The sequence below is a fragment of the Bufo gargarizans genome, chromosome 9, assembly GCF_014858855.1.
Source record: "Bufo gargarizans isolate SCDJY-AF-19 chromosome 9, ASM1485885v1, whole genome shotgun sequence".
NCBI lineage: Eukaryota > Metazoa > Chordata > Amphibia > Anura > Bufonidae > Bufo > Bufo gargarizans.
The window spans coordinates 13,737,869-13,843,113 of record NC_058088.1 but is presented as its reverse complement, the minus strand read 5'-3'; the positions used below and the strand labels follow the sequence as shown (position 1 = coordinate 13,843,113).

Here is a 105,245-nt window from a genome sequence, read left to right as displayed (position 1 = left end):
GAACAGCCCGATAAGGGCCCCCGGTGGCTGTTCTTGGAACTGCCTGCTCCCGCTGACCGCACTTGTTTTCAGACCGGCTCGCGCACAGGCACAGGTAAGGGCTTACCTGTGCCTCGCCGGACTTGTGAAAAAAGATAGCAGCCCGCATATATTCGCGGGCAAACAATGCGAACTGGCCATCACTGCCTGTGACCTCCACAAGATCAGCACACGACTTCTGAATATCTCTGTGCTGCTGGGGACCCTGCTCCTCCACTATTTAACTTTCATCCTCTGACCTTAGCAAGATCAGCACACTCCTCTCCTGAAATCCTCTGTGCTGCTGGGAGGACCCTGGTCCTTCCACTATGTAACTCGCATCCTATGACCTCCACAAGATCAGCACACTCCTTCTTCTGAAATTCTCTGTGCTGCTTGGACCCTGCTCCTTCCACTTTGTAACAGGATTAGATGCAGCAGCTCAGCAAACATTATCACACATGGCAGAATTAGATACACATCTCAGCATACAGTATCACACATGGCAGAATTAGATACACATCTCATCATACAGTATCACACATGGTAGAATAAGATACATAGCTCAGAGGACAGTATGACACTTAATAGGACTAGATACCTAGCTCACAGGGCAGTATCACAAATGATAGGATTAGATACACAGCTCAGCAGACAGTACTGCACATGGTAGGATTAGATACACAGAGGACAGTATCACACATAATAGAATTGGATACATTGGCTCAGCAGACAGTATCACATATGATTAGATTAGATACATAGCGCAGCAGACAATCAATAATCAATAAGTATTTTAAATGTCATGCAAAAATTGCGGTATATACTGACACCCAATGTGTCTGAATTGTATTATGTACATTTACAACAGAGAGTGTGGTGGCTCACCTGTTTATCAATATGTGCTAGGTGCTCCGCGCCTAATCTGACTCACCCAGTCAGTAAGGTACAATTAAGAAATAGTGATACAGACAGGCATTCTATATCTAGATTCATGCAGAAATATTTGGATATAATTATCTATTTATTTTAAAATATATATATAAATAGCAAAGAAATGAGGCAGCACTCCAAACGTCAGGTGAAAGAAATAGTGGATCCTTTATTCCCCTCTGCAACGTTTCAACCGCTCAATGCGGTCTTTATCAAGCATAGTTACACGTGTCATCCAGGGGTATATATACCCAGAGTGCATTGTGACAATACAAGTGAAAATTATTCAATTACATCAGTATAGACATGAAAAACAACTTAAAATAGCGAAAATTATCACCGAAATAAAAACGGCATCACAGTAATAACATACAGTTTGTGCATATAGTGTGGAGCATTGTTATACATAATCATATTAATGCTGTAGCATAAATACTCTAAATAGGGCTCATTCTGCCAGTGATTCACCACATGTGTCGGCGTGTTAATCATAATCATGATAAAAAGCATAGATATTTCTAAGGGGCTAAGCTCTGTTCACTTGAATGGAGCTTAGCCGCTCCCACACAAGTTGATACTAGTCGTGACGTCAGTGGGCGGGCGGCCCGGCGGTAAACGTTAAGAAGGCCGCGGCGCTGCTGGAGCGCCGCTGCCTTCTCAAACAGCTGATCGGCGGGGGTCCCGGGTGTCGGACCCCCGTCGATCAGAAGCTTATGATCTATCCAAAGGATGGATTATCAGTTAAATGAAAGTGCAGAACCCCTTTAATATCTGAGGCAGGATGAGTGAAGGAGAGGTGGTCTATGCTGGCTGAGAAATCCCCTCCAGTAGTGGCGTCGCTAGAGGGGGGCGAGGGGGGGCAATTGCCCCCCCTATGTTGTCCCTTGCCCCCCCGGGTGCCCCCCCGCTGATTCCCCAGAGTGAATACTAATGAGCGCTTCCATTATGGAAGCGCTCATTAGTACCGAAGGACCAGGAAGTGGTGAACGCTCTGTACTCACCACTTCCTGGTCCTCGGCTGTCGGCTGTGCAGGGCTGCGCACAGCGTAAGGTCGCTCTGTGACCTCACGCTGTGCGCGCCAGTTTAGAGCACAGTCGACTGAGGAGAAAATGGCAGGCGGCGTCCGTCCAGGAGCAGGAGAGGTAAGTGTTTTTATTTTTTATTTTATAGAAAATGTGGCTGCTGGGGGCATTATGGGGGTTAATTGGAGGCATATGGGGCATTTGGAGGCATATGGGGGCTAATTGGAGGCATATTTGGGGGCTAATTGGAGGCATATTTGGGGCTAATTGGAGGCATATTTGGGGCTAATAGGAGGCATATGGGGCTAATAGGAGGCATATGGGGCTAATAGGAGGCATATGGGGCTAATATGAGGCATATGGGGGCTAATATGAGGCATAATGGGGCTAATAGGAGGCATATGGGGGCTAATAGGAGGCATATGGGGGCTAATAGGAGGCATATGGGGGCTAATAGGAGGCATATGGGGGCTAATTGGAGGCATATGGGGGCTAATTGGAGGCATATGGGGCTAATTGGAGGCATATGGGGGCTAATAGGAGGCATATGGGGCTAATAGGAGGCATATGGGGCTAATAGGAGGCATATGGGGCTAATATGAGGCATATGGGGGCTAATATGAGGCATATGGGGGCTAATAGGAGGCATATGGGGCTAATAGGAGGCATATGGGGCTAATAGGAGGTATATGGGGCTAATAGGAGGCATATGGGGGCTAATAGGAGGCATATGGGGGCTAATTGGAGGCATATGGGGGCTAATTGGAGGCATATGGGGTCTAATTGGAGGCATATGGGGCTAATAGGAGGCATATGGGGCTAATAGGAGGCATATGGGGCTAATTGGAGGCATATGGGGCTAATTGGAGGCATATGGGGGCTAATTGGAGGCATATGGGGGCTAATTGGAGGCATATGGGGGCTAATAGGAGGCATATGGGGCTAATAGGAGGCATATGGGGCTAATAGGAGGTATATGGGGCTAATAGGAGGCATATGGGGGCTAATAGGAGGCATATGGGGCTAATAGGAGGCATATGGGGGCTAATTGGAGGCATATGGGGGCTAATTGGAGGCATATGGGGTCTAATTGGAGGCATATGGGGCTAATAGGAGGCATATGGGGCTAATAGGAGGCATATGGGGCTAATTGGAGGCATATGGGGGCTAATTGGAGGCATATGGGGGCTAATTGGAGGCATATGGGGGCTAATAGGAGGCATATGGGGCTAATAGGAGGCATATGGGGCTAATTGGAGGCATATGGGGCTAATTGGAGGCATATGGGGCTAATTGGAGGCATATGGGGGCTAATTGGAGGCATATGGGGGCTAATAGGAGGCATATGGGGCTAATAGGAGGCATATGGGGCTAATAGGAGGTATATGGGGCTAATAGGAGGCATATGGGGGCTAATAGGAGGCATATGGGGCTAATAGGAGGCATATGGGGGCTAATAGGAGGCATATGGGGGCTAATTGGAGGCATATGGGGTCTAATTGGAGGCATATGGGGCTAATAGGAGGCATATGGGGCTAATAGGAGGCATATGGGGCTAATTGGAGGCATATGGGGGCTAATTGGAGGCATATGGGGGCTAATTGGAGGCATATGGGGGCTAATTGGAGGCATATGGGGGCTAATAGGAGGCATATGGGGCTAATAGGAGGTATATGGGGCTAATAGGAGGCATATGGGGGCTAATTGGAGGCATATGGGGGCTAATTGGAGGCATATGGGGGCTAATTGGAGGCATATGGGGGCTAATTGGAGGCATATGGGGGCTAATTGGAGGCATATGGGGCTAATAGGAGGCATATGGGGGCTAATAGGAGGCATATGGGGCTAATAAGAGGCATAATGGGGCTAATAAGAGGCATAATGGGGGCTAATGAGGCATAAGGGCTGATATGGGGGCTAATGAGGCATAAGGGCTGATATGGGGGCTAATGAGGCATAAGGGCTGATATGGGGGCTAATGAGGCATAAGGGCTGATATGGGGGCTGATATGAGAGGCATAATGAGGGCTAATGAGAGGCATAATGTGTCATCCACAGATGCCCCCATAACAGTGTGTCTTCCACAGATCCACCATAACAGTGCGCCTGTGCACTGACGAGAGACAGAAAGAAGGGGAAAGAATCCGTGGAAGCAAGCAGAGGACGGCACTGCAGACGACTGAATAGCTTCTTTTGTAAGTAAATTGCTTTATTATAACTGTATCCCTGCATATCGCAATTCTCTCGTATTTTGTAATCTTATTGATATATACTTATTTTGTTTGTGCCCCCCCATTTTTGACTGTGGTATCTTTGTGCCCCCCCTATATATTGTTCCTAGAGTCGCCACTGCCCTCCAGAGAAAAAGTTGAGAAGATATGTGAGTAACAGCCCTGATTGCAGGATGCCTGGTGCTGAGTAGAGTGCATTATCGTTGTAAAAAGGAGGGGGTGGGGGTGATATTATTTGCATTGTGTCTGGCAGGAGTGGGGGGGGGGGATACAGTTAGGAGATCGCTTTGCACCTGTCACAGGTGCTTGCCTAGTAAACACAAGGCCGTCCATCACTTATTAACCCCTCCCTTGCCAGCCCACCCAGCCCCATTGCTGTGTGTTATTCTTTGAATTTTTTTAGTCCATGAAGAAGTTAATTAAGTGTTGGAGGGTGGGGGTTATTGTGCATAATGTGTTTGGGAGACATTTAACAAGTTTGACCAGTTGGGTTTGAGTGTGGTTGTGGTTGAGGGTCATCCACAGATCCCCCTATAACAGTGTCATTCACAGATCCCCCATAACAGTGTCATCCACAGATTCCCCTATAACAGTGTCATTCACAGATCCCTCATAACAGTGTCATCCACAGTTCCTCCATAACAGTGTGTCATCCACAGTTCCTCCATAACAGTGTGTCATCCACAGATCCTCCATAACAGTGTGTCATCCACAGATCCTCCATAACAGTGTGTCATCCACAGATCCTCCATAACAGTGTCATCCACAGTTCCTCCATAACAGTGTGTCATCCACAGATCCTCCATAACAGTGTGTCATCCACAGATCCTCCATAACAGTGTGTCATCCACAGATCCTCCATAACAGTGTCATCCACAGATCCTCCATAACAGTGTGTCACCCACAGATCCCCTATTACAGTGTCATCCACAGATCCCCCATAACAGTGTCATCCACAGATGCCCCCATAACAGTGTGTCATCCACAGATCCCCCATAACAGTATGTCATCCCCAGATCTCCCATAACAGTGTCATCCACAGATCCCCATAACAGTGTCATCCACAGATCCCCCATAACAGTGTCATCCACAGATCCCCCATAACAGTGTGTCATCCACAGATCCTCCATAACAGTGTCATGCACAGATCCTCCATAACAGTGTCATCCACAGATCCCCATAACAGTGTCATCCACAGATCCCCAAAACAGTGTCATCCACAGATCCTCCATAACAGTGTATCATCCACAGATCCTCCATAACAGCGTCATCCACAGATCCTCCATAACAGCGTCATCCACAGATCCTCCATAACAGTGTCTTCCACAGATTCCCCATAACAGTGTGTCATCAACAGATGCCCCCATAACAGTGTCATCCACAGATTCCCCATAACAATATTTCATCCACAGATCCCCATGAGTAGAGACAGAAAGGAGATGAAAGAATCTGCAGAAGCAAGCAGAGGACAGTAAAACATGTTTATTTTAGTTATGTATGATGCTTTTTGATAATAAATAAATGTAAATGTAGTGGTGCTATAATGTGGACCTCAGGCCTCTCTTATGTCCTGCAGTCCTGATGTCACCTTTTTGGAATAGATTGTTTCTGAATGCTCAAGCATACCGAGGAAGAAAGGAAAACTCTTGAAAGCTTGTCTTTTAAGTATAAGATTAGTACAATAAAAAGGTATCCCTGCATACCGCAATACTCTCGTATTTCATAATCTTATTTATATATGCTTATTTTGTTTTTTTCAGTAGTATGATTAAGTGGCGAAAATAATTAGTGCCCCCCCCCCCCATTTTTGACTGTGGTATCTTATGTGCACCCCCCTATATATTGTTCCTAGAGTCGCCACTGCTCTCAAGTTCCCCGTAACTGAACCCATTTAAGAAACATTATGTATTGGTGCATCTGATGCCACCAATGAGTGCCACAGATTATCCAGGAGCTCACTGATGCTCTGATCCAGGTGTGGGATGAGATCGCCCAGGACACCATCTGCCATCTCACCAGGCTCATGCCCAGATGTTGCCAGGAGTACATAGAGGCTTGTGGAGCCGTACACACTACAGAGTCACGTTATGATTTTTTGGATCTGACTGTGGTTTAATTTTTTACTGTGATTTTTAGGTGTTTTAGAATCTAATCCATAATTGGTTGTTGATTTTGGTTTCCATTAACCTAGTCACAGTCCTGAGTATATAATTCGCCGGATAGTAATTATTATGTAGATAATTACTGTAAATAAATGTTAACAACGTAATCCTAACATTAATCATTTTCATTTGTCCTGCAATCCATCTGTTCCCCCAGTTACTTTGGTTACACTGTTCTGTAGTCACTTAAATCCAAAAATGTGCAAGATATCTAATGTATAATGAAGCAGATTTACTAAACTCTTCTAAGGTGTAGACAGTGTAAACTTAGACTAGACAGTCTTAACATGTGCCAAATGTATCACAGGGGCTCTCACTGGATGATGAATTTGGTACTTGGCTAAACAATTCTAATTTAACACCAATTATTAGTTGTCTTACTCTGCACCAGAATTTGGGAAAATTTTGTGGCATTTTGTAGCATCTTATCCCACTTTCCAGTAGGCTAAGATATCTCCCCTTATCGGGTAAGGAGCAGTGGATTATTTTTTTTAAGCCCATTTGATGCAATGGGTGTAAAACTTGCAACATCAAGTTTTACATGTCAAAATCTAAAAGCAATCACAGTAGTCACTGTTGGCAAATATACCGTATTTTTCGCCGTATAAGACGCACTTTTTCCCCCCCCAAAAGTGGGGGGGAAATAGCAGTGCGTCTTATACGGCGAATGTAGCCGATTTTGCTTAGTTTTCAATGATACACCCGCCGCGATGCCGTGCGGCGGGTATATCAGCTGTGAGGGAGGAGGGGCTGGGGGCGGCATCTGCATTTATAATGACAGCAGGGCCCGTGCAGTGACTGTATTCTACTACACGGGCCCCGCTCACTGTATAATCATATCCCTAATACCGTAGTTAATTGTTGTGTGCACTGCATGTAAAAGCATACTGAGCGATGATGAGCGCTGTGTATTACTTACAATTAGAAGCGCTCGCCGTTCGGAGCAGAGAGGAGGGAGGAGGCAGGAGGCAGGCTGGGAGGACGGGTGCTGGCAGTGTGAGTCATCCGTCATGCGCCCACGCCGCAGGCGGCGCAGGCGCGTGACGTATGACTCACACTGCCAGCGCCCGTCCTCCCGGCCTGCCTCCTGCCTCCTCCCTCCTCTCTGCTCCGAACGGCGAGCGCTTCTAATTGTAAGTAATACACAGCGCTCATCATTATCGCTCATTATGCTTTTACATGCAGTGCACACAACAATTAACTACGGTATTAGGGATATGATTATACAGTGAGCGGGGCCCGTGTAGTAGAATACAGTCACTGCACGGGCCCCGCTGTCATTATAAATGCAGATGCGACCCCCACCCCCATTATAAAAGCAAATGCGACCCCCACACTTATGGAGGGGATCTGTGGATGACACATAGCATAAGATGCTATATATGTGTCATCCACAGATCCCCCCCATAACTGTCATACACAGATCCTCATAACAGCGCCATCCAGAGAGGATCCCCTATAAGTGTCACCCACAGATCCCCCATAACAGTGCGTCATCCACAGATCCCCATAACAGTGCATCACCCACAGACCACAATTAGTTCAAAATATTTTTTTTCTTATTTTCCTCCCCAAAAACCTAGGTGCGTCTTATACCGCGAAAAATACGGTAAGTAGTGATTTAACTTATGGATAAAGCTATCTTTTTGTCATGATTCCTTTTAAAACCCCATAAAAAAAAAACATTTTCAAATCAGCATCTGTATCTGAATACTTTGGTAACTGCAGGTACCGTAACTAAAAGTTTTGCACAGCCACCGAGCTATTCAATAAAATCTATTTGTATGGCGCCATCTGCCAGTATGTTCTTAATTCTCTGTCCACCTCAGTAAAATTGCTGAGTTGGTCACACATGATCAGTTTTATCCTTCAACTGCCACCAGCTATATCTCCTGTTAGAAGCTGTGACAGATACAGAGAGAGGAGGAGCTGCAGCTGAAAGGACATACACCCTGAACTGTGATATGGAGAGGGATGCAGCAGAAAGAATGTGCCCCTGAGATTGAAATAAATCTAGCAGAGCAATTGGAGCAATGAATGGGGAGATCTCTGGACCCATGTGAGGTATAGAGCTGTATCTAACTTGGTTTATGGTCAGGGCTAGGACAACGTCGGCGCACGCAGAGACACCTGCCCTGAACATAGTGGCTGAATTGTGCCGGGAGCCACGGCGCGGGTACACCAGTGAAAAAAGGGGGCATACCTGAAGGGAGTTTAGAGAAAAAGGGCGGGAGGGAGGGGCGTGAGGCTCGGGCGCCTGGCTGAGCGGCAGGTAGGGGGATAAATAGCCAGACGCCCCTCCCACAAATGCAGGCTGTTAACAGCCTTATTATTTATGGTCAGGGCTAGGACAACGTCGGCGCACGCAGAGACACCTGCCCTGAACATAGTGGCTGAATTGTGCCGGGAGCCACGGCGCGGGTACACCAGTGAAAAAAGGGGGCATACCTGAAGGGAGTTTAGAGAAAAAGGGCGGGAGGGAGGGGCGTGAGGCTCGGGCGCCTGGCTGAGCGGCAGGTAGGGGGATAAATAGCCAGACGCCCCTCCCACAAATGCAGGCTGTTAACAGCCTTATTATTTATGGTCAGGGCTAGGACAACGTCGGCGCACGCAGAGACACCTGCCCTGAACATAGTGGCTGAATTGTGCCGGGAGCCACGGCGCGGGTACACCAGTGAAAAAAGGGGGCAAAAACATCAGTTAGGTACAACACAACACTTTTTGCAAACTACAAAGCCAGTGAACGAAAGGCGCGAGATATTTCTACTCGAGGATTGGGTATATACCTAGTGAAGCAGGAGGGCCGCCACCGCCCCATGGACCGGATGACATGAGCTGGCACCTGATGCCGAGAAGCAGCGGAGTCTGCCCCTAGCGACATGAGTGGCCCGAATTTACCCTGGGGTCATAGCCTAGACCCTGGGCGAGGGCACGGATGAAAGATATAAACTGAGGGTGCTGAGAAGCTTGCCTGCGTGTGGCAGGAGCGGGCTATCTGGTGATGAACCTTGGATGAGGCCTAGCAGTTGATGCAGCACCTGAACTGGGCACCAGTCGTTCAGCATTGGATAGAATTTACCTCAGAAGGGGGTCCCGTCTGAATGATTTTGGTGGAAGGTAGCAGGGGAGTGTAATGGCCCTGACCCCATAACTGATGCTGCTTCAGAGGATGGTTATGGCGATTTGAACCCGCCAGAACCTCACCGGGCCGGAGGAATCCATAAAAGGTGAGATACATGGCCGCTTTCAAAATCAGGTTAGTGAAGGGCCCAAAAAGGATTACCATCCAATGACGAAAAAGATCCCTGAACAATTTACCGGACACAGGTTGCCTATGGCTCACGGACCCCTTCCCCTCCCTTTGAATACCCCGAAGGGTGGCTTTACAAAACGAAGACAGAACCTGGGCGATCCAGGAACGCTGACCACCTGGGCGATCCAGGAACGCTGACAACCTGAGCGATCCGGGAACGCTGACAACCTGAGCAATCCGGGAACGCTGACCACCTGGGCGATCCAGGGACGCTGACCACCTGGGCGATCCAGTGACGCTGACCACCTGGGTGATCCAGGGACGCTGACCACCTGGGCGATCCAGTGACGCTGACAACCTGGGCGATCCAGGGACACTGACAACCTGGGCGATCCAGGGACACTGACAACCTGGGCGATCCAGGGACACTGACAACCTGGGCGATCCAGGGACACTGACAACCTGGGCGATCCAGGGACACTGACAACCTGGGGGATCCAGGGACACTGACAACCTGGGCGATCCAGGGACACTGACAACCTGGGCGATCCAGGGACATTGACAACCTGGGCGATCCAGGGACACTGACAACCTGGGCGATCCAGGGACACTGACAACCTGGGCGATCCAGGGACACTGACAACCTGGAAGATCCAGGGACACTGATAACCTGGGCAAACCAGGGACATTGACAACCTGGGCGATCCAGGGACACTGACAACCTGGGCGATCCAGGGACGTTGACAACCTGGGCGATCCAGGAACACTGGCAACCTGGGCGATCCAGAGGCACTGACATTTAAACGAAGACAGAACCTGGGCGATCCAGGGACGCTGACCACCTGGGCGATCCAGGGACGCTGACCACCTGGGCGATCCAGGGACGCTGACCACCTGGGCGATCCAGGGACGCTGACCACCTGGGCGATCCAGGGACGCTGACCACCTGGGCGATCCAGGGACGCTGACAACCTGGGCGATCCAGGGACACTGACAACCTGGGCGATCCAGGGACACTGACAACCTGGGCGATCCAGGGACACTGACATTTAAACGAAGACAGAACCTGGGTGATCCAGGGACGCCGACCACCCGGGCGATCCAGGGACCCTGACAACCCAGGCGATCCAGGGACCCTGACAACCCGGGCAATCCAGGGACACTGACAACCCGGGCGATCCAGGGACACTGACAACCTGGGCGATCCAGGGACACTGACAACCCGGGCGATCCAGAGACACTGACAACCTGGGCGATCCAGAGACACTGACAACCTGGGCGATCCAGGGACACTGACAACCTGGGCGATCCAGGGACACTGACAACCTGGGCGATCCAGGGACACTGACAACCTGGGCGATCCAGGGACACTGACAACCTGGGCGATCCAGGGACACTGACAACCTGGGCGATCCAGGGACACTGACAACCTGGGCGATCCAGGGACACTGACAACCCGGGCGATCCAGGGACACTGACAACCCGGGCGATCCAGGGACACTGACAACCTGGGCGATCCAGGGACACTGACAACCTGGGCGATCCAGGGACCCTGACAACCCGGGCGATCCAGGGACACTGACAACCCGGGCGATCCAGGGACACTGACAACCCGGGCGATCCAGGGACACTGACAACCCGGGCGAACCAGGGACACTGACAACCTGGGCGAACCAGGGACACTGACAACCTGGGCGATCCAGGGACACTGACAACCTGGGCGATCCAGGGACACTGACAACCTGGGCGATCCAGGGACACTGACAACCTGGGCGATCCAGGGACACTGACAACCTGGGCGATCCAGGGACACTGACAACCTGGGCGATCCAGGGACACTGACAACCTGGGCGATCCAGGGACACTGACAACCTGGGCGATCCAGGGACACTGACAACCTGGGCGAACCAGGGACACTGACAACCTGGGCGATCCAGGGACACTGACAACCTGGGCGATCCAGGGACACTGACAACCTGGGCGATCCAGGGACACTGACAACCTGGGCGATCCAGGGACACTGACAACCTGGGCGATCCAGGGACACTGACAACCTGGGCGATCCAGGGACACTGACAACCTGGGCGATCCAGGGACACTGACAACCTGGGCGATCCAGGGACACTGACAACCTGGGCGATCCAGGGACACTGACAACCTGGGCGATCCAGGGACACTGACAACCCGGGCGAACCAGAGACAAGTGATGGAGACGGAAGCAACGTGAAATAAAATTACTAAATTGAACAGTAAAGTAACACCAACTTCACGGCGCCAACTCTGGCAATGTGATGCTGATGCAGAGATGAAGGCGGAGTGTTGTTTTTTTTTTTTTTTTCTTCGGAAAAACATAGCTCATTTCTTTCCCAGGAACATTACAACTTGGCCGATCCAGGAGGCACGGGACCCCGGATGATCCGACAGAACACAGAAACCGCTGGTGAAGCCATAAAGTGAAATCTCCAACTACACATAAACCGCACATTCTGGTATTGTGATGCAAATGGCAGGGCTAGGCAGGCTTTCATCCTCTTTTTTTTTTTTTTTTTTGACCGGTGTCTTAACGCAAGGAACAGCGCCCCCCTAAAAACAGGAGCACTACCTGCATCACAGGACCAGAACTTGCCAATACCCCCTGTGCAGCAAAACCTTGGAGTGAATAATGAGATAACCGGTAAGTTCCTGAATGGTGCAAGTGAAGCGCGACTGCCAACCTAAATAAGACTCAATTATGATTCCCCAATCGTGTCGGCGTGTGACCGGCAGAACAGTTCAAACCAGATGCCGCTTCCCCTGACATGCGTGCAGATCATGCTGGGGAAGAGCAGCCCCTAACTCGAACCACCAGGGGCCAGAGGCCAGGCGTGAGGCACAGCTAGAGCGGAGCCAGCTGTGCCCCTGATACCTGATAGCCTGGCGAGCGGCAGTCCGGACGTCGGCGGTGCGTGCGCACGGGATAGTGCGTGCGCACGGGATACCGGAAGCAAGGACTCGGGTCGGAAGTAGAAGTATACTGCAGGTATGCGTGAGGCTCGGGCGCCTGGCTGAGCGGCAGGTAGGGGGATAAATAGCCAGACGCCCCTCCCACAAATGCAGGCTGTTAACAGCCTTATTATTAAGAAGAGATTGTCATGTACTATATGATGTCTGATTTTCACATGTTCCATTAATCATGGAATAACCCCTTTAACAGCAGCTGCCTGACACTGATTGATAATGTTAGGTTTATTTTACTCCATTGTCCTCAAGTATTTTTCAATGTAAGTTGACATTCTGCTTATACTACACTGGCACCCAACTGTGTGCTGTACACACTTACTGTCTATATCCTCTTACACGAGATATGGTAGTTGTTCACTAATATAGGCATTTATTAGAGATACTTTTTCCATTCTCAACTTTGATAACAGATAATAAAAAATAAATAATAAACTATAAAAGGCCAGCTTTATTTTTATTCATTTAAATAGTCTATAACACAGAAAAGTTAATAAATAGAACTTTTTAGCAACTTTATAAATATGCAAGTGATGCTCAGCATTTTAAATATAAAATAAGTAATATTTATGTTGATATAAAAATAAATATATAAAAGCATATAAAGCTATAAAACAGTATAACATTGTATAACCTAATAAAACAATATGCTCTGTATACTGATTAATTACAGAGGTGGAGGTAGATATGGAGAAATCTGAAGAGTATCCTCCCATTTGTAAACTTTTAACATCTGGTAGGGTAGCTAGGGTATGAGAAAAGGTCCATCCTACATTTATCATTCCAGCTTCTCGAAATTGGTTAACACCATATACCTAATTTTTAAAGGGTTGTCTTCTCTAAACAAGCCCTTTTTGTGGTAGAAGGTCCTTTTGATGAGGGAAGCCCCACAATTACCTGGAATTTGTGGGGGAGTCTAAAGGCAACTGTTCACTTCTCTGCAGCTCCACCACAAGTTAGGTATTACATAGTGCCTACAGAAATACTTTGTCTAATACATTGGGATGCTGGGTTCCTCAGAGAGAGTGGCATTATTTGGAGCTGCTCTGAGGGTTATGCAAAGGCGACTTAATTTACTAAAAATGTGTTTCTAATCATAATGACTTTTCCTCTCCTAAAAAATCATTGCTGTACAGATAGATGACGTTGCATCATGTTCGCAATTGTTATCTAAAGGTCGAAAAGACCTGCAAAGTATAGACATCTTGTATGAGCCAGATCAACTGTCCCATAGAGTTCTCTAAACGCAACTTTGTAAGATCAATTCTCGATCACTTAAAACTCTGCAATTTTCTGTTGAGATACAGTTTCCCAAATGTTTCATTAATTGAGAGGATTGGCATGTTTTAAGTGTTTTTTTTCGTTGTCTTCACATAGTAGGTGCATATTATCTGTGGTGATATCACACAGACTTTACACTATCGTCTACTCATAAACATCTGGAACAAGTCGTTCTGTATCTCTAATTGTGACGCTGCCCTCTTTCGGATTCTCTGAATTGTTAGTAACGTTCTCCTCTTGAGGCTGGTGGTCTACGATGTTCCGTCAATTCTATTCCTCTTTCAAGGTCTGTTGCTAGCGTCGGTCTTCCAGTATTGCGCCAACCGTAATGTGTGAAGTAACTTGGATAACTGCTTACAGCATATGTGGAAGCAGAGCGAAAACAAGCCAGTATCTGCAAAAATAAGGACAATAAAACCATCAGTATTTTAGGTATAAACTAAGGCTCTCAGGATCAGACACAGTGAGGGTCTCTATTGGTAATACATTTCTGAGTCTCTGCTCCAAAAGCCAGGTGACGAGGATAGGCTGGAGAGGGTGCAGCATTGCAAGTTCACATGTTCAGGAGCAGAGAAGCAGAACGGGGTTTGGATTGAGAACCAATTAGTAAGCTGTATGCGCTACATAAATATTCTTATGGGACTGTTCTATTCCAGTTATTGAAGCTTTAACTTGGTTCTTGTGTGTGCTAGATTACTTCGTGCATTTTATGAGTATTCTTGTTGGCTACTGAGCTTAAACTTCTGCTGTTAAATGAACTTTCTTCTGCATTTCTATCTCTGTCTCTCTTAGTTCTTATTCAGGTTGTTTCTACTGGTGGCTTAGGCATAGACATTGACTCTATTTTGGCCCCAGCTAACACAACTACTCAACCCATCCTCTCCTTTTAGCAGCTACTAGGTGATTATAGGATAGGACACCACCGGCAGGCATCACTCAGGGTTAAGTGTTTAGTTTCCTGAATAGAGTCACCCTTATGAAGGCAACTATTTCACTGTAGGCAGGGATCCTGTAGATATAGGATTCTTGCAGGACTGATTCTCCATCTGAACCAAGAAGCTAGTGCCAAGTCTGGCAGTTGATGTGCAGTTTGAAGGACAGGTTACCTGTATCCCAATTCTGTCACCGAAAGTAACATCTACTTAGATAAATTACATCAGTGCCCACAAGGCTTTAATCATACACTGTGCTGCCTATTAAAAAGCTATGCATACACAAAGCACAACATGGTGTCCATGTGCCAAAGGCTGAGAACCTATATGATCTACATTACACGTATTGATCACATGTAATAGGCTTTATCTCAAACTTACTAATGTTCAGTATTTACACAACGGTGATGTCTATTCTAAAAAAAACATAACATGACAATGAGTGGCTAGCACTCTAATTGGATGCTGAAAAATACTATTCATGTGAAGGTTTTTATCCAAAAAATCGGAAATAGACCCTAAAAGGAGAGAAAGTATTCAGGACTGATAATACTTTTGCACTTTTTTTAATCTGTTTAATTGGTTTCAGGTTAAAAACTGCTTTAAACCTGAAGCTATACTCATCTTGCCCATACTGTTTTGTCCACCTCTAGAAGATTTACATACGTAGAATTCAGTCTTTTTAAATTTATTTTGTCAAAATAAATTGTATTCTGTTTACTTAGATTATAATTATTAATTGGTTTCTGCCACTTGTACTGTAGACAATCCACTCCGTGGAATAAGGAAATACTATAGAGGGACTTACCCCAAATAATAATCCGGCAAGTAACACCACACCCAAGACAGCGACCAGAGAAAACAGAATGATTTGCCAGTATGTAACTGCAAAGAAATAAAAGGAAATTAGATGTAACACAAATATGGACAACTTTCCACCCACATATGAAACATCCATCGATTTGTTTTCACCTGAGACTTATCATACAGGGATCACATGATTACTCATTCTGGCAGGCTGTAAAAAATACTATTGTATTTAACTAAAAGATATTAAAAGACTATTTGGCTGTAACGGTGTATCCAAGTAACTTTGGCTAGCGTTTTGGGGGAAAGTCGTTTAATAGGTCCACTTGCCCACATCAACACCAGACCAATTTATCCCCTTCCCTGCCACGCCATGCCCACAATTTTAGACCTGGCGTGAGCAGGGCTAAGTCACAGATAGCAGCTCAACTAACCGCTGCACCACTATCTGCTCCTGAAATACGCAGAATTTAGGCGTATTTCAGCATAGTTAATGATCCCCTTGGTTGTTAAATGCTTAACTTTTCAGCAATTAAGACTTAGTCTCCCTTTAGTAAATGCCAATGTCAGTGAATTGAATTTACGTATCCAAAAAATGCCACCCCATCAGAAACAGCGGTCTCTCAAAAAAAGGTAAATTCTTCCTCTATAAAAAATCAAACCACAGACTCCCAAAACTAATAAATGCTTCCCCCCCATGAGGCCAGGGTTTGGTCTCTCATAAAAAGTCTCATGCTTTGATATTAGTGAAATGAACCCATTGGCTTGATTCACTGATAGGAAATAATTCAACATCTTGTTTTGCTATAAAACTTTACTTATTATTTATTATCTACCTGCAGATTGGACTGAGGTTGTTTGGGTGGAGTTGACAGAACTAAGGGTGGAAGTTCCTCCGTTTTGGGCTGGAAAAATAAAAGAAATACAATATTTTTAGAATGCAATAAGACTGAATACAAAATGGCACACAATGTCTTTAGTATGGACAATGTATTAGTACTCACTAAAGGCAGCGGCAGAAGAACTTGTACTTGATGTAGCAGTGTTGGGTGCAGAATTAGAATTTGTGGCTGCAGAATTGCCACCAGCTGTGCTAGATCCAGAACTCGCAGTGGTGTTATTATTGCTTGCATTTGTAGTAAATTTTATGGTAGCAGTCGATTCAGTAAAGGTTATTACTGTAGAACTAGGGGTTCCAGTAGTTACAGATGCAGTGGTTCCAGATGTGGCAATATTATTTATTGTGGCAGCGGTTAAATCAGGTGAAGTAGCAGAGCTTAAAGTACTCACGATCATAGTGTTAGTGGTACTGCTGACAATACTTGAAACAGTTGATCCACTAGTAGCCATAATATCGGCATTAATGGTACCAGGAGCTGTTGTGGATGGGTTAACTGTATTTCCACTCACAGTAGAACCTGTGGTGGGAGAAACAAAACTCCCACTGGTGACAGATGTAGTTGCTATTGATGTTGCTGACGTGCTTGATTCTGTACTTGGTATCACTGTAGTAGTTGGAGTGTCAGTTGAAGATTGAGTTGTTGCAGTTGTTGGTGTTGTCTCACTGGTGGATAGCGTACTCGAAGATTCACTGGTGACAGATGTAGTTGCTATCGATGTTGCTGATGTGCTTGATTCTGTAATTGGTATCACTGTAGTGGTTGGAGTGTCAGTTGAAGATTGGGGTGTTGCAGTTGTTGTAGTCTCACTGGTGGATAAAGTAGTCGAAGAGTCAGTGGTGACAGATGTAGTTGCAATCAATGTTGCTGACATGCTTGATTCAGTACTTGGTATCACTGTAGAAGTCAGAGTGTCAGTTGAAGATTGGGTTGTTGCAGTTGTTGGTGTCTCACTGGTGGATAGTGTAGTCAAAGATTCACTGGTGACCGATGTAGTTGCAAATGATGTTGTTAACGTGCTTGATTCTGTACTTGGTATTACTGTAGTAGTTGAAGTGTCAGTTGAAGATTGGGTTGTTGAAGTTGTTGGTGTTGTCTCACTGGTGGATAGACTAGTCGAAGAATCACTGGTGACAGATGTAGTTGATGTAGCTAACGTGCTTGATTCTATACTTGGTATTACTGTAGTAGTTGTAATGTCAGTTAAAAATTGGGTTGTTGCAGTTGTTGGTGTTGTCTCACTGGTGGATAGAGTAGTTGAAGATTCACTGGTGACAGATGTAGTTGCAATCGATGTTGCTAACGTGATTGATTTTGTAATTGGTATTAATGTAGTAGTTGGAGTGTCAGTTGAAGATTGGGTTGTTACAGGTGTTGGTGTTGTCTCACTGGTGGATAGAGTAGTCGAAGATTCACTGGTGACAGATGTAGTTGCAATCGATGTTGCTGACAAGCTTGATTCTGTACTTGGTATAAATGTAGTAGTTGGAGTGTCATTTGAAGATTGGGTTGTTGCAGTTGTTGGTGTTGTCTCATTGGTGGATAGCGTAGTCAAAGATTCACTAGTGACAGATGTAGTTGCAATCGATGTTGCTGAAGTGCTGGATTCTGTACTTTGTATTGCTGTAGTAGTTGGAGTGTCAGTTGAAGATTGGGTTGTTGCAGTTGTTGGTGTTGTCTCACTGGTGGATAGAGTAGTCAAAGATTCACTGTTGACAGATGTAGTTGCATCCAATGTTGCTGACGTGCTTGATTCTGTATTTGTTATCAGAGTAGTAGTTAGAGTTTCAGTTGAAGATTGGGTTATTGCAATTGTTGGTGTAGTCTCACTGGTGGATAGAGTAGTCAAAGATTCACTGGTGACAGATGTAGTTGCATCCAATGTTGCTGACGTGCTTGATTCTGTACTTGGTATCACTGTAGTAGTCAGAGTGTCAGTTGAAGATGGGGTAGTGACAGTTGTTGGTGTCTCACTGCTGATTAGAGTAGTCGATGATTCACTGGTGACAGATGTAGTTGCAAAAGATGTTGCTGACGTGCTTGATTCTGTACTTGGTTTTACTGTAGTAGTTGGAGTGTCAGTTGAAGATTGGGTTGGTGCAGTTGGTGTTGTCTCACTGGTGGATAGAGTAGTCGAAGATTCACTGGTGACAAATGTAGTTGCAATTGATGTTTCTGACCTGCTTGACTCTGTACTTGGTATCACTGTAGTAGATGGAGTGTCAGTTGTAGATTGGGTTGTTGCAGTTGTTGGTGATGTCTCACTGGTGGAAAGAGTTGTTGAAGATTCACTGGTGACAGATGTAGTTGCAATTGATGTTGCTGACAAGCTTGATTCTGTATTTGGTATCACTGTAGTAGTTGGAGTGTCAGTTAAAAATTGGGTTGTTGCATTTGTTTGTGTTGTCTCACTGGTGGGTTGAGTAGTCGAAGATTCAATGATGACAGATGTAGTTTTAATCGATGTTGCTGACGTGCTTGATTCTGTACTTGGTATCACTGTAATAGTTGGAGTTTCAGTTGAAGATTGGGTTGTTGCAGTTTGTGTTGTCTCACTGGTGAATAGAGTTGTTGAAGATTCACTGGTGACAAATGTAGTTGCAATCAATGTTGCTGACGTGCTTGATTTTGTACTTGGTATCACTGTAGTAGTCAGAGAGTCAAATGAAGATTGGGTTGTAGCAGTTGTTGGTGTCTCACTTGTGGATAGAGTAGTCAGAGAATCAATGGTGACAGATGTAGTTGCAATCGATGTAGCTGACGTGCTTGATTCTGTACTTGGTATTGCTGCAGTAGTTGGCGTGTCAGTTGAAGATTGGGTTGTTGCATTTAGTGTTGTCTCACTGGTGAATAGAGTTGTCGAAGATTCACTGGTGATAGATGTAGTTGCAATCGATGTTGCTGACATACTTGATTGTGTACTTGGTATAACTGTAGTAGTTGGAGTGTCAGTTGAAGATTGGGTTGTAGCAGTTGGTGTTGTCTCACTGGTGAATAGAGTTGTCGAAGATTCACTGGTGACAGATGTAGTTGCAATCGATGTTGCTGCCATGCTTGATTCTGTCCTTGGTATCATTGTAGTAGTTGGAGTGTCAGTTGAAGATTGTGTTGTTGCAGTTGTAGGTGTTTTCCCACTGGTGGACAGAGTAGTCGAAAAATCACTGGTGACAAATGTAGTTGCAATTGATGTTTCTAGCGTGCTTGATTCTGTACTTGATATCACTGTAGTAGTTGGAGTGTCAGTTGAAGATTGGGTTGTTACAGTTGTTGGTGTTGTCTCACTGGTGGATAGGGTAGTCGGAGATTCACTGGTGACAGATGTAGTTGCAATTGATGTTTCTGACGTGCTTGATTCTGTACTTGGTATCACTGTAGTAGTTGGAGTGTCACTTAAAGATTGGGCTGTTGCAGTTTTTGGTGTTGTCTCACTGGTGGATAGAGTAGTCGAAGATTCACTGGTGACAGATGTATATGCAGTCAATGTTGCTGACAAGCTTGATTCTGAACTTGGTATTACTGTAGTAGTTGGAAGGTCAGTTGAAGATTGGGTTGTTGCAGTTGTTGGTGTCTCACTGATGGATACTGTTGTCGAAGATTCACTGGTGACAGTTCTAGTTGCAATTGATGTTTCTGACGTGCTTAATTCTGTACTTGGTATCACTGTAGTAGTTGGAGTGTCACTTGAAGATTGGGTATTTGCATTTGTTGGTGTTGTCTCGCTGGTGGATAGAGTAGTCGAAGATTCACTGGTGACAGATGTAGTTGCAATTGATGTTGCTGACGTGCTTGATTCTGTACTTGGTATTACTGTAGAAGTTGGAGTGTCAGTTGAAGATTGGGTTGTTGCAGTTGTTGGTATTGTCTCGCTGGTGTATAAAGTAGTTGAAGATTCACTGGTGACAGATGTAGTTGCAATTGATGTTTCTGACGTGCTTGATTCTGTACTTGGTATCACTGTAGTAGTTGGAGTGTCAGTTGAAGATTGGGTTGTTGCAGTTGTTGGTGTTGTCTCACTGGTTGATAGAGTAGTCGAAGATTCACTGGTGACAGATGTATATGCAGTCAATGTTGCTGACAAGCTTGATTCTATAGTTGGTATGACTGTAGTAGTTGGAGTGTCAGTTGAAGATTGGGTTGTTTCAGTTGTTAGTGTTTCACTGGTGGATGGAGTAGTCGTAGATTCACTGGTGACAGATGTAGTTGCAATCAATGTTGCTGACGTGCTTGATTCTGTACTTGGTATCACTGTAGTAGTTGGAGAGTCAGTTGAAGATTGGGTTGTTGCAGTTGTTGGTGTCTCACTAATGGATACTGTAGTCAAAGATTCACTGTTGACAGATGTAGTTGCAATCAATGTTTCTGACGTGCTTGATTCTGTACTTGGTATCAATGTAGTAGTTGGAGTGTCAGTTGAAGATTCACTGGTCACAGATGTAGTTGCAATTGATGTTTCTGACGTGCTTGATTCTGTACTTGGTATCACTGTAGTAGTTGGAGTGTCAGTTGAAGAATGGGTTGTTACAGTTGTTGGTGTTGTCTCACTGGTGGATGGAGTAGTCAGAGAATCACTGGTGACAGATGTACTTGCAATTGATGTTGCTGACATGCTTGATTCTGTACTTGGTATAACTGTAGTAGTTGGAGTGTCAGTTGAAGAATGGGTTGTTACAGTTGTTGGTGTTGTCTCACTGGTGGATGGAGTAGTCAGAGAATCACTGGTGACAGATGTAGTTGCAATCAATGTTTCTGACGTGCTTGATTCTGTACTTAGTATCACTGTAGCAGTTGGAGTGTCAGTTGAAGATTCACTGGTCACAGATGTAGTTGAAATTGATGTTTCTGACGTGCTTGATTCTGTACTTGGTATCACTGTACTAGTTGTAGTGTCAGTTGAAGATTGGGTTGTTGCAGTTGTTGGTGTTGTCTCACTGGTGGATAGAGTTGTCGAAGATTCACTGTTGACAGATGTAGTTGCAATCAATGTTTCTGACGTGCTTGATTCTGAACTTGGTATCACTGTAGTAGTTGGAGTGTCAGTTGAAAATTGGGATGTTGCAGTTGTTGGTGTTGTCTCACTGGTGGATAGGGTAGTCGGAGATTCACTGGTGACAGATGTAGTTGCAATCGACGTTGATGACCAGCTTGTTTCTGTACTTGGTATAACTGTAGTAGTTGGAGTGTCAGTTGAAGATTGGATTGTTTCAGTTGTTGGTGTCTCACTGGTGAATAGAGTAGTCATAGATTCACTTGTGACAGATGTAGTTGCAATCGATGTTGCAGTCGTGCTCGATTCTAGACTTGGTATTACTGTAGTAGTTGGAGTGTCAGTTGAAGATTGGGTTGTTGCAGTTGGTGTTCTCTCACTGGTATATAGAGTTGTCGAAGATTCACTGGTGACAGATGTAGTTGCAATTGATGTTTCTGACGTGCTTGATTCTGTACTTGGTATCACTGTAGTAGTTGGAGTGTCACTTGAAGATTGGGTATTTGCATTTGTTGGTGTTGTCTCGCTGGTGGATAGAGTAGTCGAAGATTCACTGGTGACAGATGTAGTTGCAATTGATGTTGCTGACGTGCTTGATTCTGTACTTGGTATAACTGTAGTAGTTGGAGTGTCAGTTGAAGATTGGGTTGTTGCAGTTGTTGGTATTGTCTCGCTGGTGTATAAAGTAGTTGAAGATTCACTGGTGACAGATGTAGTTGCAATTGATGTTTCTGACGTGCTTGATTCTGTACTTGGTATTACTGTAGTAGTTGGAGTGTCACTTGAAGATTGGGTTGTTGCAGTTGTTGGTGTTGTCTCACTGGTGGATAGATTAGTCGAAGATTCACTGGTGACAGATGTATATGCAGTCAATGTTGCTGACAAGCTTGATTCTATAGTTGGTATGACTGTAGTAGTTGGAGTGTCAGTTGAAGATTGGGTTGTTTCAGTTGTTAGTGTCTCACTGGTGGATGGAGTAGTCGTAGATTCACTGGTGACAGATGTAGTTGCAATCAATGTTGCTGACGTGCTTGATTCTGTACTTGGTATCACTGTAGTAGTTGGAGAGTCAGTTGAAGATTGGGTTGTTGCAGTTGTTGGTGTCTCACTGATGGATACTGTAGTCAAAGATTCACTGTTGACAGATGTAGTTGCAATCAATGTTTCTGACGTTCTTGATTCTGTACTTGGTATCACTGTAGTAGTTGGAGTATCACTTGAAGATTGGGTATTTGCATTTGTTGGTGTTGTCTCGCTGGTGGATAGAGTAGTCGAAGATTCACTGGTGACAGATGTAGTTGCAATTGATGTTGCTGACATGCTTGATTCTGTACTTGGTATAACTGTAGTAGTTGTAGTGTCCGTTGAAGATTGGGTTGTTGCAGTTGTTGGTGTTGTTTCGCTGGTGGATAGAGTATTCGAAGATTCACTGGTAAGAGATGTAGTTGCAATTGATGTTGCTGACACGCTTGATTCTGTACTTGGTATCACTGTAGTAGTTGGAGTGTCAGTTGAAGATTGGGTTGTTGCAGTTGTTGGTGTCGTCTCACTGGTGGATAGAGTAGTCGAAGATTCACTGGTAAGAGATGTAGTTGCAATCGATGTTGCTGACGTGCTTGATTCTGTACTTGGTATAACTGTAGTAGTTAAAATGTCAGTTGAAGATTGGGTTGTTGCAGTTGTTGGTATTGTCTCGCTGGTGGATAGAGTAGTCGAAGATTCACTGGTGACAGATGTAGTTGCAATTGATGTTTCTGACATGCTTGATTCTGTACTTGGTATCACTGTAGTAGTTGGAGTGTCACTTGAAGATTGGGTATTTGCATTTGTTGGTGTTGTCTCACTGGTGGATAGAGTAGTCGAAGATTCACTGGTGACAGATGTAGTTGCAATTGATGTTTCTGACGTGCTTGATTCTGTACTTGGTATCACTGTAGTAGTTGGAGTGTCACTTGAAGATTGGGTATTTGCATTTGTTGGTGTTGTCTCGCTGGTGGATAGAGTAGTCGAAGATTCACTGGTGACAGATGTAGCTGCAATTGATGTTGCTGACGTGCTTGATTCTGTACTTGGTATAACTGTAGTAGTTGGGTTTTCAGGTGAAGTCTGTATTGTTACATCGCTGGTGGATAGAGTAGTTGTAGAATCACTAGTGATAGATTGGGTTGTAGTCAATGTTACTGAAGTACTTGCTTCTGTACTTGTTAGCAATGTTTTGCTAGTTGTATCTTCTGATGTGATAGGTTGAGTAGTAGTCAAAGTTTCTGAAGATGTTATGGTTTCACTTGTGGTTGCAGGTGTAGCACTTGTAGACTCAGTGGAGCTTGGCGTTGTTGTAACAATGGATAATGCAGTGGATTCACCTGTAATAATGGTATTTGGAATTATTTCCAGGCCAAATGCAAATAAATTATTAAAGAAAAGTCATCATATGTTGAATTGATTGAATGTTTACATCATTTGCATGGGGCGCCGTTTGTTGACATTGTATTCTTGACACCAAATGTATTATGCATAAACAAAATTAATTTTGTAGAATTATAAGTCAAAAATCGATATTCTGTGTGACAAAATGGCATTCAGTGTCACAAAATGACATTTTGTCCGACATAATAAAATTCTGTGTGACAATAAGACATTTTGTACCTGCAAATGAAATTCTGTAATTTTGTCACACATAATTTTATTTTGTTTCACAGAATGTCATTTGGTGACACAGAGAATTTATTTTGCCACACAGAATTTCAATTTGTCTACACAAAATGCTTTTGGTGTCGTCACAAAATATCCTGTGAACAAATAGCTCCCCATACATTTGCTACTCTTTGTCATATTATTCTGATGTTTGACTCGTTTGATATTTTTCTTTCTTTCTGTTTCTTCCGTCCTTCTTTTCCCTGTGCACTTGTACACTGCCGACATTTCAGCCGTGTAACAGGTGTCTATTTTGTACAGAAAATAAAGTCTGTTCTGAAAATTCATTACATTCAATTTGGAATAGATTTCAATAAAATGTTTAAATGTTTATGAACACTTTATAAATTATAATTTCAATTATATTCACTAATATAAAAAAAAAAAGGTAAAGAACATGACCACCAATCTAGACAAAAGGCTGAGTTGCATTGTAAATTTATTGCACTATTTATGTTGTGCTGTTCCTCTGCTACAGCCTTTAAGGTCAGCCCTCAAGTCTCTTTTATTAAAGAGGTTTTTGTGGTCTCTTTATATCGATGGTCTATCCTTCAGCCGCTTACTGCAGTGCTGCCCCTATTGACTTCAATGAGTGTCAGCCATTGCCAATCTGGCAGAGCTGATCTTGCTTGTTCAGTGGCTGCACACAGTTTGCTCTGTAATCCTGTAATCTTCCCCCAAGGTAATCTACTGTAATATGATGAAGTTACAGTACATTAACTATCCTTTGCATTATTGGAGTTTAGATAATCTGTTATATGTGTGCAAGACACCAAACTTGTTGACTGTTTCCATTATTAATCAGCAGGACAGTTTATGCAAAACTGGTGTAAAATACACTGTAGCAGTATATTGTAAGCAATGTAATATATTTATAAAATTAATTCAATTTTTACATAAACTATATCCAGATATGAAATAAAAGAAAAAATACCCATAGAGAATGATTTTGTACATTATTAGATTTTTTATCCTAAAGCATATACATTTTTGTGGATAAGAACTACTAATTCTGATATATAATTAGTGATGAGCGAAGTTTTGAAAAATTTGGTTCGGCAGCTTCGCTGAACTTCGATAAGAAATTGAATTTTTTACGAATTACTTCATGATGGATCAATTTCCATTGTATGGAGCAGGCGCAATGATGGGGAACGGCGATCACATTGCTCCCTCGTCAATTAACCCCTCAGATGTCACGTTCAACACTGATCCTGGCATCTCTGACTCACATTCAGCATTTCAGGGGTTAAGCAGGGGTATAATATTTTTTTTTATACTTACCGCATCCTCTTGCTTGCAGAGAGGCAGTCCGCTCCTGTCTTGATTGAAGAAAACCCGCCAAAAGACCTGCAGGGAGCTTGCGCCCAGCATGATCATGTAGAGGTCCTTCGGCAGGCTTTCTTCAATCAAGACGGGAGAGGATGGCCTCTACGCAGGCAAGTGGATGAGGTGAAAAAAATAATAATTCTGCCACCATTTTAAGAAAAATTTATTCGTTACGATAAAGCACCAGGAAATTCGACTTTGTGAAAAAATCTAATTTTTCCTGAAGTTCTAATTGAAGTCCACTTCGGATACTTTGATTCGCCCAACACAATCTATGATATTAAAAAAAATCACCTAGAAAGAATGATTTTGCACATTATCATATTCCGTATTTTACAGCGTATACGTTTTTGTGGATCACATTAACGACTCATTCTGGTTGGATTGTCAGAGACAAAGGAATGTTTTTGTGAAGACTACGGCTCAGGAGCAGAAGAGCCAGGAGTGACGGGGACAGTGATGTGCGGCTGGAACAGAAGGTGAGGCTTTGATTTCTGTCGAAACCTAACAGAGAACGGTTTCATTCTGTGCAAAAACGGAACGAGACCGAAAAAGTAAAGAAAGGAGAAACATATAAGAGGAAGAGAATGAGGTGAGTAATAATAAGATAATCTACGTTACCTGGAGTAGAGCTCTGTGCACCTACAAGACAAGCAGAAGATCAAAAGTCATACAATGTGCCTAGTCATCAACAGATTACAAAACCTTCTGCTTCCCTCACACATATAGGGCGCGGTCGTTTTTTAGTAAAACATGTTATTCTGTTATTTTATACATCACTTTGTGACAAAAGACCATTCTTTAATACAGAATACCATGGTGTAGTACAAACCGCATTGCAAATTTGTAGCGTTTATTTTTTTACATAGGGCATAGATTTGGCTCTATCACTGCAAACGTTTACAAGGGGTTTTCAGAATTTTTTATGTTGATGACCTATCCTGATAGGATAGGTAATCAGTATCTGGTATTTAATGGTCCGATATCAGGGACTCCCATCGATCAGCTTTTTGAGAAGGCAGCGGCACTAGAAGTAGCGCTGCGGCCTTCTCACAGCTTTTCCTATGGCAGTGACGGCACAGATCTTCGGTCACGTGGCCTAGGAGCAGCTCAGCCTCATAGAAGTGAATCGAGCTGAGCGCGATACCAAGCACAGCCGCTATACAATGTACGACGCTGTGCTTGGTGAGCTGTGAGAAGGACTTAGTGCTCTAAAAAAAGGGGGAGGGGGGGTGGAAATAGCAAGAGGCATCAGATAAGACACCGCCACTGCCGCCCCCTCTCCACTATGATTGACAGGGCCAGGCAGTGAAAGCATCATCCCTATAACCTGGCCCTGCCAGTGACACTATGTGGGAGACCCCTCATTTAGTTTTTTCTCTCATTATTATTATTAAAAAGAGGAGCGGTCACCTCTCTTGTTATGTCCGTTTTAGAAAGCACTTGCATCCCCCAGAAATTCTAAATTCTGGTGCATCTTTTTTTTTAGCTCTTTGGGTTGTGCGTTTCCTCTGTTATTCCTCCTGTGATGAAATTGACAACTAACAGTTCTCAGTCCCCTTGTCAAATGGGGTGTGCCCCACCACGGTCAGTCACTGGCAGCTCTGATTGCACAATGTCAATAAGTATAGTCGCACGCCTCCAACTGGTAACACTCAGTTGTCAATGTATTCAAACATTTCTAGATGGAGTAACAGAGGAATATAGAGTTTCTATAAAAGATCCTCCAGAATGGTTATTTCGTGGGAAATGCAATTCCATAGAGGTGATTTAAGTTGACAAGTGCCCTTTATGATCCTGGGCCATGCTCCGTTTCCTCATACCCTAGGCATAAGGATTCTGGTGCCTTGTGGATCATAGTAGGTTGACAGGATAATGATTTTACTCATCTATCTATTGAGTTCAAATTGTAAAATACAAACAAATGACTTTTTTTATGACTGACTATGCTATTATTATTGATTTATTAATTATTTATGGAATTATTTATATTGATTATTGCTTCTGGAATTTTATATTGTAGTATTTTTGATATTATTATGGTAGTATCGGTATTATCTATTGGTTATTTATGGTATTATTTTTTATGTTACTGTTAGTACTAATTATGGTATAATTTTTTGATCACCTATAGTAGTATTTATTGCATTCTTTAATGATTACTTATATCATTTGATGTTTTACTAGTTGATTATTTTCAGGGTTTTTTTATTGTGTTTTTGATTATTTGTGATATTTTTATTGTAATTTTTTTATTTATGGTATTATTTATTGTTCATAGTCTTGGTTATTGTGCTTTTTAGTTATCATTAAAAATTTATGATATTATTAATATTACTCATTGTACTGGTTTCTTTTATTATTATTTATGGCATTATTTATTGATTATCTATAGTATTATTTATTTTATTTATTATCTATGCATTATTTATCATATTATTTTTTGTATTCTTATGTTATTATTTATTGATTATTTATGTTACTATTTATTGTATTATTTACTGAGTAATTATGACAATATTAATTGATTATTTATAGCATTATTTATTGATTGTTTGTGGTATTATTTATTTTATTTATTTATTATTTAACCAGTTCCAGACCAGTACATTTAACCCCCTTCCTGAACAGGTGCATTTTCCTCTTTTTTTTTCAGTCTATCTTAGAAGGTCATAACTTCTTTTTATGTTTTACTATGTAAATAATTTGTGCACCTTTTTCAGTGATCCAAGGGGCTTTATTTTTATGTCATTTTAATTTTTTCTAACCAGGAAAATGTAGAAAAAAAGGGGGGAATTAGTATTTTTCACATTTTATTTTATTTTGTTAAAGTGTAACTGCCGTTCTGACCTATAAAGTGGCCCATTTTGAGCCTCAGTAACGCTACTCTGTCTTCTGTTTACATAACACAGTCGGTGTGGAACGCGTCCCCACAGTTATGTAAATAGAAGTCAGAGGAGCGTTACTGAGGCTCAGAGTAGGCCACTTTGGAGCTATTTTTCTAATAGAAATGTATTGTTTCAGTAATTAATGTATATTACAAAAATGGTTACTATCACTGCCCCTATACATTTAAAAAATCTAAATAGAATGGCAGTTACACTTTAATAGCACGCAGGGTTGTCAACCAGAATGTTTCTTTTTTTCCAGACAACTTATCCCAAAATCACGGAAAGCCAATAGTTTTAATGGACAGTTTGTAAAACCATAACTAATGATACAGATAAGTAACCATGTCTACAGCCCAATATACTGATAAGAACTTATTACCAACATTTACTGTTGACTATATAATTATGATAATTACCACCAAAATAACCGAGTTAAGTACCACCAGCCTCAAAAAAATCACAGATATATCTATTTTTTACCTATTTTTACAGACTGTCCAGAAAATTCTGGACAGTTGGCAAACCTGATAGCTTGTAAAAGCAATAATATGGAACTAAAATTTACTGGTATTAATATTATGATTAGTAGTCGTAGTCATACTATTATTAGTAGTGGTACTATTACAATCGGTGTTGGTAGTCATAGTAGTATTAATATTACAATTAGTAGCAGTAGTATTAGTAAAAGTAGTAGTTGTAATAGTAGTTATAGTTTAATTATTTTCATTATTATTATTAGATGTAGTAGTATTACTATTGTAACAAATAGTATTAGTAGCAGTACTATTATTTGTATTAGTAGTAGTAGTAGTAGTAGTAATAATAGTAGTATCACCATTATAAAAGTAGGAGTAGTATTTGTAGTAGTTGTAACAGTAGTAGTAGTAGTGCTATAATTATTAATACTGTTATTATTATTAATTATAATCACTATTATACAAGTAGAAGTAGTAGATTGAAATAGGCGTAGCAGTATAAAAGTACTATTATTATTATCATCATCATATTCTGCTCACTAATGATATAGAATTCATATATAAAAAACAAATCAATTATCTAATAAAATATCTAGAATCTAGATGCTATATAAACTTAGCAGAGTATTTGCCCAACATATTTTATTATTCTCATCCTAATTAGGCCCATATTATGACTGATTCCTTATAATGTAACGGGTCTGTTATCTTTTTATAATGTTTTTCCATAGTCCATCAGTGGCTCCTGGTCTAATGAGACAATAGAAGGGTTTCATGAACCAGACATCCCTCTAAATGCAATGCCCAATGACTGACCTGTGCTGCCGGCAAATGCCACAAGGAACAGAAGCGTGGCTGCAAGATGGAGTAGCGAAGTCTTCATAATGTCTCCTCGTCCTTGAGTGAAAGTACCCGTATTCTGAAGCAATAGCCACATATCTGATGTAGAGATCTTCTGAAGCTTGTGGTTTTTATCCTGAGTTATGTTGGACTGGTGACAACCCATGTGTGTCATTGCTCAGAGTTGCCACCCCACTTACATATGTAGATACTTCAATTGTTTCCGCCAAATGTTTAGATAATTACTTATGAGAGAGTAGACTTTTGTCGGGTCCTGTGACACATCACGTCAATGTGAACGTTCAGCCAGGAGTAATGTGTACATTTAGCTGAAATACTACGTGTTACTGTGAGGAACATGTGTCAGGTATGCCTGCAGCAAACGAATGGGAGACAGGGTGTGTCCATGTCACTAAAATAAGAAAACTCTGAGGAACAAGAATGACTTATTTTACGTCATGCAGCGGTCTTACGTTGTAAGTAAAAAACAAATACAACATTGGTATTTCCTCCTTTTAGTGGGGTTTTTCACATCTATGACATCAATTGAATCTTTTAAATATCTTCCCAGTGCCTAGAATGAGAGAACCATGGTAGAGATGAGCGAATCGATCTTAAACAAATCGAATTTGTCCAAAAAATTCGCAAAAATTCTTCTGCCAAACGAATCGAAAGCTTTGGCGATATACTTCAGACAAATCGTTCAAAACAGCCTCAGCCATTTTACTTTAAAGCTTGAGTAGCCTACCAAGGGAAACAGGGCAGGCAGGATGAAGATGGCGAATCACGTGACCCCGGGCATGGCAGGCAGCCTGACAACCAATGAGGAGGCAGCATATTGGCTGGTCTATCAGGCTCTGTGCCAGCTCTTAAGCACAGACGCCATTGTGAGTTCAGCTACTGATGTAACAGGAGGTCTCTGCCTTATCGCTGACATACAAAAATTACAGACACAAGCCAGCCATCTTTTTTTTTTATATTTAAAGTTTTTATTAGTTTTTCAACAAGAAAACAAGGGGTAACACAGTATCAAGGCAAGGGCGCGCAGGCCTAAGTATTACAGTTAGCACAGAGAGATAATGAAAAATAGTGAACAATGAGTTACTTAGTGCTTGAGAGGATGGTATGGGTAAAATCCAAGTAGTACATTCTAGACATTTGAAACTTTACTTAGACATCACATATGCTTCGTATACATAAGCAAGACAATGCTATATAAGCGTCAAAGGCACACAAGTGGAATAAGAATCTTCATAGAAGGAGATCCGGGGGTTGATGGTCAAAGGACAAAAATCGGAGCTTCACCTCTCTAGTGTGAGTTTCTGAAGTCCGACCAGGGGGACCACATTTTGAGGAATGTGTTATGGGATCGCATTTCCCAAGAAGAGAGTTCTTCAAACCTATGGATTTGGTCCATTTTTTGGAACCAATCATCCATGGTTGGAACCTGGGGATGAAGCCAATGTTTGGGAAGCAACAGGCGGGCAGCCATTGTCATTTGCATAAATAAGTATGACGGTTTCACACTCTGATCCTCAGGGGAGAAGGACAAGAGAGCTAGTTGCGGAGAGGGTGAAATAGAGGTCCCGCAGATCTTACTTGATGTAGCAAAAATCTCCACCCACCATCTGTGTAAGTTGGGACACGTCCACCAGATGTGAAAGAAAGTTCCTTTTTCCCCACAGTGCCTCCAACAAGCATCCGAAGCAGATTCTGAGTATAGTGATGTTTTATCAGGTGTATTGTACCACCTAGTGAGGATCTTGTAACTATTTTCCTGGATCCGAACACAGCGAGAGGCACTATGGGGATAGCTAAGGAGACTGGGTAGGCTGTTAAATGGGAAAACTATATTAAGATCCCTTTCCCAGCTACTCACAAATGGCGGTTTGGCAAGCATGGGCGGAAAACGTAATTTACTGTAAATCAGCGAAATTAATTTCCTAGGCATAGTTTGGAGTGAAATAACTGATTCGAGCCAGACTATAGGTCGTGATAATTCTCCTAAAGTGATATGTTGTTTCAAATAAGCTCTTAGATAAGCCATGGTAAAGATATCGCAAGGGTGCGGGTTTAAAATAGTGTTAAGTGCTGGTAGGTCTAGCCATTCACCCGAAGGCTGTGCCAGGGAGTTAATGCGTATAGAGGAAGACTTAAGTGTTTGGGAAGTCGCGGATTTTATTGCCCCGGGGGCTGTGCCAATTATGTCCTTCACCGTCAGAAGGGGGGAAGGATATGGTATAGAGCAGTGTGAGTTAGAAACCCATTTCCAGGCCTCTAGAGTAGCTTTAATTATCGGGTACTGGGAGAATTGTCCTGGGATGACCGTTTGGGAGCCTAGTAGAAGTGCTCTAGGGGATTTTTGTAGTATATCTAATTCCAGTTCCACCAAGAGGGAAGGCGGGGAGGAGTGCAACCAAGCTACCACTCGGGTTAGAAGAATAGCTTTACTGTAGATTTCAGGACTAGGCAGCCCGATCCCTCCCGCATGTTTAGGTTTGGTGAGCAATGAGGATGATAGTCTCGCTCTTTTACCATGCCAAATAAATGTCCTGAATTTTTTAAAAATTTGGTCATAATATTGCTTGGGGACTGAGATTGGCAATACCTGTTGTAGGTAGGTGAGGCGAGGAAGGATTAAAGAGGCTAGGAGATTCTTGCGGCCAAACCAAGATAGGGTTGGGTTGGACTTTGCCAAATTGTCAATGGCCTCAAAAATGGACTTTCTAAGAGGGATATAGTTAAGAGCAAAGAGTAGGGATGAGCGAACTCGAACTGTATAGTTCGGGTTCGTACCGAATTTTGGGGTGTCCGTGACACGGACCCGAACCCGGACATTTTCGTAAAAGTCCGGGTTCGGGTTCGGTGTTCGTCGCTTTCTTCGCGCTTTTGTGACGCTTTCTTGGCGCTTTTTGAAAGGCTGCAAAGCAGCCAATCAACAAGCGTCATACTACTTGCCCCAAGAGGCCATCACAGCCATGCCTACTATTGGCATGGCTGTGATTGGCCAGAGCACCATGTGACCCAGCCTCTATTTAAGCTGGAGTCACATAGCGCCGCCCGTCACTCTGCTCTGATTAGCGTAGGGAGAGGTTGCGGCTGCGACAGTAGGGCGAGATTAGGCAGATTAACTCCTCCAAAGGACTTGATTAACTGATCGATCTGCAGCTGTGGATCATTGAGCTGCTGATCCTCAATTGCTCACTGTTTTTAGGCTGCCCAGACCGTTTGTCAGTCACATTTTTCTGGGGTGATCGGCGGCCATTTTGTGTCTTGTGGTGCGCCAGCACAAGCTGCGACCAAGTGCATTTAACCCTCAATGGTGTGGTTGTTTTTTGGCTAAAGCCTACATCAGGGTGAAGCTGTCACACCAAGTGCATTTAACCAGCAATAGTCTGTTCATTTTTTGGCCATATACAAAATCAGGGGCAAGCTGCGCCTGTCACCAAGTGCATTTAACCCTCAATGGTGTGGTTGTTTTTTGGCTAAAGCCTACATCAGGGTGAAGCTGTCACACCAAGTGCATTTAACCAGCAATAGTCTGTTCATTTTTTGGCCATATACTAAATCAGGGGCAAGCTGCGCCTGTCACCAAGTGCATTTAACCCTCAATGGTGTGGTTGTTTTTTGGCTAAAGCCTACATCAGGGTGAAGCTGTCACACCAAGTGCATTTAACCAGCAATAGTCTGTTTATTTTTTGGCCATATCCCAGTCTAATTCTGTCACTAAATCCATACCGGTCACCCAGCGCCTAAATACTAGGCCTCAAATTTATATCCCGCTAAATCTGTCCTTAGTGCTGTAGCTGGGCGAGTTATTTAGTGTCCGTTCAAGCACATTTCTTGTTCTGGGTTGAAATACAATTCCCAATTTAGCAATTTCATAATTTAGTGGTTTCTGCTATATCAGAGCTATTTGAAATCTATCCCTAAAAGGGTATATAATATTCAAGGTGCACATTGGGTCATTCAGAATAACTTCACACACACCCGCTACTGTGTATTTCCAAGTCTAATTCTGGCACTAAACCCATACCTGTCACCCAGCGCCTAAATACTAGGCCTCAAATTTATATCCCGCTAAATCTGTCCTTAGTGCTGTAGCTGGGCGAGTTATTTAGTGTCCGTTCAAGCACATTTCTTGTTCTGGGTTGAAATACAATTCCCAATTTAGCAATTTCATAATTTAGTGGTTTCTGCTATATCAGAGCTATTTGAAATCTATCCCTAAAAGGGTATATAATATTCAAGGTGCACATTGGGTCATTCAGAATAACTTCACACACACCCGCTACTGTGTATTTCCAAGTCTAATTCTGGCACTAAACCCATACCTGTCACCCAGCGCCTAAATACTAGGCCTCAAATTTATATCCCGCTAAATCTGTCCTTAGTGCTGTAGCTGGGCGAGTTATTTAGTGTCCGTTCAAGCACATTTCTTGTTCTGGGTTGAAATACAATTCCCAATTTAGCAATTTCATAATTTAGTGGTTTCTGCTATATCAGAGCTATTTGAAATCTATCCCTAAAAGGGTATATAATATTCAAGGTGCACATTGGGTCATTCAGAATAACTTCACACACACCCGCTACTGTGTATTTCCAAGTCTAATTCTGTCACTAAACCCATACCTGTCACCCAGCGCCTAAATACTAGGCCTCAAATTTATATCCCGCTAAATCTGTCCCTAGTGCTGTAGCTGGGCGAGTTATTTAGTGTCCGTTCAAGCACATTTCTTGTTCTGGGTTGAAATACAATTCCCAATTTAGCAATTTCATAATTTAGTGGTTTCTGCTATATCAGAGCTATTTGAAATCTATCCCTAAAAGGGTATATAATATTCAAGGTGCACATTGGGTCATTCAGAATAACTTCACACACACCCGCTACTGTGTATTTCCAAGTCTAATTCTGTCACTAAACCCATACCTGTCACCCAGCGCCTAAATACTAGGCCTCAAATTTATATCCCGCTAAATCTGTCCCTAGTGCTGTAGCTGGGCGAGTTATTTAGTGTCCGTTCAAGCACATTTCTTGTTCTGGGTTGAAATACAATTCCCAATTTAGCAATTTCATAATTTAGTGGTTTCTGCTATATCAGAGCTATTTGAAATCTATCCCTAAAAGGGTATATAATATTCAAGGTGCACATTGGGTCATTCAGAATAACTTCACACACACCCGCTACTGTGTATTTCCAAGTCTAATTCTGTCACTAAACCCATACCTGTCACCCAGCGCCTAAATACTAGGCCTCAAATTTATATCCCGCTAAATCTGTCCCTAGTGCTGTAGCTGGGCGAGTTATTTAGTGTCCGTTCAAGCACATTTCTTGTTCTGGGTTGAAATACAATTCCCAATTTAGCAATTTCATAATTTAGTGGTTTCTGCTATATCAGAGCTATTTGAAATCTATCCCTAAAAGGGTATATAATATTCAAGGTGCACATTGGGTCATTCAGAATAACTTCACACACACCCGCTACTGTGTATTTCCAAGTCTAATTCTGGCACTAAACCCATACCTGTCACCCAGCGCCTAAATACTAGGCCTCAAATTTATATCCCGCTAAATCTGTCCTTAGTGCTGTAGCTGGGCGAGTTATTTAGTGTCCGTTCAAGCACATTTCTTGTTCTGGGTTGAAATACAATTCCCAATTTAGCAATTTCATAATTTAGTGGTTTCTGCTATATCAGAGCTATTTGAAATCTATCCCTAAAAGGGTATATAATATTCAAGGTGCACATTGGGTCATTCAGAATAACTTCACACACACCCGCTACTGTGTATTTCCAAGTCTAATTCTGGCACTAAACCCATACCTGTCACCCAGCGCCTAAATACTAGGCCTCAAATTTATATCCCGCTAAATCTGTCCTTAGTGCTGTAGCTGGGCGAGTTATTTAGTGTCCGTTCAAGCACATTTCTTGTTCTGGGTTGAAATACAATTCCCAATTTAGCAATTTCATAATTTAGTGGTTTCTGCTATATCAGAGCTATTTGAAATCTATCCCTAAAAGGGTATATAATATTCAAGGTGCACATTGGGTCATTCAGAATAACTTCACACACACCCGCTACTGTGTATTTCCAAGTCTAATTCTGGCACTAAACCCATACCTGTCACCCAGCGCCTAAATACTAGGCCTCAAATTTATATCCCGCTAAATCTGTCCTTAGTGCTGTAGCTGGGCGAGTTATTTAGTGTCCGTTCAAGCACATTTCTTGTTCTGGGTTGAAATACAATTCCCAATTTAGCAATTTCATAATTTAGTGGTTTCTGCTATATCAGAGCTATTTGAAATCTATCCCTAAAAGGGTATATAATATTCAAGGTGCACATTGGGTCATTCAGAATAACTTCACACACACCCGCTACTGTGTATTTCCAAGTCTAATTCTGGCACTAAACCCATACCTGTCACCCAGCGCCTAAATACTAGGCCTCAAATTTATATCCCGCTAAATCTGTCCTTAGTGCTGTAGCTGGGCGAGTTATTTAGTGTCCGTTCAAGCACATTTCTTGTTCTGGGTTGAAATACAATTCCCAATTTAGCAATTTCATAATTTAGTGGTTTCTCCTATATCAGAGCTATTTGAAATCTATCCCTAAAAGGGTATATAATATTCAAGGTGCACATTGGGTCATTCAGAATAACTTCACACACACCCGCTACTGTGTATTTCCAAGTCTAATTCTGGCACTAAACCCATACCTGTCACCCAGCGCCTAAATACTAGGCCTCAAATTTATATCCAGCTAAATCTGTCCCTAGTGCTGTAGCTGGGCGAGTTATTTAGTGTCCGTTCAAGCACATTTCTTGTTCTGGGTTGAAATACAATTCCCAATTTAGCAATTTCATAATTTAGTGGTTTCTGCTATATCAGAGCTATTTGAAATCTATCCCTAAAAGGGTATATAATATTCAAGGTGCACATAGGGTCATTCAGAATAACTTCACACACCCGCTACTGTGCATTTCCAAATCTAATTCTGTCACTAAACCCATACCTGTCACCCAGCGCCTAAATACTAGGCCTCAAATTTATATCCCGCTAAATCTCTCGTTACCGCTGTCCTGTTGTGGCTGGGAAAGTTTTTTAGTGTCCGTCAAAGCACATTTTTTGTTCTGGGTTGAAATACAATTCCCAATTTAGCAATTTCATAATTTAGTCGTTTCTGCTATATCAGAGCTATTTGAAATCTATCCCTAAAAGGGTATATAATATTCAAGGTGCACATAGGGTCATTCAGAATAACTTCACACACACCCGCTACTGTGTATTTCCAAGTCTAATTCTGTCACTAAACCCATACCTGTCACCCAGCGCCTAAATACTAGGCCTCAAATTTATATCCTGCTAAATCTCTCGTTAACGCTGTCCTGTTGTGGCTGGGAAAGTTATTTAGTGTCCGTCAAAGCACATTTTTTGTTCTGGGTTTAAATACAATTCCCAATTTAACAATTTCATAATTTAGTGGTTTCTGCTATATCAGAGCTATTTGAAATCTATCCCTAAAAGGGTATATAATATTCAAGGTGCACATTGGGTCATTCAGAATAACTTCACACACACCCGCTACTGTGTATTTCCAAGTCTAATTCTGTCACTAAACCCATACCTGTCACCCAGCGCCTAAATACTAGGCCTCAAATTTATATCCTGCTAAATCTCTCGTTACCGCTGTCCTGTTGTGGCTGGGAAAGTTATTTAGTGTCCGTCAAAGCACATTTTTTGTTCTGGGTTGAAGTACAATTCCCAATTTAGCAATTTCATAATTTAGTGGTTCCTGCTATATCAGAGCTATTTGAAATCTATCCCAAAAAGGGTATATAATATTCAAGGTGCACATAGGGTCATTCAGAATAACTTCACACACACGCTTCTGTGCATTTCCAAGTCTAATTCTGTCACTAAATCCATACCGGTCACCCAGCGCCTAAATACTAGGCCTCAAATTTATATCCCGCTGAATTTGAATACAATACATTGGGCCAAATAATATATTTGTTGTTGTGGTGAACCATAACAATGAGAAAAACATCTAGTAAGGGACGCGGACGTGGACATGGTCGTGGTGGTGTTAGTGGACCCTCTGGTGCTGGGAGAGGACGTGGCCGTTCTGCCACATCCACACGTCCTAGTGTACCAACTACCTCAGGTCCCAGTAGCCGCCAGAATTTACAGCGATATATGGTGGGGCCCAATGCCGTTCTAAGGATGGTAAGACCTGAGCAGGTACAGGCATTAGTCAATTGGGTGGCCGACAGTGGATCCAGCACGTTCACATTATCTCCCACCCAGTCTTCTGCAGAAAGCGCACAGATGGCGCCTGAAAACCAACCCCATCAGTCTGTCACATCACCCCCATGCATACCAGGGAAACTGTCTCAGCCTCAAGTTATGCAGCAGTCTCTTATGCTGTTTGAAGACTCCGCTGGCAGGGTTTCCCAAGGGCATCCACCTAGCCCTTCCCCAGCGGTGAAAGACATAGAATGCACTGACGCACAACCACTTATGTTTCCTGATGATGAGGACATGGGAATACCACCTCAGCATGTCTCTGATGATGACGAAACACAGGTGCCAACTGCTGCGTCTTTCTGCAGTGTGCAGACTGAACAGGAGGTCAGGGATCAAGACTGGGTGGAAGACGATGCAGGGGACGATGAGGTCCTAGACCCCACATGGAATGAAGGTCGTGCCACTGACTTTCACAGTTCGGAGGAAGAGGCAGTGGTGAGACCGAGCCAACAGCGTAGCAAAAGAGGGAGCAGTGGGCAAAAGCAGAACACCCGCCGCCAAGAGACTCCGCCTGCTACTGACCGCCGCCATCTGGGACCGAGCACCCCAAAGGCAGCTTCAAGGAGTTCCCTGGCATGGCACTTCTTCAAACAATGTGCTGACGACAAGACCCGAGTGGTTTGCACGCTGTGCCATCAGAGCCTGAAGCGAGGCATTAACGTTCTGAACCTGAGCACAACCTGCATGACCAGGCACCTGCATGCAAAGCATGAACTGCAGTGGAGTAAACACCTTAAAACCAAGGAAGTCACTCAGGCTCCCCCTGCTACCTCTTCTGCTGCTGCCGCCTCGGCCTATTCTGCTGCTGCCGCCTCGGCCTCTTCCTCCGCCTCTGGAGGAACGTTGGCACCTGCCGCCCAGCAAACAGGGGATGTACCACCAACACCACCACCACCACCTCCGTCACCAAGCGTCTCAACCATGTCACACGCCAGCGTTCAGCTCTCCATCTCACAAACATTTGATAGAAAGCGTAAATTCCCACCTAGCCACCCTCGATCCCTGGCCCTGAATGCCAGCATTTCTAAACTACTGGCCTATGAAATGCTGTCATTTAGGCTGGTGGACACAGACAGCTTCAAACAGCTCATGTCGCTTGCTGTCCCACAGTATGTTGTTCCCAGCCGGCACTACTTCTCCAAGAGAGCCGTGCCTTCCCTGCACAACCAAGTATCCGATAAAATCAAGTGTGCACTGCGCAACGCCATCTGTAGCAAGGTCCACCTAACCACAGATACGTGGACCAGTAAGCACGGCCAGGGACGCTATATCTCCCTAACTGCACACTGGGTAAATGTAGTGGCAGCTGGGCCCCAGGCGGAGAGCTGTTTGGCGCACGTCCTTCCGCCGCCAAGGATCGCAGGGCAACATTCTTTGCCTCCTGTTGCCACCTCCTCCTTCTCGGCTTCCTCCTCCTCTTCTTCCACCTGCTCATCCAGTCAGCCACACACCTTCACCACCAACTTCAGCACAGCCCGGGGTAAACGTCAGCAGGCCATTCTGAAACTCATATGTTTGGGGGACAGGCCCCACACCGCACAGGAGTTGTGGCGGGGTATAGAACAACAGACCGACGAGTGGTTGCTGCCGGTGAGCCTCAAGCCCGGCCTGGTGGTGTGTGATAATGGGCGAAATCTCGTTGCAGCTCTGGGACTAGCCAATTTGACGCACATCCCTTGCTTGGCGCATGTGCTGAATTTGGTGGTGCAGAAGTTCATTCACAACTACCCCGACATGTCAGAGCTGCTGCATAAAGTGCGGGCCGTCTGTTCGCGCTTCCGGCGTTCACATCCTGCTGCTGCTCGCCTGTCTGCGCTACAGCGTAACTTCGGCCTTCCCGCTCACCGCCTCATATGCGACGTGCCCACCAGGTGGAACTCCACCTTGCACATGCTGGACAGACTGTGCGAGCAGCAGCAGGCCATAGTGGAGTTTCAGCTGCAGCACGCACGGGTCAGTCGCACTACAGAACAGCACCACTTCACCACCAATGACTGGGCCTCCATGCGAGACCTGTGTGCCCTGTTGCGCTGTTTCGAGTACTCCACCAACATGGCCAGTGGCGATGACACCGTTATCAGCGTTACAATACCACTTCTATGTCTCCTTGAGAAAACACTTAGGGCGATGATGGAAGAGGAGGTGGCCCAGGAGGAGGAGGAGGAGGAGGAGGAAGAGGGGTCATTTTTAGCACTTTCAGGCCAGTCTCTTCGAAGTGACTCAGAGGGAGGTTTTTGGCAACAGCAGAGGCCAGGTACAAATGTGGCCAGCCAGGGCCCACTACTGGAGGACGAGGAGGACGAGGATGAGGAGGAGGTGGATGAAGCATGGTCACAGCGGGGTGGCACCCAACGCAGCTCGGGTCCATCACTGGTGCGTGGCTGGGGGGAAAGGCAGGACGATGACGATACGCCTCCCACAGAGGACAGCTTGTCCTTATCCCTGGGCAGCCTGGCACACATGAGCGACTACATGCTGCAGTGCCTGCGCAACGACAGCAGAGTTGCCCACATTTTAACCTGTGCGGACTACTGGGTTGCCACCCTGCTGGATCCACGCTACAAAGACAATGTGCCCACCTTACTTCCTGCACTGGAGCGTGATAGGAAGATGCGCGAGTACAAGCGCACGTTGGTAGACGCGCTACTGAGAGCATTCCCAAATGTCACAGGGGAACAAGTGGAAGCCCAAGGCCAAGGCAGAGGAGGAGCAAGAGGTCGCCAAGGCAGCTGTGTCACGGCCAGCTCCTCTGAGGGCAGGGTTAGCATGGCAGAGATGTGGAAAACTTTTGTCAACACGCCACAGCTAACTGCACCACCACCTGATACGCAACGTGTTAGCAGGAGGCAACATTTCACTAACATGGTGGAACAGTACGTGTGCACACCCCTCCACGTACTGACTGATGGTTCGGCCCCATTCAACTTCTGGGTCTCTAAATTGTCCACGTGGCCAGAGCTAGCCTTTTATGCCTTGGAGGTGCTGGCCTGCCCGGCAGCCAGCGTTTTGTCTGAACGTGTATTCAGCACGGCAGGGGGCGTCATTACAGACAAACGCAGCCGCCTGTCTACAGCCAATGTGGACAAGCTGACGTTCATAAAAATGAACCAGGCATGGATCCCACAGGACCTGTCCGTCCCTTGTCCAGATTAGACATTAACTACCTCCCCATAACCATATATTATTGGACTCCAGGGCACTTCCTCATTCAATCCTATTTTTATTTTCATTTTACCATTATATTGCGATGCTACCCAAAGTTGAATGAACCTCTCCTCTGCCTGTGTGCTAGGCCTAAATATATGCCAATGGACTGTTGCAGTGGTGGCTGACGTGAAGCCTCATTCTCTGCTATGACATGCAGACTAATTCTCTGCTGACATGAAGACAGATTCTCTGTTACGGGACCTCCCTCCTCTGCCTGGGTGCTGGGCCTAAATATATGCCAATGGACTGTTGCAGTGGTGGGTGACGTGAAGCCTCATTCTCTGCTATGACATGCAGACTAATTCTCTGCTGACATGAAGACAGATTCTCTGTTACGGGACCTCTCTCCTCTGCCTGTGTGTGTGCTGGGCCTAAATATATGCCAATGGACTGTTGCAGTGGTGGCTGACGTGAAGCCTCATTCTCTGCTATGACATGCAGACTAATTCTCTGCTGACATGAAGACAGATTCTCTGTTACGGGACCTCTCTCCTCTGCCTGTGTGTGTGCTGGGCCTAAATATATGCCAATGGACTGTTGCAGTGGTGGCTGACGTGAAGCCTCATTCTCTGCTATGACATGCAGACTAATTCTCTGCTGACATGAAGACAGATTCTCTGTTACGGGACCTCCCTCCTCTGCCTGGGTGCTGGGCCTAAATATATGCCAATGGACTGTTGCAGTGGTGGCTGACGTGAAGCCTCATTCTCTGCTATGACATGCAGACTAATTCTCTGCTGACATGAAGACAGATTCTCTGTTACGGGACCTCTCTCCTCTGCCTGGGTGCCGGGGCCTAAATATCTGAGAATGGACTGTTCCAGTGGTGGGTGACGGGAAGCCAGATTCTCTGCTATGGAACCTCTCTCCAATTGATTTTGGTTAATTTTTATTTATTTAATTTTTATTTTAATTCATTTCCCTATCCACATTTGTTTGCAGGGGATTTACCTACATGTTGCTGCCTTTTGCAGCCCTCTAGCTCTTTCCTGGGCTGTTTTACAGCCTTTTTAGTGCCGAAAAGTTCGGGTCCCCATTGACTTCAATGGGGTTCGGGTTCGGGACGAAGTTCGGATCGGGTTCGGATCCCGAACCCGAACATTTCCGGGATGTTCGGCCGAACTTCTCGAACCCGAACATCCAGGTGTTCGCTCAACTCTAGCAAAGAGGTCATGTATGTTAGAACTCAGTTTGACTCCCAAGTAAGTGATTGTTCCTGAGGACCAGTTAAATGGGGAATCGGCCTTCAGCTGGGTTTTTGTGGAATTGGAGATTCCCGTACAAAGCACCAAGGACTTGCTAGCATTTATTTTGAAGTCTGAGGTTTGACTAAAGCAATTTAAATGGCTTTGAATCCGAGGGAGGGAGACTTTGGGGTTAGTCGTCATTATCAGAACGTCGTCTGCGAATGCTGCAACTTTCTGTTCCCTGCCTCCCAAACATAGACCTGAAATCTCCCCGTCAAGTCTTAAGTTAGCAAGAAGGGGTTCTAGCGCTAAAATGAAAAGGAGGGATGAGAGAGGGCAACCCTGTCTAGTTCCGTTACTTATTGTAAATGGAACAGATAGGTTTCCATTGACTTGTACTCTTGCCGACGCATATTCGTACATGGCGAAGGTAGCTAGTATAAAGGGACCAGGGAGGCCAAACCTCACCAGAGTATGTTTTAGATATTGCCAGTTTACCCTGTCGAATGCTTTCTCCGCATCCGTACTAAGGAGAAGCAAAGGGGAAGAAAGTCTTTTGGCGTGGCAGAGGGTATTAATCACCCTGGCCGTGTTGTCTTTACCCTCTCTGGTGCGAATAAAGCCAACCTGGTCTCCGTGTATGAGGGAGGGAAGAAAAATAGCCAATCTATTAGCTAACATTTTGGCCAGGAGCTTGAGGTCTATGTTTAGGAGGGATATAGGTCTATAGTTAGAGCATTGTTTGGGATCTTTCCCTTCTTTTGGTATAAGGGAGATATGTGCCATGGTCATGTCTCTGGAAAGAGGGCGGCCCAATAATGTTTGATTACAGACTTCTAGGAGGTAGGGAAGGAGTATTCCCTGAAAGGTTTTATAGTATGACAAGGGAAACCCATCCGGGCCAGGGCTCTTACCCGACGGCATTTGTGAGATGGCGTTCTTAAGTTCCGTAATAGTGAAAGGAGCTTCCAGTTTTAGTTTTTGGTCTGGGGAGAGAGATGGTATCTTAGAAGAGTTCAGGAAATTTTCTATAGCAGAAAATCTCTTCTCGGGCGTCTCAGTGGGGGGGAGATTATAGAGGTCATTATAATAAGTCCGAAATTGTGCAGTGATCTGGGAGAGGGAGAAAATCGGTTTGTCGTCAGATGAAGAGAGTTGATGAACATAGTTAGAGGACCTTCTCCCCTTAATCCTACTCATCAGAAATGTAGTTGCCTTATCCCCATGAGCAAAGAACTTATGTTTAATGCTCATGTAGTACTTGGCTGCTTTGGAAGATAAAAGAGATTTCAGTTTAGCTCTATTATCTGACAGTTCTTTTAAGTGGGGGGCAGATGCGGAAGATTTATGACAGGATTCCAGTCTCTGAATTTCTCTGAGGATATCATCTATAGCTTTTTCTTGGAGTTTCTTTTTGTGGGACCCTAAACTTATAAAGTGGCCTCTGATGACCGGTTTGTGGGCCTCCCAAAGAGTGTTGATAGAAATGTCTGGGCTTTTATTTAGGGAAAAGTAGTCTGATAGGTGCTTTGAAATCCGGTCTATTGAGTCTTGGGAACCCAGGAGGGTTTCATTCAAACGCCAATTAAAACAAGGGTTTTTTTTTTGAGGGAGCTAGTATCTGGATGAAAATAGGGGAATGATCTGACAGATGTATAGAGCCTATCAAGGCTGAGCTACACAGATGGAGGTGCTCTTTTGATATGAAGAGGTAGTCTAGCCTGTGGTAGGTGGCATGGGGAGCAGAATAGAAGGTGTAATCTAAGTCATTAGGATGATGAGAGCGCCAGGAGTCAATCAGGTGAAGACTCCAGAGGTTCTTCCTGATGGACTTAAGGGATTTACCAGGCAGAGATGATCTGTGGGATGAAACATCTAGTTGCGGGAATAGAGCAACATTCAGATCCCCTCCCAATATCACAATACCCTCTTTAAAGGGGTTAAAGATTGAGACTATGTTAGATATCCATTGGGATTGGTTGGAGTTAGGAACATACACATTTGCAAAGGTATATATTTGTTGTCCGATAGAGCCTTTAATCAGGATATACCGTCCGTCTGGGTCAAGTATTTGATCTATGATTTTAAATGGGACCTTTCTATGAAATCCTATACTGACCCCGCATGATGCGGATGAGTTGCCCCCACAATGAAACCAGTCCGAGTAATAAGAGAACTGCATATTGGGGTAATGATTGAAACGGTAGTGTGTCTCTTGGAGGAACACCACTTCCACTTTGGCTTTTCTTAGAATGGTAAAGACTTGGCTCCTTTTGGAGGGGGAGTGAAAGCCCTTAACATTGTAAGAAGCAATGTGTAGGTCAGCCATTTGGTGAGGTGTAGGTGAGAGTACCTCTGAGCCAAGAGTGTCTCCTCCAAGAGAGGGAATGGATAGTATGTGGTCTTGTCTCCACGCGAGTGTACTGGGTCAGGATACTGCAAATATCGTGCGTAGTCAGTTTGCGCGTCGCATACCTTGAAGAGAGAACAGGGTAAAAACAAAGAACAGAACATAGGGGAACAAACAAGGAATAAATCAGCATATTTGAATATACTGCATACATATGGGGGAAGTTTGGTCTAGTGACCGTGGAGGAGGGCGAACAACACCTCTGATGAGGCCTATGAATTATCAGGGAGAATGGTTCCATCTGGGCGATGCAACCAGTATGATAATACAGATATTATCAAACATTAAGCAGATTAATAACATGGCATCAATGAACCTGCTCAGGAAAAATGGTTAAGTATTTGCGCTAGCATAAGTACAGGAATTCTTGTGGTTTTACTCAATGTTCCTGAGAGAGGCTTCTAGGAGTGAGCTGTAAGCTCCTTTTCTTAGATCTGGAGGACTTCGGGGTACGTAGGACTTCGAATGGAACTATTTTAGGCAGATCAGGAAGGTCCTGTAAGTCCTGAAAAAGTTCCCAATTCTCAATCGGCAAAGGATCCACCTTCAAAAGATCATATGTGGCTTGCAGATCCGTGAAGGACGAGATGAGGACTTTTTTCCCTGCAAAGAAGAAAGAAAGTCCGAAAGGGAAGGACCATCGGTAAGGTATTTTGTTGGACCGGAGCCAATCGGTCAAGGGTTTGAGCGCCCTGCGCTTTTTCAGCGTAGAGGGTGCCAGATCTTGATAAATCTCCAGCTTGGAATCCTCGTACGTCAGTCCAGCATTATTGCGGGCAGCTTCCAAGATGGCGGATTTTACAGAGAAGTTTCAGGAACTTGCAGATGACGTCCCTAGGCGGTTCGGAGGGCTTGGGTTTCGGACGAAGGGCCCTGTGAGCCCGTTCTATGACCACATCTTGCGGGAAATTAGGCCCTAGTAGTGAACTGCAAATAGCTAGGACAGCCGCAGGAATATCTCCAGGTAGGACCGCTTCTGAAATCCCACGGAACCTTAAATTGTTCCAGCGCCCTCTGTTTTCTTGGTCTTCAATAGAGTTGTGCATCACATTCAAGTAGTTAGAACAGCGGCGCAATGCATCGGACACTGCTGTATGGTGATTCAGAGAGGCCGTTTGATGTAACTCCAGGGTTTCTACCCTGTCCCCTATGTGCCGTACCTCCTGTCTAAAGGCTGATATTTCAGTGAGAATGGGTTCCATTACCCTACTCAGGGCACGATCTAGATATTTTCTAGTAAGTGGTAGGTCTGAACTGACCTGATTGTCCTCAGTATCACTCTCATCTTCCGAGAGGGTAGGAGCCCGCTTTGGCGCTTTGTGCTGCGATGACGGCGCCATTTTGGTTTCTCTAGTCGCGACCGTTGCGGCCGCTTTCTTGAGGAATTTATCCATCTCTCCAGGCGGGATCTGTCCCTTGATGTTGGTGGGGTGATCACCTTGCTTCTGGTTGCCGATTTTAACCATGCTCGCCCGATTATGCTACTGTAAGCTGGTGTTGTAAGTAAACCTCCTGGGAGCGCAGGGAACTATGCGGCCATCTCCGTCCGGCGCTAGCTCTGCCCCCACAAGCCAGCCATCTTAAAGGGGTTGTCTCACTTCAGCAAATGGCATTTATCATGTAGACAGAGTTAATATTAGGCACTTACTAATGTAGAGAGGCCACAGCTATTTCCTATAGTATGGAAGCACGTCCACCACTGCTGGATTGCAGAGTGGTCATAACTAGGGATGAGCGAACTCGAACTGTATAGTTCGGGTTCGTACCGAATTTTGGGGTGTCCGTGACACGGACCCGAACCCGGACATTTTCGTAAAAGTCCGGGTTCGGGTTCGGTGTTCGTCGCTTTCTTCGCGCTTTTGTGACGCTTTCTTGGCGCTTTTTGAAAGGCTGCAAAGCAGCCAATCAACAAGCGTCATACTACTTGCCCCAAGAGGCCATCACAGCCATGCCTACTATTGGCATGGCTGTGATTGGCCAGAGCACCATGTGACCCAGCCTCTATTTAAGCTGGAGTCACATAGCGCCGCCCGTCACTCTGCTCTGATTAGCGTAGGGAGAGGTTGCGGCTGCGACAGTAGGGCGAGATTAGGCAGATTAACTCCTCCAAAGGAATTGATTAACTGATCGATCTGCAGCTGTGGATCATTGAGCTGCTGATCCTCAATTGCTCACTGTTTTTAGGCTGCACAGACCGTTTGTCAGTCTCATTTTTCTGGGGTGATCGGCGGCCATTTTGTGTCTTGTGGTGCGCCAGCACAAGCTGCGACCAAGTGCATTTAACCCTCAATGGTGTGGTTGTTTTTTGGCTAAAGCCTACATCAGGGTGAAGCTGTCACACCAAGTGCATTTAACCAGCAATAGTCTGTTCATTTTTTGGCCATATACAAAATCAGGGGCAAGCTGCGCCTGTCACCAAGTGCATTTAACCCTCAATGGTGTGGTTGTTTTTTGGCTAAAGCCTACATCAGGGTGAAGCTGTCACACCAAGTGCATTTAACCAGCAATAGTCTGTTCATTTTTTGGCCATATCCCAGTCTAATTCTGTCACTAAATCCATACCGGTCACCCAGCGCCTAAATACTAGGCCTCAAATTTATATCCAGCTAAATCTGTCCCTAGTGCTGTAGCTGGGCGAGTTATTTAGTGTCCGTTCAAGCACATTTCTTGTTCTGGGTTGAAATACAATTCCCAATTTAGCAATTTCATAATTTAGTGGTTCCTGCTATATCAGAGCTCTTTGAAATCTATCCCAAAAAGGGTATATAATATTGAAGGTGCACATAGGGTCATTCAGAGTAACTTCACACACACCCGCTACTGTGTATTTCCAAGTCTAATTCTGTCACTAAATCCATACCGGTGACCCAGCGCCTAAATACTAGGCCTCAAATTTAATTCCCTCTAAATCTCTCGTTACCCACCGCTGTACTGTTGTTGCTGGGCAAGATATTTAGTGTCCGTCAAAGCACATTTTTTGTTCTGGGTTGAAGTACAATTCCCAATTTAGCAATTTCATAATTTAGTGGTTTCTGCTATATCAGAGCTATTTGAAATCTATCCCAAAAAGGGTATATAATATTGAAGGTGCACATAGGGTCATTCAGAATAACTTCACACACACCCGCTACTGTGTATTTCCAAGTCTAATTCTGTCACTAAACCCATACCTGTCACCCAGCGCCTAAATACTAGGCCTCAAATTTAAATCCCTCTAAATCTCTCGTTACCGTTGTCCTGTTGTAGCTGGGAAAGTTATTTAGTGCCCGTCAAAGCACATTTTTTGTTCTGGGTTGAAGTACAATTCCCAATTTAGCAATTTCATAATTTAGTGGTTCCTGCTATATCAGAGCTATTTGAAATCTATCCCAAAAAGGGTATATAATATTGAAGGTGCACATAGGGTCATTCAGAATAACTTCACACACACGCTTCTGTGCATTTCCAAGTCTAATTCTGTCACTAAATCCATACCGGTGACCCAGCGCCTAAATACTAGGCCTCAAATTTAATTCCCTCTAAATCTCTCGTTACCCACCGCTGTACTGTTGTTGCTGGGCAAGATATTTAGTGTCCGTCAAAGCACATTTTTTGTTCTGGGTTGAAGTACAATTCCCAATTTAGCAATTTCATAATTTAGTGGTTTCTGCTATATCAGAGCTATTTGAAATCTATCCCTAAAAGGGTATATAATATTGAAGGTGCACATAGGGTCATTCAGAATAACTTCACACACACCCGCTACTGTGTATTTCCAAGTCTAATTCTGTCACTAAATCCATACCGGTGACCCAGCGCCTAAATACTAGGCCTCAAATTTAATTCCCTCTAAATCTCTCGTTACCCACCGGTGTACTGTTGTTGCTGGGCAAGATATTTAGTGTCCGTCAAAGCACATTTTTTGTTCTGGGTTGAAGTACAATTCCCAATTTAGCAATTTCATAATTTAGTGGTTTCTGCTATATCAGAGCTATTTGAAATCTATCCCTAAAAGGGTATATAATATTGAAGGTGCACATAGGGTCATTCAGAATAACTTCACACACACCCGCTACTGTGTATTTCCAAGTCTAATTCTGTCACTAAACCCATACCTGTCACCCAGCGCCTAAATACTAGGCCTCAAATTTAAATCCCTCTAAATCTCTCGTTACCGTTGTCCTGTTGTAGCTGGGAAAGTTATTTAGTGCCCGTCAAAGCACATTTTTTGTTCTGGGTTGAAGTACAATTCCCAATTTAGCAATTTCATAATTTAGTGGTTCCTGCTATATCAGAGCTATTTGAAATCTATCCCAAAAAGGGTATATAATATTGAAGGTGCACATTGGGTCATTCAGAATAACTTCACACACACGCTTCTGTGCATTTCCAAGTCTAATTCTGTCACTAAATCCATACCGGTGACCCAGCGCCTAAATACTAGGCCTCAAATTTAATTCCCTCTAAATCTCTCGTTACCCACCGCTGTACTGTTGTTGCTGGGCAAGATATTTAGTGTCCGTCAAAGCACATTTTTTGTTCTGGGTTGAAGTACAATTCCCAATTTAGCAATTTCATAATTTAGTGGTTTCTGCTATATCAGAGCTATTTGAAATCTATCCCTAAAAGGGTATATAATATTGAAGGTGCACATAGGGTCATTCAGAATAACTTCACACACACCCGCTACTGTGTATTTCCAAGTCTAATTCTGTCACTAAATCCATACCGGTGACCCAGCGCCTAAATACTAGGCCTCAAATTTAATTCCCTCTAAATCTCTCGTTACCCACCGCTGTACTGTTGTTGCTGGGCAAGATATTTAGTGTCCGTCAAAGCACATTTTTTGTTCTGGGTTGAAGTACAATTCCCAATTTAGCAATTTCATAATTTAGTGGTTTCTGCTATATCAGAGCTATTTGAAATCTATCCCTAAAAGGGTATATAATATTCAAGGTGCACATTGGGTCATTCAGAATAACTTCACACACACACGCTTCTGTGCATTTCCAAGTCTAATTCTGTCACTAAATCCATACCGGTCACCCAGCGCCTAAATACTAGGCCTCAAACGCAGCCGCCTGTCTACAGCCAATGTGGACAAGCTGACGTTCATAAAAATGAACCAGGCATGGATCCCACAGGATCTGTCCGTCCCTTGTCCAGATTAGACATTAACTACCTCCCCTTAACCATATATTATTGGACTCCAGGGCACTTCCTCATTCAATCCTATTTTTATTTTCATTTTACCATTATATTGCGAGGCTACCCAAAGTTGAATGAACCTCTCCTCTGTCTGGGTGCCGGGGCCTAAATATATGCCAATGGACTGTTCCAATGTTGGGTGATGTGAAGCCTGATTCTCTGCTATGACATGCAGACTGATTCTCTGCTGACATGAAGCCAGATCCTCTGTTACGGGACCTCTCTCCTCTGCCTGTGTGCTGGGCCTAAATTTATGAAAATGGACTCTTACAGTGGTGGGTGACGTGAAGCCTGATTCTCTGCTATGATATGAAGACTGATTCTCTGCTGACATGAAGCCAGATTGTCTGTTACGGGACCTCTCTCCTCTGCCTGGGTGCTGGGCCTAAATATATGCCAATGGACTGTTGCAGTGGTGGCTGACGTGAAGCCTCATTCTCTGCTATGACATGCAGACTGATTCTCTGCTGACATGAAGCCAGATTGTCTGTTACGGGACCTCTCTCCTCTGCCTGGGTGCTGGGTAGTGTTGAGCGCGAATATTCGAAAAGCAAATTTTTTTCGCGAATATCGCAACTTCGCGATTTCGCGAATATTTCGAATATAGTGCTATATATTCGTAAAAACGAATATTCGTTTTTTGTTTTTTCCCCCCCCCACAAAATTACAGTACACATATAATTGATTGTTTCCCAAAGGTCCAACAGCTCAGATCTTACTCACATTGCCTAGAAAGTGATTGAGGCGCGAATCTTCGTAAGGCGATTTTATTAGCGCACATGCGAATATCGGCACGTCCCAGAACAGAGGCAAAGGGCTTTGCATTCATACATTAGTGAATTGAGTTGCGAATCTTCGTAAGGCGATTTTATTAGCGCACATGCGAATATCTACACTTGTCCCAGAACAGAGGCAAAGGGCTTTGCATTCATACATTAGTGATTGAATTGAGCTGCGAATCTTCGTAAGGCGATTTTATTAACGCAAATGCAAATATCTACACTTGTCCCCAGAACAGAGAGGCAAAGGCCTGTGCATTCATATAGTATAGCACCATATTCGCGAATACGTAGAACTTCGTAAAATTCGATTTACGAATATTCGTATTTTTTATTTTACTTTCCACCTTACAGATTACATTGATCTGTACTCTGTCAACTACTGTCATCACCCCCCACTGTATCTCGATTGATTCCCAAAAGTCTCACATTCCCTAGAAAGTGATTGAGTTGCGAATCTTCGTAAGGCGATTTTATTAGCGCACATGCGAATATCTACACTTGTCCCAGAACAGAGGCAAAGGGCTTTGCATTCATACATTAGTGATTGAATTGAGCTGCGAATCTTCGTAAGGCGATTTTATTAACGCAAATGCAAATATCTACACTTGTCCCCAGAACAGAGAGGCAAAGGCCTGTGCATTCATATAGTATAGCACCATATTCGCGAATACGTAGAACTTCGTAAAATTTGATTAACGAAAATTCGTATTTTTTATTTTACTTTCCACCTTACAGATTACATTGATCTGTACTCTGTCAACTACTGTCATCACCCCCCACTGTATCTCGATTGATTCCCAAAAGTCTCACATTCCCTAGAAAGTGATTGAGGTGCGAATCTTCGTAAGGCGATTTTATTAGCGCACATGCGAATATCTACACTTGTCCCAGAACAGAGGCAAAGGGCATTGCATTCATACATTAGTGATTGAATTGAGTTGCGAATCTTCGTAAGGCGATTTCATTAGCGCACATGTGAATTTTGCATAGCATATGTATTATGCGATGCGAAAATTCGAATTATCGCATATGCGAAATAATAACGAATTTGAATAATCGCGAATATTTTACGAATATTCTTTCGAATATTCACAAAATTTCGCGAATTCGAATATGGGACATGCCGCTCAACACTAGTGCTGGGCCTAAATTTATGACAATGGACTGTTGCAGTGGTGGGTGACGTGAAGCCTGATTCTCTGCTATGACATGCAGACTGATTCTCTGCTGACATGAAGCCAGATTGTCTGTTACGGGACCTCTCTCCTCTGCCTGGGTGCTGGGCCTAAATATATGCCAATGGACTGTTGCAGTGGTGGCTGACGTGAAGCCTCATTCTCTGCTATGACATGCAGACTAATTCTCTGCTGACATGAAGACAGATTCTCTGTTACGGGACCTCTCTCCTCTGCCTGGGTGCCGGGGCCTAAATATCTGAGAATGGACTGTTCCAGTGGTGGGTGACGGGAAGCCAGATTCTCTGCTATGGAACCTCTCTCCAATTGATTTTGGTTAATTTTTATTTATTTAATTTTTATTTTTATTCATTTCCCTATCCACATTTGTTTGCAGGGGATTTACCTACATGTTGCTGCCTTTTGCAGCCCTCTAGCTCTTTCCTGGGCTGTTTTACAGCCTTTTTAGTGCCGAAAAGTTCGGGTCCCCATTGACTTCAATGGGGTTCGGGTTCGGGACGAAGTTCGGATCGGGTTCGGATCCCGAACCCGAACATTTCCGGGATGTTCGGCCGAACTTCTCGAACCCGAACATCCAGGTGTTCGCTCAACTCTAGTCATAACCCCTGGAATGGAGCAGTGTATAATATGATGGAAAAATAAAGCCAGCAAAAGGGGCAATATGGTCAATCCCAATACATTAGTAAGTACCTTCTATTAACTTTATAGACATGATAAATGCCATTCACTGAAGTGAGACAACCCTTTTAAAATCTGTTAGGGATTGTGAAGAGTAAATATTTAGTTAAGTAGATTGAACTACTAGGTAGAAAGTCAGGTTTTATAATTAGGGTCAGGATAGAGGCAGTTAATTTACTGTGTGTCTTACAGTCAATACTGATGATGCTGGTCATAATTTCATGTTACACTGCATAAGGATTATTTAAAGAGTCCCTTTCACCGCTCCTGACTAGAGATGTCCCGAACAGTTCCCTGCGAACATAGCTTGTTCGCGTTCGCCGCGGCGAGTGAACAGATGCGATGTTCGGTCCGCCCCCTATTTGTCATCATTGAGAAAACTTTGACCCTGTACCTCACAGTCAGCAGACACATTCCAGCCAATCAGCAGCAGACCCTCCCTCCCAGACCCTCCCACCTCCTGGACAGCATCCATTTTAGATTCATTCGGAAGCTGCATTCTTAGTGACAGGAGGGACAGTGCAGCTGCTGCTGATTTAATAGGGAAATCGATAGCTAGGCCAGTGTTCTGTGTCCACTACAGTCCTGAAAGACTCATCTGTTCTCTGCTGTAAGGACAGCACCCCAAAAAGCCCTTTTTAGTGCTAGTACATCAGTCTGCTTTTTTTTTTTCCCTCTGTAATCTAAGTGCAGTTGCCTGCCAGCGTGTGTGTCAGGCTCACAGCGTATACTGTGCCCACTTGCCCAGTGCCACCAATCATATCTGGTGTCACACACAGTAGCTTGCATTAACAAAAACAACAACATTTTTGACTGTAATATAATAGCAGTTAGTTTTCTGCAAGCGTGTGTGTTAGGCCTACAGCGTCTGCTCTGCCAACTTCTGCCAGTGCCACTCATATATGGTGTCACACACAGTAGCTTGCATTTAAAAACAACTAAAACAATTTTGACTGTAATATAATAGCATTTAGCTTTAGCAGTTTTAGTTTGTGTGTCAGGCCTACAGCGTCTACTCTGCCAACTACAGCCAGTGCACAGTGCCACTGATATCTGGTGTCACAGTAGCTTGCACGCATAGTACAACTAAACTAATCTAAAAAAAAATGTCAGGCAGAGACAGGCCACCCCACAGGGGTCTTGTGGTCATGGTGCTGTGATTTCCTTTGGCCCTAGAATAATGCCCAGTGTTCAGAGGCCACGTACCCTGATCTCGAAAAGTTCTGAGGAGATAGTTGACTGGCTAACACAGGACACCCAATCTTGACGCACCATCCTCCTCCAGCTCAGCTTTGGGCACCTCTCAAGTTACCACTCGCCCGCCCGCCGCCACCACCAACACTAGCACCTCAGCTGCTACACTTGATCTGTCAGAGGAGTTATTTACACATCAGTTGGAAGAAATGAGTGATGCGCAACCATTATTGCCAGAGGATGTAGATAACAGGGATATGTCTCAGTCAGGCAGCATTACACACATGGATGTACGGTGTGATGATGATGATGTTGTACCCGCTGCTGCTTCCTTTGCTGAGTTTTCAGATACAAGTGAAGCGGTTGATGATGACGATGTGTCTGTGGATGTCACGTGGGTGCCCGCTTGAAGAGAAGAAGAACAGGGGGAAAGTTGAGATGGGGAGACAGAGAGGATGAGGAGGAGACGAGTTGGAAGCAGGGAGAGGTCGTCGCAAGGAGGTAGTGGCACAGTCAGACAGCATGTATCGGCACCCGGGGTCAGTCAGATAGCACGCCAATCAAAGCATGCTGTTGCCACCACCAGAATGCCATCATTGCAAAGCTCAGCAGTGTGGCATTTTTTTTGTGTGTCTGTCTCTGATAACAGCGATGCCATTTGCAACCTGTGCCAAAAGAAACTGAGTTGTGGGAAGTCCAACACCCACCTAGGTACAACTGCTTTGCAAAGGCACATGATCTCACTTTACAAATGCCTATGGGATCAACACATGAGTACAAGCAGCACACAAACTCAAAGCCACCATCCTCCTCCTGGTCCAGCATCTTCAGCCACGTCAACCACTGCTGTCCTCCTTGCCCCCTCTCAACCACCCACCACTCCGCCTCTCGCCTTGAGCAGTTCCTGCTCATCTGCACACAGTCAGCTGTCTGTCAAGGACATGTTTGAGCGTAAGAAGCCAATGTCACAGAGTCACCCCCTTGCCCGGCGTCTGACAGATGGCTTGTTGGAACTCTTAGCCCGCCAGCTTTTACCATACAAGCTGGTGGAGTCTGAGGCCTTCAAAAAATTTGTAGCTATTGGGACACCGCAGTGGAAGGTACCCAGACGAAATTTCTTTTCACAAAAGGCAATCCCCAACCTGTACTCTATTGTGGAAAAGGAAGTCATGGCATGTCTGGCACACAGTTTTGGGGCAAGGGTCCATATGACCACTGATACCTGGTCTGCAAAGCACGGTCAGGGCAGGTATATCACCTAAACTGCGCATTGGGTAATCCTGCTGACGGCTGCCAAGCATGGAATGCGTGGCTCTGCAGAGGATTTGGTGACACCGCCACGACTTGCAGGCAGGCCTGCTGCCACATCCTCTACTCCTCCTACTCCATCCTCTTCACTAACCTCCTCGGCTGTGTCCTCTTCTGCTGCTGTATCTTGCTCCACATCAACTGCACACCCCCAGCTCCCCAGGGGCTATTCCACATCCCGGATACAACAGTGTCATGCCGTCTTGGGGTTGACTTGCCTGAAAGCAGAGAGTCACACCGGACCAGCACTCCTTTCCGCCCTGAACGCACAGGTGGATAAGTGGCTGACTCCGCACCAACTTGAGATCGGCAAAGTGGTGTGTGACACGGAAGCAATTTGTTGGCGGCATTGAATTTGGGCAAGTTGACACATGTGCCGTGCATGGCACATGTGTGTAATCTGAACGTACAACGCTTTGTGCATAAGTACCCAGGCTTACAGGATGTCCTTAAGCAGGCCAGGAAGGTGTGTGGCCATTTCAGGCATTCCTACACGGCCATGGCGCACTTTTCAGATATTCAGCATCGAAACAACATGCCAGTGAGGCGCTTGATTTGCGACAGCCCGACACGTTGGAATTCAACACCCCTAATGTTCGACCGCCTGCTCCAACAAGAAAAAGCTGTCAATGAGTATTTGTATGACCGGGGTGCTAGGACAGCCTCTGTGGCGCTGGGACTTTTTTTGCCACGTTACTGGACGCTCATGAGCAATGCCTTTAGGCTCATGCGTCCTTTTGAGGAGGTGAAAAACCTAGTCAGTTGCACTGAAGGCAACCTCAGCGACATCATCCCATTTGTTTTCTTCCTGGAGCGTGCCCTGCGAAGAGTGCTGGATCAGGCCGTAGATGAGCATGAAGAGGAAGAGTTGTGGTCACCATTACCACCAGAAACAGCCTTATCAGCATCGCTTGCTGGACCTGCAGCAACGCTGGAAGAGGAGTCTGAGGAAAAGGAGTCAGAGGAGGAATGTGGCTTTGAGGAGGAGGAAGACCAACCACAGCAGGCATCCCAGGGTGCTCGTTGTCACCTATCTGGTACCCGTGGTGTTGTACGTGGCTGGGCGGAAAAACAGACCTTCAGTGAGATCAGTGAGGACGAGGAACGGGACATGAGTAGCTCGGCATCCAACCTTGTGCAAATGGGGTCTTTCATGCTGTCGTGCCTGTTGAGGGACCATCGTATAAAAAGGCTGAAGGAGGTCAATCTGTACTGGGTGGTCTTGCTACTAGACCCCCGATATAAGCAGAAAGTGCCTGAAATGTTACCAAATTACTGGAAGTCAGAAAGGATGTAGCAGTTCCAAAATAAATTAAAAAGTATGCTTTACACAGCGTGATGTCATATATACAAGGGTGATGTCACAGAACAACGGGAATCTAACAGGGGAAGAGGTGAAAGTAATCCTCCTCCTACCACGACCACACCGGCAAGGACAGGACGCTTTACAGACGTGTAGTTGATGGAGGACATGCAGAGCTTTTTAAGTCCTACGCATCGCCACAGCCCTTCGGGGTCCACCCGCAGAGAACCACTCGACCGACAGGTAGCAGACTACCTCGCCTTAACTGCAGATATCGACAGTCTGAGGAGCGATGAACCCCTTGACTACTGGGTGTGCAGGCTTGACCTGTCGCCTGAGCTGTCCCAATTTGCGATAGAACTTCTGGCCTGCCCCGCTTCAAGTGTCCTGTCAGAAAGGTCATGAGGTATTGTCACTGAGAAGAGAAGTCGCCTAGGTCAAAAAAGTCTAGATTACCTCACCTTTATTAAGATGAATGAGGCATTGATCCCGAAGGAACTGACAGTAGGGGATATACATTCGACTAAAAAAGGCCTGATGACTAAGATGAGCTGCCTAGGGCTAAAAATGGTCCACACGCTGCTGTATTTTACCTCTGCATGCCGGATGACTTGCGTGACTTATCTGCCACCAACTAGGGTTCAAGCCGCAATGTTTTAGGGCACTTTCTGCCTGGAAAACATTAATTTTTCTGGCCGCTGCTACAGCGGCTGCAGCAATATCTAGTTTTTCAGGCATGTGTACATGCCTAATTTTTCTGGCATCTGGTGCTGCACTGTGGCTGCAAAAACAAAACAAAAAAAAGGCACATACATGTGTCAATTCCCCTTCGTGATCGACCACCTCTATGAGTGTGTTGGCAATGGAAATGTTGGCACACCCCAGATGATAAGGTTGCTTCATTGTGAACAGACCAAAAGCGATCGACTGGATAATTTTGCATAGAAAAAACATTAATTTTCTTTGTGATCATCTAAGGTGATTATTAAAGCCTACTAGGCCAACAATGGGCCCACAATGCAGAATCATTGTTTTCTGGGTCACTTAACTTTGAAAAAAAACCATCGCCTGCAATACCCCAAACGTGCGCACGAGCACAGTCATCACTACACCAAGATTGACGCATAGAGGAATAAAATTTATGTCATGAGTGTGTCAACTATTGACAACTCTTTGCGGTTGTCTAAAATCTATTCCATACACGTCCCCTGAAAGGGGACGTAACAGGGATTAAACTGATAGGAATAGTGCAACTTAACACACCACTCATATCTGGTGGCACAGTACATTGCATGCGCAGTGCCCCAAATTGGAAGTAGGAGGACCAACCAAGCATCTTTTTCCATCTCCCGGTTCCTAAAATCTATTCCATAGACCGGCCCCTGATAGGGGATGTAACAGGGATTATGCTGATAGGAATAGTACTACTTAACATACCACTCATATTGGGATTGCATAGTATATTGCACAGCACAAGCACAGTGGCCCAAATTGGAAGAGGACCGACCAAGCATCTTTTTCCATCTCCCGGTTCCTAAAATCTATTCCATACACGTCCCCTGATAGGGGACATAACAGGGATTAAACTGATCGGAATAGTACTACTTAACGCACCACTCATATCTGGTGGCACAGTACATTGCACACGCAGTGCCCCAAATTGGAAGTAGGAGGACCAACCAAGCATCTTTTTCCATCTCCTGGTTCCTAAAATCTATTCCAAAGACCGGCCCCTGATAGGTGACGTAACAGGGATTAAACTGATAGGAATAGTACTACTTAACACACCACTCATATCTGGTGGCACAGTACATTGCATGCTCAGTGCCCCAAATTGAAAGTAGGAGGACCATCCAAGCATCTTTTTCCATCTCCCAGTTCCTAAAATCTATTCCATGACCGGCCCCTGATAGGGGACGTAACAGGGATTAAACTGATAGGAATAGTACTACTTAACATACCACTCATATTGGGATTGCATAGTACGTTGCAAGGTGTACGCGCAGTGCCCCAAATTGGAAGTAAGAGGACCGACCAAGCATCTTTTTCTATCTCCCGGTTCCTAAAATCTTATCCATACACGTCCCCTGATAGGGGACGTAACAGGGATTAATGTGATAGGAATAGTACTACTTAAACACACCACTCATATCTGGTGGCACAGTACATTGCAAGCTGTACGTGCAGTGCCCCAAATTGGAAGTAAGAGGACCGACCAAGCATCTTTTTCCATCTCCCGGTTCCTAAAATCTATTGATAGGGAACAAAACAGAGATTAAACTGTTAAGAACATATTTTTTTTTATTTAAAAAAAGAGGATAGCCTCTGCGGAGCTGGGTATTTTTTGGGCACGTTACTGAACGCTCATGCACAATGGCTGTAGACTCATGCGTCCTTTTGCGGAGGTGACAAACCTGGTCAGTCAAACCCAAGGCAACATCATCGACCTCACCCCATATGCGTTTTTTCTGGAGCGTGCCTTGCGAAGAGTGCTGGATCAGGTCATAGATGAGCAGGAAGAGGAAGAGTTGTGGTCACTATCACCACCTGAAGCAGCCTTGTCGTCGTTGATTGCTGGACCTGCGGCAACGCAGAGAGAGGAGTCTGAAGAAGAGGAGTCAAAGGAGGAAGGTGGCTTTGAGGAGGTGGAAGACCAACCACAGCAGGCGTCCCAGGGGGTTTGTTGTCACCTCTCGAGGACCCTTGGTGTTGTACGTGGCTGGGTAGAGAAAGAGACCTTCAAAGACGTCAATGAGGACAAGGAACGGGACATGGCTAGCTTGGTATCCAACCTTGTGCAAATGGGGAGTTTGCGGTTGTGCAAATGGACTGTTTGCGGTTGTTTGCGGTGCATTCAACAGGGAGTTTGGTCTGTCACAGTTTGGTCTGTCACTGTGAAGCGGGCGTAACCCTTACACTACCTGATTGAAACAACATCATACCTGATGTTTTAAAGCACGTTATTCCAAACAATTTAGGAATGTTAGGTGATTTATGACCTTAGTGGATTAAAACCTGACTCTGCGTCAACTACGTAATTTTCCATTGGATTTTTGCCATGGATCCCCCTCTGGCATACCACAGTCCAGGTGTTAGTCCCCTTGAAACAACTTTTCCATTACTATTGTGGACAGAAAGAGTCCCTGTGGGTTTTAAAATTCGCCTGCCTATTGAAGTCAATGGCGGTTCGCCCGTTTGCAAACATTTGCGAAAATTCGCATTCGCCGTTTGCGAACGGAAAATGTTATGTTTGTGACATCTCTACTCCTGACATGCCTGTTTTAATAGCTTCATGCTTCCCCCATGTAATTAGAATTCTGGAACATCTAGTCTTATGGCTCTATGTTGTACCATTCTTTTATTATTTCTACTAGAGGTTTTGAATGAATTGCTAGCAGACTGCAGTAAGGGTACAGAGGAGTGTAACCAGTTGGAGGGGTGTCCCTGCACAGTCTCACTCTATCCAATCAGTGCTGCCAATGTCAGGCTATGCAAGTACACCCCCCCCCCCCAAACTGGTTACCACCCCTCTGTACCCTTACTGCAGACTGCTAGTGATTTATTCACTCAACTTCTAGTTGAAATAATAAAGGAATGGTACAACATAGAGCCATAAGAATACATGTTCCAGAAATGTTATTACACGAGGAATGTAGCTATTAAAACAGAAATGTCAGGAGAGATGACAGGTCCTCTTTAAATATACAATAATTGCTTTTTCTGTGCATGTGCCAGCCTCTTTTGTCCAAAAACCTGATGCAAGGCTTTTTCATTTTGTAAGTATTTATAAGTATATTCCCTGCATCACCAGCAGTGTACATCTTGCTGCATAAACTGCATAATTGTGCCTCTTTCTTTCTAAAAACCTGCTGTATTTTTTTTCTATGATTGTGCAAATAATATTATTTTAGTGTGTCAATACCAGTTTTTAGTGTGTTTTCAGCAAGAGGATGTGTAGATGCACCTGTAATTCTTACCCCAAAAAACAGATGTAATTCTGCTACAGTTTATGTGTGCATATTTTAGCACATTTTAGTGCATTAATACCAGTGTGCTCTCATTCAGATGATGTGTACTTGAACCTGTATTTGCTACCAAACACTCATTTGTAGACCATGGTCTTTCCGTTCTGTATGAGGTGACCTGGTTCTAGGTAACATAGTTTGAGGCTAGTGGTAGATTGGGTGAAGTTTATATTTCATTGATATGGTTGAGGAGGTTGAAATAAAATACTTTTTTTAGATTTAACCCTATATGGTGAATCTTTCTGAAATAAAACCGGGGGGCATATTTATCAAGCAGGTGTAAAGTAGAACTGGCTTAGGCTACTTTCACACTGGCGTTTCTGGGTCCGCCTGTGAGATCCGTTTCAGGGCTCTCACAAGCGGCCCAGAAAAAGGATCAGCGGCCCCAATGCATTCTGAATGTATAAGGATCCATTCAGAATGCATCAGTTTGCCTTCGTTCAGCCTCCATTCTGCTCTGGAGGCGGACACCAAAACGCTGCTTGCAGCGTTTTGATGTCCATCTGACGAAACTGAGCCAAATGGATCCGTCCTGACTTACAATGTAAGTCAATGGGGACGGATCAGTTTTTACTGACACAATATGGTGCAATTGAAATGTAAGTCAAAACAGATCCGTTTGCATTATCATGAACAAAAAAAAACATTTTTTTTGTTTCTTTTTGTTCATGGTAATGCAAGCGGATCCGTTCTGAATGGATACAAGCGTTTGCATTATAGGTGCGGATCCGTCTGTGCAGATACCAGACTGATCCGCACCTAAACACAGGTGTGAAAGTAGCCTTAGTTGCCCCTAGAATCCAATTAGATTCCACCTTTCATTTTCTAAAGGAGCTGTCAAAAATGAAAGGTGGAATCTGATTGGTTGCTATGCACAAGTAAGCCAGTTTTACTTTACACCAGTTTGATAAATCTCCACCTAATTGTCTAGAGGAACTGCTTGTATTTTTCACAAGAATACTAAGACTGTGTTTACATGCCTAAGCTGCCATATGAGGTCAATGACATAATTTTTAAGGTAATACCTAATCATATAAATCACAGGTGCCTCCCTAAACATCTCAGCATTAGCAAAAAAAATCCAAAAGAACTTTGCTGAGTTTACTAAGTTTTCTGGCATGAACATAGGTTGAGACACTAAGTAAGAGCAGCTCCTGCTCTGGGTGACCTGAGCTGTCGATGTATTACATGGATGACCATTATTTAGACTGAATGGCATGCCATGCTACGGTATGTTTGGAACTGTATCGCTATGATGATACTATCTCCCAGTGTCACAATGGGGTTTATTGGGCCCACCAGATGAAACTATTTTTGAAACTCAACCTCTATATCATAGACGTAGTCTAATAGGTTTTAAAACAAATAAATAGATACCAGTGTCAGGTGATTGGCTCCGAGGGTAGCTCCAAATGTGTATATGTTTTCTACCGGACCTTTGGGACTCATTATGGTATCTGAACCTAGGCCTACTGGACAATCCTCTGGTGGACCAGATCAACCATTGCCTTTCCCCAATATATTCAGAACTGGCAGTGATCAATTGAGAAGCAGTTGACTTGCTAAGATTACTCCTTTAAGAGAGAACTCAGATCTAAAGCTTTTACTAAATATTACAGTAGAGTTCTGGTACTTGGTTTGGACATCTCCATAGCTCATCATCAACCTAAGGACAAGAGCCGTGACAGTTCAGATATGACTCTGCAGTAGATCTCCCTTATTACATAAAAAAACACAATTTCTGGCTTTCTTCCAGATCTGAAGCACGGTAACCCTAGGCTGTTGCAGCTTACTTAACTAATAACTTCTACATTTCTAAGAAAGATTATATCCGTCTGGTAGTTTCTCACAGGCTGAAGAGTTCCAATTAGGGATGAGTGAATTGTATCTAGTGAATCCATTAATGTCAACAGAAAGAGTTCTTCACTTGTGAGGGGCTGTCCCCACATGTGAAGAAGTGCCCATCTGTCTGAAGATCTTTGGTAACTGCAGGTACCGTAACTAAAAATTTTGCACAGCCACCGAGCTATTCAATAAAATCTATTTGTATGGCGCCATCTGCCTGTATGTTCTTAATTCTCTGTCCACCTCAGTAAAATTGCTGAGTTGGTCACACATGATCAGTTTCATCCTTCAACTGCCACCAGCTATATCTCCTGTTAGAAGCTGTGACAGATACAGAGAGAGGAGGAGCGGCAGCTGAAAGGACATACACCCTGAACTGTGATATGGAGAGGGATGCAGCAGAAAGAATGTGCCCCTGAGATTGAAATAAATCTAGCAGAGCAATTGGAGCAATGAATGGGGAGATCTCTGGACCCATGTGAGGTATAGGGCTGTATCTAACTTGGTTAAGAAGAGATTATCATGTACTATATGATGTCTGATTTTCACATGTTCCATTAATCATGGAATAGCCCCTTTAACAGCAGCCGCCTGACACTGATTGATAATGTTAGGTTTACTTTACTCCATTGTCCTCAAGTATTTTTTAATGTAAGTTGGCATTCTGCTTATACTACACTGGCACCCAACTGTGTGCTGTACACACCTACAAACACTTGCTGTCTATATCCTCTCACACGAGATATGGTAGTTGTTCACTAATATAGGTATTTATTAGAAATACAGATTTCTTTTTTAAAACAACTCGATAAAAGGCCAGCTTTATTTTTATTCATTTAAATAGTCTATAACACAGAAAAGTTAATAAATAGAACTTTTTAGCAATGCTCAGCATTTTTTATATAAAATTAGTAATATTTAGGTCGATATAAAAATAAATATATAAAAGCATAGAAAGCCATAAAACAGTATAACATTGCATAACCTAATAAAACAATATACACTGTATACTGATTATACAATGATTATACAATGATATCTAATTACAGAGGTGGAGGTAGATATGGAGAAATCTGAAGAGTATCCTCCCATTGTAAACTTTTAACATCTGGTAGGGGAGCTACGGTATGAGAAAAGGTCCATCCTACATTCATCATTTTAGCTTCTCGAAATTGGTTAACACCATATACCTAATTTTTAAAGGGTTGTCTCCTCTGAACAAGCCCTTTTTGTGGTAGAAGGTCCTTTTGATGAGGGAAGCCCCACAATTACCTGGAATTTGTGGGGGAGCCTAAATGCAACTGCTCACTTCTCTGTAGCTCCTCCACAAGTTAGGTATTACATAGTGCCTACAGAATAACTTTGTCTAATACATTGGGATGCTGGGTTCCTCAGAGAGAGTGGCATTATTTGGAGCTGCTCTGAGGGTTATGCAAAGGCGACTTAATTTATTAAAAACATGTTTCTAAAACAGACAAGATTTTAGAGAAAGGTAGTCTATATCTGCCTAAACGTTGCTGCTATGCTGTCTGCATGATATACAATCCTAACTGCTATCATAGTGACTTTTCTTTTCCTAAAAAATAATTTCTGTACAGCTAGATGACGTTGCATCATGTTCGCAATTGCTATCTAAAGGTCAAAAAGACCTGCAAAGTATAGACATCTTGTATGAGCCAGATGAACTGTCCCATAGAGTTCGCTAAACCCAACTTCATAAGATCACTTCTCAGTCACTTATAACTCTGCAATTTTCTGTTAAGATACAGTTTCCCAAATGTTTCATTAATTGAGAGGATTGGCATGTTTTAAGTGTTTTTTTTCATTGTCTTCACATAGTAGGTGCATATTATCTGTGGTGATATCACACAGACTTTACACTATCGTCTACTCATAAACATCTGGAACAAGTCGTTCTGTATCTCTAATTGTGACGCTGCCCTCTTTCGGATTCTCTGAATTGTTAGTAACGTTCTCCTCTTGAGGCTGGTGGTCTACGATGTTCCGTCAATTCTATTCCTCTTTCAAGGTCTGTTGCTAGCGTCGGTCTTCCAGTATTGCGCCAACCGTAATGTGTGAAGTAACTTGGATAACTGCTTACAGCATATGTGGAAGCAGAGCGAAAACAAGCCAGTATCTGCAAAAATAAGGACAATAAAACCATCAGTATTTTAGGTATAAACTAAGGCTCTCAGGATCAGACACAGTGAGGGTCTCTATTGGTAATACATTTCTGAGTCTCTGCTCCAAAAGCCAGGTGACGAGGATAGGCTGGAGAGGGTGCAGCATTGCAAGTTCACATGTTCAGGAGCAGAGAAGCAGAACGGGGTTTGGATTGAGAACCAATTAGTAAGCTGTATGCGCTACATAAATATTCTTATGGGACTGTTCTATTCCAGTTATTGAAGCTTTAACTTGGTTCTTGTGTGTGCTAGATTACTTCGTGCATTTTATGAGTATTCTTGTTGGCTACTGAGCTTAAACTTCTGCTGTTAAATGAACTTTCTTCTGCATTTCTATCTCTGTCTCTCTTAGTTCTTATTCAGGTTGTTTCTACTGGTGGCTTAGGCATAGACATTGACTCTATTTTGGCCCCAGCTAACACAAATACTCAACCCGTCCTCTCCTCCTAGCAGCTACTAGGTGATTATAGGATAGGACACCACCGGCAGGCATCACTCAGGGTTAAGTGTTTAGTTTCCTGAATAGAGTCACCCTTATGAAGGCAACTATTTCACTGTAGGCAGGGATCCTGTAGATATAGGATTCTTGCAGGACTGATTCTCCATCTGAACCAAGAAGCTAGTGCCAAGTCTGGCAGTTGATGTGCAGTTTGAAGGACAGGTTACCTGTATCCCAATTCTGTCACCGAAAGTAACATCTACTTAGATAAATTACATCAGTGCCCACAAGGCTTTAATCATACACTGTGCTGCCTATTAAAAAGCTATGCATACACAAAGCACAACATGGTGTCCATGTGCCAAAGGCTGAGAACCTATATGATCTACATTACACGTATTGATCACATGTAATAGGCTTTATCTCAAACTTACTAATGTTCAGTATTTACACAACGGTGATGTCTATTCTAAAAAAAACATAACATGACAATGAGTGGCTAGCACTCTAATTGGATGCTGAAAAATACTATTCATGTGAAGGTTTTTATCCAAAAAATCGGAAATAGACCCTAAAAGGAGAGAAAGTATTCAGGACTGATAATACTTTTGCACTTTTTTTAATCTGTTTAATTGGTTTCAGGTTAAAAACTGCTTTAAACCTGAAGCTATACTCATCTTGCCCATACTGTTTTGTCCACCTCTAGAAGATTTACATACGTAGAATTCAGTCTTTTTAAATTTATTTTGTCAAAATAAATTGTATTCTGTTTACTTAGATTATAATTATTAATTGGTTTCTGCCACTTGTACTGTAGACAATCCACTCCGTGGAATAAGGAAATACTATAGAGGGACTTACCCCAAATAATAATCCGGCAAGTAACACCACACCCAAGACAGCGACCAGAGAAAACAGAATGATTTGCCAGTATGTAACTGCAAAGAAATAAAAGGAAATTAGATGTAACACAAATATGGACAACTTTCCACCCACATATGAAACATCCATCGATTTGTTTTCACCTGAGACTTATCATACAGGGATCACATGATTACTCATTCTGGCAGGCTGTAAAAAATACTATTGTATTTAACTAAAAGATATTAAAAGACTATTTGGCTGTAACGGTGTATCCAAGTAACTTTGGCTAGCGTTTTGGGGGAAAGTCGTTTAATAGGTCCACTTGCCCACATCAACACCAGACCAATTTATCCCCTTCCCTGCCACGCCATGCCCACAATTTTAGACCTGGCGTGAGCAGGGCTAAGTCACAGATAGCAGCTCAACTAACCGCTGCACCACTATCTGCTCCTGAAATACGCAGAATTTAGGCGTATTTCAGCATAGTTAATGATCCCCTTGGTTGTTAAATGCTTAACTTTTCAGCAATTAAGACTTAGTCTCCCTTTAGTAAATGCCAATGTCAGTGAATTGAATTTACGTATCCAAAAAATGCCACCCCATCAGAAACAGCGGTCTCTCAAAAAAAGGTAAATTCTTCCTCTATAAAAAATCAAACCACAGACTCCCAAAACTAATAAATGCTTCCCCCCCATGAGGCCAGGGTTTGGTCTCTCATAAAAAGTCTCATGCTTTGATATTAGTGAAATGAACCCATTGGCTTGATTCACTGATAGGAAATAATTCAACATCTTGTTTTGCTATAAAACTTTACTTATTATTTATTATCTACCTGCAGATTGGACTGAGGTTGTTTGGGTGGAGTTGACAGAACTAAGGGTGGAAGTTCCTCCGTTTTGGGCTGGAAAAATAAAAGAAATACAATATTTTTAGAATGCAATAAGACTGAATACAAAATGGCACACAATGTCTTTAGTATGGACAATGTATTAGTACTCACTAAAGGCAGCGGCAGAAGAACTTGTACTTGATGTAGCAGTGTTGGGTGCAGAATTAGAATTTGTGGCTGCAGAATTGCCACCAGCTGTGCTTGATCCAGAACTCGCAGTGGTGTTATTATTGCTTGCATTTGTAGTAGATTTTATGGTAGCAGTCGATTCAGTAAAGGTTATTACTGTAGAACTAGGGGTTCCAGTAGTTACAGATGCAGTGGTTCCAGATGTGGCAATATTATTTATTGTGGCAGCGGTTAAATCAGGTGAAGTAGCAGAGCTTAAAGTACTCACGATCATAGTGTTAGTGGTACTGCTGACAATACTTGAAACAGTTGATCCACTAGTAGCCATAATATCGGCATTAATGGTACCAGGAGCTGTTGTGGATGGGTTAACTGTATTTCCACTCACAGTAGAACCTGTGGTGGGAGAAACAAAACTCCCACTGGTGACAGATGTAGTTGCTATTGATGTTGCTGACGTGCTTGATTCTGTACTTGGTATCACTGTAGTAGTTGGAGTGTCAGTTGAAGATTGAGTTGTTGCAGTTGTTGGTGTTGTCTCACTGGTGGATAGCGTACTCGAAGATTCACTGGTGACAGATGTAGTTGCTATCGATGTTGCTGATGTGCTTGATTCTGTAATTGGTATCACTGTAGTGGTTGGAGTGTCAGTTGAAGATTGGGGTGTTGCAGTTGTTGTAGTCTCACTGGTGGATAAAGTAGTCGAAGAGTCAGTGGTGACAGATGTAGTTGCAATCAATGTTGCTGACATGCTTGATTCAGTACTTGGTATCACTGTAGAAGTCAGAGTGTCAGTTGAAGATTGGGTTGTTGCAGTTGTTGGTGTCTCACTGGTGGATAGTGTAGTCAAAGATTCACTGGTGACCGATGTAGTTGCAAATGATGTTGTTAACGTGCTTGATTCTGTACTTGGTATTACTGTAGTAGTTGAAGTGTCAGTTGAAGATTGGGTTGTTGAAGTTGTTGGTGTTGTCTCACTGGTGGATAGACTAGTCGAAGAATCACTGGTGACAGATGTAGTTGATGTAGCTAACGTGCTTGATTCTATACTTGGTATTACTGTAGTAGTTGTCATGTCAGTTAAAAATTGGGTTGTTGCAGTTGTTGGTGTTGTCTCACTGGTGGATAGAGTAGTTGAAGATTCACTGGTGACAGATGTAGTTGCAATCGATGTTGCTAACGTGATTGATTCTGTAATTGGTATTAATGTAGTAGTTGGAGTGTCAGTTGAAGATTGGGTTGTTACAGGTGTTGGTGTTGTCTCACTGGTGGATAGAGTAGTCGAAGATTCACTGGTGACAGATGTAGTTGCAATCGATGTTGCTGACAAGCTTGATTCTGTACTTGGTATAAATGTAGTAGTTGGAGTGTCATTTGAAGATTGGGTTGTTGCAGTTGTTGGTGTTGTCTCATTGGTGGATAGCGTAGTCAAAGATTCACTAGTGACAGATGTAGTTGCAATCGATGTTGCTGAAGTGCTCGATTCTGTACTTTGTATTGCTGTAGTAGTTGGAGTGTCAGTTGAAGATTGGGTTGTTGCAGTTGTTGGTGTTGTCTCACTGGTGGATAGAGTAGTCAAAGATTCACTGTTGACAGATGTAGTTGCATCCAATGTTGCTGACGTGCTTGATTCTGTATTTGTTATCAGAGTAGTAGTTAGAGTTTCAGTTGAAGATTGGGTTATTGCAATTGTTGGTGTAGTCTCACTGGTGGATAGAGTAGTCAAAGATTCACTGGTGACAGATGTAGTTGCATCCAATGTTGCTGACGTGCTTGATTCTGTACTTGGTATCACTGTAGTAGTCAGAGTGTCAGTTGAAGATGGGGTAGTGACAGTTGTTGGTGTCTCACTGCTGATTAGAGTAGTCGATGATTCACTGGTGACAGATGTAGTTGCAAAAGATGTTGCTGACGTGCTTGATTCTGTACTTGGTTTTACTGTAGTAGTTGGAGTGTCAGTTGAAGATTGGGTTGGTGCAGTTGGTGTTGTCTCACTGGTGGATAGAGTAGTCGAAGATTCACTGGTGACAAATGTAGTTGCAATTGATGTTTCTGACCTGCTTGACTCTGTACTTGGTATCACTGTAGTAGATGGAGTGTCAGTTGAAGATTGGGTTGTTGCAGTTGTTGGTGATGTCTCACTGGTGGAAAGAGTTGTCGAAGATTCACTGGTGACAGATGTAGTTGCAATTGATGTTGCTGACAAGCTTGATTCTGTATTTGGTATCACTGTAGTAGTTGGAGTGTCAGTTAAAAATTGGGTTGTTGCATTTGTTTGTGTTGTCTCACTGGTGGGTTGAGTAGTCGAAGATTCAATGATGACAGATGTAGTTTTAATCGATGTTGCTGACGTGCTTGATTCTGTACTTGGTATCACTGTAATAGTTGGAGTTTCAGTTGAAGATTGGGTTGTTGCAGTTTGTGTTGTCTCACTGGTGAATAGAGTTGTTGAAGATTCACTGGTGACAAATGTAGTTGCAATCAATGTTGCTGACGTGCTTGATTTTGTACTTGGTATCACTGTAGTAGTCAGAGAGTCAAATGAAGATTGGGTTGTAGCAGTTGTTGGTGTCTCACTTGTGGATAGAGTAGTCAGAGAATCAATGGTGACAGATGTAGTTGCAATCGATGTAGCTGACGTGCTTGATTCTGTACTTGGTATTGCTGCAGTAGTTGGCGTGTCAGTTGAAGATTGGGTTGTTGCATTTAGTGTTGTCTCACTGGTGAATAGAGTTGTCGAAGATTCACTGGTGATAGATGTAGTTGCAATCGATGTTGCTGACATACTTGATTGTGTACTTGGTATAACTGTAGTAGTTGGAGTGTCAGTTGAAGATTGGGTTGTTGCAGTTGGTGTTGTCTCACTGGTGAATAGAGTTGTCGAAGATTCACTGGTGACAGATGTAGTTGCAATCGATGTTGCTGCCATGCTTGATTCTGTCCTTGGTATCATTGTAGTAGTTGGAGTGTCAGTTGAAGATTGTGTTGTTGCAGTTGTAGGTGTTTTCCCACTGGTGGACAGAGTAGTCGAAAAATCACTGGTGACAAATGTAGTTGCAATTGATGTTTCTAGCGTGCTTGATTCTGTACTTGGTATCACTGTAGTAGTTGGAGTGTCAGTTGAAGATTGGGTTGTTGCAGTTGTTGGTGTTGTCTCACTGGTGGATAGGGTAGTCGGAGATTCACTGGTGACAGATGTAGTTGCAATTGATGTTTCTGACGTGCTTGATTCTGTACTTGGTATCACTGTAGTAGTTGGAGTGTCACTTAAAGATTGGGTTGTTGCAGTTTTTGGTGTTGTCTCACTGGTGGATAGAGTAGTCGAAGATTCACTGGTGACAGATGTATATGCAGTCAATGTTGCTGACAAGCTTGATTCTGAACTTGGTATTACTGTAGTAGTTGGAAGGTCAGTTGAAGATTGGGTTGTTGCAGTTGTTGGTGTCTCACTGATGGATACTGTTGTCGAAGATTCACTGGTGACAGATGTAGTTGCAATTGATGTTTCTGACGTGCTTGATTCTGTACTTGGTATCACTGTAGTAGTTGGAGTGTCACTTGAAGATTGGGTATTTGCATTTGTTGGTGTTGTCTCGCTGGTGGATAGAGTAGTCGAAGATTCACTGGTGACAGATGTAGTTGCAATTGATGTTGCTGACGTGCTTGATTCTGTACTTGGTATTACTGTAGAAGTTGGAGTGTCAGTTGAAGATTGGGTTGTTGCAGTTGTTGGTATTGTCTCGCTGGTGTATAAAGTAGTTGAAGATTCACTGGTGACAGATGTAGTTGCAATTGATGTTTCTGACGTGCTTGATTCTGTACTTGGTATCACTGTAGTAGTTGGAGTGTCAGTTGAAGATTGGGTTGTTGCAGTTGTTGGTGTTGTCTCACTGGTTGATAGAGTAGTCGAAGATTCACTGGTGACAGATGTATATGCAGTCAATGTTGCTGACAAGCTTGATTCTATAGTTGGTATGACTGTAGTAGTTGGAGTGTCAGTTGAAGATTGGGTTGTTTCAGTTGTTAGTGTTTCACTGGTGGATGGAGTAGTCGTAGATTCACTGGTGACAGATGTAGTTGCAATCAATGTTGCTGACGTGCTTGATTCTGTACTTGGTATCACTGTAGTAGTTGGAGAGTCAGTTGAAGATTGGGTTGTTGCAGTTGTTGGTGTCTCACTAATGGATACTGTAGTCAAAGATTCACTGTTGACAGATGTAGTTGCAATCAATGTTTCTGACGTGCTTGATTCTGTACTTGGTATCAATGTAGTAGTTGGAGTGTCAGTTGAAGATTCACTGGTCACAGATGTAGTTGCAATTGATGTTTCTGACGTGCTTGATTCTGTACTTGGTATCACTGTAGTAGTTGGAGTGTCAGTTGAAGAATGGGTTGTTACAGTTGTTGGTGTTGTCTCACTGGTGGATGGAGTAGTCAGAGAATCACTGGTGACAGATGTACTTGCAATTGATGTTGCTGACATGCTTGATTCTGTACTTGGTATAACTGTAGTAGTTGGAGTGTCAGTTGAAGAATGGGTTGTTACAGTTGTTGGTGTTGTCTCACTGGTGGATGGAGTAGTCAGAGAATCACTGGTGACAGATGTAGTTGCAATCAATGTTTCTGACGTGCTTGATTCTGTACTTAGTATCACTGTAGTAGTTGGAGTGTCAGTTGAAGATTCACTGGTCACAGATGTAGTTGAAATTGATGTTTCTGACGTGCTTGATTCTGTACTTGGTATCACTGTACTAGTTGTAGTGTCAGTTGAAGATTGGGTTGTTGCAGTTGTTGGTGTTGTCTCACTGGTGGATAGAGTTGTCGAAGATTCACTGTTGACAGATGTAGTTGCAATCAATGTTTCTGACGTGCTTGATTCTGAACTTGGTATCACTGTAGTAGTTGGAGTGTCAGTTGAAAATTGGGATGTTGCAATTGTTGGTGTTGTCTCACTGGTGGATAGGGTAGTCGGAGATTCACTGGTGACAGATGTAGTTGCAATCGACGTTGATGACCAGCTTGATTCTGTACTTGTTATAACTGTAGTAGTTGGAGTGTCAGTTGAAGATTGGATTGTTTAAGTTGTTGGTGTCTCACTGGTGAATAGAGTAGTCATAGATTCACTTGTGACAGATGTAGTTGCAATCGATGTTGCAGTCGTGCTCGATTCTAGACTTGGTATTACTGTAGTAGTTGGAGTGTCAGTTGAAGATTGGGTTGTTGCAGTTGGTGTTCTCTCACTGGTATATAGAGTTGTCGAAGATTCACTGGTGACAGATGTAGTTGCAATTGATGTTTCTGACGTGCTTGATTCTGTACTTGGTATCACTGTAGTAGTTGGAGTGTCACTTGAAGATTGGGTATTTGCATTTGTTGGTGTTGTCTCGCTGGTGGATAGAGTAGTCGAAGATTCACTGGTAACAGATGTAGTTGCAATTGATGTTGCTGATGTGCTTGATTCTGTACTTGGTATAACTGTAGTAGTTGGAGTGTCAGTTGAAGATTGGGTTGTTGCAGTTGTTGGTATTGTCTCGCTGGTGTATAAAGTAGTTGAAGATTCACTGGTGACAGATGTAGTTGCAATTGATGTTTCTGACGTGCTTGATTCTGTACTTGGTATCACTGTAGTAGTTGGAGTGTCACTTGAAGATTGGGTTGTTGCAGTTGTTGGTGTTGTCTCACTGGTGGATAGATTAGTCGAAGATTCACTGGTGACAGATGTATATGCAGTCAATGTTGCTGACAAGCTTGATTCTATAGTTGGTATGACTGTAGTAGTTGGAGTGTCAGTTGAAGATTGGGTTGTTTCAGATGTTAGTGTCTCACTGGTGGATGGAGTAGTCGTAGATTCACTGGTGACAGATGTAGTTGCAATCAATGTTGCTGACGTGCTTGATTCTGTACTTGGTATCACTGTAGTAGTTGGAGAGTCAGTTGAAGATTGGGTTGTTGCAGTTGTTAGTGTCTCACTGATGGATACTGTAGTCAAAGATTCACTGTTGACAGATGTAGTTGCAATCAATGTTTCTGACGTTCTTGATTCTGTACTTGGTATCACTGTAGTAGTTGGAGTATCACTTGAAGATTGGGTATTTGCATTTGTTGGTGTTGTCTCGCTGGTGGATAGAGTAGTCGAAGATTCACTGGTGACAGATGTAGTTGCAATTGATGTTGCTGACGTGCTTGATTCTGTACTTGGTATAACTGTAGTAGTTGGAGTGTCAGTTGAAGATTGGGTTGTTGCAGTTGTTGGTATTGTCTCGCTGGTGTATAAAGTAGTTGAAGATTCACTGGTGACAGATGTAGTTGCAATTGATGTTTCTGACGTGCTTGATTCTGTACTTGGTATCACTGTAGTAGTTGGAGTGTCACTTGAAGATTGGGTTGTTGCAGTTGTTGGTGTTGTCTCACTGGTTGATAGAGTAGTCGAAGATTCACTGGTGACAGATGTATATGCAGTCAATGTTGCTGACAAACTTGATTCTGTACTTGGTATCACTGTAGTAGTTAGAGTGTCAGTTGAAGATTGGGTTGTTGCAGTTGTTGGTGTTGTTTCGCTGGTGGATAGAGTATTCGAAGATTCACTGGTAAGAGATGTAGTTGCAATCGATGTTGCTGACGTGCTTGATTCTGTACTTGGTATAACTGTAGTAGTTAAAATGTCAGTTGAAGATTGGGTTGTTGCAGTTGTTGGTATTGTCTCGCTGGTGGATAGAGTAGTCGAAGATTCACTGGTGACAGATGTAGTTGCAATTGATGTTTCTGACATGCTTGATTCTGTACTTGGTATCACTGTAGTAGTTGGAGTGTCACTTGAAGATTGGGTATTTGCATTTGTTGGTGTTGTCTCACTGGTGGATAGAGTAGTCGAAGATTCACTGGTGACAGATGTAGTTGCAATTGATGTTTCTGACGTGCTTGATTCTGTACTTGGTATCACTGTAGTAGTTGGAGTGTCACTTGAAGATTGGGTATTTGCATTTGTTGGTGTTGTCTCGCTGGTGGATAGAGTAGTCGAAGATTCACTGGTGACAGATGTAGTTGCAATTGATGTTGCTGACGTGCTTGATTCTGTACTTGGTATAACTATAGTAGTTGGAGTGTCAGTTGAAGATTGGGTTGTTGCAGTTGTTGGTATTGTCTCGCTGGTGTATAAAGTAGTTGATGATTCACTGGTGACAGATGTAGTTGCAATTGATGTTTCTGACGTGCTTGATTCTGTACTTGGTATCACTGTAGTAGTTGGAGTGTCACTTGAAGATTGGGTTGTTGCAGTTGTTGGTGTTGTCTCACTGGTGGATAGAGTAGTCGAAGATTCACTGGTGACAGATGTAGTTGCAATTGATGTTTCTGACGTGCTTGATTCTGTACTTGGTATTACTGTAGTAGTTGGAGTGTCAGTTGAAGATTGGGTTGTTGCAGTTGTTGGTGTTGTTTCGCTGGTGGATAGAGTATTCGAAGATTCACTGGTAAGAGATGTAGTTGCAATTGATGTTGCTGACACGCTTGACTCTGTACTTGGTATTACTGTAGTAGTTGGAGTGTCAGTTGAAGATTGGGTTGTTGCAGTTGTTGGTGTCGTCTCACTGGTGGATAGAGTAGTCGAAGATTCACTGGTAAGAGATGTAGTTGCAATCGATGTTGCTGACGTGCTTGATTCTGTACTTGGTATTACTGTAGTAGTTGGAGTGTCAGTTGAAGATTGGGTTGTTGCAGTTGTTGGTGTCTCACTAGTGGATAGAGTAGTCATAGATTCACTGGTGACAGATGTAGTTGCAATCAATGTTGCTGATGTGCTTGATTCTGTACTTTGTATCACTGTAGTAGTCAGAGTGTCAGTTGAAGATTGAATTGTTTCAGTTGGTGGTGTCTCACTGGTGAATAGAGTAGTTAAAGACTCACTTGTGACAGAAGTAGTTGCAATAGATGTTGCTGACGTGCTCGATTCTGTACTTGTTATCACTATAGTAGTTGGAGTGTCACTTGAAGATTGGGTTGTTGCAGTTGTTGGTGTTGTCTCACTGGTGGATAGAGTAGTCGGAGATTCACTGGTGACGGATGTAGTTGCAATCGATGTTGCTGACGTGCTTGATTCTGTACTTGGTATTACTGTAGTAGTTGGTGTGTCAGTTAAAGATTGGGTTGTTGCAGTTGTCGGTGTTGTCTCACTGGTGGATAGAGTAGTCGAAGATTCACTGGTGACAGATGTAGTTGTAATGGGTGTTTCTGAAGTGCTTGTTTCTGTACTTGCTATCACTGTAGTAGTTGGGTTTTCAGGTGAAGTCTGTATTGTTACATCGCTGGTGGATAGAGTAGTTGTAGAATCACTAGTGATAGATTGGGTTGTAGTCAATGTTACTGAAGTACTTGCTTCTGTACTTGTTAGCAATGTTTTGCTAGTTGTATCTTCTGATGTGATAGGTTGAGTAGTAGTCAAAGTTTCTGAAGATGTTATGGTTTCACTTGTGGTTGCAGGTGTAGCACTTGTAGACTCAGTGGAGCTTGGCGTTGTTGTAACAATGGATAATGCAGTGGATTCACCTGTAATAATGGTATTTGGAATTATTTCCAGGCCAAATGCAAATAAATTATTAAAGAAAAGTCATCATATGTTGAATTGATTGAATGTTTACATCATTTGCATGGGGCGCCGTTTGTTGACATTGTATTCTTGACACCAAATGTATTATGCATAAACAAAATTAATTTTGTAGAATTATAAGTCAAAAATCGATATTCTGTGTGACAAAATGGCATTCAGTGTCACAAAATGACATTTTGTCCGACATAATAAAATTCTGTGTGACAATAAGACATTTTGTACCAGCAAATGAAATTCTGTAATTTTGTCACACATAATTTTATTTTGTTTCACAGAATGTCATTTGGTGACACAGAGAATTTATTTTGCCACACAGAATTTCAATTTGTCTGCACAAAATGCTTTTGGTGTTGTCACAAAATATCCTGTGAACAAATAGCTCCCCATACATTTGCTACTCTTTGTCATATTATTCTGATGTTTGACTCGTTTGATATTTTTCTTTCTTTCTGTTTCTTCCGTCCTTCTTTTCCCTGTGCACTTGTACACTGCCGACATTTCAGCCGTGTAACAGGTGTCTATTTTGTACAGAAAATAAAGTCTGTTCTGAAAATTCATTACATTCAATTTGGAATAGATTTCAATAAAATGTTTAAATGTTTATGAACACTTTATAAATTATAATTTCAATTATATTCACTAATATAAAAAAAAAAAAGGTAAAGAACATGACCACCAATCTAGACAAAAGGCTGAGTTGCATTGTAAATTTATTGCACTATTTATGTTGTGCTGTTCCTCTGCTACAGCCTTTAAGGTCAGCCCTCAAGTCTCTTTTATTAAAGAGGTTTTTGTGGTCTCTTTATATCGATGGTCTCTCCTTCAGCCGCTTACTGCAGTGCTGCCCCTATTGACTTCAATGAGTGTCAGCCATTGCCAATCTGGCAGAGCTGATCTTGCTTGTTCAGTGGCTACACACAGTTTGCTCTGTAATCCTGTAATCTTCCCCCAAGGTAATCTACTGTAATATGATGAAGTTACAGTACATTAACTATCCTTTGCATTATTGGAGTTTAGATAATCTGTTATATGTGTGCAAGACACCAAACTTGTTGACTGTTTCCATTATTAATCAGCAGGACAGTTTATGCAAAACTGGTGTAAAATACACTGTAGCAGTATATTGTAAGCAATGTAATATATTTATAAAATTAATTCAATTTTTACATAAACTATATCCAGATATGAAATAAAAGAAAAAATACCCATAGAGAATGATTTTGTACATTATTAGATTTTTTATCCTAAAGCATATACATTTTTGTGGATAAGAACTACTAATTCTGATATATAATTAGTGATGAGCGAAGTTTTGAAAAATTTGGTTCGGCAGCTTCGCTGAACTTCGATAAGAAATTGAATTTGTTACGAATTACTTCATGATGGATCAATTTCCATTGTATGGAGCAGGCGCAATGATGGGGAATGGCGATCACATTGCTCCCTCGTCAATTAACCCCTCAGATGTCACGTTCAACACTGATCCTGGCATCTCTGACTCACATTCAGCATTTCAGGGGTTAAGCAGGGGTATAATATTTTTTTTTATACTTACCGCATCCTCTTGCTTGCAGAGAGGCAGTCCGCTCCTGTCTTGATTGAAGAAAACCCGCCAAAAGACCTTCAGGGAGCTTGCGCCCAGCATGATCATGTAGAGGTCCTTCGGCAGGTTTTCTTCAATCAAGACGGGAGAGGATGGCCTCTACGCAGGCAAGTGGATGAGGTGAAAAAAATAATAATTCTGCCACCATTTTAAGAAAAATTGATTCGTTACGATAAAGCACCAGGAAATTCGACTTTGTGAAAAAATCTAATTTTTCCTGAAGTTCTAATTGAAGTCCACTTCGGATACTTTGATTCGCCCAACACAATCTATGATATTAAAAAAAATCACCTAGAAAGAATGATTTTGCACATTATCATATTCCGTATTTTACAGCGTATACGTTTTTGTGGATCACATTAACGACTCATTCTGGTTGGATTGTCAGAGACAAAGGAATGTTTTTGTGAAGACTACGGCTCAGGAGCAGAAGAGCCAGGAGTGACGGGGACAGTGATGTGCGGCTGGAACAGAAGGTGAGGCTTTGATTTCTGTCGAAACCTAACAGAGAACGGTTTCATTCTGTGCAAAAACGGAACGAGACCGAAAAAGTAAAGAAAGGAGAAACATATAAGAGGAAGAGAATGAGGTGAGTAATAATAAGATAATCTACGTTACCTGGAGTAGAGCTCTGTGCACCTACAAGACAAGCAGAAGATCAAAAGTCATACAATGTGCCTAGTCATCAACAGATTACAAAACCTTCTGCTTCCCTCACACATATAGGGCGCGGTCGTTTTTTAGTAAAACATGTTATTCTGTTATTTTATACATCACTTTGTGACAAAAGACCATTCTTTAATACAGAATACCATGGTGTAGTACAAACCGCATTGCAAATTTGTAGCGTTTATTTTTTTACATAGGGCATAGATTTGGCTCTATCACTGCAAACGTTTACAAGGGGTTTTCAGAATTTTTTATGTTGATGACCTATCCTGATAGGATAGGTAATCAGTATCTGGTATTTAATGGTCCGATATCAGGGACTCCCATCGATCAGCTTTTTGAGAAGGCAGCGGCACTAGAAGTAGCGCTGCGGCCTTCTCACAGCTTTTCCTATGGCAGTGACGGCACAGATCTTCGGTCACGTGGCCTAGGAGCAGCTCAGCCTCATAGAAGTGAATCGAGCTGAGCGCGATACCAAGCACAGCCGCTATACAATGTACGACGCTGTGCTTGGTGAGCTGTGAGAAGGACTTGGTGCTCTAAAAAAAGGGGGAGGGGGGGTGGAAATAGCAAGAGGCATCAGATAAGACACCGCCACTGCCGCCCCCTCTCCACTATGATTGACAGGGCCAGGCAGTGAAAGCATCATTCCTATAATCCGGCCCTGCCAGTGACACTATGTGGGAGACCCCTCATTTAGTTTTTTCTCTCATTATTATTATTAAAAAGAGGAGCGGTCACCTCTCTTGTTATGTCCGTTTTAGAAAGCACTTGCATCCCCCAGAAATTCTAAATTCTGGTGCATCTTTTTTTTTAGCTCTTTGGGTTGTGCGTTTCCTCTGTTATTCCTCCTGTGATGAAATTGACAACTAACAGTTCTCAGTCCCCTTGTCAAATAGGGTGTGCCCCACCACGGTCAGTCACTCGCAGCTCTGATTGCACAATGTCAATAAGTATAGTCGCACGCCTCCAACTGGTAACACTCAGTTGTCAATGTATTCAAACATTTCTAGATGGAGTAACAGAGGAATATAGAGTTTCTAGAAAAGATCCTCCAGAATGGTTATTTCGTGGGAAATGCAATTCCATAGAGGTGATTTAAGTTGACAAGTGCCCTTTATGATCCTGGGCCATGCTCCGTTTCCTCATACCCTAGGCATAAGGATTCTGGTGCCTTGTGGATCATAGTAGGTTGACAGGATAATGATTTTACTCATCTATCTATTGAGTTCAAATTGTAAAATACAAACAAATGACTTTTTTTTTATGACTGACTATGCTATTATTATTGATTTATTAATTATTTATGGAATTATTTATATTGATTATTGCTTCTGGAATTTTATATTGTAGTATTTTTGATATTATTATGGTAGTATCGGTATTATCTATTGGTTATTTATGGTATTATTTTTTATGTTACTGTTAGTACTAATTATGGTATAATTTTTTGATCACCTATAGTAGTATTTATTGCATTCTTTAATGATTACTTATATCATTTGATGTTTTACTAGTTGATTATTTTCAGGGTTTTTTTATTGTGTTTTTGATTATTTGTGATATTTTTATTGTAATTTTTTTTATTTATGGTATTATTTATTGTTCATAGTCTTGGTTATTGTGCTTTTTAGTTATCATTAAAAATTTATGATATTATTAATATTACTCATTGTACTGGTTTCTTTTATTATTATTTATGGCATTATTTATTGATTATCTATAGTATTATTTATTTTATTTATTATCTATGCATTATTTATCATATTATTTTTTGTATTCTTATGTTATTATTTATTGATTATTTATGTTACTATTTATTGTATTATTTACTGAGTAATTATGACAATATTAATTGATTATTTATAGCATTATTTATTGATTGTTTGTGGTATTATTTATTTTATTTATTTATTATTTAACCAGTTCCAGACCAGTACATTTAACCCCCTTCCTGAACAGGTGCATTTTCCTCTTTTTTTTTCAGTCTATCTTAGAAGGTCATAACTTCTTTTTATGTTTTACTATGTAAATAATTTGTGCACCTTTTTCAGTGATCCAAGGGGCTTTATTTTTATGTCATTTTAATTTTTTCTAACCAGGAAAATGTAGAAAAAAAGGGGGGAATTAGTATTTTTCACATTTTATTTTATTTTGTTAAAGTGTAACTGCCGTTCTGACCTATAAAGTGGCGCATTTTGAGCCTCAGTAACGCTACTCTGTCTTCTGTTTACATAACACAGTCGGTGTGGAACGCGTCCCCACAGTTATGTAAATAGAAGTCAGAGGAGCGTTACTGAAGCTCAGAGTAGGCCACTTTGGAGCTATTTTTCTAATAGAAATGTATTGTTTCAGTAATTAATGCATATTACAAAAATGGTTACTATCACTGCCCCTATACATTTAAAAAATCTAAATAGAATGGCAGTTACACTTTAATAGCACGCAGGGTTGTCAACCAGAATGTTTCTTTTTTTCCAGACAACTTATCCCAAAATCACGGAAAGCCAACAGTTTTAATGGACAGTTTGTAAAACCATAACGAATGATACAGATAAGTAACCATGTCTACAGCCCAATATACTGATAAGAACTTATTACCAACATTTACTGTTGACTATATAATTATGATAATTACCACCAAAATAACCGAGTTAAGTACCACCAGCCTCAAAAAAATCACAGATATATCTATTTTTTACCTATTTGTACAGACTGTCCAGAAAATTCTGGACAGTTGGCAAACCTGATAGCTTGTAAAAGCAATAATATGAAACTAAAATTTACTGGTATTAATATTATGATTAGTAGTCGTAGTCATACTATTATTAGTAGTGGTACTATTACAATCGGTGTTGGTAGTCATAGTAGTATTAATATTACAATTAGTAGCAGTAGTATTAGTAAAAGTAGTAGTTGTAATAGTAGTTATAGTTTAATTATTTTCATTATTATTATTAGATGTAGTAGTATTACTATTGTAACAAATAGTATTAGTAGCAGTACTATTATTTGTATTAGTAGTAGTAGTAGTAGTAATAATAGTAGTATCACCATTATAAAAGTAGGAGTAGTATTTGTAGTAGTTGTAACAGTAGTAGTAGTAGTGCTATAATTATTAATACTGTTATTATTATTAATTATAATCACTATTATACAAGTAGAAGTAGTAGATTGAAATAGGCGTAGCAGTATAAAAGTACTATTATTATTATCATCATCATATTCTGCTCACTAATGATATAGAATTCATATATAAAAAACAAATCAATTATCTAATAAAATATCTAGAATCTAGATGCTATATAAACTTAGCAGAGTATTTGCCCAACATATTTTATTATTCTCATCCTAATTAGGCCCATATTATGACTGATTCCTTATAATGTAACGGGTCTGTTATCTTTTTATAATGTTTTTCCATAGTCCATCAGTGGCTCCTGGTCTAATGAGACAATAGAAGGGTTTCATGAACCAGACATCCCTCTAAATGCAATGCCCAATGACTGACCTGTGCTGCCGGCAAATGCCACAAGGAACAGAAGTGTGGCTGCAAGATGGAGTAGCGAAGTCTTCATAATGTCTCCTCGTCCTTGAGTGAAAGTACCCGTATTCTGAAGCAATAGCCACATATCTGATGTAGAGATCTTCTGAAGCTTGTGGTTTTTATCCTGAGTTATGTTGGACTGGTGACAACCCATGTGTGTCATTGCTCAGAGTTGCCACCCCACTTACATATGTAGATACTTCAATTGTTTCCGCCAAATGTTTAGATAATTACTTATGAGAGAGTAGACTTTTGTCGGGTCCTGTGACACATTACGTCAATGTGAACGTTCAGCCAGGAGTAATGTGTACATTTAGCTGAAATACTACGTGTTACTGTGAGGAACATGTGTCAGGTATGCCTGCAGCAAACGAATGGGAGACAGGGTGTGTCCATGTCACTAAAATAAGAAAACTCTGAGGAACAAGAATGACTTATTTTACGTCATGCAGCGGTCTTACGTTGTAAGTAAAAAACAAATACAACATTGGTATTTCCTCCTTTTAGTGGGGTTTTTCACATCTATGACATCAATTGAATCTTTTAAATATCTTCCCAGTGCCTAGAATGAGAGAACCATGGTAGAGATGAGCGAATCGATCTTAAACAAATCGAATTTGTCCAAAAAATTCGCAAAAATTCTTCTGCCAAACGAATCGAAAGCTTTGGCGATATACTTCAGACAAATCGTTCAAAACAGCCTCAGCCATTTTACTTTAAAGCTTGAGTAGCCTACCAAGGGAAACAGGGCAGGCAGGATGAAGATGGCGAATCACGTGACCCCGGGCATGGCAGGCAGCCTGACAACCAATGAGGAGGCAGCATATTGGCTGGTCTATCAGGCTCTGTGCCAGCTCTTAAGCACAGACGCCATTGTGAGTTCAGCTACTGATGTAACAGGAGGTCTCTGCCTTATCGCTGACATACAAAAATTACAGACACAAGCCAGCCATCTTAAAGGGGTTGTCTCACTTCAGCAAATGGCATTTATCATGTAGACAGAGTTAATATTAGGCACTTACTAATGTAGAGAGGCCACAGCTATTTCCTATAGTATGGAAGCACGTCCACCACTGCTGGATTGCAGAGTGGTCATAACCCCTGGAATGGAGCAGTGTATAATATGATGGAAAAATAAAGCCAGCAAAAGGGGCAATATGGTCAATCCCAATACATTAGTAAGTACCTTCTATTAACTTTATAGACATGATAAATGCCATTCACTGAAGTGAGACAACCCTTTTAAAATCTGTTAGGGATTGTGAAGAGTAAATATTTAGTTAAGTAGATTGAACTACTAGGTAGAAAGTCAGGTTTTATAATTAGGGTCAGGATAGAGGCAGTTAATGTACTGTGTGTCTTACAGTCAATACTGATGATGCTGGTCATAATTTCATGTTACACTGCATAAGGATTATTTAAAGAGTCCCTTTCACTGCTCCTGACTAGAGATGTCCCGAACAGTTCCCTGCGAACATAGCTTGTTCGCGTTCGCCGCGGCGAGTGAACAGATGCGATGTTCGGTCCGCCCCCTATTTGTCATCATTGAGAAAACTTTGACCCTGTACCTCACAGTCAGCAGACATATTCCAGCCAATCAGCAGCAGACCCTCCCTCCCAGACCCTCCCACCTCCTGGACAGCATCCATTTTAGATTCATTCGGAAGCTGCATTCTTAGTGACAGGAGGGACAGTGCAGCTGCTGCTGATTTAATAGGGAAATCGATAGCTAGGCCAGTGTTCTGTGTCCACTACAGTCCTGAAAGACTCATCTGTTCTCTGCTGTAAGGACAGCGCCCCAAAAAGCCCTTTTTAGTGCTAGTACATCAGTCTGCTTTTTTTTTTTCCCTCTGTAATCTAAGTGCAGTTGCCTGCCAGCGTGTGTGTCAGGCTCACAGCGTATACTGTGCCCACTTGCCCAGTGCCACCAATCATATCTGGTGTCACACACAGTAGCTTGCATTAACAAAAACAACAACATTTTTGACTGTAATATAATAGCAGTTAGTTTTCTGCAAGCGTGTGTGTTAGGCCTACAGCGTCTGCTCTGCCAACTTCTGCCAGTGCCACTCATATATGGTGTCACACACAGTAGCTTGCATTTAAAAACAACTAAAACAATTTTGACTGTAATATAATAGCATTTAGCTTTAGCAGTTTTAGTTTGTGTGTCAGGCCTACAGCGTCTACTCTGCCAACTACAGCCAGTGCACAGTGCCACTGATATCTGGTGTCACAGTAGCTTGCACGCATAGTACAACTAAACTAATCTAAAAAAAAATGTCAGGCAGAGACAGGCCACCCCACAGGGGTCTTGTGGTCATGGTGCTGTGATTTTCTTTGGCCCTAGAATAATGCCCAGTGTTCAGAGGCCACGTACCCTGATCTCGAAAAGTTCTGAGGAGATAGTTGACTGGCTAACACAGGACACCCAATCTTGACGCACCATCCTCCTCCAGCTCAGCTTTGGGCACCTCTCAAGTTACCACTCGCCCGCCCGCCGCCACCACCAACACTAGCACCTCAGCTGCTACACTTGATCTGTCAGAGGAGTTATTTACACATCAGTTGGAAGAAATGAGTGATGCGCAACCATTATTGCCAGAGGATGTAGATAACAGGGATATGTCTCAGTCAGGCAGCATTACACACATGGATGTACGGTGTGATGATGATGATGTTGTACCCGCTGCTGCTTCCTTTGCTGAGTTTTCAGATACAAGTGAAGCGGTTGATGATGACGATGTGTCTGTGGATGTCACGTGGGTGCCCGCTTGAAGAGAAGAAGAACAGGGGGAAAGTTGAGATGGGGAGACAGAGAGGATGAGGAGGAGACGAGTTGGAAGCAGGGAGAGGTCGTCGCAAGGAGGTAGTGGCACAGTCAGACAGCATGTATCGGCACCCGGGGTCAGTCAGATAGCACGCCAATCAAAGCATGCTGTTGCCACCACCAGAATGCCATCATTGCAAAGCTCAGCAGTGTGGCATTTTTTTTGTGTGTCTGTCTCTGATAACAGCGATGCCATTTGCAACCTGTGCCAAAAGAAACTGAGTTGTGGGAAGTCCAACACCCACCTAGGTACAACTGATTTGCAAAGGCACATGATCTCACTTTACAAATGCCTATGGGATCAACACATGAGTACAAGCAGCACACAAACTCAAAGCCACCATCCTCCTCCTGGTCCAGCATCTTCAGCCACGTCAACCACTGCTGTCCTCCTTGCCCCCTCTCAACCACCCACCACTCCGCCTCTCGCCTTGAGCAGTTCCTGCTCATCTGCACACAGTCAGCTGTCTGTCAAGGACATGTTTGAGCGTAAGAAGCCAATGTCACAGAGTCACCCCCTTGCCCGGCGTCTGACAGATGGCTTGTTGGAACTCTTAGCCCGCCAGCTTTTACCATACAAGCTGGTGGAGTCTGAGGCCTTCAAAAAATTTGTAGCTATTGGGACACCGCAGTGGAAGGTACCCAGACGAAATTTCTTTTCACCTGATACCTGGTCTGCAAAGCACGGTCAGGGCAGGTATATCACCTAAACTGCGCATTGGGTAATCCTGCTGACGGCTGCCAAGCATGGAATGCGTGGCTCTGCAGAGGATTTGGTGACACCGCCACGACTTGCAGGCAGGCCTGCTGCCACATCCTCTACTCCTCCTACTCCATCCTCTTCACTAACCTCCTCGGCTGTGTCCTCTTCTGCTGCTGTATCTTGCTCCACATCAACTGCACACCCCCAGCTCCCCAGGGGCTATTCCACATCCCGGATACAACAGTGTCATGCCGTCTTGGGGTTGACTTGCCTGAAAGCAGAGAGTCACACCGGACCAGCACTCCTTTCCGCCCTGAACGCACAGGTGGATAAGTGGCTGACTCCGCACCAACTTGAGATCGGCAAAGTGGTGTGTGACACGGAAGCAATTTGTTGGCGGCATTGAATTTGGGCAAGTTGACACATGTGCCGTGCATGGCACATGTGTGTAATCTGAACGTACAACGCTTTGTGCATAAGTACCCAGGCTTACAGGATGTCCTTAAGCAGGCCAGGAAGGTGTGTGGCCATTTCAGGCATTCCTACACGGCCATGGCGCACTTTTCAGATATTCAGCATCGAAACAACATGCCAGTGAGGCGCTTGATTTGCGACAGCCCGACACGTTGGAATTCAACACCCCTAATGTTCGACCGCCTGCTCCAACAAGAAAAAGCCGTCAATGAGTATTTGTATGACCGGGGTGCTAGGACAGCCTCTGTGGCGCTGGGACTTTTTTTGCCACGTTACTGGACGCTCATGAGCAATGCCTTTAGGCTCATGCGTCCTTTTGAGGAGGTGAAAAACCTAGTCAGTTGCACTGAAGGCAACCTCAGCGACATCATCCCATTTGTTTTCTTCCTGGAGCGTGCCCTGCGAAGAGTGCTGGATCAGGCCGTAGATGAGCATGAAGAGGAAGAGTTGTGGTCACCATTACCACCAGAAACAGCCTTATCAGCATCGCTTGCTGGACCTGCAGCAACGCTGGAAGAGGAGTCTGAGGAAAAGGAGTCAGAGGAGGAATGTGGCTTTGAGGAGGAGGAAGACCAACCACAGCAGGCATCCCAGGGTGCTCGTTGTCACCTATCTGGTACCCGTGGTGTTGTACATGGCTGGGCGGAAAAACAGACCTTCAGTGAGATCAGTGAGGACGAGGAATGGGACATGAGTAGCTCGGCATCCAACCTTGTGCAAATGGGGTCTTTCATGCTGTCGTGCCTGTTGAGGGACCATCGTATAAAAAGGCTGAAGGAGGTCAATCTGTACTGGGTGGTCTTGCTACTAGACCCCCGATATAAGCAGAAAGTGCCTGAAATGTTACCGAATTACTGGAAGTCAGAAAGGATGTAGCAGTTCCAAAATAAATTAAAAAGTATGCTTTACACAGCGTGATGTCATATATACAAGGGTGATGTCACAGAACAACGGGAATCTAACAGGGGAAGAGGTGAAAGTAATCCTCCTCCTACCACGACCACACCGGCAAGGACAGGACGCTTTACAGACGTGTAGTTGATGGAGGACATGCAGAGCTTTTTAAGTCCTACGCATCGCCACAGCCCTTCGGGGTCCACCCGCAGAGAACCACTCGACCGACAGGTAGCAGACTACCTCGCCTTAACTGCAGATATCGACAGTCTGAGGAGCGATGAACCCCTTGACTACTGGGTGTGCAGGCTTGACCTGTCGCCTGAGCTGTCCCAATTTGCGATAGAACTTCTGGCCTGCCCCGCTTCAAGTGTCCTGTCAGAAAGGTCATGAGGTATTGTCACTGAGAAGAGAAGTCGCCTAGGTCAAAAAAGTCTAGATTACCTCACCTTTATTAAGATGAATGAGGCATTGATCCCGAAGGAACTGACAGTAGGGGATATACATTCGACTAAAAAAGGCCTGATGACTAAGATGAGCTGCCTAGGGCTAAAAATGGTCCACACGCTGCTGTATTTTACCTCTGCATGCCGGATGACTTGCGTGACTTATCTGCCACCAACTAGGGTTCAAGCCGCAATGTTTTAGGGCACTTTCTGCCTGGAAAACATTAATTTTTCTGGCCGCTGCTACAGCGGCTGCAGCAATATCTAGTTTTTCAGGCATGTGTACATGCCTAATTTTTCTGGCATCTGGTGCTGCACTGTGGCTGCAAAAACAAAACAAAAAAAAGGCACATACATGTGTCAATTCCCCTTCGTGATCGACCACCTCTATGAGTGTGTTGGCAATGGAAATGTTGGCACACCCCAGATGATAAGGTTGCTTCATTGTGAACAGACCAAAAGCGATCGACTGGATAATTTTGCATAGAAAAAACATTAATTTTCTTTGTGATCATCTAAGGTGATTATTAAAGCCTACTAGGCCAACAATGGGCCCACAATGCAGAATCATTGTTTTCTGGGTCACTTAACTTTGAAAAAAACCATCGCCTGCAATACCCCAAACGTGCGCACGAGCACAGTCATCACTACACCAAGATTGACGCATAGAGGAATAAAATTTATGTCATGAGTGTGTCAACTATTGACAACTCTTTGCGGTTGTCTAAAATCTATTCCATACACGTCCCCTGAAAGGGGACGTAACAGGGATTAAACTGATAGGAATAGTGCAACTTAACACACCACTCATATCTGGTGGCACAGTACATTGCATGCGCAGTGCCCCAAATTGGAAGTAGGAGGACCAACCAAGCATCTTTTTCCATCTCCCGGTTCCTAAAATCTATTCCATAGACCGGCCCCTGATAGGGGATGTAACAGGGATTATGCTGATAGGAATAGTACTACTTAACATACCACTCATATTGGGATTGCATAGTATATTGCACAGCACAAGCACAGTGGCCCAAATTGGAAGAGGACCGACCAAGCATCTTTTTCCATCTCCCGGTTCCTAAAATCTATTCCATACACGTCCCCTGATAGGGGACATAACAGGGATTAAACTGATCGGAATAGTACTACTTAACGCACCACTCATATCTGGTGGCACAGTACATTGCACACGCAGTGCCCCAAATTGGAAGTAGGAGGACCAACCAAGCATCTTTTTCCATCTCCCGGTTCCTAAAATCTATTCCAAAGACCGGCCCCTGATAGGTGACGTAACAGGGATTAAACTGATAGGAATAGTACTACTTAACACACCACTCATATCTGGTGGCACAGTACATTGCATGCTCAGTGCCCCAAATTGAAAGTAGGAGGACCATCCAAGCATCTTTTTCCATCTCCCAGTTCCTAAAATCTATTCCATGACCGGCCCCTGATAGGGGACGTAACATGGATTAAACTGATAGGAATAGTACTACTTAACATACCACTCATATTGGGATTGCATAGTACATTGCAAGGTGTACGCGCAGTGCCCCAAATTGGAAGTAAGAGGACCGACCAAGCATCTTTTTCTATCTCCCGGTTCCTAAAATCTTATCCATACACGTCCCCTGATAGGGGACGTAACAGGGATTAATGTGATAGGAATAGTACTACTTAAACACACCACTCATATCTGGTGGCACAGTACATTGCAAGCTGTACGTGCAGTGCCCCAAATTGGAAGTAAGAGGACCGACCAAGCATCTTTTTCCATCTCCCGGTTCCTAAAATCTATTGATAGGGAACAAAACAGAGATTAAACTGTTAAGAACATATTTTTTTTTATTTAAAAAAAGAGGATAGCCTCTGCGGAGCTGGGTATTTTTTGGGCACGTTACTGAACGCTCATGCACAATGGCTGTAGACTCATGCGTCCTTTTGCGGAGGTGACAAACCTGGTCAGTCAAACCCAAGGCAACATCATCGACCTCACCCCATATGCGTTTTTTCTGGAGCGTGCCTTGCGAAGAGTGCTGGATCAGGTCATAGATGAGCAGGAAGAGGAAGAGTTGTGGTCACTATCACCACCTGAAGCAGCCTTGTCGTCGTTGATTGCTGGACCTGCGGCAACGCAGAGAGAGGAGTCTGAAGAAGAGGAGTCAAAGGAGGAAGGTGGCTTTGAGGAGGTGGAAGACCAACCACAGCAGGCGTCCCAGGGGGTTTGTTGTCACCTCTCGAGGACCCTTGGTGTTGTACGTGGCTGGGTAGAGAAAGAGACCTTCAAAGACGTCAATGAGGACAAGGAACGGGACATGGCTAGCTTGGTATCCAACCTTGTGCAAATGGGGAGTTTGCGGTTGTGCAAATGGACTGTTTGCGGTTGTTTGCGGTGCATTCAACGGGGAGTTTGGTCTGTCACAGTTTGGTCTGTCACTGTGAAGCGGGCGTAACCCTTACACTACCTGATTGAAACAACATCATACCTGATGTTTTAAAGCACGTTATTCCAAACAATTTAGGAATGTTAGGTGATTTATGACCTTTGTGGATTAAAACCTGACTCTGCGTCAACTACGTAATTTTCCATTGGATTTTTGCCATGGATCCCCCTCTGGCATACCACAGTCCAGGTGTTAGTCCCCTTGAAACAACTTTTCCATTACTATTGTGGACAGAAAGAGTCCCTGTGGGTTTTAAAATTCGCCTGCCTATTGAAGTCAATGGCGGTTCGCCCGTTTGCAAACATTTGCGAAAATTCGCATTCGCCGTTTGCGAACGGAAAATGTTATGTTTGTGACATCTCTACTCCTGACATGCCTGTTTTAATAGCTTCATGCTTCCCCCATGTAATTAGAATTCTGGAACATCTAGTCTTATGGCTCTATGTTGTACCATTCTTTTATTATTTCTACTAGAGGTTTTGAATGAATTGCTAGCAGACTGCAGTAAGGGTACAGAGGAGTGTAACCAGTTGGAGGGGTGTCCCTGCACAGTCTCACTCTATCCAATCAGTGCTGCCAATGTCAGGCTATGCAAGTACACCCCCCACCCCCCCCCCCCCCCAAACTGGTTACCACCCCTCTGTACCCTTACTGCAGACTGCTAGTGATTTATTCACTCAACTTCTAGTTGAAATAATAAAGGAATGGTACAACATAGAGCCATAAGAATACATGTTCCAGAAATGTTATTACACGAGGAATGTAGCTATTAAAACAGAAATGTCAGGAGAGATGACAGGTCCTCTTTAAATATACAATAATTGCTTTTTCTGTGCATGTGCCAGCCTCTTTTGTCCAAAAACCTGATGCAAGGCTTTTTCATTTTGTAAGTATTTATAAGTATATTCCCTGCATCACCAGCAGTGTACATCTTGCTGCATAAACTGCATAATTGTGCCTCTTTCTTTCTAAAAACCTGCTGTATTTTTTTTCTATGATTGTGCAAATAATATTATTTTAGTGTGTCAATACCAGTTTTTAGTGTGTTTTCAGCAAGAGGATGTGTAGATGCACCTGTAATTCTTACCCCAAAAAACAGATGTAATTCTGCTACAGTTTATGTGTGCATATTTTAGCACATTTTAGTGCATTAATACCAGTGTGCTCTCATTCAGATGATGTGTACTTGAACCTGTATTTGCTACCAAACACTCATTTGTAGACCATGGTCTTTCCGTTCTGTATGAGGTGACCTGGTTCTAGGTAACATAGTTTGAGGCTAGTGGTAGATTGGGTGAAGTTTATATTTCATTGATATGGTTGAGGAGGTTGAAATAAAATACTTTTTTTAGATTTAACCCTATATGGTGAATCTTTCTGAAATAAAACCGAGGGGCATATTTATCAAGCAGGTGTAAAGTAGAACTGGCTTAGGCTACTTTCACACTGGTGTTTCTGGGTCCGCCTGTGAGATCCGTTTCAGGGCTCTCACAAGCGGCCCAGAAAAAGGATCAGCGGCCCCAATGCATTCTGAATGTATAAGGATCCATTCAGAATGCATCAGTTTGCCTTCGTTCAGCCTCCATTCTGCTCTGGAGGCGGACACCAAAACGCTGCTTGCAGCGTTTTGATGTCCATCTGACGAAACTGAGCCAAATGGATCCGTCCTGACTTACAATGTAAGTCAATGGGGACGGATCAGTTTTTACTGACACAATATGGTGCAATTGAAATGTAAGTCAAAACAGATCCGTTTGCATTATCATGAACAAAAAAAAACATTTTTTTTGTTTCTTTTTGTTCATGGTAATGCAAGCGGATCCGTTCTGAATGGATACAAGCGTTTGCATTATAGGTGCGGATCCGTCTGTGCAGATACCAGACTGATCCGCACCTAAACGCAGGTGTGAAAGTAGCCTTAGTTGCCCCTAGAATCCAATTAGATTCCACCTTTCATTTTCTAAAGGAGCTGTCAAAAATGAAAGGTGGAATCTGATTGGTTGCTATGCACAAGTAAGCCAGTTTTACTTTACACCAGTTTAATAAATCTCCACCTAATTGTCTAGAGGAACTGCTTGTATTTTTCACAAGAATACTAAGACTGTGTTTACATGCCTAAGCTGCCATATGAGGTCAATGACATAATTTTTAAGGTAATACCTAATCATATAAATCACAGGTGCCTCCCTAAACATCTCAGCATTAGCAAAAAAAATCCAAAAGAACTTTGCTGAGTTTACTAAGTTTTCTGGCATGAACATAGGTTGAGACACTAAGTAAGAGCAGCTCCTGCTCTGGGTGACCTGAGCTGTCGATGTATTACATGGATGACCATTATTTAGACTGAATGGCATGCCATGCTACGGTATGTTTGGAACTGTATCGCAATGATGATACTATCTCCCAGTGTCACAATGGGGTTTATTGGGCCCACCAGATGAAACTATTTTTGAAACTCAACCTCTATATCATAGACGTAGTCTAATAGGTTTTAAAACAAATAAATAGATACCAGTGTCAGGTGATTGGCTCCGAGGGTAGCTCCAAATGTGTATATGTTTTCTACCGGACCTTTGGGACTCATTATGGTATCTGAACCTAGGCCTACTGGACAATCCTCTGGTGGACCAGATCAACCATTGCCATTCCCCAATATATTCAGAACTGGCAGTGATCAATTGAGAAGCAGTTGACTTGCTAAGATTACTCCTTTAAGAGAGAACTCAGATCTAAAGCTTTTACTAAATATTACAGTAGAGTTCTGGTACTTGGTTTGGACATCTCCATAGCTCATCATCAACCTAAGGACAAGAGCCGTGACAGTTCAGATATGACTCTGCAGAAGATTTCCAAACAGCGTTCCACGCCTCAAATTGAAATCTCCCTTATTACATAAAAAAACACAATTTCTGGCTTTCTTCCAGATCTGAAGCACGGTAACCCTAGGCTGTTGCAGCTTACTTAACTAATAACTTCTACATTTCTAAGAAAGATTATATCCGTCTGGTAGTTTCTCACAGGCTGAAGAGTTCCAATTAGGGATGAGTGAATTGTATCTAGTGAATCCATTAATGTCAACAGAAAGAGTTCTTCACTTGTGAGGGGCTGTCCCCACATGTGAAGAAGTGCCCATCTGTCTGAAGATCTTTGGTAACTGCAGGTACCGTAACTAAAAATTTTGCACAGCCACCGAGCTATTCAATAAAATCTATTTGTATGGCGCCATCTGCCTGTATGTTCTTAATTCTCTGTCCACCTCAGTAAAATTGCTGAGTTGGTCACACATGATCAGTTTCATCCTTCAACTGCCACCAGCTATATCTCCTGTTAGAAGCTGTGACAGATACAGAGAGAGGAGGAGCGGCAGCTGAAAGGACATACACCCTGAACTGTGATATGGAGAGGGATGCAGCAGAAAGAATGTGCCCCTGAGATTGAAATAAATCTAGCAGAGCAATTGGAGCAATGAATGGGGAGATCTCTGGACCCATGTGAGGTATAGGGCTGTATCTAACTTGGTTAAGAAGAGATTATCATGTACTATATGATGTCTGATTTTCACATGTTCCATTAATCATGGAATAGCCCCTTTAACAGCAGCCGCCTGACACTGATTGATAATGTTAGGTTTACTTTACTCCATTGTCCTCAAGTATTTTTTAATGTAAGTTGGCATTCTGCTTATACTACACTGGCACCCAACTGTGTGCTGTACACACCTACAAACACTTGCTGTCTATATCCTCTCACACGAGATATGGTAGTTGTTCACTAATATAGGTATTTATTAGAAATACAGATTTCTTTTTTAAAACAACTCGATAAAAGGCCAGCTTTATTTTTATTCATTTAAATAGTCTATAACACAGAAAAGTTAATAAATAGAACTTTTTAGCAATGCTCAGCATTTTTTATATAAAATTAGTAATATTTAGGTCGATATAAAAATAAATATATAAAAGCATAGAAAGCCATAAAACAGTATAACATTGCATAACCTAATAAAACAATATACACTGTATACTGATTATACAATGATTATACAATGATATCTAATTACAGAGGTGGAGGTAGATATGGAGAAATCTGAAGAGTATCCTCCCATTGTAAACTTTTAACATCTGGTGAGGAGCTACGGTATGAGAAAAGGTCCATCCTACATTCATCATTTTAGCTTCTCGAAATTGGTTAACACCATATACCTAATTTTTAAAGGGTTGTCTCCTCTGAACAAGCCCTTTTTGTGGTAGAAGGTCCTTTTGATGAGGGAAGCCCCACAATTACCTGGAATTTGTGGGGGAGCCTAAATGCAACTGCTCACTTCTCTGTAGCTCCACCACAAGTTAGGTATTACATAGTGCCTACAGAATAACTTTGTCTAATACATTGGGATGCTGGGTTCCTCAGAGAGAGTGGCATTATTTGGAGCTGCTCTGAGGGTTATGCAAAGGCGACTTAATTTATTAAAAACATGTTTCTAAAACAGACAAGATTTTAGAGAAAGGTAGTCTATATCTGCCTAAACGTTGCTGCTATGCTGTCTGCATGATATACAATCCTAACTGCTATCATAGTGACTTTTCTTTTCCTAAAAAATCTTTTCTGTACAGCTAGATGACGTTGCATCATGTTCGCAATTGCTATCTAAAGGTCGAAAAGACCTGCAAAGTATAGACATCTTGTATGAGCCAGATGAACTGTCCCATAGAGTTCGCTAAACCCAACTTCATAAGATCACTTCTCAGTCACTTATAACTCTGCAATTTTCTGTTGAGATACAGTTTCCCAAATGTTTCATTAATTGAGAGGATTGGCATGTTTTAAGTGCTTTTCTTCATTGTCTTCACATAGTAGGTGGCATATTATCTGTGGTGATATCACACAGACTTTACACTATCGTCTACTCATAAACGTCTGGAACAAGTCGTTCCGTATCTCTAATTGTGACGCTGCCCTCTTTCGGATTCTCAGAATTGTTGGTAACGTTCTCCTCTTGAGGCTGGTGGTCTACGATGTTCCGTCAATTATATTCCTCTTTCAAGGTCTGTTGCTAACGTCGGTCTTCTAGTATTGCGCCAACCGTAATGTGTGGAGTAACTTGGATAACTGCTTACAGCATATGTGGAAGCAGAGCGAAAACAAGCCAGTATCTGCAAAAATAAGGACAATAAAATCATTGGCATTTTAGGTATGAACTAAAGCTCTCAGGATCAGACACAGTGAGGATCTCTATTGTGTAATAAATTTCGGAGTCTCTGCTCCAGAAGCCAGGCGACGAGGATAGGCTGGAGATGGTGCAGCATTACAAGTTCACATGTTCTGGAGCAGAGAAGCAGAACGGAGTGTGGATTGAGAACCAATTAGTGAGCTGTATGTGCTACATAAATATTCTTATGGGACTGTTCTATTCCAGTTATTGAAGCTTCAACCCGGTTCTTGTGTGTGCTAGATTACTTCGTGCATTTTATGAGTATTCTTGTTGGCTACTGAGCTTCAACTTCTGCTGTTTAATGACCTCTTTTCTGCATTTGTATCTCTTAGTTCTTATTCAGGTTGTTTCTACTAGTGGCTTAGGCATAGACACTGACTTTATTTTAGCCCCAGCTAATACAACTATTCAACCCGTCCTCTCCTTCTAGCAGCTACTAGGTGATTATAGGATAGGACACCATCTGCAAGCATCACTCAGGGTTAAGTGTTTAGTTTCCTGAATGGAATCACCCTTATGGAGGCAACTATTTCACTGTAGAAGCTAGTGCCAAGTATGGCAGTTGATGTGCAGTTTGCTGGACAGGTTACCTGTATCCCAATTCTGTCACCGAAAGTAACGTCTACTTAGATGAATTACATCAGTGCCCACAAGGCTTTAATCATACACTGTGCTGCCTATTAAAAAGCTATGCATACACATAGCACAACATGGTGTCCATGTGCCGAAGGCTGAGAACTATATAGATTAACTAAATAGGCTTTATCTCAAACTTACTAATGTTTTGTATTTACACAATATTAATGTCTACTAAAAAGAAAATAACATGACAATGAGTGGCTAGCACCCTACTTGGATGCTTAATATTACTCTTCGGGTATAGCGACAGATGAAGGTTTTTATCCCAAAAATCTGAAATGGACCCTAAAAGGATAGAAAGTATTCAGGACTGATAATACTTTCACTCTTTTTTAATCTGCTCCCTGGTTTCAGGTTAAAAACTGCTTTAATCCTGCACATACAGCTATACCCATCTTGCCCATACTGTTTTGATCACCTTTAGAAGATTTACATAGATTTCAGTCTTTTTACATTAATTTTGTCAAAATAAATTGAATTCTGTTTACTTAGATTATAATTATTAATTGGTTTCTGCCACTTGTACTGTAGACAATCCACTCCGTGGAGTAAGGAAATACTATAGAGGGACTTACCCCAAATAATAATCCGGCAAGTAACACAAAACCAAAGACAGCGACCAGAGAAAACAGAATGATTTGCCAGTATGTAACTGCAAAGGAATATAAGGAAATTAGATGTAATGCAAATATGAACAACTTTCCACCCACATATGAAACATCCATTGATTTGTTTTCACCTGAGACTTATCATACAGGGACCACATGATTACTCATTCTGGCAGGCTGTAAAAAATACTATTGTATTTAACTAAAAGATATTGAAAGACTATTTGGCTGTGACGGTGTATCCAAGGAACTTTGGCTAGCGTTTTTGGGGAAAGTAGTTTAATAGGTCCACTTGCCCACATCAACACCAGACCAATTTATCCCCTTCCCTGACCACACCATGCCCACAATTTTAGACCTGGCGTGAGCAGGGCTAAGTCACCGATAGCAGCTCAGCTAACCGCTGCACCACTATGTGCTCATCAAAGATGCCGAATTTAGGCGTATTTCAGCATAGTTAATTAGTTCAGCATTGATTGTTAAATGCTTAACTTTTCAGCAATTAAAAATTAGTCTCCCTTTAATAAATGCCAATGTCAATTAATTGAATTTACGTATCCCAAAAATGCCACCCCATCAGAAACAGCGGTCTCTCAAAAAAAGCTAAATTCTTCCTCTATAAAAAATCAAACCACAGACTCACAAAACTAATAAATGCCCCCCCCCCAGGAGGCCAGGGTTTGGTGTCATAAAAAGTCTCATGCCTTGATATTGGTGAAATGAACCCATTGTCTTGATTCACTGATAGGAAAGAATTCAACATCTTGGTTTGCTTTAAAACTTTATTTATCATTTATTATTTACCTGCAGATTGGACTGAGGTTGTTTGGGCGGAGTTGACAGAACTAAGGGTGGAAGTTCCTCCGTTTTGGGCTGGAAAAATAAAAGAAATACAATATTTTTAGATTGCAATAAGACTGAATACAAAATGGCACACAATGTCTTTAGTATGGACAATGTTTTTGTACTCACTAAAGGCAGCGGCAGAAGAACTTGTACTTGATGTAGCAGTGTTGGGTGCAGAATTAGAATTTGTGGCTGTAGAATTGCCACCAGCTGTGCTTGATCCAGAACTCACAGTGGTGTTATTATTGCTTGCATTTGTAGTAGATTTTATGGTAGCAGTGGATTCAGTAAAGGTTATTACTGTAGAACTAGGGGTTCCAGTAGTTACAGATGCACTGGTTCCAGATGTGGCAATATTATTTATTGTGGCAGCGGTTAAATCAGGTGAAGTAGCCGAGCTTACAGTACTCACGCCTGTAGTGTTAGTGGTACTGCTGACAATACTTGAAACAGTTGATCCACTAGTAGCCGTAATATCGGCATTAATAAAACTAGGAGCTGTTGTGGATGGGTTAACTATATTTCCACTCACAGTAGAACCGGTGGTGTTAGAAACAAAACTTCCACCTGTGACAGATGTAGTTGTAATGGATGTTGTTGACATGCTTGATTCTGTATTTGGTATAACTGTAGTAGTTGGAGTGTCAGTTGAAGATTGTGTTGTTGCGGTTGTTAGTGTTGTCTCACCGGTGGAAAGAGTACTTGAAGATTCAGTGGTGACAGCTGTAGTTGCAGTCAATGTTGCTGACGTGCTTGATTCTGTACTTGGAGTGTCAGTTAAAGATTGAGTTATTGCAGTTGTTAGTATTGTTTCATTGGTGGATAGAGCATTTATAGAAACAATGGTGACAGATGTAGTTCCAATCGATGTTGCTGACGTGCTCGATTCTGTACTTGATATTACTGTAGTAGTTGGAGTGTCAGTTGAAGATTGGGTTGTTGCAGTTGCTGTTGTTGTCTCACTGGTGTATAGAGTATTTAAAGATTCACTGGTGACAGATGTAGTTGCAATTGATGTAGCTGACGTGCTTGATTCTTTACTTGGCATAACTGAAGTAGTTGGAGTGTCAGTTGAAGATTGGGTTGTTGCAGTTGTTGGTGTTGTCTCACTGGTGGATAGAGTAGTCGGAGAATCACTGGTGACAGATTTAGTCGCAATTGATATTGCTGACGTGCTTGATTCTGTACTTGGTATCACTGTAGTATTTAGAGTGTCAGTTGAAGATTGGGTTGTTGCAGTTGTTGGTGTTGTCTCACTGGTGGATAGAGTAGTCGGAGAATCACTGGTGACAGATGTAGTCGCAATCGATATTGCTGACGTGCTTGATTCTGTATTTGGTATAACTGTAGTAGTTGGAGTGTGAGTTAAAGATTGGGTTGTTGCAGTTATTGGTGTTGTCTCACTGGTGGATAGAGTTGTCAAAGATTCACTGTTGACAGATGTAGTTGCAATCGATGTTGCTGACGTGCTTGATTCTGTACTTCGTATTACTGTAGTAGTTGGAGTGTCAGTTGAAGATTGGGTTGTTGCAGTTGGTGTTGTCTCACTGGTGAATAGAGTTATCGAAGATTCACTGGTGATAGCTGTAGTTGCAATCGATGTTGCTGACGTACTTGATTCTGTACTTGGTATAAATGTTGTAGTAGGAATGTCAGTTGAAGATTGGGTTGTTGCAGTTGTTGGTGTTGTCTCACTGGTAGATAGAGTAGTCGAAGATTCACTGATGACAGATGTAGTTGCAATCAATGTTGCTGACGTGCTTGATTCTGTATTTGGTATAACTGTAGTAGTTGGAGTGTGAGTTAAAGATTGGGTTGTTGCAGTTATTGGTGTTGTCTCACTGGTGGATAGAGTTGTCAAAGATTCACTGTTGACAGATGTAGTTGCAATCGATGTTGCTGACGTGCTTGATTCTGTACTTGGTATAAATGTTGTAGTAGGAATGTCAGTTGAAGATTGGGTTGTTGCAGTTGTTGGTGTTGTCTCACTGGTAGATAGAGTAGTCGAAGATTCACTGATGACAGATGTAGTTGCAATCAATGTTGCTGACAAGTTTGATTCTGTACTTGTTATCACTGTAGTAGTTGGAGTGTCAGATAAAGATTGGGTTGTTGCAGTTGTTGGTGTCTCACTGGTGGATAGTGTAGTCAAAGATTCACTGGTGACAGATGAAGTTGCAATAAATTTTGCTGACGTGCTTGATTCTGTACTTGGTATTACTGTAGTAGTTGGAGTGTCAGTTGAAGATTGGGTTGTTGCAGTTGTTGATGTTGTCTCACTGGTGGATAGAGTTGTCAAAGATTCACTGTTGACAGATGTAGTTGCAATCGATGTTGCTGACGTGCTTGATTCTGTATTTGGTATAACTGTAGTAGTTGGAGTGTGAGTTAAAGATTGGGTTGTTGCAGTTATTGGTGTTGTCTCACTGGTGGATAGAGTTGTCAAAGATTCACTGTTGACAGATGTAGTTGCAATCGATGTTGCTGACGTGCTTGAATCTGTACTTGGTATTACTGTATTAGTTAGAGTGTCAGTTGAAGATTGGGTTGTTGCAGTTGGTGTTGTCTCACTGGTGAATAGCGTTATCAAAGATTCACTGGTGATAGCTGTAGTTGCAATCGATGTTGCTGACGTACTTGATTCTGTACTTGGTATAAATGTTGTAGTAGGAATGTCAGTTGAAGATTGGGTTGTTGCAGTTGTTGGTGTTGTCTCACTGGTAGATAGAGTAGTCGAAGATTCACTGATGACAGATGTAGTTGCAATCAATGTTGCTGACAAGTTTGATTCTGTACTTGTTATCACTGTAGTAGTTGGAGTGTCAGTTGAAGATTGGGTTGTTGCAGTTGGTGTTGTCTCACTGGTGAATAAAGTTGTCAATGATTCACTGGTGATAGATGTAGTTGCAATCGATGTTGCTAACGTGCTTGATTCTGTACTTGGTATAACTATAGTAGTTGGAATGTCAGTTGAAGATTGGGTTGTTGCAGTTGTTGGTGTTGTCTCACTGGTAGATAGAGTAGTCAGTGATTCACTGGTAAGAGATGTAGTTGCAAACGATGTTGCTGACGTGCTCGATTCTGTACTTGGTATAACTGTAGTAGTTGGAGTGTCAGTAGAAGATTGGGTAGTTGCAGTAGTTGGTGTTGTCTCACTGGTGGATAGAGTTGTCGAAGATTCACTGTTCACAGATTTAGTTTCAATCATTGTTGCTGACGTGCTTGATTCTGTTCTTGGTATTACTGTAGTAGTTGGTATGTCAGTTGAAGATTCGGTTGTTGGTGTTGTCTCACTGGTGGGTACAGTAGTCGGAGAATCACTGGTGACAGATGTAGTTGCAATCGATGCTGCTGACGTGCTCGATTCTGTACTTGGTATAACTGTAGTAGTTGGAGTGTCAGTTAAAGATTGGGTTGTTGCAGTTGTTGGTGTTGTCTCACTGGTGGATATAGTTGTCAAAGATTCACTGTTGACAGATGTAGTTGCAATCGATGTTGCTGACGTGCTTGATTCTGTACTTGGTATCACTGTAGTAGTTGAAGTGTCAGTTGAAGATTGGGTTTTTGCAGTTGTTGGTGTTGTCTCACTGGTGGATAGAGTAGTCGGAGATTCACTGGTGACAGATGTAGTTGCAATAGATGTTGCTGACGTGCTCGATTCTGTACTTTGTGATACTGTAGTAGTTGGAGTGTCAGTTGAAGATTGGGTTGTTGCAGTTGGTGTTGTCTCACTGGTGAATAGAGTTGTCAATGATTCACTGGTGACAGATGTAGTTGCAATCGATGTTGCTGACGTGCTTGATTCTGTACTTGGTATTACTGTAGTAGTTGGAGTGTCAGTTGAAGATTGGGTTGTTGCAGTTATTGGTGTTGTCTCACTAGTGGACAGAGTAGTCGAAGATTCACTAGTGACAGATGTAGTTGCAATCGATGCTGCTGACGTGCTTGATTCTGTACTTGGTATAACTGTAGTAGTTGGAGTGTCAGTTAAAGATTGGGTTGTTGCAGTTGTTGTCTCACTGGTGGATAGAGTAGTCAGAGATTCACTGGTGACAGATGTAGTTGCAATCGATGTTGCTGACGTGCTGGATTCTGTATTTGGTATTACTGTAGTAGTTGGAGTGTCAGTTGAAGATTGGGTAGTTGCAGTTGGTGTTGTCTCACTGATGAATAGAGTAGTCGGAGAATCACTGGTGACAGATGTAGTTGCAATTGATGTTTCTGACGTGCTTGATTCTGTACTTGGTATCGCTGTAGTAGATGGAGTGTCAGTTGAAGATTGGGTGGTTGCAGTTGTTGGTGTTGTCTCACTGGTGGATAGAGTAGTCGGAGATTCACTGGTGACAGATGTAGTTGCAATCGATGTTGCTGACGTGCTCGATTCTGTACTTGGTATTACTGTAGTAGTTGGAGTGTCAGTTGAAGCTTGGGTTGTTGCAGTTGGTGTCTCACTGGTGAATAGAGTTGTCGAAGATTCACTGGTGACAGTTGTAGTTGCAATTGATGTTGTTGACGTGCTTGATTCTGTACTTGGCATAACTGTAGTAGTTGGAGTGTCAGTTGAAGATTGGGTTGTTGCAGTTGTTGGTGTTGTCTCACTGGTGGATAGAGTAGTCGGAGAATCACTGGTGACAGATGTAGTTGCAATAGATGTTTCAGACGTGCTTGATTCTGTACTTGGTATCGCTGTAGTAGTTAGAGTGTCAGTTGAAGATTGGGTTGTTGCAGTTGTTGGTGTTGTCTCACTGGTGGATAGAGTAGTCAGAGATTCACTGGTGACAGATGTAGTTGCAATCGATGTTGCTGACGTGCTGGATTCTGTATTTGGTATTACTGTAGTAGTTGGAGTGTCAGTTGAAGATTGGGTAGTTGCAGTTGGTGTTGTCTCACTGGTGGATAGAGTAGTCGGAGAATCACTGGTGACAGATGTAGTTGCAATTGATGTTTCTGACGTGCTTGATTCTGTACTTGGTATCGCTGTAGTAGATGGAGTGTCAGTTGAAGATTGGGTGGTTGCAGTTGTTGGTGTTGTCTCACTGGTGGATAGAGTAGTCGGAGATTCACTGGTGACAGATGTAGTTGCAATCGATGTTGCTGACGTGCTCGATTCTGTACTTGGTATTACTGTAGTAGTTGGAGTGTCAGTTGAAGCTTGGGTTGTTGCAGTTGTTGTCTCACTGGTGAATAGAGTTGTCGAAGATTCACTGGTGACAGTTGTAGTTGCAATTGATGTTGCTGACGTGCTTGATTCTGTACTTGGCATAACTGTAGTAGTTGGAGTGTCAGTTGAAGATTGGGTTGTTGCAGTTGTTGGTGTTGTCTCACTGGTGGATAGAGTAGTCAGAGATTCACTGGTGACAGATGTAGTTGCAATCGATGTTGCTGACGTGCTCGATTCTGTACTTGGTATTACTGTAGTTGTTGGAGTGTCAGTTGAAGATTGGTTTGTTGCAGTTGGTGTCTCACTGGTGAATAGAGTTGTCGAAGATTCACTGGTGACAGTTGTAGTTGCAATCGATGTTGCTGACGTGCTTGATTCTGTACTTGGTATCACTGTAGTAGTTGGAGTGTCAGTTGAAGATTGGGTTGTTGCAGTTGTTGGTGTTGTCTCACTGGTGGATAGAGTAGTCGAAGAATCACTGGTGACAGATGTAGTTGCAATAGATGTTTCTGACGTGCTTGATTCTGTACTTGGTATCGCTGTAGTAGTTGGAGTGTCAGTTGAAGATTGGGTTGTTGCAGTTGTTGGTGTTGTTTCACTGGTGGATAGAGTAGTCGGAGATTCACTGGTGACAGATGTAGTTGCAATTGATGTTTCTGACGTGCTTGATTCTGTACTTGGTATCGCTGTAGTAGTTGGAGTGTCATTTGAAGATTGGGTTGCTGCAGTTGTTGGTGTTGTCTCACTGTTGGATAGAGTAGTCGAAGATTCACTGGTAAGAGATGTAGTTGCAATCGATGTTGCTGACGTGCTTGATTCTGTACTTGGTATCACTTTAGTAGTTGGAGTGTCAGTTGAAGATTTGGTTGTTGCAGTTGGTATTGTCTCACTGGTGAATAGAGTTGTCGAAGATTCACTTGTGACAGATGTAGTTGTAATGGGTGTTTCTGAAATGCTTGTTTCTGTACTCGGTATCACTGTAGTAGTTCGGTTGTCAGGGGACGTCTGTATTGATACATCAATGGTGGATAGAGTAGTTGTAGATTCACTAGTGATAGATTGGGTTGTTGTCAATGTTACTGAAGTACTTGCTTCTGTACTTGTTAGCAATGTTTTGCTAGTTGTATCTTCTGATGTGATAGGTTGAGTAGTAGTCAAAGTTTCTGAAGATGTTATTGTTTCACTTGTGGTTGCAGGTGTAGCACTTGTAGACTCAGTGGAGCTTTGCGTTGTTGTAACAATGGATAATGCAGTGGATTCACCTGTAATAATGGTATTTGGAATTATTTCCAGGCCAAATGCAAATAAATTATTAAAGAAAAGTCATCATATGTTGAATTGATTGAATGTTTACATCATTTGCATGGGGCGCCGTTTGTTGACATTGTATTTTTGACACCAAATGTATTATGCATAAACAAAATTAATTATGTAGAATTCTAAGTCAAAAATCGATATTATGTGTGACAAAATGGCATTCAGTGTCACAAAATGACATTTTGTCCTACATAATAAATTCTGTGTGACAATAAGACATTTTGTACCAGAAAATGAAATTCTGTAATTTTGTCACACATAATTTTATTTTGTTTCACAGAATGTCATTTGGTGACACAGAGAATTTATTTTGCCACACAGAATGTAATTTTGTCTATACAAAATGCTTTTGGTTTCGTCACAAAATATCCTGTGAACAAATAGCTCCCCATACATTTGCTGCTCTTTGTCATATTATTCTGATGTTTGACTGGTTTGATATTTTTCTTTCTTTCTGTTTCTTCCGTCCTTTTTTTCCCTGTGCACTTGTACACTGCCGACATTTCAGCCGTGTAACAGGTGTCTGTTTTGTACAGAAAATAAAGTCTGTTCTGAAAATTCATTATATTCAATTTGGAATAGATTTCAATAAAATGTTTAAATGTTTATGAACACTCTATAAATTATAATTTCAATTATATTCACTAATATTTAAAAAAAAAAGATAAAGAACATGACCACCAATCTAGACAAAAGGCTGAGTTGCATTGTAAATTTATTGCACTATTTATGTTGTGCTGTTCCTTTGCTACAGCCTTTGTTAAGGTCAGCCCTCAAGTATCTTTTATTAAAGAGGTTTTTGTGGTCTCTTTATATCGATGGTCTATCCTTGAGCCGCTTACTGCAGTGCTGCCCCTATTGACTTCAATAAGCTGATCTTGCTCGTTCAGTGGCTGCACACAGTTTGCTCTGTAATCCTGTAATCTTCCCCCAAGGTAATCTACTGTAATATGATGAAGTTACAGTACACTAACTATCCTTTGCATTATTGGAGTTTAGATAATCTGTTATATGTTTGCAAGACACCAACTTGTTGATTGTTTCCATTATTAATCAGCAGGACAGTTTATGCAAAACTGGTGTAAAATACACTGTAGCAGTATATTGTAAGCAATGTAATATATTTATAAAATGAATTACATTTTTACATAAACTATATCCAGATTTGAAATAAAAGAAAAAATACCTATAAAGAATGATTTTGTACAGTATTAGATTTTGTATCCTACAGCATGTACATTTTTGTGGATAAGAACTACTAATTCTGATATATAATTAGTGATGAGCGAAGTTTTGAAAAATTTGATTCTGCAGCTTCGCTGAACTCCTATAAGAAATTGATTTTCTTACGAATTACTTCATCGTGGATCAATTTCCATTGTATGGAGCAGGCGCAATGATGGGGAATTGCGATCACATTGCTACCCAGTCAATTAACCCCTCAGATGTCACATTCAACACTGATCGTGACATCTGACTCACATTTAGCCTTTCAGGGGTTAAGCAGGGGTTTAAATAATTTTTTATACTCACCTCATCCTCTTGCTTGCAGAGAGGCAGTCCGCTCCTGTCTTGATTGAAGAAAACCCGCCAAAAGACCTGCAGGGAGCTTGCGCCCAGCATGATCATGTAGAGGTCCTTCGGCAGGTTTTCTTCAATCAAGACGGGAGAGGATGGCCTCTACGCAAGCAAGTGGATGAGGTGAAAATATATTTTTTTATCCACCATTTTAAGAAAAATTTATTTATTACGACAAAGCACCAAGAAATTCGACTTTGTGACAAATCTAATTTTTCCTGAAGTTCGAATTGAAGTCCATTTTGGATACTTTGATTCGCCCAACACAATCTAGGATATTTAAAAAAATCACCTAGAAAGAATGATTTTGCACATTATTAGATTCAGTATTTTACAGCGTATATGTTTTTGTGGATCACATTAACGACTCATTCTGGTTGGATTATCTGAGATAAAGGAATGTTTTTGTGAAGATTACGGCTCAGGAGCAGAAGAGCCAGAAGTGACGGGGACAGTGATGTGCGGCTGGAACAGGTGAGACTTTGATTCCTGTTCACACCTAACAGAGAAAGGTTTAATTCTGTGCAAAAGGAACGAGACCGAAAAAGTAAAGGAGAAACATATAAGAGGAAGAGATTGAGGTGAGTAATAATAAGATAATCTACGTTACCTGGAGTAGAGCTCTGTGCACCTACGAGACAAGCAGAAGATCAAAAGTCATACAATGTGCCTAGTCATCAACAGATTACAAAACCTTCTGCTTCCCTCACACATATGGGGCGCGGTCGTTTTTTAGTAAAACTTGTTATTCTGTTATTTTATACATCACTTTGTGACAAAAGACCATTCTTTA

The 105,245-nt window shown here is 42.7% G+C and overlaps 1 protein-coding gene across 1 annotated transcript; it reads right to left on the bottom strand.

The window, feature by feature from the left end:
* Window positions 1-14,118: 14,118 nt before the first annotated feature.
* Window positions 14,119-67,213, bottom strand: LOC122946664 (mucin-2-like). Its single transcript, XM_044306426.1, has 9 exons — window positions 66,868-67,213; window positions 66,700-66,768; window positions 65,865-65,941; window positions 64,353-64,518; window positions 26,165-26,185; window positions 16,642-23,883; window positions 16,474-16,542; window positions 15,639-15,715; window positions 14,119-14,292 (listed from the first exon to the last, which is right to left on the bottom strand). The coding sequence occupies exons 1-9, from the start codon at window positions 67,211-67,213 to the stop codon at window positions 14,119-14,121; spliced, it is 8,241 nt and encodes a 2,746-aa protein (XP_044162361.1).
* Between the last annotated feature and the right edge of the window lie 38,032 nt (window positions 67,214-105,245).

Bases quoted from the DNA above. Each gene is read 5' to 3' on its own strand.
- LOC122946664 (XM_044306426.1), bottom strand. From the start codon at position 67,213: ATGGCTACTAGTGGATCAACTGTTTCAAGTATTGTCAGCAGTACCACT. The intron at 64,519-65,864 runs GTAAGTCCCTCT...TTATTTTTGCAG, and splicing joins TTGCCGGATTATTATTTGGG to ATACTGGCTTGTTTTCGCTC. The intron at 14,293-15,638 runs GTAAGTCCCTCT...TTATTTTTGCAG, and splicing joins TTGCCGGATTATTATTTGGG to ATACTGGCTTGTTTTCGCTC.